This window comes from Elephas maximus, chromosome 18, assembly GCF_024166365.1.
Source record: "Elephas maximus indicus isolate mEleMax1 chromosome 18, mEleMax1 primary haplotype, whole genome shotgun sequence".
Classification (NCBI taxonomy): Eukaryota; Metazoa; Chordata; class Mammalia; order Proboscidea; family Elephantidae; genus Elephas; species Elephas maximus.
In genome coordinates, this window is record NC_064836.1 from 12,524,728 (window position 1) to 12,668,906 (window position 144,179).

The 144,179-nt window shown below is 46.4% G+C and overlaps 2 protein-coding genes across 4 annotated transcripts; both read left to right on the forward strand.

The window, feature by feature from the left end:
• The first annotated feature begins 34,209 nt into the window (after positions 1-34,209).
• Positions 34,210-63,087, forward strand: PRELP (proline and arginine rich end leucine rich repeat protein). 3 transcript variants are annotated; one of them, XR_007513779.1, is made up of 4 exons: positions 34,210-34,378; positions 43,598-44,589; positions 47,745-51,821; positions 53,975-63,087. XR_007513779.1 is itself a non-coding variant. In XM_049858009.1 (3 exons), exons 2-3 carry the CDS (start codon positions 43,614-43,616, stop codon positions 47,918-47,920), a joined length of 1,152 nt encoding a protein of 383 aa, XP_049713966.1. In that variant the 5' UTR covers positions 34,210-34,378; positions 43,598-43,613; the 3' UTR covers positions 47,921-63,087. The 3 variants fall into 3 exon arrangements, 2 of the variants coding, with proteins under 2 accessions (XP_049713966.1, XP_049713967.1); XM_049858009.1 differs by having other exon boundaries at positions 47,745-63,087; XM_049858010.1 differs by having other exon boundaries at positions 34,210-34,368; positions 47,745-63,087.
• An 80-nt stretch (positions 63,088-63,167) lies between these two features.
• Positions 63,168-89,027, forward strand: OPTC (opticin). Its single transcript, XM_049858011.1, is given in 5 exon segments — positions 63,168-63,626; positions 72,830-72,885; positions 72,887-73,033; positions 75,421-75,515; positions 88,190-89,027. Coding segments are annotated over 5 exon segments (444 nt in total). The 5' UTR covers positions 63,168-63,544; the 3' UTR covers positions 88,254-89,027.
• Positions 89,028-144,179: the final 55,152 nt, after the last annotated feature.

Below are 144,179 nucleotides of genomic sequence, written 5' to 3' on the forward strand. Positions count from 1 at the left end.
TTTGTAGTACAGCGACCACCTGTCTTATATTTTCTAAGGAAGTCCCAGTTTTTTTTTTTAAAGGACAATTTGTTAAATCTCTACATGAATATGGTTTTAGTTTTATAAATCTTGGTTCACAAATGGAGCCTTGGCGGCACAGTGGTTAAGCACTCGGCTGCTAACCGAAAGGTCAGAAGTTTGAACCCCCCAGGTGCTCTTCTGGAGAAAGATGTAGCAGTCTGCTTCCGTAAAGATTACAGCCTTGGAAACCCTATGGGGCAGTTCTACTCTGCCCCACAGGGTCACTATGAGTTGAAATTGACTCGACAGCAGTGGGTTTGCTTTGATGCACAAACTCATGTGTGCAGGAAATGTGACTTTCTTTTATAGTCCTTAGCTTAATTTTGATTTTGACTGTTCATTTGGTTGGGCTAGCAGAATCTCAGTCTCTGTCAATTCAACAGGCAACCCCCTTCCCAGGGTTGTGTCTAACTTACGGGATGGGGTGGGCTCAGGACCTGACTCTCAGTGTCTCCCATTTGCACAGGTGTCCTCTGAGACCCCATTCCCCCCACCTTGTCTTGGTGAGTGGTTCTGTCAGATTGCGGGAAGACGCCCCTTGTTCCTGCCTCGTAGCCCCTTGGGGTTCATACCTCTGTTACTTCTCTGGGGATGATTCTGGACCGCCACCACATGCTGGGGGCAAAAAGATTATATAAGGAGATTATCTAAAGCAGTCGCTGTTGAATCGACTCTGACTCACAGCAACCCCATGTGTTACAGAGCAGAACTGTGCTCCATGGGGTTTTCTTAGCTACAATCTTTATGGAAGCAGATTGTCAGGTCTTTCTTCCGTGGTGCCATTGAGAGGGTTTGAACCACCAACATTTAGGTTAGTAGTCAAGCACAGCCAGGGGCCTTTCCTGCCCAGACATCCCATAAAGCATTTCTTCTCCAGGAACCTATTGCCTCCTGGAGCTGTCCCATTATATGAGACATAGGTCCCCATGTTGTTGGATGCCACTTGTCTCTCTGGTATTTTCCCCTCTCTCTAAGGCTCAGTCTAAGCACTGAGTGCAGGGCCCACTTCTTCAAAACTCATCAGTGCCTGTGCTGTCTTGTCCTTCCCCAACCCCAACGTACACCTTTTCTAGCCTGAGTTTTAGGAGGTGTCAATCAGAACAGGTACAGGGGGACCTTACAATATTTCTCTCCCACATGTTTGATCTAATCTATTTTACCTAGTCTAAGGGTATGAAATGCATTGGTGGCTCAGTGGTAGAACTCTTACCTTCCGTGCTGGAGGCCAGGGTTCGATTCCCAGCCAATGCACCTCGTGTACAGCTACAATTTGTCTGTCAATGAAGGCTCGTGTGTTTCCATGATGCTGACTGAGCAGGTTTCAGCACAGCTTCCAGACTAGGAGAGGCTAGGAAGAAAGGTCTGAAGATCTACTTCTGAAAATCAGCCAGTGAAAGCTGTATGGATCTCAATGGTCTGATCCACAACCGATCCTGGGGATGGCACAGGACCTGGCAGCAATTTGGTCCACTGTGCATGGGCTCACCACAAGTGGAGGGCCAACTCAACAACAGCAAATAACAACAGTAACAAGGGTATGAAAGCTGGGCAGAGATTGATTTTTGCTCCACCAAGAAAACCTTGCCCTGAGTCAATGAGCTGAGTAAGGCTTGGCTTTCGGGAGGAAGGGCAAAAGGGGAAAAGGAAATAATGAGGGGAAGAAACATAAGTTAATATTTCAGAATGTTTTCCTGCCCCACCTAAAGACTCCCAGCCTTTTAATATGGAGACCACATGTCTGGTGTTTTCCATGATAGTCCTCAATTTGAGTAGCTTTATTCTTTAAAAGGAGACCCATTGTTAAATCCATAACTAAATGTGTTTTAAATGGACACTTTTGGCAGGGCTGGTTGTACAGGAACACTAGAAAGTGCAAGTGGGGAGAGGGTGGGTGAGCCCACGTGTGGGATGGTGCATTGCAAAGGACGTGTAGGGAGCCCGTTTCTGCTGACAGGAAAAAGGCACTTCTGAGAACCCTGTCTAGAGAAATGCAGACTACCCTTGAGCACTTCCAGCTCTTGGGGGACGGTGAAGATGCTCCATGGCTCCTCAAGCCTGCCAGAGTAGCGAGCCCCTCACCCTGAGAGCTGTGGAATTCCACTAGCCTCAAGTACTCTTTCCAAAATGACCTCACTCACAGATGACACCTGAACCTGGAGTAGTAACAACTCCATCCTTTACTCTTCCCTCATTTTGCCCTTGCCCTTGTCCCTTATCCCCAAATGTAGCATCCTTGACTTTCTTAGTCTGTGAATAGTTCACAATCAGGGTTTGCTTTACCTAGCAAGATGGTCATAAAGCAGTAAAGGTAAGTCTGATGTGTACAAGTCACATGGCAACCTAACCCTCCTCTGCTTTCCTCACCCACAAGCCACCACTAGGTCATCCCAGCTACTCCCATGATGTCAGCTACCACCAGCCAGCAGATCACCCAAATCTGTCTCCAGCCTAAACTTCCCACCTAAAAGCCACATCCGTACATTCAACTGCCTGCTAGACATTTCCACTCGGGTGTCAGATTTGGAATACTTCAAATTCAACTTGCCCAAAAGTGAACTCATTAACTCCCCACCCTATAAGCCTGACCCACCTTTGTATTCCATTCCTTGGTGTATCACATTCCACAATGGTCTTCAGTCTTTGTGTGTCAATGAATGGGCTTATAGGGGTGTCTATGAATCTCCCGAAATAAAATGCAAGATTCTGTGTGTGTATGTGTGTGTGTGCATACTTTCTTCTTGCAGAAAGGGAAGGTAGCTTTTTCAGATCTTAAGTGAAAAATGAAATGACCACTGATCTACAGAACCAAATCCAAGTGCCTTTGAAAGACCCTTCCCGCTCTGGCCCCTGCCGATTTCTCTGGCCTCATCTCCTGGCCAACCCTTCCCAGCCTCCAGCCCCTACAACTCCTGACCCTGGGCTCCATTGAACTCTTATGGTTCCTGGAAAATGCCATGGATTTAGTGTGTGCTCTTCCTTCTACCTGAAGGACCATGCTCACACTCTGTCTGCAATCTCCAGGCAGCACCTCCCTATGAAGCTTGTCCTTTCTGACCTTAGCCCCTCCTGAGGACTCCCTCAAGAGTACCTGGGTGGCGCAAATGGCTAAGCGCTCAGCTACTAATCAAAAGGTCAGAAGAAAGGCCCTGCAATCTAGTTCAGAAAAATCAGCCACTGAAAGTCCTATGGAGCACAGTCCTACTCTGACATACATGGGGTCTCCATGAGTCGACATCAACTACATGACAACTGGTTTGGCTTGTTTTTTCAGTGCTCCTAGCTTCGCATGGTGCTCATCATGCTATAGGGCAGCCTCTTGCCTCTGGGTGTGCATCAAAATCCCTGTGTATCTTTTAATAAAATTCAGACTCTCCAACCCTGCCTCTACCTCACTGAATCAAAATTGGGAGGAAGGAGGTCTAGGGAATTCTGAGACACACCTTGTATGGGGAACCACAGTTGTAGGGCCTTTCTTTATATTAATATTTCCTTGTTGCACTAGGTTATGAACCCTTTGAGAGCCTGGATCTTGTCTCAATCAACTCTAATCCCACAGCCCTCAGAAGAGTGTCAAAGAATAATAGTAGACACAAACCCTGATACAGAGCTTGCTATGTGCCCAGCTCTCTCCTAATGTCTCCACATGCATTAGCTCATTCTATATCCTCATGAGCTACATTATTAATCCCTTTTAATAGGTGAGGAAATGTTTGATGAATGAACAAATGAATGAATCATACTTTCTAGAAAGCCAATTGTTTTAGGGAAATTTGGATACGATTCATTTCATAACATGACTTTATCTTTTGAATAAATCCAGATTGTTCAATTTTGATTGAAAAAAAATTCTGTAGAACAATCCTGATCAAAAGTGAGAAAATGCAGAATAGAATTTCAAATTCTCAGGGAATCCAGAATTTCTTGAGCCCTGGAGGCTGGATGAACCCCTGAAACTATTGCCCTGAGATAACCTTTAACTCTTAAACCAAAGATATCCCCTGACATCTTCTCAAAACCAAATAATAGTTTAGCTTAACTAATAAGAATGTCTGCCTTGAGCATTGTGGTCTTTTTTTTTTTTTAATAAATAATTTTTATTGTGCTTTAAGTGAAAGTTTACAAATCAAGTCAGTCTGTCACATGTAAGCTTATATACACCTTACTGCATACTCCAACTTACTCTCCCCCTAATGAGTCAGCCTGCTCCCTCCTTCCAGTCTCTCCTTTTGTGACCGTTTTGCCAGTTTCTAACCGCCTCTACCCTCTCATCTCCCCTCCTGACAGGAGATGCCAACATAGTCTCAAGTGTCCACCTGATGCAAGTAGCTCACTCCTCATCAGCATCTCTCTCCAACCCATTGTCCAGTCCAATCCATGTCTGATGAGTTGGCTACGGGAATGGTTCCTGTCCTGGGCCAACAGAAGGTTTGGGGACCATGACCGCCAGGATTCTTCTAGTCTTAGTCAGACCGTTAAGTCTGGTCTTTTTATGAGAATTTGGGTTCTGCATCCCACTGTTCTCCTGCTCACTCAGAGGTTCTCTGCTGTGCTACCTGTCAGGGCAGTCATCGGTTGTGGCCGGGCACCATCTAGTTCTTCCGGTCTCAGGATGATATCGTCTCTAGTTCATGTAGCCCTTTCTGTCTCTTGGGCTCATAATTACCTTGAGACCTTGGTGTTCTTCATTCTCCTTTGATCCAGGTGGGTTGAGACTCATTGATGCATCTTAGATGGCCGTTCAGCATTGTGGCCTTTTAAGATCTATCTATATGAGATAAAACTGAAAACAGCAACTCAAAAGATTAGATAGAAAACTTAGGAGGCAGTGAGTTTATATTAATGGGAAAGAAACAACCTGGAAAAAGAGGTGAGAATGGTTGCACAACTTGAAGAATATAATCAGTGTCACTAAATTGTACATGCAGAAGTTATCGAGTTGGTGAATGTTCTATGTATTCTCAAAAACAAAATAAAACAAAATAAATTATATTTAAAAAATCCAGATTGTTCAGTGAGTAAGTATAGTATAGGCTGATAGTTGTTCCTGAAAATATGCTTCCCCACTGCTTTCTCAGAATAAAAAACTACATTTCCTGGCCTCCCTTGCAGCTACCTATGACCACTGAAGTAAGTTCTGGCCAGTGGGATGTAAACAGTGGTGGTATTGCTACTTCTGCCTGATAGTCCCCTCCCTTCCTGCCAGCTGGAAGATGACATGGGAATGAGCCCTCTCGGGCCATGCAGACATGGACAATAGCTGTGGAAGAGGGAACAACAAGATAAAAGACCTGTGGCATCTGACGTCTTTATGGAGCAGACTGTCATGATTTTATATGAGAAATAAATGAACTTTGGCTTTGTTTAAACATTATCATTGTGGGTGTCTGCCACAGCACATGAACTCATATCCTAACTAATACAGGGTTTTACTGGTCCTTTGGGACATAACAGAAAAATGTACCTAGGACATGGTCCCTACACTTAGGACCTCACATGGTGACTATGAGGACAAGCAGCTGGAAGACAATTGAAGGCAGCATGAGGTGGATGCTGAAGCACTCAGCTCAGATTCTAGGTGCCCTGAGAGTTCAGGGGCAGGAAGTGTCTCATTCTGCTCTGACCATACCCAGGGAGGGGAGAAAGAAAGGATCCAGGAACAGATGTTCTATTTTCTGGAAAAGAGACAGGCTCGGGTGGTGGCAGAACCAGACTGGGGCTGCCAGAAGCCCACCCAAGAAGCCCCAGGACAGGGTAGCCTCAAAGATGAGAGGGGTTGGCACAGGGCAGAACCGGAGAGTGCCACCACAGGAGGGAGGGTTGCATTTTGCTCTCCTGTCACCTTCTCCTGGCCTCCGGCCCAGGCCCCAGCCTGGAGCTGCCCTTTGCTCACTTGGGAGAACAATCAGGGGGATATTTTAAATCATAAAGCTATGAGAAAACCCCTGCCTGCCATTCAGTTACCTCTACAGAGCAAGACGTTTTTGTTGTTGTTAGGTGCCATCAAGTCGGCTCCAACTCACGGTGACCTTATGTGTCACAGAATGAAATGTCACCAGTCCTGCACCATCTTCATGATCATTGATATGTTTGAGTCCATCGTTGTGGCTTTTGTGTAGTGCCTTCTAACCCAGGGACCTCGTCTGCCAGCACACTTTGTAGAACAATATTCTGTTCTCATTGACTAATTTTCAGAGGTAGGTAGTCAGGCCTTTCTTCCTAGTCTGTCTTAGTCTGCAAGCTCTGCTAAAACATGGGTGACCCTGCTGGTATTTGAAATACCGGCAGCATAGCTTCCAGCACCATAGCAACATGCAAGCCACCAGAGTAGGACAAACCGACAGATGGGTGGTAGATCAAGGCCTTAGAGACCACAAAACCCTACCCCTAGCATGACCACTCCTGGCCAAGAGGTCAGTGAGAAGGGTGGGGTTCAGAAATCAAAGTAGAAAGGTCAGTGGGCACGGCCCAAATCATTACACAACATGGCACCTGGGTGACGCCTATCCTCACTCTCTTCTCGTTTTTCGAGGCTCAATTCTTCAAGGACCACTTTCTCCAGCAGCCTTCCCAGCAATTAATTGCACAACTTTTTCCCCTCTGAACTTCCTGCAACTCTCAGGCATCCACACACAACTCAACCCCTGGGCATTCCCTCGTGGCAATCCTTCTCTCTCTCCAGTCTGCTAGTCCTAGCTTCCCAAGGAGCTGCAAGTTTTGGAAGCAGCCAAGAGTCTTATACATCCCAAACCTCCCCATAGAAGCTGGGCATGCCACTGGGGCTGAAGAGATATCGAAGAGCCCAACTGTTCCACTTACTGATGAGTCTTGAAAAATACCTCCCTCCCCCCTCCCCCCAAAATAACTCCCAGCTATTTTAAGATGGGAGGGAGTCCTGGCAATACAGTGGTTAAGAGCTTGGCTGCTAATTGAAAGATCGGCAATTCTAACCCACCAGCTGCTCCTCGGGAGAAAGATGTGGCAGTCTGCTTCCATAAAGATTACAGCATTAGAAACCCAATAGGGCAGTTCTACTCTGTTCTATAGGGTCACTAAGAGTTGGAATCCGCTCAAGAGCACCAGGTTTTATCTAAGCGGAATCCTGTGAATAGAATTTCCCTTCCATTTTTATGTAAATTTTAGGGTTGTCCCCCCACTGCTATCTAAAGAGTGACATAGCAAGAGTTTAAAAGGGTCATGAACTCAAGAACTAGACTCCTTGGGTTCAAATCCCAGCTCCGCCGCTTACTGTAAATTCATAAGCAAGTTCCTTAATCTCTCTGCTTTTCAGTTTCCTCACTAATGGCACCTATCCCATAGGACTAGTGTGAGGAGCGGGTGAGTTAATATTGGTAAGGTGCTCAGAACCGTGCCTGCCACGCAAGCAGGAGCTCAGGAATCTTAATGTGACTCTCACACTATCTCAAGTGAGTCTCACAACACTGGGAAGTAGGTAAAGGTATCTGCTCTTCACAGAAGAGGGGACCAGGCACAGAGAACTTAGGTGACTTCTCTCTGGCAGCACAGCTAGGAAGTGACCACGCGGTTATGCAAAGCCAGTATCCTGAGCCCCACAGACCTACGTGGCACATGAAGCCCTGAGCTCTGGCTTCCCTGCCGTCCCTCCATCTCTCCCTCTTCTGGCATTCCTGTGGCTCCCCACAGATTCTTGAGGCGTCCAGTAGCAGTTGGTGTGCCCAACCCAAGCCCGCCACGGGCCCGGGAGTGGGCTCACCTTGCCACCCTCCAGCCTGCCTGTGCTCAGCAGGCAGCCCTGAGGAGCCACACTGGACTCTGATGGCAGTGCTGGTGGCCACCATGGGCGACCAGGAGCCACAGCCCCTCTGCCTCTCCCAGGGCTGGACCTCATAGTATCCTGTAGTTTATCTCCTGGCATCAGCCTGCCAGGGCTTTGCTGGCTTGGCTGCCCAGGGTCCAGCACAGTGGAGCCTTGTCAGAGGAGACTGCCACAGACCCTAGAACTCTGCCCTGAGATAGCCTGGTAGATAGGACAAACCAGGAAGGGGTTGGGTGGGGGCTCTTGAGCAGACTGGGGACAGACAGGGGTTAAGGGGCTGGCTGTTTGGATGGGAGCCAGGCCTTCTCTGAGAGGCAGGGTGGCGCTGCATAGAATATTTGGGTAGGCTCCTCAGACAGTCTGGACAGACGCATCAACCACTCCTTCCGAGGTGTTTATGTGAATGTGTGTGATGTGACTGCTGATCCCTTCAGGGAGTTCTGGGCTTTGCAACTCACACAGGCCCTCAAAGGTGTAGTCCCATTAGGTCTCAGAGTCACCTGTGGGGTTGGTACTGTTATTACGTCTAGTTACAGATGAGGACGTGATGCTCAGAGATCCCTGGCTCCAGTTTAGAGGGCTTGCTAATAACCGCACCATCAGACAGATGCAAACCTAAGCCAAGGGGACTGGGCAGGTTCCGGAAGCGTGAAAGTGAGGCTGGCTGGAATGGGGTGGGGGCTGGTGAGCAGGCAGGCACTCTCCCTTCCTGCTGATTGTTGCCGGGCGGGATGCGGCCTCAGGACTGTGAGCTCTTCGGATTTCCCCATTGCCGGGCGGGATGCGGCCTCAGGATTGTGAGCTCTTCGGATTTCCCCAGACAAGATGGAAATCTGGATTTCTGAAATGTGAAAGTTCCCATTTTTAAATGTTGACAACTAATTAAATGTCTTTTAAAATGTCCAGTTGACTAAACAAAACACATTCTTGGGCTGGACTCAGTAGTCAGCTGCCAATTTGCAGCCTTGGACTTGCCCATTGCTTCCAAGATGCCAGTAACGCTGAGCTAAGCCTCCACCCTCCCCATATTGGAGCCAGACAAAGTCTGAAATTTCACTGCTAGCAACTCACTTTTTTGGATTAATCTCTCCAATAAATCAATTCAAATGTACCTGGGTGGGTCACACACTAATAAGTCAACACTAAGGAGTTATAAAAAAAAAAAAAAAAAAAGTTTTTTTTTTTTTTTATTAAGGAGTTATAGTGGGTCTAAATTAACTCGACAACACCTAACAACAACAAGGCGTTAGGAGCCTGGGTGGCACAAGCAATTTGCGATCGGCTGCTAACCTAAATGTAGATGGTTTGGACCCACCCAGTGACTCTGTTGGAGAAAAAAAAAAAACCAAACCCAGTGCTGTTGAGTCGATTCCAACTCATAGCGACCCCTATATGTTGGAGAAGGGCCTGGTGAATTGCTTCCGTAAAGACTACAGCCAGTAAAGCCTTATGGAGCAGTTATACTCTGTAACACATGGGGTCACCATGAGTCAGAGGTCAGCTTGATGACAACTAACAACAACAACAAGGAGTTAGTCCACCACCTGCCTGTCAGTTTGTCATTCTGTGATGGCTTGTGGGTTGCTATGAGACTGGAAGCTATGGGATCAGTATTTCAAAAACCAGCAGGGTCACCCATGGTGGACAGATTTCAGCACAGCTTCCAGACTAAGAAAGACTAGAAAAAAAGGCCTGGCAATCTACTTCTGAAAATTAACCAGCGAAAACTTTATGGATCAAGACAGGATATTGTCCGGTAAAGTGTTGCAAGATGAGCCCCACAGGTTGGAAGGCACTACACAACAGCCACAACAATAGACTCGAACATACTAATGGTTGTGAAGACGGCGCAGAATGGGCAGCATTTCATTCTGTTGTTCATGGGGTCACAATAAGTTGGAGCCAACTCAACGGCAGCTAACAACGAGCTAGTGAGGAGTTCATTGAATGTCTGTCTATTAGACTCTGTATTAAGTTTTGGGGATATGGAATACAACTCAACAGAAACACATAAACCTCACCTTCATGTTGCCTAGATTCTAACTAAAGAGACAGACCATCAAGATAAATTTGTAAAATATATAGTGTGCTAATGGTAAGTGCAAAGGAGAAAAATAAAGACAAGCAGAAAACGGAATTTAGAAGTTTTGAATAGGTATTGCAATTGGGATAGGGTAATAGAGGGGTGAAATTTGATAAAGACTTGGAGGAGAAAAAGGAGCTATGCAGACATCTACACGAAGAACTTTCCAGGCAGAGGGAATAGCAGGTATAGAGGCCCTGGGGCTCAAAGGAGAATGCTGGAGTGGTTGAGAAACAGGAAGGGAGCCAGAGAGTTTGAACAGAACGAGTGAAATGGTGAGTAGTAGGATTAGAGAAGTAGAACACCTAGGACTTTGGGCTTTTCTCAGAGTGAGAATGCAAGCCGTTGGAGTTTGAGCAGAGGAATGACAGGCTCACTCTTCCTGTTGTATTGAGAATAGACTGAAGGGAAGACAGGGAGAAGAAGGGAAGAAATAGGGAGACCGTTTAAGAGGCTATTACAATAATGAGGAAGTAACGAGGGAATGATGGCAGCTGAGACCAGGGTGGTGGCTGTGAAGAAGTGGTCAGATTCTGGACATATTTTGTAGGTCCAAAAAAATACACAAAGAACCCAAACCCATTGCTGTGGAGCCAATTCCAACTCATAGTGACCCTATAGGACAGAGTAGAACTGCCCTATAGGGTTTCCAAGGAGCTGCTAGTGGACTGGAACTGCCAACATTTGGGTTAGCAGCCGAGCTCTTAACCACTGCAACAGCAGGGCTCCATTTTGAAGACCCAGCAATATACTGGTAAAGATTTAACGATGAGCTCTGGGACGATGGTAGCTGATTTCCATGGTGTAAATGCTCCTAGCATGCCTGATTTCAAGCTAATAATAGTGTATCAACTGGCTCACAAAATTGCTAAAAATTTAATCATTTGGCTCTTGCAGCCCAGGAGCAATCCAGGCCAGCTCCAGCACAACACTGGGTAAAACTAATAGGATTTGCTAATGAATCAGATGTGAAAGGTGAAAGAAAGAGAACAAAGAGGACTTCAAGGTTTGAGCAATTAGAAAATTGCAGTTGCTGTTTATTTACATGGGGGAAAACATCACAGGATTAGGTTTGGGGGGTACATCAGAGGTCTCAGTTTGGACATTATAAAATGGAGAACCATCAGATACTCAAATGGAAATGTTGAGTAGTCAGTTGAGTATATAAGACTGGAGATCAGGAAAGAGGTCCAGGCTGGAGCTATAAAAGTATACATCATCATCATACATATAGTATTTAAAGGCAAGGACCTGAATAAGATTACCCAAGAAGTGAACGTAAGTAGAAAAGATTAGAAACCAGGAACAGAGCCTGGAGCACTACAACATTAAGGCAATTTCTAATTTTGTAAGGGTTTATTTTTTAATCATGAATCTTATCTAATCCTCTTTACTACTATTAAAAATCTCATCTGAAGAAAGGTAGAAATAGAAATACCATATGATCCAACAATCCCACTCCTAGGGATATATCCTAGAGAAATAAGAGTCGTCACATGAATAGACATATGCATACCCATGTTCACTACAGCATTGTTCACAATAGCAAAAAGATGGAAACAACCTAGATGCCCATCAGCAGATGAATGGATAAACAAACTGTGGTACATACACATGATGGAGTATTACCCAACGATAAAGAACAGTGACGAATCTGTGAAGCATCTCATAACATGGGTGAATCTGGAGGACATTATGCTGAGTGAGATAAGTCAATCGCAAAAGGACAAATACTGTATGAGACCACTACTGTAAATACTCACGAAAAGGTTTACATACAAAAAGAAACAATCTTTATTGGTTACAAGGGAGGGGTGGGGTGGGGGTGGAAAAACACTAAATAAACAATAGAAAAGTGGAAACTTTGGTGAAGGGTAAGACAGTACACAGTAATGGGGAAGCCAGCACAACCTGTACAAGGCAAGGTCATGGTAGCTCCACAGACACATCCAGACTCCCTCAGGGACCAAACTGCTAGGTTGAGGGCCATCGGGACCGTGATCTTGGGGTATATCTAGCTCAACTGGCATAACATACTCTATAAAGAATATGTTCTACATTGTACTTTGGTGAGTAGCATCTGTGGTCTTAAAAGCCTGTAAGCGACCATCTAGGATACTCCACTGGTCTCACCACTTGGGGAGCAAGGAAGAATGAAGAAAACTAAAGATACAAGGGGAAGATTAGTCCAAAGGACTAATGGACCACATCTACCACTCCCTCCACCAGACTGAGTCCAGTACAACTAGATGGTGCCCAGCTAACACCGCTGACTGCTCTGATAGGGATCACAGTACAGGGTCCTGGACAGAGCTGGAGAAAAATGTAGAACAAAATTCTAACTCAAACAGAAAGACGAGATTTGCTGGCCTGACAGATACTGGAGAAACTCTGAAAGTATGGCCCCCAGACACGTTTTCAGCTCAGTAATGAGGTCACTCCTGAGGTTTACCCTTCAGCCAAAGATTGAACAGACCCATGGAACAAAACAAGACTAAAGAGGGGCACCAGCCCTGGGGCAGGGGCTGGAAGGCAGGAGGGAACAGGAAAGCCGACAATAGGGAACTCAGGGTTGAGAAGGGAGAGTGTCGACATGTCATGGAGTTGTTAACCAGTGTCACAGAACGATGTGTGTATTAACTGTTAGAGAGAAACTAATTTGTTCTGCAGACCTGCACCTAAAGTACAATAAAAAAATAAATAATAAATAAAAAACCTCATCTGACAATTATCGTCGTTTAACATTACTATGTATTTACTGATATATTTAGGTTCAAGTTTGCCACCTTATTTTGCGCCTATATTTGTCCCTTCTATTTCTTTTTCTCCCTTCTTCTGCCATTGGATTGATTATTTTTTAGTATTTCATTTTCTCCCATTCTAGCTTGGAAGTTACGCACTCCATTTCTAGTCTTTTTGTGGTTACCTGAGAACTTACAATATAGTTACTTAATTTATCTAAGTATTAAGGTTAATACTTTACTGTCCTTCCAGACAGACACATGCGTTAGAACATTTTACCTTTGTTTGTTACCCTCCTAGTATTCTACTGTGACTGGGTATTATAGTTCTAGCTTTTATTTTTAAACCTCACAAGACATTACCAATACTGTTTTCTACAGTCAATGCTCATTTAAATTTACCTACGTATTTACCGTGTTATTTGCTCTTTAGTCTTTCATGCCTCTCAAACCCTACATCTGGGATTATTTTTCTTCTGCCTGAAGTTAATCCTCTGGAATTTGCTTTTGTGGGAATCAGCTGGTAGCAAAGTTCCTTTTTTGTTTATTTGTTTGTTTGACTTTATTTTTATCATTTTAAAACATTTTTGAAATGTATTTTCAGTGAGAAAAGAATTTTAGGGGGACAGTTATTTTCTTTCAGCATACTGAATGTTTTTCTTTTAAGATAATCTTTTCTCTGGGTGTTTTTAATATTTTTCTTTAGTTTTTGGTTTACTAATGTTTCACAATGATGTATCTAGGCTTAGATGTATTTTTATCCAAATAAGATCAATTTGTCTTTTTGAATTTGTAAATTGTTGTCTTTCACAATTCTTAAAAATTTCTAGCTATTATTGATTCATTTTGAGTCATGCCACATCAGCAAACGAAGGTCCCAAAAGCTTTACTCCATCCACATCATTAAAGGCGGCTCTACTTTGAGGAGGCAGCTCTTCCCCAGTCGTCTTTTGAGTGCCTTCCAACCTGAGGGGCTCGTCTTCTGGTACTATATCAGACAATGTTCCACTGCTATTCACAAGGTTATTCGCTGGCCAATTTTTACAGAAGTAGACTGCCAGGTCCTTCTTCCTAGTCTGTCTTAGTCTAGAAGCTCCACTGAAACCTGTTCACTATGGTTGACCCTGCTGTATTTGAGATAACAGTGGCATAGCTTTCAGCATCACAGCAACATGCAAGCCACCACGGTAGGACAAACCGACAGACTCACAATGAGAAGAAACAGCTGCAAATATCCATTAACAATCGGAACGTGGAATGTACGAAGTACGAATCTATGAAAATTGGAAGGTGTCAAAAATTAAATGAAACACATAAAGATTGATATCCTATGGATTAGTGAGCTGAAATGGGCTGGTGTTGGCCATTTTGAATCAAACAGTCATATGATCTACTATACCAGGAATCACAAATTAAAGGGAAATAGTATTGCATTCATGTTCAAAAAGAACATTTCAAGATCTATCCTGAAGTACAACGCCGTCAGTGATAGGATAATATTCATACACCTACAAGAAAGACCAGTTAATATGGCCATTTTCAAATTTACGCACCAACCACTAGTGCCAATGATGAAGAAATTGAGGATTTTTACCAATTTCTGCAGTCTGAAATGTATCAAATATGCAATCAAGATGCATGCAATTACTGGTGATTGGAATGCGCAAGTAGAAAACAAAGAAGAAAATATAGCCTTGGTTACAGAAACGATGTTGGAGATTGCATGCTAGAATTTTGAAAGATCAACAACTTATTCATTGCAAATACCTTTTTCAACAACATAAATGATGACTACCCAGTACGCAGTGCCGTCGAGTCGATTCCGACTCATAGCGACCCTATAGGACAGAGTGGAATTGCCCTACAGAGTTTCCAAGGAGCGCCTGGTGGATCTGAACTGCCAACCCTTTGGTTAGCAGCCGTAGCACTTAACCACTACGCCACCAGGGTTTCCAAATGATGACTACAAACATGGAATTCACCGAATGGTAAACATAGGAATCAATCGACTACATCTGCAGGAAAAAGACTATGGAAAATAGTATCATCAGTCAGAACAAGGCCAGGGGCTAATTGCGGAACAGATCATCAATTGCTCATACGCAAATTCGAGGTGAAGCTGAAGAAAATTAAAACAAGTCTGCGAGAGCCAAAGTACAAGCTTGAGTATATGCCACCTGAATTTGGAGACTATCTCAAGAATAGATTCAACACATTGAACACTAACAACCAAATACCAGATGGATCGTGGGATGACATCAAGGACACCATACATAAAGAAAGCAAAATGTCATTAAAAAGACAAGAAACAAACAAAAAGACTAAAATGGATGGCAGAAGAGACTCTGAAACTTGCTCTTGAACATAGAGTAGCTAAAGCAAATGGAAGAAATGATGAAGTAAAAGAGCTGAACAGAAGATTTCCACAGGATGATGGGGAAGGCAAAGTAAAGTATTATAGTGATTTGTGCAAAGGCCTGGAACTAGAAAACCAAAAGGGAAGAGCATGCTCGGGATTTCTCGAGCTGAAAGAACTGAAGAAAAAATTCAAGCCTCAAGTTGCAATTCTGAAGGATTCTATTTATGGGCAAAATACTGAACAACACAGGAATTAGTGAAAGAATATGGAAGGAACACATAGAACCACTGTACCAAAAAGAACTGGTCAATATTCAACCATTTCCAAACCAAAAAGCCAAACCTGTTGCCATGGAGTCAATTTCGACTCATAGCAACACTATAGGACAGAGCAGAACTGACTCATAGTGTTTCCAAGGAGGGGATTTGAACTGCCGACATTTTGGTTAGCAGCTGTAGCTCTTAACCACTACACCACCAGGTTTTCCGCAACCATTTCAGGAAGTAGCACATGACCAACAACGGATGGTATTGAAGGAAGAAGTCTAAGCTGCACTGAAGGCATTGGTGAAAAACAAGGCTCCAGGAATTGATGGAATACCCACTGAGATGTTTCAATGAACGGATGCAATGCTGGAGATACTCACTCATCTGTGCCAAGAAATTTATAAGACAGCTACCTGGCCAACCAACTGGAAGAGATCCATATCTGTGCCCATTCCAAAGAAAGATGATCCAACAGGAATGTGAAAATATCAAATAATGTCATTAATATCGTATGCAAGTAAAATTATACTGAAGATAATTAAATAATGGTTGTAGCAACATATCAACAGAGAACTGCCAGAAATTCAAGCCAGAATCAGAAGAGGATGTGGAAGGAGGGATAATAGTACTGGTATAAGATGGATCTTGGCTGAAAGCAGAGAACACCAGAAAAAATATTTACCTGTGTTTTATTGACTACGCGAAGGGATTCACTGTGTGGATCGTAACATTTTGAATTATGTATAACATTGCAAAGAATGGGAACTCCGGAACGCTTTATTGTGCTCCTGAGGATAACGTACAGACAGGAAGGCAGTTGTTCCAACAGAACAAGTGGATACCGTCCGGTTTAAAATCAGGAAAGTTGTTCATCAGGGTTGTATCCTTTCACCATACTTATTCAGTCTGTATGCTAAGCAAATGATCTGAGAAGCTGGACTATATAAAGAAGAACGTGGCATCAGGATTGAAGGAAGACTCATTAACAAACTGTGATATGCAGATGACAGAACCTTGCTCAATGAAAGTGAAGAGCACTTAAAGCACTTACCAATGAAGATTAAACACTACAACCTTCACTATGGATTACACCTCAACATAAAAAATCCTCACAACTGGACCGATAAGGAACATCATGATAAATGAAGAAGATATTGAAGTTGTCGAGGATTTCATTTTACTTGGATCCATAATCAGTGCCTATGGAAGCAGCAGCCAAGAAATCAAATGACATATTGCAAAGGGCAAATCTGCTGCAAACGATCACTTTAACGTGTTGGAAAGCAAAGATGTCACTTTGACGGCTAAGGTGCTCCTGACTTAAGCCATGATATTTTCAATCATCTCCTACACATGGGAAAGCTGAACAAATAAGAAAAACCAAAGAAGAACTGATGCCTTTGAATTATGGGCTTGGTGAAGAATATTGAATATACCATGGACTGCCAAAAGAACAAACAAATCTGTCTTGGAAGAAGTACAGCCAGAATGCTCCTTGGAGGTAAGGATGGTGAGAAGTTGTCTCATGTACTTTGGACACGTTATCAGGAGGAACCAGTCCCTGGAGAAAGACATCATTCTTGGTAAGGTACAGGTGAGCAAAAAAGAAGAAGACCCTCAAGGAGATGGATTGACACAGCGGCTACAAAAATGGGCTCAAACATAGCAACAATTGTGAAGATGGCACAGGTCCGGGCAGTGTTTTGTATTGTCGTACATAGGGTCACTATGAGTTGGAACCAACTTGACAGCACCTAACAGCATCAACAACGTTTTTTGTCCGTGTATGGCCTCTGACCCAGTTTATCTCTCCTTTGTTTCTGGGACCCCAACTGAGCAGCATATGTTGGTTCTTCTTTTTCTGTCTTCCAGCTCTCTTCACTTTTATAATTTTCATCTCTTTGTTACCCCATGCTAAATTTTGGGTAATTTCTTCTATGCTGTAGTTCATCAATTCTTTTAGCTGTGTCTTTTGAGCTTTATTGTTATTATTAATTGAATTTATTATTTCTAGAAGTTTTATTTGTTTCTTTACTAAATCTAAGTCATTTGTTATAGATTCTTATTAAGTGAAGTTTTGCAGTTTATTTTCTCTATTTGTTGTATCTATTGGCTCTTACTCATGGTGACTGTTTTCCTGTGTATGTGGTTATTTTGTTTGCTGCTGATTTTATACCTTCTCCTCACTTTTTTCATCACTTATTGACTATCTCGTTATCTGACTTTCTCATTTTTGACAACAGTAAAAAATCTACTATCCGACGATTTTGTGCATTAACAAATTACATCTGGCAGTAGCGAACGCTGAGCTGTGAGGTGAGAGTAACACTGGCTGTAATGGTTACGGTTATGTGTCAAGTTGGTGGGCCCATGATTCTCAGTATATAATGATGTGGTTTGGCAGTTATGTAATGATGTAGTCATCCTCCATTTTTGCATAATGCTGATTTCACATAACAAACTGGTCTTTGGAAATTAACCATGTCAATAAGTGAAGACAGGGTATACTTGAGAAATAATTTGCTGGAATACTTTGAGACTTGGGGATGAGGGTGGCTTCTTACAGAGAAGTGTTTTTGTTTGTTTTGTTTTGTTTTGCCAAGCACTTGTGAGAAATTCTGGTCTGGGATCACCCTAATCAAGTCCAAGGTATTTAAGTTCCCTAGACCACACAATAATGAGAATTCTGCCAAATTGCTTCAAGCTGGTTTAATTTTGATTCATTTTACTCTGCCGGTGCAGTCCTTTGGTGTCCTTGCTTATGGGAAGAGGATGTTTCCTTATCTTCATCAAGCCCCGAGCTTTGATTTCTATCCTTCTTACCCTTGCAGGCATCAAAACAAGGTCAGATTTACTGGGATCAACAAATACCCTCAGGGAAAATATTCAGTTTTTATCTCTGGGGTTTCCATTTTTCCCTTCAATTTCATTTGAGTATTTCTTTCTCTTTTGTTAATTATCTTGTTAGCTCTCGTTTTTTTAGGGAATAAAACTTCTTGAAAAATATTTAATCAATTTTATTTGTTTTCAATAGTAGAACTGATCCAGTTAACCTAGTTCACTGTTACTAGAAACTGGAAATCCCATTGAATGGTTTTAAGCAGAATTAGGGTGATTGATATGACATGGAATTTTTTGATGTGGTGGAATATTTGACACCTGGTTGGTTAATGGTCACATGGTGTAATGGATTAAATTTTGTCCCTTAAAAATATGTATTGAACTCCTGGCCCCATACCTGTGGATGTGATCTTGTTTGGAAATAGGGCTTTTTGTTACATAGTCAGGTCGTACCTGAGTAGGGTGGGTCCTAAACCTAATCACTTCTGAGTTATAACAAGAGCAGAATAGACTCAGCAATACACACAGAGGGGAGGCAAACACCAAGGAATGTCAAGGAACTCTAGGAGCTCGCCCTATAGCTGCTCCCTGAATTCAGACTTCTAGCCTCCTGAACTGTGAGAGAATAAATTCCTGTTCTTTAAAGCCACCCGCTTGTAGTATTTTTTTGTTACAGCAGCACTAGGTAACTAAGACTCATGGATATATACATTTGTCAAAGAAAATTTTTTTTTCATCAAGCTGTACACTTAAAATAGTATGTTTTATTGTCTGCAAATGATAACTCAAAAGAGTTGATTTAAAAAATAAGGAAAAAAAAATCTCTGGCTGCTGGTGAAGAATGGATTACAGAGGGGCAAAAGGCCCTGTGCTGGATGCTTGATAGAGAGAGTGAAATCTAGGCACTGTTCTCTGCCCCAGCCACCTGTGGAGTCTAGAGTCTGACTACGGGTAGAGGTTAAAAGCCTCCCTCCCCATTTATAAATGCAGTGTTACTTAGCTTGCAGATGGGGCAGTGGGTAACACATAGGGTGGAGTTGTTTATCAAAATAAATCCAGGGCCAAATGGAAATGGGACAGAAGGAACTGAGGAGCTAGAGATGGGTGGGATAAACCCAAGGATGCCTCTAGAGAAGGCAGACTTGTCTTACAAGAAGAGAAGGAGACAGAAGGCTTTGTCTCTACTGCTTTTATGGGTAGACCTTGACAGAAGGGAAGTAAGGGGAGAATAGAAGTGAAGATGGTGATCAGCGTTCTGGGAGGTGGGTGGCATGACCTGGAGAACAGGGTGGGTCTTCCTATGCTTCTGACAGTAGTTCTTCGGGGTGCAGAGAATGTGCGAGGGCACCGGGACACGAGTCCTCTGATTGGCAGGAAGCATGCCAACCCCACTCTTACTGGATCCAGCAGGGGAATAGGAACAGAGCTATGTTTCCAGGTATTCCCTTCTACACTAACTTGGTTCTCCAGCTCCCTTTGTGGGATCTTGGGGATCTCTGGCCCCATGGGGGGATATGGAAGTATAAGGCATGGAATCTTTGTTGGTGCTAGTTGTGCGGCTTTTGTTAAGTTACTTAACCTCTCTGAGCCCAGTTTTCTCACACGTAAAGCAGGAATAAAAATAAGGCAATACATATTGCCTGGCACTTAGTAGCCATTTAAGTGTGGAAATTGTCGTCGGTATTATTGCTACTGTTAGGGAGACAAACTAGCACAAGGGAAACAAATGAGAAAACAATTTATGACGGGATATAATTAAGGATGTTTTTAGGTGGTATAGACCAGACCGGCCTTCTAGTTTGGAAGCACAGAAAGAGCAAGAAATTACAAAAAAAAAAAAAAAGGAGCTAACTCATCATACATGCATTACATAAATATGCACTAGAGATCTACTGTATGTGTTTTTAAGGAGCCCTGGTAGCACAGTGGTTAAGCTCCTGGCTGCTAATTGAAAGGTCAGTGGTTCAAAGCCCACCTGCTGCTCCGGAGGGGGAAAGTTGTGGCAGTCAGCTTCCATATTTACAGCCTATGAGTTGGATTTGACTCCATGGCAATAGGTTTGGTTTTCTGGTTTATATGTCTTTTTCCCTCTTGATAGCACTACCATCATTTGTGATATATTTATTTACATCTTTGTTCATTTTCTGTATGCCCCCCGCCCCAATTAGACTGGCCTCGGGGACCATGGTGTTTTGTCCACAGCTACCTGCCCATATACAGCTGTGGTGACAGCCACAAAGTAGGTGCTCAATAAATATTTGCCAAATGAATGCTGGCCTGTGCAGGGTTCTGGGATATACTGTAAACCCTAACAGAGCCTAAAGGGGAAGCTCTAGTAACATAAATAATTCCTCTGAGGGCTGTTTCAAGATCTCTGCTGGAAAAGAAGGGACCAGGCAAGGGGAGGAAACAGAGACAAGAACAATGCAGGCAGTGGCCTCGTGGGGGCTGGCACAGGGAGGCCTCCCCAGGCAGACAGCAGGACACCTGAAGAAAGCAATGTGGGCTTAGAGACTGGGGTGTGCCAGGAGAGTGGGAGGGGGGGAGGGAGGAACGCTCCCAAGGGGGATGCTGAAAAGTGAGTGAGCTTTGAGCCACATCCACCACCCCCACCCACCACGGGCTTGGAATGACCCCATCCTAGGAGCGGGGCAGGGGTAGGGGGCCAGGAAGCTGAATTCAAGGCAGCTCAACAGAGCAGACCACACCTGCAGCTTTGTGTGGGCCCTGCTGGAGCGAGGCTGCTGGGATGACTTAATTCCACTGCAATGTGGCTGCTAATGAATTTCATATCCCCTCCCTGAGCTCAGCCTCAAGAAAAGCCCAGAAAACTGGAGGAGAAACAGGGAGCAAGGAAGTGGGAGAAAGGAGGGAGACAAGCAGGGAGGAATGGAGGGATCTGTGAACAGGGAGAGGAGGGCTGGGAAGGGAAGGGGAAGAGGGAAGAGAAGGAGGAAGTGAGGAACGCCAGGAAAAGAATAGAGAGGAAAGGGCTGATGGGCGGAGGAGAGAGGGCGGCCAGAGGGGAGGGATCTCGCATCAACAAGAATCTTAGTATGAGCCTCCACGAACCGAATTTCCAAATTACCAGTTCACCCACCCAGCACCTCGGCAGTGAGGGGAGGCCGTCAGAAACCTGGCCTTGGGGATAGCTGGCCCCCTGGGTCCCTGGTCTTCCCCTCCTTCCTTCTGCCCACTCCTCCTCACACCTCACCAGCTCCCTGCTTTTTGCCTGTCTCCAGAACAAACAGGAGGGAGGGTGGCTGCCTGCCCAGAGAGCTACTGCGTTGAGATGAACTCGACAGATGAGTAACGCTAATGGTATAATAACCTTCTGATGACACCCTGTCCGTGCTTTACCAAGCACCTGTCTCCAAGGAGCCCAGAGTGCTCTTCCAATCCAAGTTCCGTTGAAGATGGAAGCGGGCTTCTCTGCCCTCCAACAAGTACCTGCAGATAGGAAAGGAGCCTGACTCCCAGCGTGAGAGAGGCCAGTTAGACAGAAGGAAGAACTTCCTGCAGGGTCATTTCAGCTTGAAGTGCTTAGCTGACAATGATTGGGGGAAAGAAGATAGGGTGGTGGAGAGCCTTCATTTCTGGGGGTCTCCCATGAAGGTGAGCCCCCACTGCCCTGGGCTGCCTTCTCCCCACTCCTCACACAGCCCTTTGTTAATTCCACAACCCTTCACTGGGGCCCTGGCCCACGGAGCAGACAGCTGGGGCTGCCAGCCACCTTCCAAAACATGTTTTGCCTTTTTGCCTTCACTCTGTGGCTTGGCTCAACTGGGCCCGAACATTCCCCACACCTGGGGTGGGCCAAGACAGGATGCTCCTTCACTAGCACCGCTGTTTCCAGCCCACAGGCCTGGCTCTGGCCTCAAAATAGCCTTCTGGGGAGGGATGGCCGTCTCTGAGACCCTGAGATTAATTAGCAAGGGACATCTTCCAAGGGAAGGGGCCTCAGGGAGCCACGGTACAGCTCCTCAGTGCCTCCCAAGAAAGAGCTCCAGGACGGTCTGAGGCCTGGCTGGGCTGCACTAGCTCACTGCAGAGAGGTGACTGGACAGGGGGGCAGTTGGTTTGCGCCACAGTAAGTTCCCTCCCCAGCAAGCCACCCTGGGCTCAGAGCTCCCGTGGCCAAATCCCCTGCTGCTGGACTCCACGGCCAGTGTAAACACTATGAAGGAAACACAGTGTCTCCTGGCGAGGACATCTCGTAACAATGCTCTGAATCCCTCCGCCAGGCTCTTCCATGAGCCGCAGCTATAAAAAGTTATTATCCTTTACTGTGCACCTTTGGGGTCATTCGGAGCCCTGGCGGCGTAGTGGTTAAGAGCTTGGCTGCTGACCAAAAAGTCAGCAGTTTGAGTCCACCAGCCACTTCCTTGGAAAACCTATGGGGCAGTACTACTCTGTCCTATAGGGTCACTATGAGTTGGAATCGACTGATAGCAACGGTTTTTGTTTGTTTGTTTTGGGGGGTCATTCAGGCGTTATGGGTCTTGGTGCCCTCAGATCACCCTGTCTGTGTCTGCATGGCCCATTTTACATGGCGGACCAGCTCTTAGAATAGAAGAAAGCCAGCCTCCTTTCTCCATGAGATATATAGAACAGGCCCAAAGGCCACCTGCTGCCCTCCCTGGGCATGGGAGGAGACAAGGAGGAAGCCAAGCAGGATCCCTCATTCCCACACCGTCTGCTGAGAGAATTCCTTCTTCTAGCACTCTTGGTGTCATGGATTGAATTGTATTCCCCAAAAATACGTGTATCAATTTGGCTAGGCCATGATTCCCAGTATTGTCTGATTGTCCACCATTTTATCATCTGATGTGATTTCCCTATGTGTCGAAAATCCTACCTCTGTGATGTTAACAAGGTGGGATAGGCGGCAGTTGTGTTAGTAGGCAGGACTCAAACTACAAGATTGGATTGTGTCTTGAGGCAATCTCTTTTGAGATATAAAAGCGAGAAGTGAGCAGAGAGACAGGGGACCTCATACCACCCAGAAAGCAGCACCTGGAGCAGAGCACGTCCTTTGGACCCGGGGTTCCTGTGTGGAGAAGCTCCTAGTCCAGGGGAAGACTGATGAGAATGACCTTCCTCCAAAGCCGACAGAGAAAGACTTCCCCTGGAGTTGACACCCTGAATTTGGACTTCTAGCTTACCAGACCGTGAGAAAATAAATTTCTCTTTGTTAAAGCCATTCACTTGTGGTATTTCCATTGTAGCAGCACTAGATAACTAAGACACTTGGGAAATGCCCAGTCTGATCGGGGAGATATAGCCACTGCTCCTGTGCACTCTTCCTTCTGATAGGAAGCCCAGGGATCTCCCAATCTCAGAGCAGAGCCAAGTCCTAGGAGAGTGGACATAGGAAGGCTAGGAACAAACCATGGGCAAGTGCGTGTGCGTGGCCGGCTGAGTGAGCCCAGGCGCTGTGGAGCAGGGGTCAAGGGATTCCTCAGGCAGGCTGCCTTCCCTGGGGAGGGGTCTTTGACACAATTTCCAGGGTGCAATGGTGGGCCAGCTCTCTGGGAACCAAGCCTGGGCGAGGGCAGAAGGCTGACAGCTACGAAATGGCAGTGTCTCCCGCCTTCCACTTCAGCGCGCTGCCTGTGTCACCAGCCCCAGGCAACAGAAACACCAGGAAGTGGATGGGAGTTGTGTCTCTGAGGCAGAGTGCATTGCTTGTAACATTCTACCGTAGCAGCTCAGAGCCCAGGAAGCTGAGCACATTCGTGGCTTTGGCATTTGCCTCTGGCTGGGTCCTTTCCCTCTGACAGGGTGGGAGTCAGAGGATCACAGACTCAGAAGAGGCCAGGGGTGGGCAGCCATGTGGCTTGGCCTCCAAGCCCTGGGATTTGGCCCCAAACAAGTCCAGGGCTGTGTAAGGGGATAGAGGGAGGGGGCTGGGGGGGCCAAGAGGGGGTCAGACACCACTCCCTGAGCTGCAGGCCAACCGGTCATTTTTTCAGACAGGGTAAGCAGAGCATAAGAAAGAGAAATAAGAAGAAAGGAGGCTGAGGCTTGTGGGTGGGATGGGAGGAGTGGGCAAGGGTCAGTGACACCTGCTAGAAAAGAGATGACAGTTCTGTTAGTTCAGTAAAAGCCATAGACCAGGCCTCAGGAGACCAGGGTTCGACCCAACCTGACACCAGTGATAGCACGGCAAGGACCGAGCCATACTCATGTTTTATGAACTAACACCACCACCCCCCCGCCCCCCCCCCCCACTAGTTCAGAGCCTATAGAAGATTGTGTATGCTGCAAGCATTTATCAGCATCTGTAGAGGAGGGATACTGGAGCCATACTGCCTGGTTCAAATCCTAGCTTTGACAGTTATTGACTGTATAATACTGGGTGCTTTGGTTCCCTTGTCTGTAAAATGCTGTTGTTGTTGTTAGGTGCTGTCGGGTCGATTCCAACTCATAGTGACCTTATGTACCACAGAACGAAACACTGCCTGGTCCTGTGCCATGCTCACAATCATTGTCATGCTTGAGCCCACTGTTGCAGCCACTGTCTCAATCCATCTCGTTGAGGGTCTTCCTCGTTTCCATTGACCCTGTACTTTACCAAGCATCATGTCGTTCTCCAAGGACCGATCCCTGCTGCCAACATGTCCAAAGTGTGTAAGATGCAGTCTCGTCATCCTTGCTTCTAAGGAGCATTCTGGTTATACTTCTTCCAAGAGATTGGTTCGTTCTTTTGGCAGTCCACGGTATATTCAATATTCTTCGCCAACACCACAATTCAAAGGTGTCAATTCTTCGGTTTTTCTTATTCATTGCCCAGCTTTCACATGCACATGATGAGATTGAAAATACCATGGCTTGAGTCAGGTGCACCTTAGTCTTCAGGGTGACATCATTGCTTTTCAACACTTTAAAGAGGTCCATTGCAGCAGATTTGCCCAATGCAATATGTCGTTTGATTTCTTGACTGCTGCTTCCATGGCTGTTGATTGCGGATCCAAGTAAAATGAAATCCTTGACATCTTCAATCTTTTCTCCGTTTATCATGACTTGGCTTATTGACCCAGTTGTGAGGATTTTTGTTTTCTTTATGTTGAGGTGCAATCCATACTGAAGGCTGTGGTCTTTGATCTTCATCAATAAGTGCTTCAAGTCCTCTTCACTTTCAGCAAGTAAGGTTGTGTCATCTGCATAACACAGGTTGTTAATGAGTCTTCCTCCAATACTGATGCTCCTTTCTTCTTCATATAGTCCAGCTTCTTGGATTAAAATATAAAATGTAATGTAAAATTAAAATGTAATATGGGGATGGTAATAATAGTCCCTTCTCCTGGGGTTGTTACGAGGATTAAATGAGCTAGTATGTTGAAAAGTACATGCATCGCTCATAGTAAGAGCGCAGTGAGTGTCAGCTATTCTGATCAGTATTATTCATTGGTCAGGTCTTTTGCCAGGAGCTGGGTTTCTGCCTTGGAGACCCCGGATCAGGCAGGGGAAGGAGCTGTGGAAACACGCAGTAACTGCTCTGTGCAGTAGCAGCTGTGGCCTGGGGGAGCAGCAGGTGAGACAAACTCACTCTGTAGGAATCAGGGAGAGCTTTACACAGAAGGCGAGGTTTGATTTGGGTCTTACAGGGTGAATAGGAGTTCCCCAAATGGTGAATAGGTTAAAAGGACATCTGAACTGGATTGGCCAAGGCCTTGTTGTTGTTGTTAGTTGACATCAAGTCGGTTCCAACTCATGGCGACCCCTTGTGCACAGAGTAGGGCTGCTCCATAGGGTTTTCGAGGCTGTGACCTTTCAGAAGCAGACCTACCAGGAACTATGATCCCACAAGGCTAGTTCTCAGGTTCCACAGAAGTGTGGGAGGAAATGAGAATGGCAGGGAAGCTGGGCCAGACTATCGGGGCCTTGAGCATCATGCTAAGACATTTGGGTTCTGTTCTGTAAACAACTAAAGAGACATTTCAGAATTTTAAGCAAGGGAGCTAGATGATCGGGTTTGTGTCTTAGGAAATAACAGACTTGGTGGGTCATGGAAGACAGATTGGAAAGTGAGAAGACTGCATCAGAAAAACTGGTTAGGAGGGTTCTGCAATGACTCGGGCAATAACAAAAGGAGAGAAACCATTCCAGTGCTTCCAGGCTCGCTGCCAGATTAGCACTGGGGCCAGGTACAGGTTACTGAACAACTGATGAGTGTCAGAACTGTGTCAGCTTTTGGAACTTTAAACCGGAATCAGACTCGGGCACGTGGGTACAGCCCACAGGGAGCTGATACAAGAGGCAGGCAGAGGAGGACAATGGAGTGGCCCAGGTCGGGCTGCCTTAGCATCAGCCCCCATCTCATGGTGACCCCATGCACAATGGAATGAAACACTGCCCAGCCCTGCACCATTCCCACTGCAAAAATGGCAGTGTATTTTACTCATCATCCTACAAGGGAAAAGGAGAACCGTGATCAACAGCCCAAGCCTGATTCCCATGAGGTGGAATGATTTTAAAGAGTTTGTATTTTATTCATCACAACAGCATAGACATACACAAGCAAAAGCATTGGAGGCAGAAAAGCCTGGGTTCAAACCTTCTCTGTGCCATGACTCAAAAGGAGTGTGGCCTGGGCCATGTTGTTGAACTATCTGTGCTTCAGTCTCCTCACCTGAAAAAAATACTATAGGAGTGCCTGCCTCATAGAGTGGTGTGAGGGTTAAAGAACTGGTGCGTTGAGAGGATGTAGAACAATGCTTGGCATATATCAAGTCTCCACAAGTAACCAGTTCAGCCGGTTGCCATCAAATTGACTCCAATTCATGGCGACCCCATGTGTGTCAGAGTAGAACTGAGCTCCACAGGGTCTTCAGTGGCTGATTTTTCACAAGTAGATCACCAGGCCTTTCTTCTGAGGTGTCTCTGGGTAGACTCCAACCTCCAACCTTTCAGTTAGCAGCTGAGTGCACTAACTATTTGTACCACCCAGGGACTCCCTTATGCACATATTACCTTATCATTTAAACTTTTGGATGCTGCTTAGGGCACATGTGGAAGTAGAGACCCCCAAAATCATGTGCAGTGGTCCCTGGGGGGGATGCCTTGCTCATTCCCTCCTAGACCTTGTAACATGGGGCATCACTAACCGAACATGGCTACAGACTGCTCGGTGTCACATGGTGCAGTGGGACTATGCTCATGTGAAGGCGGCCTCATTACCCAGAAATCCATGGAATGGGGCATGGTGGCATTGCTACCTTGCTCAGAATCATACCTCGCAGCTGAATATTAGCTCCAGGTGCTGTATCATGTGGAAGACAATTTTTACAATATAACGTTAAGTTAGACTGGAGTTTCAGGTTGTGATTGGGGAGGCTAACCAAAAAACCAAACCTATTGCCTTCGAGTAGATTCCCACTCATAGAGACCCTATAGGACAGGGTAGAACTGCCCCATAGAGTTTCCAAGGAGTGGCTGGTGGATTTGAACTGCCGACCTTTTGATTAGCAGCTGTAGCTCTTAACCAATATGCCACCAGGGTTTCAGGGCGGGGTGGGGGGCCCATAAGAGGCATCTCAAAACTCAAGAAGACCTCACCTTGGAAGGCAGAACGCCGTCTCCACTCACCTGAGCCTGGCTCCCCAAAACCCTGGGAACTCCAGACGCCCAACCTGTGCTCTCTGGCAAGACTCAATTCGTTCTTTCTAGTTTGACTCCCTGCTGAGAATTGGCCTTTCCACCCCAGATATACTGAGTCAGAATCTACGCAAGAATCACCTGGGGATCCTGGTAAACTGTAGATTCTAATTCAGTATATCTGGAGTGGAAAGGCCAATTCTCAGCAGGGGGTTGAACCGAAAAGCACCGGTTCAAAGCCCTGCTCTCTAGTAACAGCAGCTGAGGGTGTAGTCTTCGCACTTACTGTCCTAAGCACCAGTGGCTGTGAGATTACATGTGAGCATGGTCACGTTCACCATGCACCCAACCCAGTCCTCCCTCGGGGCTTCTCAGATGGCCCACGTGTTAACCCCTAGACAGACCCATGGGCAGTGAGAGGAAAGGGACTTTGGGATCCTCAGTCCAGCTGTGCTTGCTGTGTGGCCAACAGCTAAGCTCTATTTCTTCCTCCCCTGCCTTTGCCCTCTCACTTCCTCTCATGGAAGCAGCAGCCTCAGGGAAGGCAGGAAATGGAAGCAGCCTGCAAGTGTTTTGGGTGTCATTTCCTATCAGCCTAAGCCCTTAGAAATTTCTGGGCGTAGACACAAGTCATGGCCAGAAGCAAGGAGGGACAAGCTTCCTCCTGAGAAGGAATGAGCCCTGGTGGGGGCCGGGTTGGGGCAACATGTGGGAGTCCTGTGGGGCCTGAGAGAGGGGACCGGTATCCTGGCCCCGGGAGAGTGTCAGGTAGACAGCACGTCTCCAGAGAGGAAATGGCAGCCCTATAGGTTTCTGTGCTACACACGGCCTAGAGGGGGGCAGAGGGTGGCTTGGCCAAAAGGGGCCCGACAGGCCCCGAGGAAGGGTATGTCCAGCAGCATCCTAGGTGGAGCATTAACCAAGAGCCACTTGCACGCCCCTCCCCACAGATACCTCCCCCACACCACTGAGCCCTGGCTCCATGGACACCCACCCCAAGCTGGGGGAGTTTGGGGTACAACCATAATGGAATGAGATCTACCAAGAAGTGAGATTGAGTTTTCCACTGTCCCAGTGAAATGATTGCTCAGATTCAGAAATTAAGTTAAATTATAAAGTCCCACCACAGGTCTGTGTTTGTCATACTATGGTGGTTTGCATGTTGCTTTATGATGCTGGAAGCTAAGACACCTGAATTTTAAACACCAGCAGCATCACTCATGGTGGGTAGGTTCCAATAGAGCTTCCAGACTAAGACAGACTAGGAAGAAAGTCCTGGCAATCTACTTCTAAAACTTAACCAATGAAAACGTTATGGATCACAACAGAACATTGCCCAGCTTGCTTGCTTTGGGCCTGTCGTCAGGAGGGATCAGTCACTGGAGGAGATCATCGTGTCTGGTGAAGTAGAGGGCCAGGCAGCCTTAGGGAGGCCCTCTGTGAGCTGGACTGGCACAACAGTGCAACTATGGACTTCAGCATGCCATAGGTCATGCAGATAATGCAGGACCAGGTAGCGTTTTGTTCTGTTGTACATAAGGTCACCATGAGTTGGAATTGACTTGATGTCAGCTAGCTGTCTATGCTTACAGAATAAAGTTAAATTATAAAGTTGTATTTCTTTCTCTACCGAATTGATGGACTTCAACTAATACCTGCCACATACAAATGAAGAAACTGCTCAGAGGGGGCAGATGAGTAGCCCGAGGTCACAGAGTAGGTATGGAAAGGAGGCAAAGCCAGGACTGGAACTGACTTTGTGTGACTCCAGATTCATCACTGTCTACCTGAGGAAGGGGTCAAAATAGCCCAAATGTCCATCAAAGGGGGACTGGTCAGATAATACAGGACTGAGAGAGCAAGCGAGTTCCTTATGTACCACTATGAATTGATCTTCAAGATCTAACAGAAGATAAAATAGCACAGTTTCTTATACTTATTGCTTGTGTGTGCATTGACTAAATCTGGCAGGATTACAAAAAACTGGTGCACTGAAGGTGTCCTGGAGGAAACTGAATATGGGGAGACCCTCAGGGGACGAAGACTTTTCCCTGGCCAACCTTTTGTACCTTTTGGATCTTGAATCAAAAGAATACATCACCTACTCACAATATAATAACATTTTTTAGAGGAGTGACAGAGAATTTCCTTGTTCAATCCTTGTAAATTGGACGAAACAGACTCCTACTGAGCACCAGGGTGTGCCAAGTGCTGGGTGGGTGCTGCGGGTTATACCGTGATGAACAGGGCGCTGTCTTTGCCCCCCAGGAGCCCACTTACCCAGGCAACCCAGACCCCCCAGGCTGTACTGTGGGAGAAGCCACCACAGGACTCCCACAACTGCTCTCCTGTTACCCATTTGCCCAGACCCTCAGCCATCCTAGGCTGTGAGCCTCAACTGGTGAGGTTGAGGGTCTGTCCCAGGGCCAGCCTCTATGGGACCTAATGACCACTGGCCTGTCAGAGCCAAGACTCCTCAGGCCCACACTGCTCCTTCCTGGCAGAGCCTTGGGGCAATGGACGGTGACAAACCTAGACACCTTCCCTCTGTATTTCTATGGAAACAATGAGACACAGTCATGCCCTTTCTTCTCTCGCTTTCAGCAGTCCCTGCTTGTAGCCAAGGCAGCAGTTACTACGAGGGTCAAACAAAAAGAAAGCCCCCAAGGTGGAATTTCAGCCTGGGTAGAAAGCATGGGCAGTTCCTAGGTACAGCAAATGTTTAAGAGCTCAGCTGCTAACCAAAAGGTAGGTACCTTGAAAGAAAGGCCTGGCAATCTGCATCTGGAAAATCAGCCACTGAAAACCCTGCAGAGCACAGTTCTACTCTAACACACATGGGGTCACCGTGAGTCAGAATCAACTTTATGGCAGTTAGTTTGGGGAACCACTTTCACCCCTCTTTATCCCTCCCTCCATTTTTCTGCCCTCTAGGCACACTACCCCAGCCCTATCCTAGAAGCAGACAGCAGTAGCAGCACCCTGCGTATCTTGACTTTCCATCACTTGCCCCAGCATTCAAGTCATATTGTCCTTGACACTGCGAGTGTCCTCTAGTGACACAGGGAAGAGTTGTGCTCCTTCCCTGGGGTGAAGTTTCACCCAGTGGTGTCCCCGGAGCCTCTAGGAGGTAGGGGAGCTCCTGCGGAGGAACTGCATGGCCTCAGGTCTGTGACTCACAGAATGTTCTCCTGGCCATTGTTTCTACTGGTCCCCATGTTATCCTGAACGTGCCCTGGGAGGGAGATGGGCAAGATTATTACCTACTGAGGCTCACGGGTGTTATGAGGCCTGTTAACTATGTAGCTAGAGAATCCAAAAACCCACTGCTGTCAACTCAATTCTGACTCTTGGCGACGCTATAGGACAGAGTAGAACTGCCCCATAGGGTTTCCAAGGCTGTAAGCTTTACAGCAGAAGCCGATTGCCACATCTTTCTCTGGCGGAGCAGCTGGTGGGTTCAAACTGACAACCTTTTGGTTAGCAGCTGAGCGCCACCAGGGCTCCTTAGGTAGAGAATAGAAGAGTCGAAATTTTAATCCAGGTGCCCCGACTCCAAATCTCAGGCTTCCTGCCCTTTGCAATATTTCTTGAAGAGTGTGTTTAGAAATCACTTAGTACAACGTCACATTTTGCAAATGATGAACCAGGGCCAGAGAGGGAGAGGACCTTTCTAAGGTCACACAGTTTGTAAGAGCCAAAACCAGGCCTCAAGAACTCAGTCCCCTGTCTCCCAGTCAAGAGGTTGTTTTGTCCTTTGCTGAGAGGATGAAAAAGGACAGTTGGTTAAAATGACATGACACCTTGTCCATTCCACCATCTCCAATTTGTCCCAACTCACTTCCATGTCTCAGCTGCTGCCTCTAATGAGCACGAACTCCCAGGTCTTCCCGACAGGCAAGTGTGTAACTGAGAGGTGTAGTGTCGGCTGTCGACTCCAGGCTAAGAAAGCACCGAGGGGTAGGACAGTGTGAAACTGGGAAGTACATGTCCTGCCTGAAAGCCTTCAAACCAAATATACCAGCAGGTATGTGGTGGGAGTGAGGGGCACAGAGGAAACCAGGCTGGCCATGAATTGGCAATTGTTGAAGCTGGCGTGCACAGGCTTGTCAATGCTATTCAGTGTAAACGTGTGTATGTTTCACTTTTCCACAATAAAAAGTTTTTTTTTAAGTTAATGTGCCACCAAAAAAAAAAAAAATTTTTTTTAAGCCATCCATAATTGTAATGGATTGTGTCCCCCAAAAATATGTCAACTTGATTAAGCCATGTGTAGTTGTCTTCCATTTTGCGATTTTCCTATATGTTATAAATCATAATCTCTGCCTGTGGTTAAAGAGGATTAGGGTGAGCTGTAACACCCTGGCTCAGGTCACATCCCTGATCCAATGTAAAGGGAGTTTCCCTGGGGTGTGGCCTGCACCACCTCTTATCTTACAAGAGATAAAAGGAAAAGGGAAGTGAGCAGAGTGTTGGGGACCTCATACCACCAAGAAACCAGCACCATGAGCAGAGTGAGTCCTTTGGACCCAGGGTCCCTTCACCTGAGAAACTCCTTGACAAGGGAAGATTGAAAACAAGGACCTTCCTCCAGAGCCGACAGAGAGAGAAAGTCTTCCCCTGGAGCCGACTTTCTGAATTTGGACTTGTAACCTACTAGACTGTGAGAAGTAAAGCCATCCACTCACGGTGTTTATGTTATAGCAGCATTAGGTGACTAAGACACCATCTTAAGCCCAAAGGCTACCAATTAGCAAACTCTGCTCTATGCATTTCTGAATATACCCTGCCCAGCTCTATCCTTCATCCTAATTTCCTCTGCATCGCCTGGGATATGGAGAGATGAGGGAGTGAGGAAGGAAGACATACTGGCTTGGGAGTGATCATCACTGATGCCCAATTGCATGGACTTTTGGGATTTGGATGGATCCCAGAAAAATGGATACAGGTCACACCCACTGCACCCTGCTGACACTCCTTGTGCCCCCCCCATCCTCCCGGGCACCCCACACCATCCTGCTCACCTTTCTTACTCTGCCTAGCCACCCCCAACACGTACACACCAAGGTCAACAAGCAAATCGAGAGTTTGAGGCTCTCAGCCTGTGGGGCGTGAGCATAACTCACCTGGATGAAAACTAAATCGCATGAGTGGCCTGCACATCCAGGCTTAGTGTGAACCTGGAGATCAGCTGTGCTGACTTCCCGCAAGGCCTCACCACGGGCACGTGGTTTGGGGTAAATGGTGGGTGGGGAAAGAAGGTGCGAGTTTCAGTTTTTCTTCTCCTTTTTGTGGGCTGGCTACTATTCATCACAAGCCCTCTTTGAATCTCTAATATTCTTCCTGCTTATAAAGTGCTTTTCACACTAGGGATATCATTTAATCCCCCCAACCCTGTGAGGTAGGGGCTTTATAGAAAACTGAGGCCCCACATGATCAAGCAACTTGCCTAAGATCACACAGCTTGTGAATGGCAGACCCCAGGGCTGCTGGCCCTGACTGTGATGCTCTTTCCTCTTCCACAGATTGGGGAGAGGGTGGCTCTTCATCATTGGACTCTCCATGGGACCAGATGGTAGAAAAAGTAAACACCATTGAGTTTTGAAGTAGTCAAGTGGAGTGGCAGGAAGTCTTGATGGGCTGCCACTTAGCTGCAAGAGTGTTGCTCTTCCTCACCTGAGGGGCATTCGTATAGGTAGTGGTGTTCCTTGGCTGGGTCTTTGGGGGATGCTGACATGGACGGGGGGATTTGGATTTCCTCCTGCACTTTGTGTAATGGCCATACGGCCAAATCTCACCTGATATGAATAACTCGAGTTAGGACATGGACATTCTTCTCCATGAGCTAATTTTAATTCTGTCTACTTTGCTGTGTGACCCCAGGTCAGAACTTTCCTTCTCTGGTTCTCAGAGGACCCCTCTGGCAGCCAAACCAAAGCTATCTCCCCATACCAACTGACAGCTCAGTGAGACTCCACTCCCTTAGCAAACTCCTAGAGGAGATGAAAGCAGCTGGATTGTCACTGCATGGAGGAAACACCCCCGCCCCTTCACGGGTTTGGGAATTTCACACCAGGGGAATGAAGGCATCAGAAGCCAGGTAGTTGTTAAGGGGTGGGATCACACAGTCTGGACCCAGCCACCCAGCCCTGGCCTGCACAGAGGTTCCTTTTCATGCCTCTTTGCTCTGTTAGTTTGGCTTGTTTTCCAAACATGGGCCAAACAATCCCCCTCCAGAAGCAGCAGCAGCAGCAGGAGAAAACGTTATTAAAACAAGTCTGTTAGTGGGCACGGAGTGCGGATGAAGTCTTTGGGAGTTTTGGCTGCCAAATAAAGACTTTATTGTTGTCATTCCTGCTTTCCCAAGTTCCCTCCCTGTCTCCTCCCCTCCCTGCTCCCTCCCTTTCTCGTCCCTCCAGCTGCCCCTCCCTCCCTCTAGCCTAACCTCCCCACCCCAATAGGCTCTGGTGGAAGAAAAGTTAGGCAAACACAAGCAAGCACCACCACCAGGCGGATCAGAACTCCTGGAGGGCTCGCTGCTGCCACAGCTCTGCCGAAGGGTGGGGGAGGAAGAGGAGGGAGGCTTCCTGAGGACTAAACCAGAGCCAGAGGAGAGACAGGTGTGTGCAGGTAAGCCCAGCAGGGAGGGGTAGGAGACAGGGAATTATTCTCCCTCCAGCAAGTTTCCTCCTGCTCTGGCTAACCTAGGTACCTGGTCTGGTCTCTCTTCTCCTTCCTTCTCCCCTTCCTCCCCTGCACCTCTTTTCTCTCAAATGAGCTCAAGCTTAGTCTTCATTTCTCTCCCACACCCTCTTCCTCACCCTTCTCTTCATCATTCTAGATGCCCACATTGGCTGGGTGCAAAAGTTCGACTTTCTTGGTACAGATGTTTGCTATGCTGCACACAGTATTTCTACAGAGCAGACGTTTCCATAGAAACCAGACTACAGAGCTCATTTCTCTGCACCCTTCATGCATTGCCACACACTTCACACAGAGGCTGTGCTATCTCACACACACCACACAGAGGCTGTGCTTTCTCACACACACACACATGCACACACAGATACACAAACAAAATTAAGGCCTCCCGTCCATCCACGTCCACCCGTGGACCATATCTGACATGCAGAGCTAGACACATAGTGAGTAAAACTAGTGGACGCAGGTGCTCACATGCACGCACATGCATGCACGAGCACACACACACACACTGCCACACACGCACACACTGACGCGCAGGCACACATTCCCTGCATCTTTTCTCTCACCCTCTCACAGGCCTCCCCGGCTGTAAGCGCAAAGAGAAAGCGCGCGTTCCCACGAAAAGCCAGAAAGAAAGTCATGTGTCCTAAGTCCAGGCTGAGCAGAGGGGAGATGAGAAAGAGAAAGAGCTGGAAGGATCTCTTCATTCTTTAGAGCTTAATTGGGTAGGAGGGTGAAAAAAGTGGCTTTCCAAGCATCACAGTGTCTTTCCAGTGGCTCTGAAATTCTCTCTCACTTATCCAAACCACTTAGCTCTTAAAAATAAAGGGAAGAAAGTGACCCAACATCTAAGCCTCTGGGGTCCTAATTCCTAGCTCTGGGGGGCAGTTCCTTCTTTTTCTGCAGGCAGTCAGAAAACGTTTCACTTTAAAGCCATTTCTAGATTATCCCAGCCATTCAGGCTGGTGATGTCAGGGAGAAAAAATGCAAGTGGGTAACAGAGGGGTGGACCCCTCTCTATCTCCCCCACTCCTCTCTAACCACAGAGAGTGCCGCCCAAGGTAGGCAGGTGAGGACTAGGTCAGTGCTTCCAAACCTGCTTGATCTTCAAAATCACCTGGGAGCTCAGGGGGTTGGGATGGGGGGCTTGCTAAAAATACAGATGTCTGGGCCCCTCCCTCAGGCCTTATTGAACTGGGCATTCCACCAGACCCTGCTGGGGCGGGGAGTTTAGGTTAGAGGGAGGGAGGGTAGTTTATTGTTGTTTTAAGACTTCAGAGGGTCCGGACGGGCAGCCAGGGCCTAAGAACTTGAATCAGCAAACCAAGGGAGAGCCTTGCTGTGATTTAAGAGGCCAGGCCTCCGGGGCAGTGTTAGCTGGGCCGCGTAGTTTCCTGGAAGAGGATGATCTGATAGAGAAGCTCCAAAACCAAAACCCAAGCTGGTTGTTGAGCTGGTTCCAAGTCATGGCGACATCATGTGTTGCAGAGTAGAACTGCACTGCATAGGATTTTCAAGCCCTTTTGGAAGTAGATCGCCAGGCCTTTCTTCTAAGGTACCTCTGGGTGGGTTCGAACCACCAACCTTTCAGTTAGTAGTCAAGCTCTTGACTGTTTCCACCACCCAGGGACTCCTAGAGGAGCTCCAAATATCCAAAGCCCAAACCCAATGCTGTGGAGTCAATTCTGACTTATGGCAACCGCATGTGTTTCAGAGTAGAACTGCTCTGTAGGTTTTCTTGGCAGTAATCTATATGTAAGCAGATCGCCAGGCCTTTCTTCTGCAGCACTGCCGTGTGGGTTCCAACCACCAACCTTTTGGTTAGCAGCCAAGCACAAACTGTTTGCTCCACCCAGGAACCTAGGAGAGCTCCATAGTATCCCAAATAATGAGCCACCCTTTCTTTGTGGGTAGGCAGCCCAAGAGAACAGGACCAGCTCCTGGGAGCTCTCCCTCTGTACTCCTTGCAAGCACCAACAGCCCTGTGCTGGGTACCAGAAGGAAGTTCCACCAATATTGCGCCACAGAGCTCGGGCTTCGTCTCACTTGCTAATCTGCCTGCCCTGGCCACCACCCCCCTACCCAGGGCACTGTGTTGGGCCCCTCCCCTGTCCTTCTAAACCTGTCCTCTCCTGCCTAGCAGCTGTCTCCTCTGACAGCTTTCCAGATGAAGGGCTAAACAGCAATCTCTTCATGCCCCCTACCCCTCCCCAGTGGGTAGCCCAAATAGCAGGGTCGGGGGAAGTCATGGATTAGAACAGGGGATCCACAGCCAGCTGAGGAAGGGACCGCTGGAATCTCCTATGGTCTGTCCATTTAGTTGCTTCTGAGACCCATGTGTGGTCTCTCAGGCCACACAGGGGAGGAAGTTGCTGTGAGTTGAAGAACAAGGTAACAAAGGAGCCAGTGCCCCAGCTGCAAAGATCTCTGCCTTGGGCGGGCGGGGCTGCCCTCTAGCCAGGCTGAAGGGAAACAGGCCCCGTTACTTTGAAAAAATAGTAACAATAGCATAAAGTTAACTGAGCCCCACTTTGCACACCTTGATGCTTTTAACCTTCAAGACAACCTGATGGAAAGGTGTTGTAATCCTCCTTTTACAGATGAGAAGACCTAAGCTTAGTGGAGGTAAGAGATTTGTCCAAGCGTACCCAGCTAAGAAGCTGAAAAGTTCCAGGATTGGAACCCAGATCTGTAACCACTCAAGGTATCTGCAGATCCTTCCATTCCTTCCACAGAGGTTGGCTAGGCTAGGGGATGCAAGCAGAGAGAAGGATATGGCAAGGTGACAGGCTGTCAGAGGGCAAGAGCTAGCCCATCCTTGTTTCTCCCCACCCCTCAGAACAGAAAACTTGCTCTTTGGACTCGTGGCCCGGGGCCAAAGAAAACTTCATTCTGTTTACACTTTCCTTGTGGTAGACACTGGGGAGACAGATGGTCTCTCTGTAATAGTGTTATATTTATTTTTAGCACTTTTTGATCTGCAATGCATTTTAAAGTTGCTTATCATGCTTCTGACAACAACTGGGTGAGGAATAAACCAAACCTGTTGCCATCAAATCTATTCCGACTCATAGCTACCCTACAGGACAGAGCAGAACCGCCCCATAGGGTTTCCAAGGCTATAATCCTTACGGATGCAGATGGCCACATCTTTCTCCCACAGAGTGGCTTCGAACCTCCAACCTTTGGGTTAGCACCCGAGGTTTAACTACTGCATCCCCAGGGCTCCTTGGGTGAGGAATAAAAAAAAAACATTGCTGTCAAGTTGATTCCAGCTCATAGTGACCCTATAGGACAAAGTAGAGCTGCCATAGGGTTTCCAGGGGGTGCCTGGTGGATTTGAACTGCCAACTTTTTGGTTATCAGCCATAGCTCTTAACCACTACGCCACCAGGGTTTCCTGGGTGAGCAAAAGAGGGAAGAATTTGTGATTCTGTTTACAGATAAGTAAGCCAAGGCTCAGAGCAGCGTCACATCACGGAGTAGTGTAGAAGGGCTGAGAACCCAGTCTCCTGACTGGTCTGCACCCTGAAGCTCTTCCCACCCTCCCAATCAGGCTCCCTCTTATACTGAGTTCACCCTCAGGAAAGGGGCAGCTGTCTATGTCAGTGATGTGTAGGATTCATCATGTCCCCACACTGGTGCGTTTGGGGCTTGGGGACCTTGAAGGGTCTAAGTCAGCATGGGTGGGACTGCTTGTTCCTCTGACAACAACCAGGCAGAGACCACCCGATTTTCTCCACTTTCAACTTTTTTCTAGGCATCAGGAAGAGAATAAAGGATGGCTTTTAGCAGTCTGGGTTTAGAACAAAAAGAAGAGAATGAATAGAAAGGGTCATTGCCATGACATTGCCATTCTCTATGGCAGGGTAGCTAGCTGGGTTAAGCCATGTAGGCTTAGGGGTGACCAACTGGACAGGAAATCCAACAAGAGAGAAGAATGCTGGTTAGTAGGGTGGGGTAACGGTGGTGCTAACCCCACCTTCACCCTGGGAGAGGAACCAACCTCACCCCCAGCCCAACTCCAGTCCCAAACTCTCCATGCAAAGCCAATTATCCTTAAACCTGCTCCTAATGACTTCACAAACCCATTTGGATCTCAGCCAAGCCATGCCCTGAACCTAAACTTTGTACTCACTCGTGGGTGTTCTAGCCTTTAATGAATGAATTAAGGAGATAGATAGGAAAAAGGGTTATGTCACTTTAAAAATCAGAGTCTCTCTAGAGAATGTGCCCTTTTATAAACAAATAAATGAATAAATAAAACCACAGAGGTTTTACACTACAACACGGCTTTGTACGCGTGATCTCATTTGATCCTCACACAGAGAAGCAGCCTGGGACTTGGGAGGAGAGGCAGAGCCAGGATTCAGGCCTGGAGCTCCAACTGCTGGAAGTGAAATTTGAGTTTAAAACTCTCTTAAGAAACGTTCTTAAACGGAGAGTGTGAATTTTGAGTTGGGCAAGGCAACTGCTTTTCCTCTCCCTGAAACAGCTGCCTTTGGAGAACCAGTGGTGGAGACCAGGGCTGTGGGAAGCTAGTTGTGGCAAGTGGTCAACAAGCTTTCACTGAGCAGTGAGCGAGCCCAGGAGAAAGTTGGAGGGGAGCGGGTAATGCTTCCAAAGGCATAAGAAAAAAAATTACATATATATATATATATCCCCTCCTTAAAAAGCTACAGGAGCCTGGTGGTGCAATGGTTAAGTGCTCTGCTGCTAACTGAAAGTTCAACGGTTGGAACCCACCAGCTGCCCTGTGGAAGAAAAGACCTGGTGATCTGCTCCCGTAAAGATGACAACCTAGAGAACCCTGTGGGGACAGTTCTACTCTGTCCTACAGGGTTCCTATGAGTCAGAATGGACTCAATGACACCTAATAACAACAAAGGAGCTACACAGTGGGACAAAAGGTTCTGGAAGGCAGGAGCATAGACAGTGTGGCTTTGGGGCTTTGTGCCAGGGATAATGACTCCCCTTGAAGTTCAAGGCCCTCTGACCTGTCTCACAGATCCTGGTTTCAGAGGCTTATGGCATCTCAGGAGAAAAGGATGTGCTGACAGAACTTCCCCTCCAGACAGCAAAACTCAGCAGGAAGGGGCAGTGCCTGATGGGAAAAGCCTTAGAGATGAACACTATTTTCCTAAGAAGCACGCACACACACATGCGTATCCACGCACACACACACACGCACACACACACCCTAACTCAGCAGTGGGCTGACAGAAGGGGAGTTGAGTGGACCCAGTATGCCCACGGAACAGTCCCCAGGGAGTCTTTCCTAGGGAACCTCCTGTTGGCTCTGGGATGGCCTGGCCAGCCCTCTAACGTCTGGAATGTGAAAGGGTCAGAAGGACTGTGAGAAGATAAGACAAGTTCTCTGAAGAGTCTGGCCATGGAGACAGGGATGAAGAAGGTCTGTATCTTTACTGTGGATGAGAAGCAGGGGGAGGCTGGCCTCTGGGTGGTGCCGTTAACTGACCTACTGTCTCTGGTCCCTCCTGCCAATGGAGACCAGGGCCATCCAGGCCACTGAGAAGCCCACCCCCAGCAGAGGGCAGTGCCAGAGTCTGCAGCTCACAGAGCAGTCTTTGACTCGACACTCTGAGCAAGCTTTATTTACTTAAAGTGCTGTCCAATACCAGGTATCTGCTTTTGGTAACGAAGGCCATGAAGGGAAACAGGGACACTCCAGCCAGTGCTGGGAAGCCACCTTGGGGCCGGGCATCTCACAGTATGAGAGAATTCTTGCTTATCCTGAGGCTTCTGGATGATTATAAGATAAATGCCAAAAATAAATAATAATAGAATCACAAAAACTGGGGCTTTAAAAATGTTTTTAACGTATTAATGCTGTAACCACTCCTTAATTTATAGGCAACATGACTGTGTCATTTTCAAGAAAATTACAGAAGTTAGATGAATTCATACTTCATCAACTACAAGTGGTAAGGGGTCTGGCAACAAGACTCAAGTCTAAATTTACACAGTGAATGCCATCTCATTTCAGTCCTTTCAGTGTTTCCCTGAGACGGTTATCCCCTCAATGGAGATAAGGCCAAGAATCTAACCGCAACGCTTTTTGTGATAGGAAAACCCAGTGCCGTCCAGTTGATTCCGACTCATAGTGACCCAGGAGGCCTGGGAAAATGTCCCTCATGTGCCCCCTTGGAGGGGCCTTCTGGGAAGAGGACCACCTCAGAGTGACGGGGAGAGACAACAGGAGTTGCAGGACAGTCTCTTCCTGCCTGCCTTCCTGTCTGCTTCCTTACTGCCTGCCTTCCTGTCTGCTTCCTTCCTGCCTGCATTCCCTCCCTTCCTTCCTTTCTTCCTATTTCCCTTCCTTCCTTTCTCCCTCCCTCCTCCCTCTTTCCTTCTTTCATTCCTTCCTCCCTCCCTCCCCTTCCTTCTTTCCCTCCATCCCTCCCTCTCCTTCCTTCTTTCCCTCCATCCCTCCCTTTCTCTCTTTCCTTCCTTCCTCTAGTCCATTTACTACATAAGAGTTCACACACATGCACATAGATGGCATGTGACTGTGAGTTTGCTTATATGTGTGCTATGGGGGGAGGCACATATCTGTGTGTGTGAGAGGGTATGCAGGCTGGTGTAAAGTGTGTCTGTGTGCGTATGTGTGTGCACGTATTATGATAAAGGAGTGGTGGGATTCCTCCATCCACCCACAGGTTGAGGTCCACTCTCTTTCCTGCTTCTTGCCACATTCAGCTTCTCCTGTCCCAGGACTAGGCAGCTGCTCAGGGGCTTCTGTTGTCTTCCTTTGGCCAAAGCCAGCAAGAAGCTGGGTGCTGGGTCAAGCAAGGAGGAGTCTAAGCTGATGTGGGCTCAAAGGGAAGGTGGGAGAGAGCTGCAGGCAAAGAATAGAGGCAGTGATCACAGGGTCCAGATGCAAGTGGGGGACACACTCCAGCTCACTCTATCTCCGAGAGCCCCAAAAAGCCTGCATCTTCAACTAGTCTCCAACCCCAGGAGGGGCAGGGGCCTACCCACCACAATTGTGACTAAGAGGCAAAAAGGGCCGGTTGAAGCAGTATGGCTGGAGATCCTGTTTGGAGACCAAAGACGGTATCACAGTGATGATGGCCCCAGGGCAGGGAAGGTAAAGGGCACTCCCTCCCTGGGCCCTTCCCAGCCACTTTCTGCCTGTAGCCTGGGTCTACTGATATTTCTGCAGCTTCAGTTGGGCTCAAACCACAGGCCCTGACTGGGAATGATCAGGACACGTAGATGTGGTGCCAGCTGGCAAGCAGAGTCACAGAGGACTGAAAGCCTGTCCCCCAACCCCCAGCCTGGAGAACTCTTCCCACTTGTCTGCTACAGTCACATGAGCTCCTGGAGCCCAGAGGCCCGTCTTGAGAAGGACAGGTGTGGCCAAGTATGTCTGTGAGCCCATGTGTGCCCTGGGAGCCAAAAGTCAGTCCATTGTGTCTCCATCCCAGACCCAAACACATTCCAAACGGCCCCCAGGGTCAATGGATGTCCCCTGCAGTGACAGGGGAGGGATGGATCCAAGAGGACCACCCCCTTTTCCCTGCCCATGTTCCTGCCCAGTGTGGGCCGTCATCGAGCCAATAGGTGGCCAGGAGGCAGCCCCTCCTCAGCAGAACATAAGACCACCCCATCCCCTTCTAGCAGCCTTGCCTAAGAATATTGCTCCTATGGAGAAACTTCACACTTCCCCATTTTCCATTTGACCCACTAATGTTCCTACTTGTTTCAAAAGGAAACAAAACAAAAAGTACCAGGCTTAACTATAGAGTATGTGGGAACTTAACGTACATTACCTTAAACCCTCAAAAGCAATCTGGTGAAGGCATAGCTTTCTCTCATTTTACAGTTGAGGATACAGCCCAAGGACACACAGCAAAGACGCAGGGGAGCCTGGATTCAAATCCAGCCCTGGAAAATGTAGATTCCATTTGAGCCTTCTCAGATAGATGAGACACCAGGTCCTCCTAGACCTCTTAGGCTGGCAATTATCCTTCCCTCTGTCTCCACTTGTCTCAGCATAGTGCCTTCTCCAGGCAACCAACAGGAAGGGAAACCCTAAAACATCCTTCAGCTCCCCATTCCAGCAAGCCACTGAGAATAGCAGGAAGTTCTTCCTAATATCCCATCTCATTACCACCAGCTTCAGTGGTTATGGAGATCAGCAATACCAAGCCAAAAGAAATGAAAGTGCTTTTCCCACATCTTTCTACCCCTTCTATTTATTTTCCCTGCAGATTCCATATCTGGGGAGAAATTTTTGGCACATCTCCTGCTGGCAAAGTCTAGTGTTCTCTGAGTCAAGTGAAGGGGCACAGAACAGGGGGCCCAGAGTGTCAGCGTGCAGGGGTGAACGCGTGGGAGTCTGCAGCACTTTCCTTTTTTCCCCAGATCTCCCTGAGCTCCTCTCTGGAAGGAAAGAGACTTGGGGTTTTGCCCTGGGTCTGTTGTTAAATAGCTTCCTGGCCTCTCTCCAGTCCTCAGTTTTTGTAAACAGCGGGTTATGGGTTTGATTGGTGGATTTTAAACCATTTTTGGCAATAAAACTTTTTTTTTTTTCCAAATGAATTCTTTGGCTAAACTTTAAAACATAGGACAGAGTTGCTCAAGTTGATGCAGGAGTAGGTTGGGGGTGCCCCAGGCCATCTACTCAGTCTCCTCCCTGAGGGAGGGGGAGTCCACAGAAACTGGGGCCTCTGTGGGGACACAGTTTGAAAACCACATGAGGGGATTTCTAAGGATCCTTCCAGATTTAGCACCCCAGGACTTTACAGTTCATATATCCTGGCATTCCTCTTATAAAGATAGGATGATTTCCTCATGCTATAAATGGGAAAATCAAGGGCAAGAGAGGTTAGTGGTCTTCTCCAACAAGCCCCAGGTTCTTGACTCAAAGCCCAGAGTACTTCCTACCAGGATGGTTGAACTTCTCCAGAGCAGGCTTAACACACTGAAGACCCAGCCTCGACAGGGGACCCTCAGCCCTTGTTACTCCCTTTCCTGGTGGGTAAAAGCGAATAGAAGATGCTTGTACAGGTCCCTAAGCTTTGTCCCAGAGCCAGCCTAGCCACTCTAGCTGTAAAGACAAGGCATCCAATTACTGAGATCCAGCAGGCTAATGGCGTCCCTTACCTCCTTCTGCAGGTGAGCCACCTGGATCATGAGGTCATTCCTCTGCTGGGTCCTCCCACTTCTTCTCGTCTTGGCCTCAGTGACCCAAGGCCAGCCAACAAGGCGACCAAGACCCAGGCCCAGACCCAGGCCCAGGCCCAGACCCAGACCCACACCCACGCCCATCTTTCCTCAGCCTTATGAGCCATCGGAGCCTACAGACCTGCCTCCTCCCCTCCCACCGGGTCCTCCATCTATCTTCCCTGACTGCCCCCGAGAATGCTACTGCCCCCCTGATTTCCCGACTGCCCTCTACTGTGATAGCCGCAACCTGCGCAAGGTCCCTCTCATCCCACCCCGCATCCATTACCTCTATCTCCAGAACAACTTCATCTCTGAGCTCCCACTGGAGTCCTTCAAGAATGCCTCAGGACTGAGGTGGATCAACCTGGACAACAACCGGATTCGCAAGGTGGACCAGAGGGTGTTGGAGAAACTGCCCAGCCTGATCTTCCTCTACATGGAGAAGAACCAGCTGGAAGAGGTCCCCTCGGCCCTGCCCAAGAACCTGGAGCAGCTAAGGCTGAGCCAGAACCTTATCTCCAAAATCCCATCGGGGGTCTTCAGCAAACTGGAGAATCTAGTGCTCCTGGACCTCCAACACAACAGGTTAAGTGATGGTGTCTTGAAGCCTGACACCTTCCAGGGCCTCAAGAACCTCATGCAGCTCAACCTGGCCCACAACATCCTGAGAAAGATGCCACCCAAGGTGCCCACAGCCATTCACCAGCTCTTCCTGGACAGCAACAATATTGAGACCATCCCTAACGACTACTTCAAGGCCTTCCCCAACCTCGCCTTCATCCGGCTTAACTACAACAAGCTGACAGACAGGGGCCTCCCCAAGAACTCCTTTAACATTTCCAACCTGCTGGTGCTCCACCTGTCTCACAACAAGATCAGCAGTGTGCCTGCCATCAACAACAAGCTGGAGCATCTATACCTCAACAACAATTCCATTGAGAGTGAGTGGGGCGGGGCTGGGGGTGGGGCCACAGGGAGGGAGGATGGAGACTCCTACTGCCTCTGCCCTGTCTCAGGAGCTTCGGGGTGGAGTGATGCAAAACGCATCTACTTTAGCGTTTTTTTTTTTTTTTTTTTTTTTTAGCGTTGGACTTTTGTTCAAATCTTGGGCATACCATTTGCTATTTGTGTGACCTTGAAAAGATCTTTGACCTGTCTGGGAAGTTTCCTGATGTGTAAAATGAGAATGGTAACAATGCCTTCTGTCACAAAGTTATGTGAGGACTGAACAGTTTAATATGGATAAAGTGCCCAGAATACCATACCAGTACCAGCTGCCATCAAGCCAATCACTGCTCACGGCAACCCCATGTATGTCAGAGTAGAACTGTGCTCCATCGGTTTTTAGTTTCTGATTTTTCAGAAGTAGATTGCCAGGCCTTTCTTCCAAGGCACCTCCAGATGGACTTGACCCTCCAACCCTCCAGCTAGTAGCCCAGTGCTTAACCATTTACACCACCTCAAGACTCCTAGATTACCATGCTTGGCAGGTAATCAGTGATAGAAGAATATTCCCTTCTTCATCATATACCTACTTTTGTCAGTTCCAGCTTCTTTGCTCTCCAGATCTATTGGTTGGATAGACATGGAACATACTCTTGGACATTCTCCTAACAGCAGCAAGAGACTTTTAAATGTCCATCCTGAGATGTCTTGGGCTTGCTTGTTGCCAAAGGTGGCAAATGTGGGAAGACACTTCTTCCAAGTCTGAGCCTACGTTTTAAAGAGTCTGTAAGAGATATACCCAGACAGGCAGCTTCTAGTCAGAGTAGGCAACTGGTAAAAATGTGGCAGCCAGAAAAAAGACTGCATGCTAGTGTTTTCTGAGCCTGTCTGAAACACTGGGACGTTTAGTTGTATAAGCCAGTGCGTTTAAGGAAGAGTTCACCTAAGCTACATTTCAGGGCCCTGGGTGTGCGGTATCCATTGCAGCCCAGGAGACGAGAGGAGGCTGGGAATGTCAGCTCTGAGCAGAGTATTGGCAGGAGACTTTAGAAACCAAAGCAAGAAAATATTATCTAGCCTTTGAACAGATTCCATCCGCACAAAGAATTCAACAGCTGAAAGGAAGAAAGGGATCAAGGGGAAAGGGAATAGCCCCTAAAACAATATTAGGAATTCTTAGTTTCCAAGCCACAGAAAGGAGAAGGAGATGATGGAAGTTTCTACAATTATAAAACAAATGGGTGGAAAAAACAGGCCTCTTCATGGATCTGGAAGAATTATAAGAAGTGGGAGAGGATTTCTTTAAATCTTACGAGAAATAAATTCAGGAAAAGAGAAAAGCTGCCTAATTTCACCCTGCAGGTAGTAAACTGGTAGAACACATTGCCCCTGGAAGCTGCGTGGGCTGAAAATATAGACAGAAATGATATCTTGATTCATAAGTGGCTGACAGACCTCTACTGGATTGTAGACGACCAGGTTGCCTTCGAGGTGGAAGTCAGGGGACTCACGCCCACCCACACGTGCTCACCCTCACCAGGTCTATCTCCTGTGTCGTTGACAGATGGGATGGGCTGAGTGGAGCCTAACTCAGTGTGATGAGTATGCTCTTTTAGCAATGACCATATTGCTGCCATCAGTTGTCCTTTACAGTTTGCAAAATGCCTTCACCAACATTCCCTCATCTGATGTGTACCCCAGGTTCCACTCCCACCAGCTCACAGATCTGAGAACTGAATATCCGCATGGTAAGGCAACAGCCCAAAGGCTCAAAGCCCGTTAGAGGAAAGTCCAACACTATGGTCCAAGGCTTCTGTCTCAGATGCCAGGGCTCTTTCTGCTACTTCAATGCTGAAGACGAGGCAATGGTGGCTCAGTGGTAGAATTCTTGCCTTCTGTGCAGGAGATTCTGGTTTGATTCCCAGCCCATGAACCTCATGTACAACCGTCACCACTCCCTCAGTGGCGTAGTGGTTAAGTGCTACGGCTGCTAACCAAAGGGTCGACAGTTCGAATCCGCCAGGCGCTCCTTGGAAACTCTATGGGGCAGTTCTACTCTGTTCTGTAGGGTCGCTATGAGTCAGAATTGACTCAACAGTGCTGGGTTTTGGTTTTTGTTTGTTTATGATACTGAATTGGTTTCAGCGGAGCTTCCAGACTAAGACAAACTAAGAAGGCAGGCCTGGTGCTCTACTTTCAAAAAATCGGCCAGTACCCTATGGATCACAACGGTCTGATCCACAACCTATTATGGGAATGACACAGGACCTGGCAGTTTCATTCCATTGTGCATATGGTCACCATGAGTCAGGGACCAACTTAATGGCAGCTAAAAACAACAACAACAAGGATGAAGGAAAAATATTTTCACAGATGATACTTGAGGCTAGGTTTAGGGAGAAAAAAAGTTTCACTTAGAGCAACATCTGGCCCTAGCTGGTATCACCTAAAAGGTGAAAAAAAGAATCTCAGGTTCATGGACACTCAATCAATAGGTTCATCATGACCTCCCCAACCCCCCTTTCCTCCTCCTGTCATTCCTATTTCAGTTAAATGTCCACGTCACAGGGAAATCTCCAGGGTGACTCTCATATCCACTTCCTGGCTTCAAATCTCACCCCACACTGTAGCCAGGTATAAACCTGATCTTATCTCCTGCTCAACACCATTCCACAGTCTAGAGATGGAGGTGAAATACCGGAAAGCCTACCAAGATTTGGCTACAACTTACCTTTCCAGATCCCTCTTCCAAGTGCATCACATTGTACTATTTACTAGCCCCAGATTCTGCCATGAGCTGTCTGCCTCCACTTCATTCATATCAGACACTACTCCCCAGGTTGTAATCCTACCTATCTATCCTTGAAGGTCCAGCTCAAAGTTTACTTCCTCCGTGATTCTCCTGAGCTACTTTCCAATAACAAGCATTGTTGATAAGTTCCAATTTCATTCATTTTACAAATGAGTAAACTGAGCCTAGAGGTTAGGGTGACTAATCTGCCTGTGGTCAGTCAGGTCCAGAGAAGACAACTCTCTGTTCTATTTGCTCTCAGTTGCCCACGCCCTTTTCCTCCCTCAGCCTTTACCTCCAGCTCCGTTGTGTCCAGACCAGCCCACTCTGTTGCTAACCCTTCCCCTTCTTTCTCCACAGAAATCAATGGGACCCAGATTTGCCCCAACGACCTAGTTGCCTTCCACGACTTCTCTTCAGATCTGGAGAACGTACCACATCTGCGATACCTGCGGCTGGATGGGAACTACCTGAAGCCACCCATCCCCCTGGACCTTATGATGTGCTTCCGCCTCCTTCAGTCCGTGATCATCTAGGCCCTTACTCTGACCCTGCATTTCCTTTGGACCAGACTTGAATGTTGGTGGCTCAGGCCAGGGACATGTTAACCAGTAAGCAAGATATACACCAGCTTGTATTGAGCAAGGTATGCTCAGGCTTAATTGTATTTACTTGCTAATCTGTGGTGAGCGATTTCACATGGGCTTTACCACATCTTTGACACGGTGGAGGACAGGTGAAATTGTGCACTGCAGATTGGTGGGAAGGCACGATCAGGCCCGTGTGAACCTTGCTTATTGGGTAATCCGGACCTGGCCCAGGAACCTATGCCCACCACCGCTTCTCTCCAACTCCCTTTCTTGCTCCTAGCTTTGCCTTTCTTATCCCGCCTTTCTGAGGCAAGCAAAAGCCATATACTCTGTTGCACCCTACAGGCTTTGGAGTGAGATTTTCAAGGGCTTGATTTGGTTCCACCTAATTCAAAAACACCCACTGCACCCCAAACTTCTGGCCTTATGTGGTCTCCCTTTGGCCCAGAAGACTAGATGTGTGTCTAAAGACTTCAGATCCCCTTATCTCTCCTCCGCTCATTATTCCAGGGTAAGTCTGGGCCATGGATTAGCATCTGGATCTTGGTCCTGGCCACAACAAGCAGAAGATTGTCAGGGACAGCCTGGAGGCGAGGCTGGAAAAGCCTGCTAGAGACTCCGCCATTGTGGGCAGCTCTGGCCCAAAGAGGCTGAGATACCCAGGTCATCTCTACTAAGGATTCCATCTTCCAAAGCTGCTGCTCCACCACCCTGTTCTCTAGCAACAGACGTTGGCCTGGCTCTCTGCTGGCCTGTGTTCTCCAGAAAGGAAATGCGAGGGAATGACCAGGTGGAGGGTCAGGGTTCCCATAAGGCCTGGAACCTGGCCATCTCTTGACAGCAATGAGCTAAGCGCCTCTCCTCCTTGTCCGGGGTGAACACCAGTACACTCCCTCCTGGCTGGGCCTCTATAATTCTAAGAGTGAGAGTAGAGAGGGAAAGTCAAGGAGAAGAATGGCTCAAGGAACTAGGAGTCAGCAGGGTGGGAGAGGAGGTGGGAGCCAGAGCCCCAAGATAGACCATGTGGGTGCAGCTTGGTCCTACAGCACCGCTGCCCCCCCCCCCTCCGCCATCTACCCACATCAAGAGGCCTCATACCCTGGGGAACACAGTGTTCACAGTGAGGATATGTATCCACCAGCCTTGCCCCTGCCATCTGTTCTCCATCAGTGTGGATGGCTCAATCATTTCCAGCCCAAGGAAGGAGGTTCCTGAGAAATGGGGAAGAAGGGGCGGAGCACTTGGAAATCTCCCAGAAGCCTCCTCCATCATCCGCAAATTGGCCTCTAAGACAGTCTCGTCAGTGACACCTGGTGGTTGGTTCTGGTCACAGCTGGTTCAGTCTTCCTCCTCACCCTCTCTCTGGGGCAATTTTCCAAGGTCAGGGAACTGGCATCAGGCTTCAACTTGGAAAAGCCATGGCCATGTGCATGTTTTCTCTCTCCTCTGATGTCAAAGGGCACAAGATACTGAGGCCCTGAGCGGGGGGCTGCTTCTCAACACAAGTGAGTACAAAGGGGAACCTCTGGGAACCCAGCTGAAGATAGTCTGTTCCCATTTTGCTGTATGACCTTGCCTTGCTCTCAGCTCCCACATCTGTAAACCAAAGTGGTGGGTAAGATGCTCCTCCAGGGCCCCTCCAGTGCTCATGTTCAAGTCTGCGGCTCCACACTGTAGACTGTGCTTTAATGCAAGTCAAGTACTAAATAGTACCCCTTTCCTTGCAGTAAGTTATTCCCTGTGTGAATTCTCCCTTCCCCAGAGGCTCCGCCATCCCCTTGCTTGACCTGAGTCAGCAGCTTGGCAGGTCTCCAAGCTGCCTCACCTCCCCCTGCCCCCTGCTGCTGCTCCAGGGCCCCCTGTGCGTGTATGCTGATGGGAGCAGTGAAGATGCTCTAGAAAAGAGTAAGACACAGTGCTTACCCTTAAGTTAGTATGACAAGAGTTCCAGAGGTTTGTAAAGAATTGGATTATGCTAGGTCTCTAACTTCAAGAAGTTCCTGCTGTTATCTTTCTCACCTTTCTCGGTTGCTTAATTTACAGCAAACAGGGCCCATTTCATCAGAGCCTCCTTCCCCAGGACTTTAAACATAGATTCTGATTCAGTATATCTTGGGGGAGTAGAAATGCAAATTCTCAGTGGGGGTTCGAACCAGAATGAACCGATCTGAAGCCCTGTCCTTCCCCTATGCACCCTCTCAACTGCCTCATTCTTCCCAGCTACAACCGGTTTCTCCAAGGCTCCTGCTTGAAGTCAATACACTTTTGTGGCTGTAAGCAACCTGGTGCTATGGCCTGGATAAGTCTCCCGTCTATATCTTATTCACCCCTCCCAATCTCGGCCCTTTTGACAAGGCCCTCAGGGGAGCACAGTGCCTGTGGCTCCCCGGGGAGAGGGGGTATTCCCCTGCTCCTGCAAACCACAATTCTTTTGTTTTAGCAGCAACACAATCCCCACCATCCCATTGCCCCATCTAGAATGTGTTGATCCCTCCCTTGCTGTTTGCAGCTGTAGATCAGGAGTGATTAGAGTTCAACCGGCTTTACAGCCTCCCTGCCCCCCTCCTCCTGCCATCTTCCCTTGGGTATCTCTTGGGTTTTAGGAAGCACCCTCCTTGCACAGGTCCATCCCGCAGTGCTGTTACCATCTACATATACGTGTGTGGAAGTAGGCGTGTATGTGTATCTGCAGGTATATCTATTCCCTCTTCAAAACCATGTTAACTTTGTGAAACAATTTTTACATTTCAACACGCTTCACAGCAGAGGAAATAAAGTAACGTGAAACACACCCTGCTTGAATTTGACAATGTGAACAGATCAAGAGCAACGCTTTAAAGTCATCTTGCCACCATGCCCCACACCTCTTACTTGCTCCAAAAAGATAGATGGAGAGACGATGCTATTCCTAAGAAACTCCTAGGAAACCATTCTAAAGTCTTTTCTTAGTGAATTTCCCCTAAAACTCACAGCCCTCATGAAAAATTAGTCCTAACATCAGACCAGACATTTGAAGCCCATAGTCCTGAGCTCGTTCCCACAGATACCACATTGTGAGGGTCTACCAAATGCTCAATACTAAGCCAGCTACGGTTATCAAATCGGGTGGATTTAAGGCCCTAATGACTCTATTTCTAGTAGTAAAGAGGGCACTGAGAGTCTGCTGTGTGGCATGACAATGGAGATATGCAAAATGTCACCACTGTACCTATAAATCAGTAGATATAAAAAAATCACAAATCAGCCACCATTCCTGACCAAGGAAAGCTTGCAGACTAGTTGGGGAGATGAGCGTGCACACAAACCAGTGGAAGAGCTGTATCAAGGGCAAAGAACAAAGAGTCGCATCATGCAAATGTCCTACAGGCTGCAGACATTCACCAAAGGATGAAGTCGGGGGGCTTGGTTCTCTCTTCAGAGGGAAGGTCGTTCCAGAAGCAGGATTTGTCATCCTTCCAGCTGACACCAACTTCTCCAGGATGAAGACTGCCTGATGAGGTTCCCACCTCCTCCCATTTGCCTGCAAAACACCTGCTTCCGTTCAACGTTGCAAATGGACATCAACTGTGTGCCAGGTTACTGGCTAAGAATTCAAGGATGGACAATGTCCACCCAGGCCTTTGAAGAATTCATAGCTTGGTAAAGGGAGAAATCCATGATTGCATAATCCCATGTCTTTAGTGTTTGTAATAATGGTGCGTAAAGAGCATGAAAGAGAGGGCCTCAACCTCACCCTGGAGGAAACAAGATCGTATGAGCTGGATCTTAAGGGATGAATCAGGTTTTGCCAGGTGGGAAAGGGAAGAAAAGCACATAACCAGCAGTGGAAACAGCACGAGCAAAAAAGGTAGGAAGGCTTAGAGTATACCCTGTGGTGCATGTGTGCCAGGGCTTCAAATCTATTCAAGCTGGTTCAATCATGGCCGAGGAAATGACACAGAACAGACCCAAATTAAAAAAAAAAAAAAATTAAATTTGGGTAAACCAGAGCCATAACTGGAATGGAGAAAATTACAGGCGGAAGCCCTGCTAGAAACTTAATCTCCCTCTTATAAAACAAAAACAAGGGCAGTGTATGCGCTGCATAGCCAAAAATCTCTTTCCTGTTGGATTTTGCACAGTCAGAAGCAGCGGTCCCCCATTCAAAGATGGCGGCCAACTGTACCACTTTGAGTGTGTGTTCTCCTCAGTACTGGCGATAATCCAATCTCATGCATCTGACTCCTGGAAGGGCTCACCACACCTCTTCTGAGTCTCCCATTCAAGGACTTTGACCTATAATTTTTTCTGTAAATTAAAAAAAATTGGGTGTGTTCAGTTTTGCTTCGTTAGCCATGACTGAACAGTTTGAACTGGTTCAAAGCCCTCGTGTGTATGAGTGTGCGTGTGTGTGACTGTGAAAGAGGGTCATGTTCCAGTCATAAAGCTGAGTTATGTGGCTATAAGCCCTCAGCAGAGAATACATCCCTGTTGTCCAAAAAGCAGGAGGGTTCCTGAACTTTCCACCCCCACCTTACTCCGCCCGAACAAAAGGAGCAGCAACAGGGTCAGCTGGCCAAACTTCTGTCTACATTCCCTGCCACCTCCATTCCATCAACATGTCCTGTGCTTCTCCCAATGAGAGATTAGAATTCAAATGTCTGCCCATCCCCTCTGCCAGGCTGTCTAGGAGCTGAGCTACCTGGAAGAACAGCATGGTGGTGAGACTGTGTCCCACACAGGTCACACACACACACGTGGACCCTCCCTGAAATCCATGAGATCTAGAGTGTGTGACCAGTGAGCATGTCAGAGCAAGAGGAGAAGTTCAGAGAGGGTCTTGGTTGTGACTCCTGTGTCCAAGGTGGATCCTTGTCAGGAGGACTGTGGGAACAGGCGCATGCGCGGCAGTGAGGCTGGCTTTGAGCCTGTGGGGGAGGACTGATGGCAGGGTAGGGGGCACAGGGACAAAGGAGGGAGAAGAGGAGGGAGGGCAGAGGGCGTGAGTTGCCAAGAAAGCAGGAGGAAGAGTAAGATCAGGGCAGGTGGCAGGGAGAATGAATGAACAGTGGCATTTGCATTGCTCACTGGGGAATAAATGGCATGAGGGGGGAGGCTGGGGTGTCCCAGGCTGGCTGTGGGGGCGGAGGGCAGAAGAGCAAGCCCCTCCAAATGTTCCATCTGCTGCCAGGGTGCCCTCCTGGCTCCAGGGCCCTCTCTCCCTCGACCCAGCAGAGCCCCCATCCCATCTCTCCTCAGATGGGGGGCTGCCAAGGGCACAGAAATATGCATTACCCTGGTAACCAGGTTCTTGGGCTGGGGAAGCCCCCTTCCACACCAGGTGGTGCCCACGAACACTGCAGGCCCAGCACTACCCCTTGAGCCAAGCTAGCAGATCTGCCCCTTCACCTGGTGTGCCAGGGCAGAGATGAGTTCTGCCAAGGCCATCTGTTCTGATGACACCAAGACACATGGTCTGGGGCTCCCGAGAGATGAGGTGAGAAGAGGAGGGTCATGTGAGTGAAGGAAAACCCTCTGGCCTGAGAGCCAGGAAATCTAAGTGCTGGCTCTGGCTCTGTGTGACCTTGGGAAAGACACCTCACCTCTTGGGTCTTGGTTTTCTCATTTGTATGGTAAACGGCTGGGACTCCATCTTCAGGAGCCTCGATCTTTAGGGAACCCCGATCTTTATGGGGCCTTGCAGCTTGGATTCAGTATCTGGTCAGTGGGAGGGGTTGGGAAGCAAGGAACCTCACCGAGGAGCGAGGAGGGCAGGCTGGCAGAGCCTTGGGGAAGGCAGCTTAGGCGGAACCCCGTGCCTTCACCAAGGGCTTTCCCTTCAGCCTGCCTGAGGCACCAGGGAAAGTAGGGTCTCTCCTGGTAAATATATCTGCCAAGACACTGGGGGTGGGGGAGCCCACTGAGGAGCCCACACAATGCTTTATGATGTTTCTGAGCAGGAAGTCCTTTCCAGGTCCAACCTCAGCTCCTGTCCACCTTCTTTCCTTCTATCGGATTTAGAATTTGCTGGATCCTTTCATGATCATCGTCGGTGAACCTGAAGTTGGTTTTCAAACTCTACTCCACCCCCATCACCTTCTTGCTGAATCACACAGGCCTTCAGACCTTCTTCCTTCTGGTGCTTTTTGTTCAGTCATTGGTTCTCATTGGTGAGGTGGTGGGGCTGGCTGGAGTCCCTGTCTTCAGCTTCTTGTTATCTTTGGATTCCATCTATGAAGCCGAAAGCCCATTCCTCTCTGGCTGTAGGAAAAAGTAGAAAGGTAAACTCCATCCTTCCACCTCCCCCACCTTTGTTGTGGTTGTTAGCTGCTCTGGAGTTGTGCCCCGCCACCCAACTTATGGAGACCTCATACCCAACAGAACAAAAATGCTGCCAGGTCCCACACCATCCCATGATTGGTTGCAGACCTTCGAGGGTGGGAACTGGCTGCCCCCTAAAAGACATTATGGAGGTGGGACAGGAAAAAAAGATTGTAGAGAGGGTGGGTCAGAAAATAGAGAGAGAGGTAGCAAACAGAATAAGGGAGAGACAGACAGGGAGGGAGGCAGAAAGAATTCCCTGTCATCAAGCAAGAAAATGGGTTGGGAGACCCCCAGAGGAAGGAGGAGGGGAAACAGCTGGACATTGGGAAGAATTAAAGTCTGATTGGTCACACTCCTGCTTTGGCCAGCTCCTTGCCCTCCCCTGGCCCCACTCTGATGACCTTCCCATCCGAGTCCCCAATGCTCTGCGGCTGTGAGGCTCCATTGGGAACACAAGGAGTATAAGGGGTAAGGTTGAAAGTTTGAGGCCTTAGACCCACTGGCAGCAAGTGAGGGCAAGGAGACAGGGATTAGGCAGGGCAAACAGTCAGGCCATAGAAGTTGGGAGAGGCTGAGTGGGCAATAAACTCTAAAGGACTAGTTTTTTAAAGATTATGTAATTTGGTTTGGGTTAAGGCATGGGAGGTAAAAGGAGCCCTGGTGGCACAATGGTTAAGCACTTGGCTGCTAACTAACTGAAAGGTTGTTGATTCAAAACCACCAGTAGTTCCACAGGAAAAAGATGTGGCAGTCTGCTTCTATGAAGATTACAGCCTTGGAAACCCTATGGCGTAGCTCTACTCTGTCTTACAGGGTCACTATGAGCCAGAACCGACTCGACAGCAATGAATTTGTTTGTTTGTTTGTTTTTATGGGGGGTATTAAAGCTCTCGGCTGCTAACCGAAATGTTAGTGGTTCCAAACCACCAGTGGCTTCATGGGAGGAAGCTGTGGCAGGCAGTCTGCTTCCACAGAGATTTACAGCCTTGGAAACCCTATGGGGTCGCTACGAGTTGGAATCGACTCAGTGGCAGTGGTTTATGGGAGGTAAGACGAACAGACTCTTCTTGCTACTGCCGGGGCTACTCCCTGCCCAGCTGAAATTAACAAAGGGAAGACAGCTAGAAATTTAAGCCTGTGCATCCTTTGTGCAGCTAGCTTTGGGGGAGGGCAGGGTTCTCAGGAATACATTCGGGCTAACTGTGTAGACACCTGTTCATGGAAACCTCAACACCACACCACGCACATTTCTTGACCCATGAAGAACTTTCATGAATACTTGCACTCATGAGCCCATCATATATGTACAAAATCTCCTGTGCAGACACACGCATGTAAAAAGGTATCTAAGGAAATTTCTGGATCTGTACACACTTCCACAACTGTACACAAGGGACTCTCCTGTTCCTGTAATTTTTTATTTTTAGAAAGCTGCATGTGTAAATATATATTATAAACTAACATGCTTTTTTACATTGTATGTTTTTTTTTTTTTTAATAATATTTTATTGTGTTTTCGGTGAAAGTTTAAAAAGCAAGTTAGGTTTCCATTTGAGAATTTCTCCATAAATTGCTCAGTGACATGAGTTACATTTTTCACAAATGTGTCAATATTCTCTTTAATTGTGTTCTGGTAATTCTGTTTCCAGTATTCTAGTTTCCATGCCCTTCTTAACTTCTCATCTTTGCTTTAGAGTAATTGTTGACCTTTTGGTCTCATGTAGATGGTTTTTTAATGGAGTACCATACTCATGGGTAATAAATATCTTTTATTTTGTGTGCCAATCTGTTATTCCACTAAAAGATGACCTCAGGGGATAGTTTCTTTTTAAAGTTTAAAGAGTATCTCAGGGAGATAGTATCAGGGAGTCATCTAGCCTCAACTGGTCAATTAAGTCTGGACTTTCCAAGAATTTTAGTTCCGTTCCACATTTTTCTCCCATTCTATCAGGGTCCACCTATTGTGGCCCTGATCAGAACAGTTGGTAATGGTAGCAGAGCACCATCTAGTTCTTCTGGTCTCAGGATAGATGAGGCTATGGGTTGCATAGGCTATTAGCCCTGTGGACTACATGGTTTCATCTCTGAGACTTTGGTTTCCTTCTTTCTCTTTGGTTCCTAACAAGTAGAGACCAATAGTTGTATCTTAAATGGCTGCTTGAAAGCTATTAAGATCCCAGATGCTACTCACCTCACTAGGATGAAGAACATGAACTTTGGGGTGCCAATTGACTGAGTTCTCCCATGAGACTAAGGTCCTAAGCTTTCAAACCCAGACAACCACTCTTGCAAGGTGTCTTAAGCTGGGTTCTCTAGAGAAGCAAAACCAGTAAAGTGTATACATATCTATAGAGAGAGATTTAGATACGGAAATGGCTTACGAGCTTGTAGAGGCTGGAACATTCCAAGTCTGTGGGTCAGAATAGAGGCTTTCCCTGGTTCACATAGCCGCAGGGGCTGGCAAACTCAAGACTGGCAGGTCAGAGAGGAGGGCTTGTGCTCACAGGCCATGAAGATCAATGAATCCCAAGATCAGCAGGCAAGACAATAGGTAAGCTGCTACCTCAAGTCCCAAGAGCCAGATGTCAGATGAATAGGAGCCAGTTGCAGGATTCAGAGTGAGCAAAAGCCTGAGAGCCTTGCCAGAAAGTCCATTTATATTCAATGCAGGCCACACGCCCAAAGAAACTCTGTTTCAACTGACTGGTTACTCACAGCAGATTCCATCATGAAGGTGATCACATTATATTAAATCTCATCATGGAAGTGATCACAACATCATACAACTGCCAAACCACTGAAAATCATGGCCCAGCCAAGTTGGTACACAACTTTAATCATCACAGTCCACCTGTTGTCAACTTGGCATCTGTACACATCTCCTTAAACTATACACAATCTCTGAATAAAGACAATTATAAATGCATCTAACTGATACAACAAACACACATACAACCAAAAATGCACTAGCCCTATTTACATCTTACATTTTATAAGTGAGGAAAACAAAAAGATTTCATGCACATATACAAAGCAGAAATACTCATAACAATTAAGGTCCTCATTTCTGCAACCAGTCATATGGTCGTAAATGGTATTTAGAATTGCCTTCTACCACCCATTCCATATTCTCTTTGCCCTCAGCAAGCACCTCAGCTGGTCGTGGTTCATTGCCTAGAGGGGTGACTCAAACCTTCATTCCTGAAGGGTCTGGGCTATTAGTAGTCATGTCAGAATTGAGTTGCTATAGTTTTCCATTGACTTTAATCACAGGGCATGGTCGTGTTAAGAGATGACCTAAGGGATCTCCTGCATTCCGGACATACTCTTCTTTACCTCCATTATGTAATATCAATCTGATTTTCTCTTGGTCATCAGAATCAATCACTCCAGCCAGTACGGTAATGCCCTTCTCTGCCTGTTGATCCAGAGGCATAAGGAGCCCAACATAGCCAGGTAGCATTCTTAGCTTCTAGTTCAATGGAATCAGTGATGTGTCTCCAGGTGGGAGCATTCTTCCCTTTGGAACTAAGATCTCTAGACCCACAGGGCATAAGGTCACGGGGACGGGAAGCAAAAATTTTGTGAGTGGGTCACTAGGGATAATGGTGAGTGGTGCCACTCCTATTTCCACCCCTTGATTCCCAGGCCCATGAATCCTGGCTATGGGAGAAAGAGCACCATATATTGGATGCTGGTTTAGAGCATATACAGCCTCCTAGACTAGACTCTTGGTGGAATTATGGATGTCAAAGACAATTCTGGTAAGGACACAGAAGGATATGAGGAAAGCTGCTACGCTGGAGACTGTGCAGATGGTGAGAAACACCAGCAGCAGAGAAACAGCAGCAGCAGAACCAGGAGATCAGTGCAAGACAGTGCTGGAGCCAACCCACAGAGGAAGAAAGTTGAGTGCCTTCTGGTTGAAGTTTACTGACGAGCAGGTTGCCTCCCGGCACTTATTGGTGGAGATAAAGAGTTTTGGAAGCTGGCCCCAGCAGAGCACATGCAGGCAGTGAGGCCTGAGGGGCCAAGAGGCCAAGGAACCAGGAAGCAAGAGATGAAGAAACAAGGCATACAGGAAGTACAGCTGCCTCAGTCTCAAAGAGTAGGGCTACAACCTCTGGGGTCTCAAATGGTGGAGTCGCCACTCAGATGGGCTAAGAGAATGGGACCGCCCAAATGTGAAGGAGCAGTGTTGCCGATACAGTGGGCCTGGAAGGCAGAGTTGAAGCCCTGGGCTAAGAGGCTTTCATTCAGAATCCAGAAAAGTGTGGCCAATACCTAGAGTCTGGAGGACAGGGCCATTGTGTAAATGGTCTCAGAGAACTGAGGATTATTTTCAAGCCTTGAGGGCTGACGTAATGTTTCCTGTTGACTTGCTTGGTGCCTGTTATCCCTTCTTGCCCTCCAATTTCTCCCATTTGTAATGGAAATGTCTAGCTTGTGCCTGTTCCACCATTGTACTTTGGAAGAAGATAACTTGTACTCTAGATTTCACAGATGAAGAAGAATTTTTGGATTTTGGACTTGGAGTTTTGCTATGATATGATGGGGTGAATATGTTTTATATGTGGCAAGGACATGCATTTTGGGGGCCCAAAGAATGTCATGGATTGAATTGTGTCCTCCCAAAACATATGTCAACTTGGCTAGTCTATGATTCCCAGTATTGTGTGATTATCTATATTTTGTCATCTGATATGATTTTCGTATATGTTGTAAATCCTACCTCTATGATGTTAATGAGGTAGGATTAGCACCAGTTACGTTAATGAGGCAGGACAATCTACAAAATTAGGTTGTGTCCTAAATCAATCTCTTTTGAGATATATGAGAGAGAACCAAGAAGAGAGACATGGGGACCTCATACCACCAAGAAAGCAGCACTGCGAGCACAGCGAGTCTTTTGGACCAGGGGTTCCTGCACTGAGGAGCTCCTAGACCAGGGGAAGATTGACGACAAGGATCTTCCCCCAGAGATGATGAGAGAGAGAAAGCCTTTCCCTGGAGTTGGCACCCTGAATTCAGACTTCTAGCCTCCTAAACTGGAAGAGAATAAATTTCTCTTTGTTAAAGCCATCCACTGTGGTAAACCTGTTATAGCAGTACTAGTTAAGACACAAGGTGTTTGGTTATGTCTGAGAAGTATCTGTAACTGTGTCCTCAATGAATATACATGTGTACACACACATATCAATACATACACATGCATATAAACTAAACCAAACCCAAACATACTGCTGTCGAGTCGATTCTGACTCATGCTGACCCTACAGGACAGTGTAGAACTGCTCCGTAGGGTTTCCAAGGCTGTAAATCTTTACAGAAGTAGACTGCCACATCTTTCTCCCCTGCAGTGGCTGGTGGGTTCAAGCCATTGACCTTTCAGTTAGCAGCTGAGCGCTTAACCCACTGTACCGCCAGGGCTCTACTTCTATCTGTGCATACATATGTATTCACCTATAGCAACCCGTGCACATATATGCTCTTACGCCTACATATGTGAGCATACGCTCATTTTTTTTTTTTTTTATGTAAGTTTTTTAAGTCCATATCCCCCAAATGGACTAAGTGTTTCTGGTAAGTGTTCCTCTGGCTGAAGGAAAATGCTAGAAAGGTAGGCTCCATCCCTCCACCTCCCCACCTCCCCTTCTCTGAGAGCACAGAGTGGGGCAGAGGGAGCTTATTCATTTTCATAGCCCCAAAGACAAATATGTTGCCTGAACACAATAAACCCATTGCTGTCAAGTTGATTCTGATCAGAGACCCTATAGGACAGAGTAGAACCGCCCCTTAGGGTTTCCAAGGGGTGGCTGGTGGATTCGACCTGCTGACCTTTTGGTTAGCAGTTGTCATGGATTGAACTGTGTCCCCCCAAAATATCTGTCAACTTGGCTGGGTCATGATTCCCAGTGTTGCGTGATTGTCTACCATTTTATCATCTGATGTGACTTCCTACGTGTTGTAAATCCTATCATTATGATGTAATAAGATGGATTAGTGGCAGTTATATTGATGAGATCTACAAGATAAGATAGTGTCTTAAACCAATCTCTTTTGAGAAATAAAAGAGAGAAGCAAGCAAAGAGACATGGGGACCTCAAACCACCAAGAAAGCAGTGCTGGAAGCAGGATGCTTCCTTTGGACTGGAGGCTTCCACACAGACAGGCTCTTCAACCAGGGGAAGATTGATGGCAAGGACCTTCCTCCAGAGCCAAGAGAGAGAGAAAGCCTTCCCCTGGAGCTGACGCCCTCAATTCAAACTTTTAGCCTACTGGACTGTGAGAGAATAAACTTCTCTTTGTTAAAGCTATCCACTTGTGGTATTTCTGTTATAACAGTGCTGGATAACTAAGACAGCAGTCGAGCTCTTAGCCACTGTGCCACCAGGGATCCTGAAACACAATTAAATTAAAAAAAAAAAAAAAACATTGCCATGGAGTTGATTCCAATTCATTATGACCCTATAGGACAGAGTAGAGCTGTCCCATAGGGTTTCCAGGGAGTGGCTGGCTGGTGGATTCAATTACCCACCTTTTGGTTAGCAGCCAGGTTCTTAACCAGTGCACCACCACAGACACCCAATAAATGTTTGTTGAGCAAATGTAAGAATGAATGACCTTTTAAAAATAACTACAAAACACCTTGATGTTGAAGTTTCTTTAAGTCTAGTTTAGTAGCTGTCTTAGTTATCTAGTGCTGCTAGAACAGAGGCACTACAGGTGGGTGGCTTTAACAAATAGAAATTGGTTTTCTCTTAGTTTAGGAGGCTAGAAGTCTGAATTGAGGGCGCTGGCTCTAGGGAAGGAAACCCTGGTGGCGTAGTGGTTAAGTGCTACAGCTGCTAACCAAAAGGTCAGCAGTTCGAATCTACCAGGTGCTCCTTGGAAACTCTATCAGGCAGTTCGACTCTGTCCTATAGGGTCACTATGAGTTGGAATCAACTCGACGGCAGTGGGGTGGGGGCTCTAGGGGAAGGCTCTCTCTGTGTCCCCTCCAGGGAAAGGTCCTTGTCTCTTCAGCTCCTGCTCCTGTCTTTACGTGGTGTGGCATCTATCTTCCACCATCTCTGCTTGCTTATTTAATCTGTTTTTCTATATCTCAAAAGAAATTGATTTAAGATACACCCTACACAAATACTGCCTCATTAACGTAACAAAGAAAGCCCATTCCCAAATGGCACTATAACCACAGGTATTGAGGTCAGTGGCTAATGGCCATATTCTGAGTGTGTGGTTATGTAAGAGAGAACATCTATATATATGCACAAGTGTGTGCCTAGGTTGTAGGGGTGTGTGTGGACAAGCATATGGAGGGATGTGAGCTTCTGTGTTTAGATGACTAAATGAACCTGTGCCCTTTCTGCACATGACTGTGTGAGTGGATACCTGTGTGACAGTATTTGCAGAGGCTGAAGTGGGGCAGCGGTGAGATGGAGCTGGCAGGAGACACCCCCAAGACATCGGTCCAATATCTTAGTTTCCTAGTGCAGCTGTAACCCAAATACCACAAGTGGGTGGCTTTAAAGAACAGAGATTTCTTTTCTCACAGTTTTGGAGGCTAGAAGTCCCAATCGGGGTCTCGGAAGTTTCTATTCCTTTCTCGTTGGTAGGCCAGATGTCTTTTGGTTCCTTGTTTGTAGATGATCCTCACAGGGTGTCTGTCTTCCCCACTGTGCACACATGTCTCTCTCTGTGCTGCTTTTTATGTAACTCAGAAGCATAAGTGTGAGATCCATCCTACACTGGTATGACCTCACCTGACTGATTACATTATATGACATTATAGAAGGTGACTTCATTATGTTAGATTAGATTAGATTCACAGGTTTTGGGGTTAGGATTTCAATGCACATTTTAAAAAATTTTAGGGGGACACAATTCAGCCTATAGCACACAGCCTGCAGGGAGCTTGCACACCTAGCGAAGGCACTGTGCACAATGGTGTAAGAGTCTGCAACTGTGGGGTGGGAAATGGGGGCCCCCTCAGAAAGCTTCCCTTCACCCTGCCCACTCTCCCTGATTGGACACTGAAGCAACTCTGCCCCATTCTCCTCCCCACTACCCCAACCCAGGACCCCATGAGGCTCCTGGTCTACCTCAGTCTGCTTCTCTCCCGGAGAGAAAGGAAGAGGAGGAAAGATCAGCCCTAGGAAGATGACAATTCTTATGCAGGTCTCCATTTGGGGAACTGTGTCCTAAGCCTGGATGACTCTGGTGAGGTCATTGACCTGAGCACCTGTGGGGAGCTCACAGACTAAGGGCCCTCTCCTACCTGCCCCATAATGCAAGTGCCTCAGGCCTCCATTTCATTCTCTATGACCTGGAAATTCTTGTCCCTGTTTAGAAATTGTCACTTAAATTATACTAAGGAAAAGGACAACAAATTTTCAACTTTTGGTCCATTTGTACCAAACTTGGTGGGACCCCCTTGGAAGTTACACATTCCTCCCTGTCTTCCAGTAGAACCATAAATCATGTCAGCAATGTCAAGAGTCAGCAATGTCCTTATAGTCTTCCTGGATAAAGAAAGGCCAAAACCTCTCTCTCTTTTCTTAGACTTTCTTCCAGTCTGAAGTTCTTTCTCAGCCCTTCCTGCCTTTTACAAGGGCTGACATTTGGCAACATGGGGTTCAAACTCTGAAGCTCCACTCATCTGTGGTCAGTGGGGAGTAAGGGAAAGAGCCCCAGCCTGGAAAATTCGGAGACCTGGGTTCAAGTTCTACTTGGCCACCAGCTGGCGCCACAATCCTAGTCTCGCCCCTTTCTGGGCTTCAATTTCTCATTCACATAATGAAGGTGTTGGATCAGATGTTCTCTAAGTTCCCTACCCCCACCCCACCCCACCCCACCCCACCCCACCCCACCCCACTCACTCTTTCTGCCATCCTTCCCTTCTTCTTCCCAGTGACTCTTCTAGTACCAGTTGCTATCAAGTCACTTCCAACTAATGGTGACTCCATGTGTGTCAGAGTAGAACTGTGCTCCGTAGGGTTTTCAATGGTGCCTTTCTTCTGAAGTACCTCTGGGTGGCCTTGAATCTCCAACATTTCAGTTAGCAGCCAAGCATGTTAACCATCTGCATCACCCAAGGACGCCCAAGTTGAGTCTTCACAAATTTGAAATAGGTCATTGAGATCCCCAAAGTCCAAAGTTAAGTCCCTCTCAGGCAAGAGTTGGCCTACTGAGTTCTATGTGCTATGTCTCCAGGTTAAAGGGACCAGCCTAGGTCCTGCAACCAGGATCAGCCCCACCCAGAGCACTATGAGTCCAAGGACGCCATCTTCAAACCCCATGATGACCAGGCCCACTGTGCTGGGCCTGCTGGGTTCTCTGACCAGCCACAGTAAGTGCACAGTCACAGCATCCTAATACCCTGAGGACATAGGTTCAGCAGCCATGACCAGCAGCAGAGCACTAGAGTGGAGTGTGGTCAGGGCTGGGGAGGGAGGGTCAGGGCTAGCCCTTACCACCAAGAAGAGAAGGGGAAATAGTCACAGGACAGAAAGGAGAAAAAAAATCAAAGGGAGAAGCTGGTTATCCCTAATACTTTTACCTGAATGTACAAATTGGGTAGGAAGCAAAGAAATGCAAGAACTTTACTACTATCTAGCAAAGCCACCTACCTTAATTAACAGCATCACTGGGGGAACAGGTTGAGTGTAATTAGACTGTTGTTGTTTGGTGCTATTGAACTGGTTCCACCTCATAGTGACCCTACAGACAGAGTAGAACTGCCCCATAGGGTTTCCAAGGAGAGGCTGGTTACTGAGCTCGGTTAGCAGCTGAGCTCGGTTAGCAGCTGAGCTCTTAACCACTGCACCACCAGGGCTCTGTAGTTAGATTACAGACAATTAAATAAATAACTTTGTGACTGTCACTTGGCATGGGAAAGATGAAGCAGTCGAATAGCTTTTCAGCATTTAAGATCCCCTTAGCAGCTCCCCTGCCCTCTTTTTTTTTTTTTAGCAGCTCCCCTGCCCTCTCTGGTGTCTACCTAGAGGCCAGATATTGGCAGAACTAGTAGTAAAGGGCTGGCACTCGGCTGAGGCTCAGAAACTGAGGCAGAGGAGGAATGGGGTTGATCTGGACTTGCTTGCCCACAGTGCCCTTGTTCTCTCGGAAGGTTTGCCTTGGATGGATCTGGGGTACGGGGGCATCATCAGAGAAAACACTTCAGTAACAAATCTGTGACCTCTCCAAGCTACAGAGTCTTGGGCTTGGAAGAGCATTAAAGGGCTTCAGCTGGACCTGCCACTCAAGGCCTAGGAATAAGAAGGATGCTGAGGCCCTGTTCTTTCCACCTACCTCATCTGTTCACTGTCGGCAAAGAAGAGCTGTCTCTTAAACTTGAGGCTGTCTCGCTGTTTGGCCTAATACTAGGTCCCAGTAATCTCTGTCCCTTGTGATAGCAAGGAGTCCCTGGGTGGTGCAAAGCTTAACATTCTTGGCTGTTAACCAAAAGGTTGGTGGTTTGAGTTAACCCAGAAGTCACAGGGTCTTCGTGTGTTGGCATCAACTTGATGGCAACCGTTTTGTGGGTGTCGGTGTGTGTGTGTGTGTGTGTATGATGACAAGTGACAGAAACCACCTCACTGTTCAGTTATATGAGCCAATAGTCTTCCCGCCTTTTTAAAGCCAATCTGAGTTGAATGGCCTGGTCTGATCTCATGGGTCTTGACCCAGAGATGGGGTCATGGACTGAGATAACTGCATGGATGGAGAAGAGGGAAGGACTGTTTCCCAACGGAAAATTGGGATGCTGATACAGTAAAAAAAAAAAAAAAAAAAAAGGGAAATGGGGAGGCAGAGCCAAGATGGCAGAATAGGCAGACGCTTCCGGCGAGCCCTCTTTACAACAAAGACCCCCCCAAAAAACTGAAATAAGTATATTTATGACAAGCTAGAAGCCCTCAAAGGCAAGCTTAGAAAATGAACTGAGGGGCAGGGGGAGGAAGAGATGGCTCAGAAGCAGAGAGAAGTTACTGGACCTGAATCGCAGGAAGCCCTCAGGCACCATTCCCAGAGCAGCAGTGGTGGGCTGGTACTAGCGTTCAGCCACAATTTCCTCAGGGAGAAGCAGCCAGCCACACAGCCCACTCACACCTCTGGAACCAGAGAAGAACTGTACTCTTGGCAAAAGCTAAGTATTTGCATGTATTTTCCTGTGCACCACCCCCCGCCCCCGCACCCCACCCGCCCCTAAGCGAGCTTCAGTGGCTGAATTCCCTGGGCCTGAGATAGGCCCTGTTGAGCACATAAAGCCATCCTCCCAGCCTTGGAAAAGGAAAAAATTTGCAATTGGGGAAATGAAAGTTTGCCGCCTCAAACCAGGGGAGCTCAGGACAGAAGCAGCTCCTGTACAGGCATAAACGGTCCATGAACTTTGAGTACCTTTGCCCTCTGCATGAACATGTGGGCCTATTTCAGGAGAACAGGCCCCTGTTGGTAGACTCCAACCATTATAGCTGTGCGGCGGAGAGGTGGGTGTTTGATGTTTGACATTTCTTTGCCTATTAAACAGGCTCCTCACCTACCCACATCAGGGCACTAAGGACTGGTAGCTCCACTCAGGTTACCCAGCCACCCGCAAAAGGGGTTCAAGGATAACTGGTATCTCCCAGTCCTTACAACCAAAAACATTGGGTGCCCATGGTCCATCTGCAGAACCCACCCACCTGTACGCTGTAGGGATCAGGGACATGCTTTCCTCAGAGACACATGGGGGATGATTCTCAGCCCCCTGCCTTGTTCAGAGTGTGACCCTCTGCTGCAATCAGATACCGGTACCTACACCAATCACCCCTGCCTCTTCAAGACTGTAGGTCAGAGCCTGTACCGCACACTCGATGATCAGCTACCTGGACACCTGAGCTGAATTCATGCAAGAAAAGTGAATGGACTCCTAGACTGATACACCTGATAACAGCTCTAGCCATCTGGGGACAGGACGTCAGAGCTCCAAAGGTGAAAATAATCAAGCTAGCTCACTCAAGCAACCCATCTGGACATATCAAGACAAAACAAAGCAAGAAGCAATGACACAGTAAGCAAACATAAAATAAACAAATACAATAACTTATAGATGGCTCGGAGACAACAGTCAATATCAGGTCACATAGAGAAACAGACCATGATCGTCCCAACAAGCTCTCAGAACAAAGAACCAAGGGATCTTCTAGACGAAAGTGCATTCCTGGAATTACCAGAGGCAGAATACAAAAGATTAATATACAGAACCCTTCAAGACATCAGGAAGAAAATGAGACAATACGCAGAACAAGCCAAGGAACACACAAATAAAGCAATTGAAGAAATCAAAAAGACTATTCAGGAACATAATGAAAAGTTTAATAAGCTGGAAAAATCCATAGACAGACAGCAATCAGAAATTCAGAAGATTAACAATAAAATTACAGAAGTAGACAACTCAATAGAAAGTCAGAGGAGCAGAATTGAGCAATTGGAAGGTAGAATTTCTGAACTTGAAGATAAATCACTTGGCACTAAAATATTTGAAGAAAAATCAGATAAAAGAAATTAAAAAAATTGAAGCTATCTTAAGAATCACGTGGGACTCTATCGAGAGGAATAACCTATGAGTGATTGGAGTACTGAAACAGGGAGGGATAACAGAAAATACAGAGAGAATTTTTGAAGATTGGTTGGCAGAAAACTTCCCTGATATCGTGAAAGTTGAGAAGATAGCTATCCAAGATGCTCATCGAACTCCACATAAGGTGGATTTTAAAAGAAAGTCACCCACACATATTATAATCAAACTTGCCAAAACCAATGATAAACAGAGAATTTTAAGAGCAGCTAGGGATAAAAGAAAAGTCACCTACAAAGGAGGGCCAATAAGAATAAGCTTGTTTTACTGGGCAGAAACCATGCAGCCAAGAAGGCAATAGGATGACTTATTTAAAAAACTGAAGGAAAAAAATTGCCAGCCAAGAATCATATATCCAGAAAAACAAATAATAAAAATTAGAGCAGAACTAAGTGAAATAGAAAACAGAAAAACAATTGAAAATATTAACAAGGCCAAAAGCTGGTTCTTTGAAAAAATCAACAAAATTGATAAACCACTGGCCAAACTGACAAAAGAAAAACAGGAGAGGAAGCAAATAACCCGAATAAGAGATGAGATGGGTGATATTACAACAGACCCAACTGAAATTAAAATAATCATATCAGATTACAATGAAAAATTGTACTTTAACAAATTTGAAAACCTAGAAGAAATGGATGAATTCCTAGAAACAAACTACCTACCTAAACTAACACAAACAGAGGTAGAACAACTAAATAGACCATAACAAAAGAAGAGATTGAAAAGGTAATCAAAAAACTCCCAACAAAAAAAGCCCAGGCCCGGACAGCTTCACTGCAGAGTTCTAGCAAACTTTCAGAGAGGAGATAATACCACTACTACTAAAGGTATTTCACAGCATAGAAAAGGACGGAATACTCCCAAACTCATTCTATGAAGCCACCATATCCCTGACACCAAAACTGGGTAAAGACACCAGAAGAAAAGAAAATTACAGATCTATATCCCTCATGAACATAGATGCAAAAATCTTCAACAAAATTCTAGCCAATAGAATTCAACAACATATCAAAAAAATAATTCACCATGACCAAGTGGGATTCATACCAGGGATGCAAGGATGCTTCAACATTAGCAAAACAACTAATGTAATCCATCACATAAATAAAACAAAAGAGAAGAATCACATGATTCTACCAATTGATACAGAAAGGGCATTTGACAAAGTTCAACACCCATTCATAATTAAAAACTCTCAGCAAAATAGGAATAGAAGGAAAATTCTTCAACATAATAAAGGGCATTTATACAAAGCCAATAGCCAACATCATCCTAAATGGAGAGAGCCTGAAAGCATTCCCATTGAGATCGGGAACCAGACAAGGATGCCCTTTATCACCACTCTTATTCAACATTGTGCTGGAAGTCCTAGCCAGAGCAATTAGGCTACGTAAAGAAATAAAGGGCATCCAGATTGGCAAGAAAGAAGTAAAAGTATCTCTATTTGCAGATGACATGATCTTATACACAGAAAACCCTAAGGAATCCTCAAGACAACTACTGAAGCTAATACAAAAGTTCAGTAGAATATCGGGATATAAGATAAACATACAAAAATCAGTTGGACTCCTCTACGCCAACAAAAAGAACATCGAAGAGGAAATCACCAAATCAATGCCATTTACAGTAGTCCCCAAGGAGATAAAATACTTAGGAATAAATCTTACCAGAGATGTAAAAGACTTATACAAAGAAAACTACAAAACACTTCTGCAAGAAACCAAAGGAGACCTACTTAAGTGGAAAAACATACCTTGTTCATGGATAGGAAGAGTTAACATTATAAAACTGTCTATTCTATCAAAAGCAATCTATATATTTAATGCAATTCTGATCCCAATTCCAAAGGCATTCTTTAATGTCATGGAGAAACAAATCACCAACTTCATATGGAAGGGAAAGAGGCCCCGGATAAGTAAAGCATTACTGAAAAAGAAGAACAAAGTGGGAGGCCTTACTCAACCTGATTTTAGAGCCTATTATACCGCCACAGTAGTCAAAACAGCCTGGTACTGGTACAACAACAGATACATGGACCAGTGGAACAGAACTGAGAATCCAGACATAAATCCATCCACATGTGAGCAGTTGATATTTGATAAAGGCTCCAAAACTGTTAAGTAGGGAAAAGACAGTCTTTTTAACAAATGGTGCTGCCATAACTGGATATCCATCTGCAAAAAAATGAAACAAGACCCATAACTCACTCCATGCACAAAAATGAGCTCAAAATAGATGAAAGACCTAAATATAAAATCTGAAACAATAAAGATCATGGAAGAAAAAATAGGGACAACATTAGGAGCCCTAATACATGGCATAGACAGGAAACAAAACATTACTAACAAGCTGAAGAAAAACTAGATAACTGGGAGCTCCTAAAAATCAAACACCTATGCTCATCCAAAGACTTCACCAAAAGAGTAGAAAAATTACGTACAGATTGGGAAAAAGTTTTTAGCTATGACATTTCCAATCAGTACCTGATCTCTAAAATCTACATGATACTGCCAAAACTCAACTACAAAAAGACAAATAACCCAATTAAAAAATGGGCAAAAGGTAGGAACAGACACTTCACTAAAGAAGACATTCAGGTGGCTAACAGATACATGAGGAAATGCTCACAATCATTAGCCGTTAGAGAAATGCAAATCAAAACTACAATGAAATTTCATCTCACTCCAAGAAGCCTGGCATGCATCCAAAAACCACAAAACAATAAATGTTGGAGAGGCTGTGGAGCGATTGGAACACTTATACACTGCTGGTGGGAATGTAAAATGGTACAACCACTTTGGAAATCCGTTTGGCACTTCCTTAAAAAGCTAGAAATAGAACTACCATACCATCCAGCAATCCCACTTCTTGGATTATATCCTAGAGAGATAAGAGCCTTTACACGAACAGATATATGCACACCCATGTTCATTGCAGCACTGTTTACAATAGCAAAAAGATGGAAGCAACCAAGGTGCCCATCAATGGATGGATAAACAAATTATGGTATATTCACACAATGGAATATTACGCATCGATAAAGAACAGTGATGGATCTGCGAAACATTTCATAACATGGAGAAATCTGGAAGGCATTATGCTGAGTGAAATTAGTCAGTTGCAAAAGGACAAATATTGTATAAGACCACTATTATAAGAACTCGAGAAATAGTTTAAACAGAGAAGAAAATATTCTTTGATTGTTACGAGAGGGGGGAGGGAGGGGGTGGGAGAAGGGTATTCACTAATTAGATAGTAGATAAGAACTACTTTAGGTGATGAGAAAGACAACACACAATACAGGCGAAGTCAGCAGAACTGGACTAAACCAAAAGCAAAGCAGTTTCCTGAATAAATGGAATGCTTCGAAGGCCAGCGTAGCAGAGGCAGGGGATTGGGGACCATGGTTTCAGGGGACATCTAAGTCAATTGGCATATTAAAATCTATTAAGAAAATAGTCTGCATCCCACGTTGGAGAGTGGTGTCTGGGGTCTTAAACGCTAGCAAGCAGGCATCTAAGATGCATCAATTGGTCTCAGCCCTCCCGGATCAGAGGAGAATGAAGAACACCAAAGGACACAAGGTAATTACAAGCCCAAGAGACAGAAAGGGCTACGTAAACTAGAAACTACATCAGCATTTTTTTTTTTTTTACATCAGCCTGAGACCAGAAGAGCTAGATGGTGTCCATCTACAACCAATGACTGCCCTGACAGGGAACACAACAGAGAACACCTGAGAGAGCATGAGAGCAGTGGGATGCAGATACCAAATTCTCATAAAAAAGATCCGACTTAATGGTCTGACATGAGACTAGAAGGAAACTGGTGGTCATGGCCCCCAGACCTTCTGTTGACCCAGGACAGGAACCATTCCCAAAGCCAACTCTTCAGACAGGTATTGGACTGGACAGTGGGTTGGAGAGGGATGCTGGTGAGGAGTGAGCTTCTTGGATCAGGTGGACACTTGAGACTATGTTGGTGTCTCTTGCCTGGAGGGGAGACGAGCGGGTAGAGAGACTTAGAAGCTGGTGAACTGGATATGAAAGAGAGAGTGGAGGGAGGAAGCAGGCTGTCTCATTAGGGGGAGAACAATTGGGAGTATGTAGTAAGGTATATATAAGATTTTGTGTGAGAGACTGACTTGATTTGTAAACTTTCACTTACAGCACAATAAAAATTAAAAAAAAAGGAAATGGATGCTGGGCAGGCATTGTGCACTCCACCTTGGTTCTGTTATCCTTCTTGGAGCCACACAGAACAAGTCTAACTCCTCATCCACAAGGCAGTTGAGCAAGCTGGCAAGCACAGTCATTCCACTTAATTTTGGTTTTATTTCCACTTAATTCTGGTTTTATTTGATCTTCACTGTACATTCTAGGGCCAGAGAGGAGCCCTATGGGAAAGAGGCTAATGGTTGTCCTAGAAACACCCACATAGGCCCAGGAAAACCTAGCCAGAGTCAGGATCTGATGAAAAGCACCAATAGGCTTGGGCTGGGTGGACCTGCTTCTCTTAGGTTAAGGACTAGGGGACACGCTGGGAGCAGCCAACAGCACTGTCTAGGGGCATTGTGAGAGTTGGTTCTGGGCAACAACCCATAGACTATCAAGGGGACACAGGTGGCCATGGCTCAGACACTCCCGATTGGCCTCAGAGGCTGTAGGGAGTCTGACAAAGGGTCTCCTCGAGAAATAGTTTAAACAGAGAAGAAAATAGTCTTTGCTGGTTACGACAGGGGGGAGGGAGGGGGTGGGAGAAGGGTATTCCACCTGGGCCAGGCCTACCCACCTGCCTGGTCTGCACGTGCCGTGGTTCCTCTGTGTACCTCGACAATGCCAACCTAGAGTACAATCCTTCCTCTTCCCCAGACAAAGCCTACCTCTATGCCCACTTCAACCACGTCAGCCATTTCCGGGTTGAGCCTTCAGAGGGCAGAGTATGTAATGCTCTAGAGAAAGAGGAGAGCAGCTGGCAGAGGGGACCACCATGTGAACAGTCATCAGGCACAGTGCCCACCTTGCCCTTAGTTAGGTTTCAGTCTCTCTAGCTGTCAAAGGGAAACCATCCCAGGTCTCTGTAATCCCTTTCCTTGAAGATTTTAGATGGCAGAAGTGACCTATTGTCATTTGCTCTCTCAAAGGATCTGGAAGGCTGGGAAAGGGGAGGTTTGATCAAGCCTACATTTTCAGGATCTTGCAGCAGCTCTGTGCCCTTCTGCCGACAAGAAGACCATGCTAAAACTACTCCCTATGGCACTGAAGCTGTGTACATATTTGTTTTTTGCTTCTTTATGCTTTATGACCTGCCTGAGATCAGGGCTCCGGGCCATATTCTACCACTAATTATGCCTTTCTGGGCCTCAGTATCCTTTTGAGTAAACTAATGAATGGAGAAGGAGCCTGGGTGGCACAAGTGGTTTGCAATTGGCTGCCAACCTAAAGGTTGGCAGTTCGAACCCACCCAAGGTGCTGCAGAAGAAAAGGTCTGAAGAACTGCTTCCATAAAGATTACAGCCAAGAAAATCCTGTGGAGTAGCTCTACTGTGTACCGCATGGGATCACTATGAGTTGGGGGCCACCAACAACAACGGGTGGAGATGGGGGTTGCATGGATCTAGGGATTTCTGGGCCTATTGGTTCTAGCCCTCAAAAGGTTTCTTGCAAACCAATCCAAGGTGGGTAGTCACCACCCAAGACAGACCTCCGGGGAAAGGTATTTCAGAATTCAAGAGCTTTTCCAAGGAGTCCTCCTGGTTTACAATGTTATTTCTTCTAGCTTGGACCTGGTGCAGGTGGAGTACTGGTTGGCATTCCTTACCCTGAGAGGGGTGGAGCAGAGCATAGAGGTAGATCTAGCAGGTGGCTAGAAAAGGTAGTTTGCTGTCATGTCTCTCTTTGTTCTCCCCACCAACATACACACATGCCCCTCAGCAAAACTGAAGACGATTGACCTCTCTAGCAACTTCATCTCCTCCATCAATGATGATATCCCTTCCACTTGTGCCTGCTATGCAGGCCCTGATCCTCGTTGAGAACCAGCTGGTACTTCTGCCCACGCTGTCCAGTGGCATTGAGTTTCTGGATACCCACCTGAATCTGCTCCAGAGTTCAGGGATACAGCCTGAACCTTTCTGGGTGAGTCAGGGCCTCCAGCCCACCATCTGCCACCCCTACTCTACCACTCCCATCACTGCACATACACCTTGGCCATCATGGGATATCTCTGCTCCAATCGTGCTCCGGAGTATAAAAATCAGGCCCCATTTTCCACCCTTTCCCATTTGTTTTATTAAAGATTCTTTTGGTTGCAAGAAACTGATTGCAACTCAAAAAAAGGGTGGTTTACAACATGTCATCTCGAGAACCTCCCTGAACAGGAAACATAGTCCTATGACTGGGAGTGGAAGAAATCAGGGCTAACCTCTCGCTCTGTCTTTGGGGCCCATGGTCTCTTAGCTTCTCTCTGTGAGTCTGCTCCACTCACCTCTCTGCAGACCAATGTCCTCTGCACACTCACAAGTTCTGTTCCCCTAAAACTTGGGCATACACCTAACTTTGACTTGCAATAATACCGGCTCCAGCCCTAACTCTATGTATCCTTTATTTCTATAGCCACCGCCAAGCGACTAATCATTGTCTTTCTGTAAATATCTTCTCAAGAGAGAGAACCTGATTGGTCACTGGCCAGCCAATGACCAAATTTTGAAAGGAAGGGCTAGGTCATATGGCACAAATATGACACCCTAGGGCCATCCATTCAACACGGCTAGGAAGAGTTCCAGTTAAGAGGGGTGTGGACAAGATTGACATCCCTGAAACATGTTGACTGAATTATTAAAAATGGCCTTCAAAGACCAATTACTTATTCTTCCAGCCTCATCTCCTTCCTTTGGACTCATTTTCAAGCTTTCTCTCTCAAGTAGGAGAATTTTTTTCACAAACTAAATCATACTTACCCACCACCCACTGCCATCGAGCCAATTCCGACTCATAGTGACCCTATAGTACAGAGTAGAACTGCCCCCTAGAGTTTCCAAGGAGAGCCTGGCAGATTTGAACTGCAAACCTCTTGGTTAACAGCCATAGTACTTAACCACTATGCCACCAGGGTTTCCAAATCATACTTAGAAGCATCAAATACACAAAATTAAATCACAGCTGCCATTTTGAAGCAGGGTTGCAGGAACAGAGGCATGGCTGCCTGCTCCCTTCCACTCTCCCCCTCTCTGTGGTGGTCTCTGAGCGGGTTTTACAGAACACAGTGTTGATACTACTGGTCTGGTAGAAGGAGCACTGGACTGGGAGTCATAAATTTATGTGACCTTTGACCTCAGTTTTTCGATCCCTAAGTGAAGAAGTAGGATCACATGATCATTAAAGTCCATTGCTGCTCCAGCCAGAGGAACCTCCTGGCTGTCTCCATGTTAGGAGGCACTTCTTTGCCTTGGTACCGGTGGTTTTTTCAGCCCAGGGTAAGGCATTGGCTTTGGAGACAGAGAGACCTGGGTTCAAATCCTACTACTAGAGTTGACTTACCTCTCTGATTCTGTTTTCTCATTTGCAAAATGAGGGTCATAACATCTTCTGGGCAAAGTCACTGGAGGATTAAATAAGACAGCATGTGCAAGGGCCACAGGAAGATGCCACGTAGGGTAGATGTTCAACAAATGGTGGCCATTATAATTCTCGCCTTCCATGTGGGAGGCCCAAGTAGGGTTCCCAGCCAACGCACCTCGTGTGCAGCCACCACCGCTCTGTCAGTGGAGGCTGGTGTGTTGCTATGACGCTGAACAGATTTCAATGGCGCTTCCAGACTAAGATGGACTAGGAAGAAAGGCCTGGTGATCTCCTTCCAAAAATCAGCCAATGAAAACCTTATGACTCACAAAGGTCCCATCTGCAACTGATCATGGGGATGGTGCAGGACAGGGCAGCTTTTAGCTCCATTTTGCACAGAAGCTAACAACAATATTATTCTGAGGCCTTCTGAAGGCTTACCTGCTCTTTGAGCCCCCCTGAAGGCTTAGATCTTCCAAAATCCTTCCCTGGTGAACCTCTCTGATTCATTGTGCATTGCTATGCATGGTCACATGCCCGCATTCAGTTTGCCTTGTGCCTTTGCAGTTCTCATCCTGCTAATCTGCACATCTCCTGGTCATGCTCCACATCTGCCCCAGGTTTAGCACCGACGACTTGTCTTTTGGGAAAATCCCTTCTGATAGCAGAGAAGTGGAGGCTGAGCTGGCATGTCCCCTTGTCCTCCTTTCCCCTCCCTCCCTGTCCCTTCTTTACTTCTGCCCCAGTCTTCATTAACAGGTGACCGGCTCACTCACACTCCCCCACTGGCTGTGGGCACCTCAATGGCCACAGCTTTCATCCTGCATCCATTGGAGTTCATGTCTGTGAGCTTCTCAAAGGCTCCTCAAAGGCCTGCTCATCAGGCACACACCCCCACCCCACCGCCCTCACTGCCAGGGTCCAACAGGGCCTCCAGCCTCTCACGCCTTGTGCCTCCCCCACAGGTGCTGGCAAAGCTGAAATTCCTCCACCTGGTGGACAACCAGCTGGATTCCATGCTCAGGCCCCTGGCCCCAAGTCTGTGCTTCCTACGCTGCAGGTGAGGGGCCTCATGGAGAGCAAGGTACCAAACAGGGCACAGGGATGGAAGTGCGATGGCAGGAAGCATCGCACACCAGAGAGAGGTGTGAGGTTCAGTCCATTAGAGTTTCCTTTACCAGAGAGAAGTGTGAGACTCAGGCAGGGACATTGTCTCGTCTACTGGACGTGGATCTGTAGGTCTTGTTTAGACCATTTTTCATTGCCCCATTTTGCTTTTCTCCCTTTCCTTGCCTTTAAAACAATTCCTCTGCCTCCGCATCTTTATCCCATCTCACCTGGCTGCTTGTCCCTTCTCCCATTTGCCTACCTTCTGTCTCTCTCCTTCCTTGCTTTCAGTCCCTCCCTCCTCCCACCTTCTCTTTCCTCTCTCTTAATCTCTTCCCTGCCTGTCTCCTTCCATCCTCCATGGGTCTCCTCTTCTCACCATTTGCTGTGTGGCCTTGGACGCTGTCTCAGTTTCTCCAGTTACACAGGGGAGGCAGAGCTGGTGAGGAGAGCTAATAGGGAGTCCATGCCATCAGTGCTGCCCGAGTGCAGACCCCCTAGAAGAGGCTCGGCGGTGTGTTCTTTCCAGAATAACATGATGGAGGCCATGCAAACAGATACCTGCGATGCTTGGGGCACTGGAAGATACATGCCTGGACAGCAATCCCGTCAGCCTCAGCCTCTTTTCCAGTGCCTACTTCTGCCTGCCTCAGCTTCCAACTTTACCTAGCTCTTACCCCATCTGCTCCTCCTGGGTAAGAGCCCTCAAAGGACCAGCAAAGTCATGGGCTTCATGGGCCATGGAGCCCAGGCCCCAATTTCTAAATAAAACCCATTGCCGTCGAGTCAATTCTGACTCACAGTGACCCTACAAGGTTTCCAAGGCTGTAATCTTTAAGGAAGCAGACTGCCACATTTTTCTCCTGTGAAACAGCTGGTAGGTTCCAACCACACACCTCTGGATTTGCAACTGAGTGCTTAACCACTGTGCCACCAGGGCTCCTTCTATTTCTAAATAGTGGCCTTTGACCCAGGCATTAATTGTCCTCACGATCAGTTGCAAAAACCACCACCACACACACATACTGAAATGTCCTTCAGTGGCCAAATTTGCATTTCCTAATCTTCTTTTCCCAACACCTTATGGCTCCAAAAAACCCTGGTGGTGTAGTAGTTAAGAGCTACGGCTGCTAACCAAAAGTTTGGCAGTTTGAATCCACCAGGCACTCCTCGGAAACCCTATGGGGCAGTTCTACTCTGTCCTATGGGGTAGCTGTGAGTCGGAATCGACTCGACGGCAATGGGTTATGGCTCCCAGCTCAGAAAATAGCAGTGCCTTCGCACAGCTCTTTTCCCGTGTTCCCTCCCTTCCTGCCCACACAGAGTGCCGGGAAAGCCACGTGGGGGGGGGGGGGTAGGAAGAGGAGGATAAGGGAAATGAGGAAAAGGAAAGGAAGAGGAAGGGGAAAGAGAGGAGGAGCAGTTGTGGTGTTCTGAAGCCAGCTCTTACGAAGCTTATAGAACCAACTATTACATTTTTTAGAATTTTGCAAGCCAGTTGTTAAACATAGCCATTATTAAAAATTAAATTATATAAACTTGCAATTAAATACATTATTTTGAAAACCAAGCCCCCAAAACCCACCACCGTTGAGTGGATTCCAACTCACAGCGACCCCATAGAGTTTCCAAGGCTATAAATATCTACAGAAGCAGATTGCCACATCTTTCTCCTGCACAGCAGCTGGTGGTTTCGAACTGCCAACCTTTCGGTTAGCAGTCTATAGCTTTAAACACTGTCCCACCAGGGCTCCTTATATTGAAAACAAATATAATAAATACTCAAAACTCCTCACTTCCCAGATACGTTAGCACATTTCACTATTAAACATGCCCTTGAAGTTGTTCACACCCATGGTGTCTGTATGTTGGAAATACTATATGTGATGCTACTGGAGCCCTGGTAGTGCAGTGAGTTGTTAAGCTCTCAGCTGCTAACCAAAAGGTGGCCGGTTCGAATCCACCAGCGGCTCCTTGGAGATCCTTTGGGGCAGTTCTACTCTCTCCTTTAGGGTCGATATGAGTAGGAATTGACTTGATGGCAACAGGACTGTACATCTCTGCCCAAATCCATGTTCAGTGACATCACGTGGGTAGTTTGAAATTGGCTGTAGTGGGAAATTACACCATGGAAATCGGCAAATGCTGCAAATCTGGGTTTTTTGTTTTTTTTTTTTTTCCTTGAGAGATGGTTGTTAAGCGCTGACCAACATACAGGTGAGAAGGAATGGCAATTTAAACTTACTTCCACCCTCCTCTGAGTGTGGGGTGGCGTTTTTAATGGGATTTTCCTCAATTTCTTTCTCTTCCCGGGCCAGGGCTTCCTCTTAGATTTGGAGGAAGCCACGAGGACATGAGGACGGAGAACTGAAATGAATGTTCACCTGGCTGCCTTCCTTGAGTGCTCACCTAGTTCCTGGCTCACCAGCCAGCCTTTGAGGACCGCTCAGCAGCAGGTTCCTTCTTAGCCATCAGTTTCGATCCTTCTCATTCATTCCTCCACGTTGAGCCACCAGAGGGCGACCTTGTGCAAAGAGAAATAAATAGCACTCACTCACCTGCAGGCCTTCTTGGATGCCGAATGGGGGCTGCTGTGCTGGGAAGATGGAAAGAAGGCTGCTGTTATCTAGCAGGCTTGTTCCTTGAATTGTGAGGGGAGATGTCACTCTTCTTCTGCTTCTTGTAAGGAGATACTCAGCAAGCAACAGATGGGTGCTTGGGGTCAGGTATGGACTAAGGCATAAAAGAGAGGTGAGGCAAGAAATTCATTGACCCATTCAACAGATTTCATTGAACACCTACCTGCTATGTGCCGAGCACTGATGGTGACAAGATGGCATGCTTTCTTCATGGAGCTTGGAGTCTAGTGCGGAAGACAGGTGTTAATTCAAAAAGAGCCACACAATTCAACTCAGGGGTGCCATGAAGGGGATGTACAGAGTCCTATGAGACCTTTGGAGGAGCAGTGGTTGAGAGCCACAGCTGCTAACCAAAAGGTCAGCAGTTCAAATCTACCAGCCGCTCCTTGGAAACCCGATGGGGCAATTCCACTCATCCTATAGGGTTGCTATGAGTTGGAATCGACGATTTTTTTTTTTTTTTTTTTTGGTTATTTATAAGACCTTTCAAGCGTGGGACTGAAGCTCACGGCCAGGAAGACCTTGCAGAATTGACATCTAAGCTGATAACCAGAGAGGGTGAATGGCTGGCCCCAGCTCACATGGCTGACTGAGGCTTGGGCCCAAACTCAGCACTCAGGCTGCAAACTGGGAGTGAGAAGTCTTGAAGGTGGCAAGCAGTCCCCTCATGCAATGGCTGAAGGGACTGTCCTGTATCCTAGACATCTAAGGATTTCAGCACACCTAGTCCCAGGGGAGGACTGGGAAGGCAGGAAGCTCCTTGTCTTTCAGGACAGTAATGCTCTGAGTATAAAGTTCTAGCCTATTCTCTTCTTTTCTCCCTAGTAATTTATCATATCAGTAGCTTCTCTCTCTCTCTCACCCACCAGTCCTATCACCTTCCATATCACAATCCATACTCTGCCCTAGACTTGACTGGATTAGGACAAGACCTAGGTGAGCAACAGCTGAAAGCCTCAGGCTCCCTGAATGCAAGAAACCCTGGGCTGAAGGCAATCAAGGGAGAAAAACATAAAGGGGGTTTTCCAGGACTGGGGCTCCTGGGTGCTGGAAGCCATACCATACCAGCCCCCCTGGTTAATCTGTGCTGAGTACAGAAAGACACCCAACCTCTGCCCTGTGGTTGGAAAAAGGAAAGAACAATTTGTGGACCCCTGGAGTTTGCCAAGCACTGTAGTAAATGCTTTCAGACACATGATCTCATTTCATCCCAACAACAATCCTTAACAGTAGAGATAGCCATCTCCACACTGCACAGGAGAAAAACTAAGCTTATGAAAGAGAAGTTCCCCAAATTCACATGTTAATAAGTGGCAGAGCTAAGATTCAAACCCAGACCCACCTGACTACACAGTCCAAAGTCCTGCTGTGATGCCACAATCAAATGGAGACACTACTTGCAAGGCTGGTCAGAGGCAGCAGCTCCTGACAGCTTCTTTCCTGAGGCCACTGAGGCCAACTCTGCTACTCTGGGTTTGTCTTCTCCAGGGACCTGCTGTTTCTGCAGCTGTCTACTAACTAATCCCCCATTTTTGACCAGGGAAGCCCAAGGAATGGAACTCCCTTGTTGGCTGTCTCCCTGAAGAAATAATAACAGTGTATCTGTCCCCTGGCATAATAGGGGAGGGAGAGACAGAGAGAAGAGAGAGACAGACAGACAGATAGACAGACACAGAGAGAGACAGAGAGAGATACAGACAAAAAGAGACAGAGATATAGACAGACACACGGAGGGAGACAGGCACACAGAGAGAGACCCAGCTTAGCTCCCAGCAGCTGTTAACATTGTGACCAGAAGGAACCAGTGTTTATACCCCTCAGGGATCTGAAGGGTTAGGGTCAGGAACTGGCATTTTCTGAGTGAAAATCAAACCGAGACCTTCCTGTCTTGAGGAATGGTAAAGATGGCTAGGATAGACACAAGCCAGCCTTGAGAGGAAAAGAGAGAGCTGGGAGTAGGGCAGGGGATGGCAGGGCCAGCCAGCATGGTGAGCCCACCACAGGAGTGCCCCTCTGCTGGCAGGAACTAGCAGTCCCAGGTTTACTGAAGATCTGCCTCTTCCCAGAAGCCACACTCCTAGCCTCCCACACATGCCCTAGGGATAGCCATCTGTCAGCGCCTGTGCACGACCTTGGTGAGGGTTCCCTTTATGCTCTAGGCCTGGGGGGGGCTCCCAGGTGGCTCTTTTGCAGTCCTGTTGGGAGAGTACCGCCTTCCTCCCCCACAGCACCCATGGCCTTCTGGATGGTTCTTGCTCCAGGAAGGTGGCCCTAATCTGCTCTGTGAGTATCAGCCTGAGGGGGAGCAGGAGAGGGAAGGGGGCAAAGGCCCCCACTTCTCTGGGACAGAAAAAGGGGGAATTTGCAATGACTGCCCTCTTCCACCCTCAACCCCACCCTCCTCCCTTTCCCTGAAGGTAAAGGGCCAGGGCCAGAGGAGGCTGGTGGGGAAGTGCACAGGAGGCAGAAGGGGAATGGTGGCGGGAGGGGTTGCTTCGAGGGTCCTGAGGGGGGGGAAAAAAAATTAGTGCCAAGGGGGCTGAGGGAAATCCACTGGTGGCACCAGGGAGCGCTTCCTTACCTTGATCTTGCCTTGACTCCCTTCCTGCTGCCTTTTCCCTTTCCTCTCATCCCTGGGAATGATAATCTCTTAGGCTTATGCCATGAATTTGCACTTTGCAAAGCTCTTTTACATACCAAAAACCAAAAGAAACCCACTGTTCTTGAGTACTCAATTCCAACTCATGGAGACCCTATAAGACAGAGTAGAACTGCCCCACAGGGTATCCAAGGAGTGGCTGGTGGACTGAACTACTGACCTTTAGGTTAGCAACCTGAGCTCTTAAGCACTGCTCCACCAGGGCTCCACCTAATTTGACTGTCCCAACAACTCTGTGAGGAAGGTGTTATTTATCCCCACTTAACAGACAGAAAATGAGACTCAGGAGGCTAAGGGATTTGTCCAGAGAAAGATGGCTTAACATACATAAAAGGAAGACAGGGGAGTGAAAACTTCATTTCTTGGGGATCCCTGTGGGGGAAATGGGGGAGTCCATTCCCAACTCCTGAAGCAGCAGATGGGGGCCCTCACAGGCTTCGAGAAGCAAAGACTGGGGGGGGGGGGGCTCTGCTGCCCACAGAGCCTGCGATGACACCTGTATCCTTAGAGGGCACACAGGAATGAGGCGATGGTGACATCTGTGGGTCTCAGCTAAGAAAGCCCCAGGGGCTCAAGGACACACTATCCCTTCTCTGCTGCACCCCCCAGCAAGCCATTGACCTGCACCCACATGCCCACATCTGTGTCCTTCCTGTTTCTGGCCAGAGGGAGCAGCGCAGACAGACCTGAGGTGGACCTGCTCAGCGGCCCCCGTCACTGTCTGGGTGCTCCCCGCCTTCCTTGCCACCTTCCCCTCGCCCCCACACTGGACACCAACACAATGTGACCTCTCCTCTATCTCAAGGTCCTCTCTCCCCAGGCTGGGCTGGCTCTACACTCTCCTGCAGCTGCTATCTCTCTCTCCCTTCCTCCCTCCATCCCTCCCGTGGTCTCTGGCCAGCTTGGAGAGGACTTCCACCTGGAGTGAGGAGGCTGCTTCTTTCCCCACCAATGTCATATCCCCCTTCTCCCTCAGGGCAACGTTTCAGTTAGCAGCCAAGTGATGAACATTTGTGCCATCAGGGCTCCTTTCTAGTCAACAACAAAGGCCAAACCCTCTTCTACTTGGTAACTGTAGCACAGACCAACATTGACAGAGAGAAAGATGGAATGGTGAAGGACAACAAAAGGAAGTCCACACAGAAAATACAGACAGCACAGAAAGTCTTGTCTTGCCAGCAGAGGTTTCTGATCCCAACTCAGCCACACCCTGACCCTAAAGCTGGCTTCTCCGCGGGTCGTCCTGACCCCTTCTTGGTCTGTGCAAAAGAGGAAATAATCCAAGCTCTCCTCCCACTCAGGCCCACAAGGTTCTGGCTGAGGGACACCCATCCTGACCCATCCTGACCCAAAAGGTAACACTCTAGAATCACACATTGCGTGTAAGGGAAGCCTCCCAAGATTATCCTAGCAGTCTCAGGAGATGGGATCCCTCCCCCGAGTGGGCTCCTGCACCCCAGGACAGGGTCTTGGAGCCCAGCAGCTGTAAGAGCAGCAGTGCTTCTCTTGAGGATCTAAGAAACCTCCCAAGTCCCACGGAAGACATGTCCTGGGAGACAGGCTAGATGGCAGGCTTCAACCTCAAGGACAGCAACGGAAAGTGAGCCTCTGGCCTTAGAGGGAAACCAGGGAACCGGGAGTGCTGTGGGGGGAGGGGAGTTCAGTAGGAAGTGGGGTGGGCAGACAGGAGGTGGGACCACCAACAGTACATGTGGTCCTTGGCTCTAGGCATTCCAGAAAAATCCAGCAAGATGCAAGCAGCCCCAGGCTGGGAATGTTTATCCCAGTGGGTGGTGGTGAACAGTTACCCAGATGTTTCCAGCTAAAGCTCCCACCAGAGGAGGGGAAAAAATGTAGTCTTCAGGGATTCAAGTCTTCCAAGTCAGCTGTGTACTTGGACTGAAATCACCTTGCCAATGTAGGCTGCCTCTTTGAAGAAGTCAGCCTGAAAATAGGGTCATTTTTAAGGACAGCAGATTGGGACATTATCCCTACAGAGATGATGGGAAGTAGAGAAAGACAGGAAGGTGGCAGAAACTCAATATTCCAAAGAACCTGGGATTTCTCAGAGCCCACAGCCCTGTGTCCAGGCAGCCCTTCCTAGTGCATGTGGTGATTTTCCCTATTTTTAAGTAAAGTCCCTAGGTCCAGGCTGGAGAAAGCCACGCCAGCCACCATTTGCAGAAGGCTGCCAGGCCTTGTCCTAGCCCTTTGGACACATCATCACATCTAATCCCCACAGCAACTCAATGAGGTAGGCACTGCCCGTTTTATAGAAAAATTTAGAGAGGTTGAGTCCCTAGCCCAAGGTCACACAGCACATAAGAGGCAGAATGGAAATTCAAACGTGGCCTGACTGCAAAGACCACTGGCCCTCCTGGATGGGTAAAAAAAAAAAAAAAAAAAAAAATGGTGCTGGGTGTCTAATACACCTCCTGAATCACGTGGCACCTCACATTTCATCAGGGAACCTGGCACCTAGGGCCTACACAATCAACACCTTCCTGAACCAGCTCCATGGCATGGGGAGGCGGACTGCTACAGAAATCTGACCATAAGTGGCCCATTTTCTACTCCCCTCCCTTTCTTAACTCCTCCAAATGGAGGCACCGCACACCTGGATTTCTCCTCCAAGCCTCTGCAGCCTCTATCTCCCTTCCCACATCCCCTCCCTTCCTATCCATTGTCTCCGAGCCCAACTCCTTGGCTCCTGATCTCCACTCCTATTCATCGATTTCTTTCTGCTTCTTTAACCCTGAAGACACTGGACTCCTTCCTTCTTGTTGGGAAACAGCATTACCACAAGCCCAAGTGAGGTGTGTTTAGGGCCAGGCTTAAGCTCCTCTTGGTGCCCCTTCCTGGCCACAGTCTCTTCCTAGGGGTGCCGTGATGTCCTGGAGAGGTGCTCTCGTCCATCCCAGCTCTGTGTTCCACCCCCACCCCCCGGACCCATTTATGAGCACTAAAGCTTGGGGGTTAAGGGGACAGTTTGTGGGGCACAGCATTTAATCTGCTACCTCTTTCCTTCCAAGGTGTCCAGGGACCTCCCACTCATCTCCCAGGAGTGCTGGAAGAGGAGGGGGAAGGAGAATGTGTGTGTTTGTTTGCTTGCTTGCTTGTTTTGAGCCATCAACAAGTAAGTTCCCACCACCCCACTCCCAGGGTGGAGTCATATGGGAGTGTGTGTGGTGTTTTCCAAGTAACCTCTGTGACAACCTGGGAAGAAACAGTGATCAACAAGGTGGAGACACTGACACCCCAGGAGGAAGGGCTTTCCCCTGACACTCGGAGCAGAGCAGGTGGTCACAGCTCCGAAGCTCTGGAAATTGATGAGAGTCCCCTGACTCTTGATCAACAGGGGGAAAAAAAAAAAAGGTGTGCAGTTGATTCCAACTCGTAGCAACCTCGTGTGTCAGAGTAGAACTGTGCTCTATAGGGCTTTCAACGTCTGATTTTTCAGAAGTAGATCGCCAGGTCTTTCTTCTTCCTGGTGAGACTCTGAACTCTCTGGGTGGACTCAAACCCCCAACCTTTTGGTTAGCAGCCAAGTGTGTTCACCTTTTGCACCACTCAGGGACTCCTCTTGATCAAGGGCATCCCGAATCTCACATGAGATTCTGAGTCTTGGTTTCCTGAGCTGAGCAAGGAGTTCCTGAGTCTGCAAAGTCCACTACCAGGGGATTTACCTGATCCAGGCCCTGCCTCAACCGTAGCCATCTCTAGTGTCTTTCATTGATGCTTTGAACAACTGTTTATTAAGTGCCAAGCACTGGGGACGTGGTGATAAATACAGACAAAGTCCCTGTTCTCAGTGGGGGAGACAGGCAGTTACAGAGTAAACAAATAAACAATAACAGATAGCAATATAATTAGACAGGGACAGGTGCTAGAAGACAACAACAACAGGGGTAATGTGGCAGAGACAGATGGCAGAGGCTGGCGACTTTGGTTAAGGTGCTCAGGGCAGCTTTCTAGGAGGCAGTGGTGATGGTTGAGCTGAGACCTTCAAGATAAGAATGCGGCAGCCATGCAAAAGGTGAGAGGAATGCTTCCCAGGCAGAAAGAACAGAAGGAGCGAAGGCCCTGAGCAGAAACAAACACAGTGAGTTTGAGGAGGGGAGAGGAGGCCCATGTGAGCAACAGGCGGGGTTTGCAGTGGGGTCAGAGAGGCAGCAGGGCCCCAAATCTGAAGGTCTGGTAGGGTTTTATCCTAAGTGCGAGGCATCCTTCTCTGAGGAACACAAACACCCTCACCCCTTCTCTCCCTGCTGGTGAAGCAGAAAGCACAAGGAAGGAGGGAAAGGAAACCTGAGGGTGACAGTGAGCAGAGCAAGTATTCATGACCTTTTAAGGGGGAGGAGCTGTTGCCTGGCTACCAGGCCTGGGCAGGTTAATGGGTGGAAATAGGAAACCTAAAGAAAGAAAGTACCCAAATGGATGTGAGCAGAGATTCTGAAGCTTGCTATTGAACGTAGAGTAGCTAAACTGAAAGGAAGAAATGATAAAGTAAGAGAGCTGAACAGAAGATTTTAAAGGGCAGCTTGAAAAGACAAAGAATTGTAATGAAATGTGCAAAGACCTGGAGATAGAAAACCAAAAGAGAAGAATACGATGAGCTGAAAGAACTGAAGAAAGAATTCAGTATTGAATTTGAGTTGCAGTGTTGAAGGATTCTATGGTGAAAATGTTAAACAACACAGGAAGCATCAAAAGAAGATGGAAGGAATATACAGACTCACTGTACTGAAAAGAACTGGTCTATGTTCAACCATTTCAGGAGGTAGCATATAAGGAAGAAGTCCAAGCTGCACTGAAGGCACTGGTGAAAAACAAGGCTTCAGGAATTGATGGAATACCAATTGAGATGTTTCAATGAATGGATGCAATGCTGAAGGTGCTCACTCATCTATGCCAAGAAATTTGGAAGACAGGAAGAGCCAACAGACAGGAAGAGATCTGTATTTGTACTCATTCCAAAGAAAGGTGACAGGAAGAGATCTGTATTTGTACTCATTCCAAAGAAAGGTGACAGGAAGAGATCTGTATTTGTACTCATTCCAAAGAAAGGTGATCCAACAGAATGCAGAAATTATTAAACAATATCATTAATATCACACACAAGTAAAATTTTGCTGAAGATCATTCAAAAGTGGTTGCAGCAGTATATCAACAGGGAACTGCCAGAAATTCAACAGGGAACTGCCAGAAGAGGACTTGGAACAAGGGCTCTCATTGCTGATGTCAAATGGATCTTGGCTGAAAGTAGAGAATACCAGAAAGATGTTGTTTTATTGACTATGCAAAGGCATTCAACTGTGTGTGTATCATAACAAATTATGGATAGCATCGCAAAGAATAGGAATTCCAGAATACTTAATTATGCTCATAAGGAACCTGTACATAGACCAAAAGGCAGTTCCTCAAATGCAACAAGGGAACACTGCATGGTTTAAAATTAGGAAAGGCATGCATCAGGATTGTATCCTTTCACCATACTTACTAAATCTGTACACTGAGCATAGAATCTGAGAAGCTGGATTATATGAAGAACACAGCATCAGGATTGGAGAAAAACACATTAACAACCTTTGATATGCAGATGACACAGCTTTGCTTGCTGAAAGTGAAGAGGACTTGAAGCACTTACTGATGAAGATCAAAGACCACAGAAAATAAAATACTGAAGTTGTCAAGGATTTCATTTCACTTGGATCCACAATCAATGCCCATAGAAGCAGCAGTCAAGAAATCAGAAGATACACTGCATTGGGTAAATCTCCAAAAGACCTCTTCCAAGGGTCAGAAAGCAAAGATGTCACTTTGAGGACTAAGGTACAGCTGACCCAAGCCATGCTGTTTTCGATCGCCTCCTATGCATGCAAAAGCTGGACAATGAATAAGGAAGACTGAAGAAGAATTGATGCCTTTGAGTTACGGTGTTGGTGAAGAATATTGAATATGCCATGGACTGCCAGAAGAATGAATGAATCTGTCTTGGAAGAAGTACAGCCAGAATGTTTCTTAGAAGCGAGGATGGCAAGACTTCATCTCATGTACTTTTGATATGTTATCAGGAGGGACCAGTCCCTGGAGAAGGACATCATGCTTGGTAAAACAGAGGGACGTTGAAAAAGAGGAAGATCCTCAACAAGGTGGATTGACCCAGAGGCTGCAGAAATGTGCTCAATCATGACAACAACTGTGAGGATGGCGCGGGACGGGCAGTGTTTTTGTTGTACCTAGGGTCACTGTGAGGTGAACCGACTGTACAGCACCTAACAACAACAGCAAAATGAAAGAAGAGAGACACCAGGAACTGGGGGAGGAGGGAGGGAGTGGACAGCATGGGAACCCAACTGGGCTGGAGCTTGAAGAGGGCAAAGGGAGACAGGGGCTGCTTCCAGGAGGTCCAGGACTCTGAGGAGAGGGGGCAAAGGGTATTTTAAGGAAGTTTGGTTGCAGTGGAATTTCCCTGCAGTCACTCTCTCAAGAAAACCTTTGCTTAAGAGCTCGCTATGTCTCCAGGCTTTTACAGTCAGGTTTCTGTTCCTTTTGGATATGTCTGTAGCTTGAGAAAAAAGCCCTGGTGGCACAGCGGTTAAAGTACTTGGCTGCTAACCAAAAGGTCTTTGGTTCAAACCCACCAACCACTCTGTGGGAGAAAGACGTGGTAATCTGCTTCTGTAAAGATTACAGCCTTGGAAGCCCTGTGGGGCAGTCCTGCCCTATCCTATAGGATAGCTATGAGTCAGAACTGACTCGAAGGCAATGGGTTGGATAGCTTGAGGTGGCCTCATGGTAGAAGCAGGAAGGCCTACTTTTATTTGGATACAGGAGAAGCAGGGAGGGGGGGATTGCTCTGAGAACTGGGCTGCACTGTTGAGATTGAAATGTGGGTGTTCCAAATCCCAGACAGTGGAAAGGGCACTGAGCTGGCCATCTGGAGAGCTGTGTTTTTGCTCCTGCTCTCCCTTTGGAGTCTCTGGGTGGTGTAAATAGCTTTAGGAAGTGAACAGGACAGCACAGAATTAAATAAAAAACAAAGTATTTACTCCTCTTCTTGGCTTACAAAGGAGTAGTGCAAATGGTTGATACGCTCAGCTGCTAACTGAAGAGTTAGAGGTTTGCATCCACCCAAAGGAGCCACAGAAGAAAGGCCTGGTGATATATGTCTGAAAAATCAGCCTTTGAAAACCCTACAGAACCCAGTTGTACTCTGAGATACATGGCGTTGCCATGAGTCGACTCGATAGCAACTTGTTATTTAAGGCACAGATGGGAACAGTCTAGGACTCCTTGGTTCCATTTGTTCTTTTGTTTTCTTAACAGAGAGGTGACTCTCAAGAGACTCTTCAAAGACATGAGAAGATGGGGCTTAGAGACCGGTTGCTGATCCTGGAAGCCACCCATCAAGATGGCCTCAGCATGGATGACCCTCCCAGGAATGGGCCTGCCTACCCACTGTGACAGGCAACTCTGCTCCCCTTAGTGGTAGGAGAGGTAAGTTATAGGGGAATGATCACTGGCTCCCCCACATCCACATACTGCTCCAACCCAGCCACCTCAAAGGAACTGCCCTTCCTAGAAGCCGCCATAAGCTGAGATTTTCCTACACCAGTGCTGGGCTCCGTACAGCAGTGGCATCACTAGGGTTGGTGTCACCCTGGGTGGTAACTTGTGGTGTCACCCCCTCATGATAATTGCCACAATATTGTAGCTAACACATCAGAAAATTTGACAAAATCAGCAACTATAAACACACCAGCCGCAAGGAAGACGACAGTGCATGCTTGTAGCAGGTGCAGACAAAACCCCATGATTCAAAGCGTCACTGTAATCGGGTAATAATGACAGCTCTGACTACAGCTCATTGTTGTTGTGTGTCATCAGGTCAATTCCGACTCATAGGGACCCTCCAGGACAGAGTAGAACTGCCCCATAGGGCTTCCAAGGAGTGGCTGGTGGTTTCAAACAGCTGACCTTTTGGTTAGCAGCCAAGCTCTTAACCACTGTGCCACCAGCGTCATTGTAATTGGGTAATAATGCCAGCTCTGACTGGAGCTCATTAGAGGGTTCAAAAAGTAAATTAGCATGCGGTTTTAGCCTTGTAGGTATATTGATACATGTAAGCTGGGTTTACAAAAAAAAATTTGTGTGTGTGGTTATAACTACAGGAATATTTGTATAAAAAATAACAAATTTCTGCTGAAATACTGCACAGAATTTTATAGACGAGCATTTTGGCGTCACCCCCTCTGACAGTGTCACCTGGTATGGTCCATACCCCCCACACACCTCTCCCATGAAGCCACTGCCTTGCAGCCCCCAGGAAGGTAGAGAAAGGGACCAAGTGCCCACGTAAGTGGCTCCTCAAGAGAGAATTCTGAGCTCAGTGGATGAAATATCCCCTAAAAAGTTCCCTCCCCTTCTGGAGAGAGTCTGGGTGACCTGTGACCCCTGTCCCTCTCACCCTGCTGCTTCTGGGCACAGCAAAGTAGCAAAACCCTGCCCAGCCCTTTCCTCCTCTCTTTCCTTCCTGTAGCTCAACTGAGGGGCTGTGGATGGCTTCTTCACACTGCCTGCTTAAATGCTTCCCCACAGAACCTGCTGAGCCTTCCATCACATTAGTAATCAGCGCACATAACAGGAGCTTTCTCTCCCTCTCCGCCCCCGCTCCTGCCTCTCTGTCCTTTTCTCCTCACCTTTCTCCTCTCTCTCTCCCTTCCTTTACCTTCTCCTGTGCTTCTTCCCCACTTCTCAGAGTCACTGCCACCTCCTGGGAAGCGAGAGGGTTTATCATCAAATCAGCCTTTGTCATGAGGAAAACAGGTTTATTTTCCTCACTTACAGGAGGTGATGACAGGAAGAGCTAGAGAAAGGGTGTTTTGTGCATTCAAAGCTTTCCCCGCGCCCCCCCCCCCCGCCCCCACCCCAGGCTGAATCTGGCACTATCTTCTATTGACCTTAAATACTGCTCCTGTGATCTGCCTTTCTGGTCACCCATTTTCTTAACCCTTACCTGTGGACCTCAGCCCACTGGACCCATCTACGCCTCATCATTCATTTATTTCATTTTGCTCATTCACTAATTTAGAGAGCCGTTCCTTTTCTGTGCCAGGGAATCCAGGTTCTAGGGATATGAGCCGCACGGGGGTGCACAGATTCATGAATAAACCATTACAATACAAAGTCGTAACTTCGATGACAGAGGTGACACACAACATCACAGCAGCACCTAGGCAGAGCAGCCCATTCACTGGGGGAGGAACAGTCAAGGAAGGCATCCTGAAGCCAGGAATGCAGACACTGTAAACCCAAGGCCAAGTGGGAGTTCGTGGGAGAAAGAATGGGTGGGAGAAAGGCACTCCAGACCCTGGGCTCAGCAGAACCAAGCGACCTCACACGAAGGAGCCAGTGCACAGAGTGTGGCTAGTGCATGAAGTGGGAGGAGTGAGCAAGGGTAGGAGAAGGGGCTGGGAGAGGAAGCGTGGGAGTGGGCAGAGCATGCAGGCATGTTGAAGAAGCCCTTGATGGGCTTCACATGGGGTATTAGAAGAGTCAGTTTGGCATTTGAGAAGTTTACATTCCAGCTCTATGAAGGGTGGATTGGAAAGGGACAAGCCTAGGATGAGGAGACTGGGTAGGAGGCCAGTGACAGGTGAGTTAAAAGGAAGCTGTGAATTCTGAGTGAGAACAGTTGTAGTAGGGCTGCATTGCACAGAAAAAGAAATGATAGGAGGGGTCCAAGGAACCATTGAGGGTAAGAACCGGAAATAGTTTCCTGGGTGGGGAGGCTTCAGCAGAGGGGAAACCTGGATCCAGGAAAGGGTGTGTGATGGATTCCTGAGCACACCTGCACAGGTAGAGGAGAGAAAGGGGGAAATGGGGCAAAGAGAACACTGCTTGAGAAGACGACCTGGCCAAGGACAGGCCTGTGGAATGCTGCCACCATGGCAAGCAGAAGGGACACCAGAAAGGTGAGAGGAGCAAAAAGGAGAGACTGGTGACCAGAAAGGAAGGAAAGAGGTGGAGGATAAAGAAGAAAGGAGCCCGGTCAACCCTCACTCACAACAGAGAGACTCTATGAACACATATTGCAAACTGCAGAGTCCTTGGTAAGCAGTTTGGGCCCTTTGGTGCTTTCATCTATTGAAGACAGCCTCTCCCTCATCCACATTCACCCTCGCCCCTTCATTAGGCAGCCACTGCTCGATACCCAGCCCCTCTAGTGTGGCTGGAGGTCCAGCTGTCCAGCCAGGCTCTAGCTGATGGAAGAGCCACAACACTTCTGCTCACAGAGTTCCCAATCAAATGCGGAAGTGTGCACAAAACTGCACTCATTAAAAAAGCAGGCAACTTTAGGGAGATTGAAACTCTTATGCACAGTTGGTGGGAATGTAAAACGGTACAACCACTACAGAAAATGACATGGTGCCTCCTTAAAAAGCTAGAAATAGAAATACCATACAATCCAGCAATTCCATTCCTAGGAATATATCCTAGAGAATTAAGAGCCATCAGGCGAATAGACTTATGCACTCCCATATTCATTGCGGCATTATTCACAATAGCAAAATAATGGAAACAACCTAAGTGCCCACCAACAGACAAGTGGATAAACAAACTATGGTATGTAGACGCAATGGAATACTACACAATGATAAAGAACAATGATGAATCTGTGAAACATCTCACAACATGGATGACTCTGAAGGGCATTATGCTGAGTGAAATAAGTCAATCACAAAAAGAAAACTATCATGTGAGACCACTAGTATAAAAACTCAAGAGAAGGTTTATACACAGAAAAAAAACTTTGGCGATTATGAGGGAGGGGCGATGTGAGGAGGGGAAATCACTAACTAGACAAGCATTAACTTTGATGAAGGGAAACACAACATACAATATAGGGGAAGTCAGCACAACTTGATCAAGGTAAAGTCATAGAAGCTTCCTAGACAGGTCAAACACCTTGAGGGACCAAGTTACTGGGCTGATGAGGGTAGAGGACTGTGGTCTCGGGGGTCATCTAGGTCAGTTGGCATAACAGTTCATAAAGAAAATGTTCTATGTCCTACTTTGGTGAGTAGCGCCTGGGGTCTTAACAGCTTGCCAGCAGCCATCTAAGGTACATCTACTTGTCCCAACACATCCAGAGCAAAGGAGGATGAAAGAAACCAAAGACACAGGAAAATATTAGTTCAAAGCTAATAGGCCACTTAAACCACAGCCTCCAGCAGCCTGAGCACAGAAGAACTAGACGGTGCCCAGCTGCCACCACGGACTGCTCTGACAGGGTTCACAACAGAGGATCCCAGAGTGAGTGAGAGGAAACTGTAGAACAAAATTCAAATTCACACAAAAAGACCAAACTTACTGGTCTGAGAGAGGCTGGAGGAACCACCTAGACTATGGCCCCCGGACTCCCTGTTGACTCAGAATTGAAGCTACCCTCGAAGTTTACCTTTCAGAAAAAGATTAGACAGTCCCTAGAAAACAAGCAATAACACATGTGAAGAACATGCTTCTTAGTTCAATCAAGTATACGAGACCAAATGGGCAATGCCCACCCAAAAGCAAAGACAGGAAGGGACAGGAAAACTGGACAAATGGATACGGGGAACCCGGATGGAAAGGGGAAGAGTGCTGAAATATTGCAAGGATTGCAACCAATGTCACAAAACAGTTTGTGTATACATTTTTGGATGAGAAACTAATTTGGGTTATAAACTTTCACCTAAAGCACAATAAATTAAAAAACAAGAAGCAACCAACGAGTAAAATCAATAAGGAATGAACCTAATGACCAACAAATGCCGGCCAAAGGCACGCCAGAGAGAAGGCAGCAACTCGGGGAGGGAGGCAGGAACACCCTCTCTGGCTCTGCAGCACCAGGCTGACTGGGATGTGATGTCCATAACTCATGGCAACTAAATCCTGGAGGGCCCAGCGCTGTGACCCCTTTGGAAGGAGTGCTCTTCTCTGACAGCTGAGCCCATCTTCACAGAGGCCTGGGGCAGGAAGGTTTCTCTCCACATATACCCTGGGGCCCTGCAGCTGGGATGATGGATGAGCAGGCAGGAGGTGCTAGGGCTGAGCAGGGAGAGAAATACGATGGTGAAGCAACTCAGGAACATGAGAGACTCTCAAGGCTGGATGGGGGCAAGTGGAGGGGACTGGAGCCTTCTCTGGCCATCTCCATTCACCTGTCTGGCTCTCCACCCAGGTCCTAATTTCTTTAATACAAATGACACAGGGAGGTTAAGGCAGCTGAGAGGGGAAGGTGCAAGATCGAGCATTCAAAGGGTCATCTCTTCCCCCTCTTCAGGGCCCCAGATGTGGAAAGTTCTTGGGGTGCACTGAGGAGAGGCTCACCAGCAGCCAAACACTGCTCCCTGCCCCAATGCCCCAGAAATGGGACAGGCCTGGACTCCCTGGCATAGACCCAACCCCAACTCTTCAGGCTTAGGCAACACTGGAGCCAGCAGCTAGCAGAGGGCAAGTGAAATCTCCTGGGATACAGTCTAATCAGGGCTACATTCCAGGGACCAAGGTGGAGTAGAACTGCCGCTGGTCTTCCTGGGAGCTGAAGCCTGTGATTTCAGCTGCCTGGCAGGCATGGCAGTCCGTAGGTGTGATGGCTAAAGCCGCAGCCTACTCTTCCACCAGCCCTTTAATTCCATTTGTCCAGGCCACAAGGCTGCACTGTACCCCCTTCCATGTACACCCAAGACAACAGGGATGCTGACAGTTACTAACTATCCTCCCACTCCCCTTCTGCTGCTGAGTGAGGGAGACAAGGAACCAAGAAGTCAGGGGAGCCACTCTGATGTGGTCAGGTGACATTGGTGGGGAAGGATATGGGAGCAGCTGGCATTATTGGTTTCACCTGCCCAACAGGGAGATGACTGCATTGTAGGTTGGGTAATTGAGCTGTCTCCTTCTGGGGTGGTGGAGGGGAGAACATGGGGACAGTAGGGATTACAGAGCATCTCTGAGCTGAGAACTCCATCCTTACGGTTCCTGTACTCCTAGGCTTTGCTCCTAGGTTATACTGATGAATAAATATTTTTGGGGGGGGGGTACTCTGGAGGCAACAGCTGCAGGCAGTAATGCTAACAATGAGAAGCACAGAAGCTGGGAGTGGGGATTGCATTGGGCTGAAGCGGGCTGGAAGACTATATGGAGGAGGAAGCACGGAAACTGGCATTGCCCCTCCTCAGGAACACGGAGTACAGTACACATTTGTAGAAAGCATGAAAGGCCGTTGACAGTGAGAGTGTGTTCCTGAAGGCAAGAAACAAGAAGGTGGCTCCTCCCTGGGCAGGCCTGCCTTTCCTGCTCCCTCTCTTCTACTCCTTCTTCCTACAGAGGGGTCATCTTCTCCTAAACTTCTCCTCACCTCTACCCTGCTCCTCTTCCAACCCCCAAGTAGACCCCTATCCAAGTCTGGGAAATTCTCTGAGTTCTCAGGGTCCCTGAGGATCACACAGGCACATCACGTGGTGGGCAGAGAAGCCAGAAGAAGCTGCTGCCCTGGACCCAGGCAGAACAGCACTGTCTGCTTTTCCCAACCCACCCCATTCCTGGGGCCTGGGGCATCAAAGCAGCTCCTGTTCTTCAGAAATCCCCAGAAACATCCTGCACTGAAGAGTCTCTGTTTACCTCTCCACCTCCATCTCCCATTTTTACCCTTCTCCATGCTGCTTTGTGTCCTGTTCCTGGGTGTGATGGTTAATTTTATGTGTCAGTTTGGCTAGGCTTTGGTCCCCAGTGATTTGGCCAAACACTAGTCTAGTTGCTAGACTAGTGTTGTAACCTAATGCAATGTAGCATAATCACTTTCCATAATGTAATCTAATGTAGGGTGATTAATCAATCAATTGAAAAGGGAGTTTCCTTAGGGCATCCTCTGCCTCTGGACTATAAATAGATATTTTTGCAGAACTCATCCTGTCTGTCCACTCTGCACTCTTTCTGTCACCTGACCTATGGATCTTGGTACACAAGTCTGCACAAGTCTCCAGCCTGCCACCTGACCTATGGATTTTGGATTTGTCAACTCCTGACAATCCTGTAAGCCTGCTGGAGTTTTCAGCCTACCACTTGACCTTTGGACTTGCCAAACCCCCAATGGCATAAGCCAAGATACTGGGGAACTGATGTCAAAGGACTGCATCAACCAGGCTCCCTAGACCCCTGGCCCCCAGTGGGATCAGCTGATGGAGACCTAGTTGTTGAAGAGAGCATTTGAATTCTCTTTACCAACTCCCTCCCTGACAGACTGTGGCTTGCTGTGGCTCTTCTCCACTGAAGGCCAGCTCCTGCCAGGCAGCCCTGCTCTCACAGGTTCCAGCTCTGGCTGCTTCTCCAAGTTCCTTCTGGGTGTTTCACTGTCTCTTGCTGGTTTCCCTGAACCCTGCCTGGTTGAGTATGCTATCTCTTTCCTGCCAGATCTCGACTAACATACATCTTCTACCTGCTTTCCTTCCCAGTAGGGAGAAATAGTAGAAAGATGACTTAGATTACAATCTCTCCCAAACCAAGGCCTAATCCTGTGAAACCATCGAGGTGAACCTGGGTTTGAATCTTAGTCCTGCCACTCTCCTAGTTTAGTAAGTCATCTCTCTTGTGTTTCACTTTCTTCATCTGTAAAATGGGGATACTATCCCCTCTCCCACCACCCACCTGTCAGTTTGGTGTACTGTGGTGACTTGCATGTTGCTGTGATGCTGGAAGCCATGCCACCAGTATTTCAAATACCAGCAGCATCACCCATGGTGGACAAGTTTCAGGGGAACTTCCAGGCTAAGACAAACTAGGAAGAAAGGCCTGGCAATCTACTTTCAAAAATCAGCCAGTGAAAACCCTCTGGATCACAACTGAATAGTGTACAGTATAGTGCTGAAGATGAGTCACCTAAGTTGGAAGGGACTCGAAATACACCGTGGCCCCCCAACAATGGACTCGACATACCAATGATTGTGAAGATGGCACAGGACTGGGCAACATTTCATTCTGTTGTACATGGAGTCGCCATGAGTTGAAGCTAACTTGACAGCAACTAAAATGAACAATAAAAACTCCCTCAGGGGGAAAAAAAAAAAAAAACTCCCTCAGGGTTGCTATGAAGATTGAAGGAAATAACACACACGCACAGCCTTCCTTTATTTGGCACACAGAGCTAGACAAAGAGAAGCTATTGTGGCTGTGCTGTAAGAGGTGTGACGTGCTCTAAGCTCTCCTTCTTTGAGTCCCTTTTGGGGTCCAGCCAGCAGTGAAGGTGATCAGGGTGTGGAACTGTTCTGGGGCCTCTGAGAGATTGCAGGTTAGTCCCTGGAGGCAGGTCCCAGGAGCCTCCTGCTGAGCTGCCCCTCCTCCCCTGAAAGGTTACCTTCCCAAGAGACCTCCCCTTCACCTGGTGTCCTAGGAACAGCAGGTGTGGGGGGGCGGTAGGGAGGGGGACAATTAACAAGGACCGTTTGTGTTGGAATCACAGTTGCCAGGACCTCCGAGGACCGGCACTGAAGACAGCCTGCTCCTCTGATGCGTTCCCAAGTTTCCCCTGAGCAGCTCCTAAGGCTCATTATCATGGGCGAGATCACAACGCTGGCTCCTTTCATTTCTGTGCTATCAGCTTGCTGTGACTCATTCGCCAAGTCTCAGGGCGTATGAAGAGTCATCGGGGCTTTGTGCACCCAGATACGCCACCTCTTGGGGGAGGGAAGAGGAAACTGAGGCCTGAGGCTGTCAAAGGGCACCACAGCCCCCAGGGTGACCCAGCAGGTGACACTGAGGCCTATCACTGTCAGGCCCCTACCCCAACCCAAGGTGGTGCTTCGGCTAGGAAGAGGAAAGTCTGGAGGGAGCTAGGACCTGTGGGACACCCGCTGCTGGCAGAGCTGGGGTGAGGCAAACCACCAGCTCTTCTGAGCCCCACCCTCGACCAGCTATTATCTCCATTTTACAGACAGGAAAAATCCAAGGCTCAGAAAAGTGGTGTGCTTTGTCCCCTGACACCCAGTTGATCGGTACGGTCCCATCCCTATCCCTCCACGCCCCCAAGCTGCCTCCCCCCCGCCAAGGAACTCTTGTCTTCACCATGAGCACCATTGGGGGTCTGCATGGGAGCTCCGGGCGCGGGGACAGGAGAGGTGGAGGCCAGTCGGTAGAAGCGGGGTGAAGTCTGAGCGGCTGCCACCTGCTGTCTGGCCCGGCACCGGTGGCAGGTGGTGGCCGGGGCCGAAGAGCAGAGGCCGGAATTACCGCTCAGGTTGGCAGTTGGGGGGTCAGAGGCTTCAGGACTGGGGACAGTCAGCCCCGACACCCCTCGAGTGGGGAGCTGGGCCCAGGGCGCATTCTCTGTTCTCTCAAAGACCCCCGAGGAGCTGGCGCGGGATGGGGGGCGGGGGGCCGAGGCGCTCAGGGCAGACGCCAATCCCCAAACAGGGCCTGGCGCCAACTGCTGGAGAAAAAGACCCGGTCGCCGGGGTGAGGCCCGCGGGAGGCGTCGGGGAAGCCCGGCCCAGGCTGTGACCGCGCCCCAGCGGAGCAGAGGATGGCGCCGGCCCGGTACGTGGGAGATTCCGTCCGAAGCGCGAGAGCGCGTGTGCCTTTGCCTGGCGTGATCTCCGCGGTGACCGCATCACGGGCCACTGAATTAGGCCTGCGGCGGCGACACAGAGGAGGGCAAAAAAGGGAGAAGGAGAAGGAAGCCGGGGAGACAGGAGCACAGCCAGAGAGCAACCCTCACGCCAGGGGGAGGCAAACGACACCGGGTGGGGAGGGCGCTCAGAAAGGAAAGGGGCCCAGTGTGCAAAGGCCGCGGGAGCATCAGCTCTGTGCCTGGTCAAAGCCCCAACGCCCGGGCCTGGGTTGGTTTTCTCCTTTGCAAAATGGGCAGATTGGACTACAGGATTTCTACGGCATTTCCCAGTACACTCAGCAACCATGTGCCTGGGACGTTGCCAGCCCTGGCCCAGCTTTGGCGAGCAGGCTGGTGGCCCCCAGAGGGACCCAGAAGTCACCGGTGCAGACCACAAAGGCCTGCAATCATTTATTTCTGTTAACACCTAAATCCACTTAATATTTTCAGTGGAATAGAACTGAGAAATGCTCCCGTTACACATCCATTTGTTTGTGGGTGTGTGAGATCCATTTTAATAATGTTCAATATTTTTGATTTATTGTATTTTCACTTGACTTTTATTGGCCACGCCCCCCTCCCCCCCCCCCCCCGCGCTTGCTTTAAGGGCTTCAGGTGACCCTGGCTTGCACCCTCTCAGCCAGAAGACAATGGCCTCTGGGCAGTGGGAGAGCCCAGATGGGAGACTCCAAGCGCCCCTGGAGGCAGTAATGGACATGGGCCCCAGCCACCCAGGGCGAGGTTTCCCTCAGCACTCCAATGGGGCAGGGGACCTTAAGGGTACCCCAGGAGCCAGAGCTGAAGCAGGACTCCTTCCCACCAGCCCAGGGCTGGCCCAGCACCAGAGCCCAGTCCTTTGGCTCCTCACTCAGGACAGGTATAGTTCTCTTTAGCTCAGGTGTGTGCCATGCATCTGAAGCTCATCGAAGGCCCTCAGTCCTACCTGGCCATCCCCAAAGGCCTGGAAAACCCTGCCATCACTGACCTGTGAAGTGGGTTTTTGTAACCCTACAAAGTACAAGACCTGGGTTCAATTCCAGCTCTGCCCCTTCCTAGCCGAGCAACCTTGGGGAAGTCACTTTGATATTCGGAGCCTTAGCTTCATTTGTAAAATGGATTTAACAATGTACGTGCCCTTTGTTAAGGGAGATAATGTGGCAAAGCTCCTAGTACACTGCCTGACATAAGGGTGCACGAAGCAGAAATTCACTCTCACCCCCAAACCTGGAGAAAGGGTCAGGGTGCCGTGGCCACAACCAGCTAGGCTATTCCCACCACCTCCCTGCTCCACAGACACCCAAACACCATTCAGCACCTGCTGGGAGGGGTGTGTGGTGAGGACGCCTGGTGACCAAGGAACGAAGAAGGGATGAGAAGCCAGAAGCCGCTCTGGCTAGGGGTGGAGGCCTGATGGTGTATCTAGCAGTGACAGTCCCAGCCGTGCCCCAGCAGGGCAAAAAAATGCTGGTGAGCCTCTGCGGGGAATCCCAGGGTGGTGCTACTCCCCTTCCAGTTCCCACTGCCCTGCCACTAAACGGATTCAGGAAGTTTCTGGGTTAAATGCTCTGTATGACTCTGGAACCCTGGAGACCGCCCCTGCTGCACTGAAAAGGTATCCATGCCGGGCCCTGCACCTGTCCTGGGGCCCTCGGAGGTTTGTGTTACCAACAATAGCTTCAAATGCCTGATTAAAATGCAGGAGCAGGGAGAATCAGTAATCATAGGCAGCTGAGCCTCTAATAAGTATAATAATCACCATTAAGAGAAAGGTGGGGGCGGGGAGTGAGTGGGGCTGGTAATACAGTGATTGCATTGATCTGCCCCCTTCCTGGTGTGTATCTGCCAGCCCTTACCCGGCCCTCCCCTGGAGCTGGCGGGAGGAGCAGGGGCTGCTGGCCAAAGGGGCAGCCTGGGTTCTCCTGTGGCTTCCAGCTTCCGTGGGCTCCCTTGCCCCCAACACCCCCTTCTTTCACTGACCCACTGATCTGGACAAGTTCCCTGGCCAGTGGGAGAAGGCAAAGGGGATCTTGGGGCCTAGATGGACAGAGAGAGAAACAGAGAGGACTGGAGAACTCTATGCTGGGGTGGGGGGAAGTAGGGAGGGGGATTGACAGGCTTGAGTGTGGGGTTTGGGGGTGAGGCTTCAAGAGTTTCTCTATGAGCTCCATGAGGCCAAAAATTTATTGAATTTCCTTTAACAGAAACTTACATAATGCTTACCACGTGCCAGGCATTGTTTTAAGCATTTTGCAAATATGAGTTCATTTACTCCACACAATGACCCATAAGGCAGATGTTATTATCCTCACCTTGCAGCTGAGGAAGCTGAGTCACAGAGTTGGTGAACTAATTTGCCCAGGGTGACTGTAGTTTAAGCGGCAGATCCAGGACTTGAACTCGGTGGTCCAGCATTACTGTCTGTGCGCTTAGCCTCTGCTGTGTGGTTCTGTAGCCACTGTGCCTGGTACGTTGGAAATGCTCTGTAGACAGTTACGGACTGTCTGGAGCGCTGAGCTGCCGCGGGCTCCCGCCTCCCCACACTCGCGCTCCCCCGTCAGGGTACCAGTCACTGTCCAGTCAGCTCCAACCCATGCTGGCCCCGTGTGTTACACGGTAGAACTGTGCTCCACAGGGTTTTCTTGGATGTAATCTTTACGGAAGGAGATTGCCAGGCCTTTCTTCCATGGCACTGCTGGGGCAGGGCAGCTTTCCTGCCAGGATACAGAACCCTAGAATCTATGTATTCCCCTATGCTTTTCCTCAAGACCTAATGGTCAGGGCTTCAAGTTTGAGTTCAGTCCTTCTAGGCTAGCAGCTTCAACTCCCAGGAAGCTTTCCTGGTCTACTACTACCTGAAAACCAAAAACCAAACCCACTGCCGTCGAGCCGATTCCAGCTCATAGCGACTCCATAAGACAGGGTAGAACTGCCCCACAGAGTTTCCTAGAAGCTCCTGGGATTCAAACTGAACTTTTGGTTAGCAGCTGTAGCACCTAGCCACTATGCCACCAGGGTTCCCTACTACTACCTGAAAAAAAAAAAAAAAAAGAGGAGGCTTTAAAGGTTTTTCTTACAGGCAAGCAGGAAAGAGCCCTGGCCGGTGGGAGAGTGAGCACCTCCTCTTTCCTTCTCTCTGACTTCGGCTAAGTCCTGAACACTGGCTGTGCCCTCGTCATAGCTGTGGGGGCAGGCCACCAACCCAGAAGCCACTTACGTGTTTCTCTGTTGACTTACTTGCCTGGTCATTCCGTGTGTTTCACCTGCTCTCAAAAGACACCACCTTCCAGGGGAGGAGTTTCAGAGAGGTTCCTCAGAAATAGCCATCCATGCTTACTTCATCCACCTAGACCTTGTCACCTTCTCATCAGAGAAACTCAGCCCCAAAGCGGGAAATTTGACCGTTGGAAACATCACAGTTTTCATTCTATCAGACAGTTTGACTGGGTTCCCCGAGAACTGCAATCCCTCCACTCAGATCAACAGAAAAAAGGTCAAAGTCAGGTCTGTCTCCTTTGTACCTCGCAGGTGCCTGGTGTGTGTGTGTGTGTGTGTGTACATATACATACATGCTTTTGTTTGTTTCATGATATGAGTGAATAAATGATGAACAAATGTTCTCCTTGGTCTCATTTTAAATAGGCAAGTTCTATTTAAAATGGGGTTTTAGAAAAGAAAGTTTTGAAATGTCTTTTGAGTCTTCTTCAACACAGGTTTGAGGGAAGTGGCTGTATTGTAATTTACTGAATTGATCACACAGATTGTTTCCAGTCTTTCCTTATCATCAATAATGGTGCAACAGATATAGCTGGGCAACAGGTTTTTTGTGTATTTAGTTTGATTCCCTTGAGCTTGACTGTCAGAATCAAAAAATTTCTGGGAAAAAAATAACTTGTACATTTTTAGGTCTTTCATGCTTATTGCCAGCAAGCTATCCTACAGGATTTTAGCGGTTTCTATATTACATCTAAGACATTACACCAGCAACGTATGAAAGTGCCCAGTTCACTGCATCCCTACGAACACTGATTTTTTTTTTTAATGCATTGCTAATTTGTTAGGCAAAAATCAATACGTCATTGTTAGACTAAAAATATGTTATGGCAACTGGAGTTTAGAGGAAAGAGGACTGAACTTGGAGTCATATCTATTTTTGGAAGGTGAGTATAGAGCAAAATGTACCCTCGACTGAAGGGAAAACAAATAGCCACTACCCTTTTCAAACATTTACGTCCTAAGTGGGGCTAGAAGAATGAAATGAAGGGAAGGAAAAGAAACCAGCATTTGTGTACGGGGCACTGCTTCAGGTGCTGGGGAATCAAAGACCAGTAAGTTCTCTAACCTCCATCAGCTCACAAGTCAGTGGACTTAAAAAAGAAAACTCATTTTACAGATGAGAAAACTGAGGATGACAGAGAGGAACTTTTACAAGGCCATACAACTAGTCTATAATGAGGACATCAGCTAAAATGTATAAATTGCTGGCTACATGCCAGACTTTATATAGCACTTTACGTAGATGGTCTCCCCCTAAAACCCGCCATGAAGCTGGCCCCGTTTGGTGCCACCTGCTGGTCTCCCCAAGATCACAGAACCCCAATGTGCACCCGGCAACCTGCCTCCACCATCTGGCCCCAGGCCTAGCTGCATGTCCTCATCAGCTCTCCCTGCACCGGGCACCCCATTTCAGACGACATACTGTGGTTTGTAGCTGTCGACAAGTTGGCTCCAACTCATGGCTGCCCGATGTATAACAGAGCGAAAGGCTGCCATCTCCATGACCATTGGTCTGTTTGAGCCCATTGTTGTGGTTGTGGTGTCTATCCAGCTCTTTAAACGTTCCCCTCATTTTTGCTGACCCTCTAGTTTAACAAACATGATGTCTTTTTCTAGCGATTGGTCCTTCCTGATGATGCATCCAAAGCAAGCTAGACAAAGTCTCCTTCCTTCGCTCCATTCCGTTTCCTCTGCTTGGACACCCCTCCCTATCCCTCGCCATTTTGGGCTTGGCTTGCCCACGCGTAAGACCCAGCTGAGAATCAACCTGACCGCCATCACCCCCACCTCACTCCACCCCAGGTTTAGTTGTCTGTCTTATGTGCTGTAGACTATATGTCTCTCATAGCATTTATTACACCACATTGCCATCGTTCATGGGTCTGTCTTCTTTCGAGGTCTCTTTACGATCACAGGCTGTATTTTTTATCTCCATATTCCTTTACTTTAGCTCTCACTCCTGGCACAGACACTAAATGTTTGATGAAAGAATGCATTTGCTGCCATTCAAACCCAGATTTGACCCATCCCGTCAGAGGCTGAGGCTTGAGGAATTTCCAAGAGAGGCTTCTGAAGCAGGGAGGGAGGAAGCCAGCAGGGATGAGTCCTGGAGTCTCCTTCTGGGGCCACTCTGAAATCTCTTGGGCCAGGCCACAATTTTTCCATTCTTCACACCTTCACCCTGAGACCCACAGACCTTCTCAGAAAGAACTTCAGGGTGCTCAGGAGGGAGACTCTATGGAAGCACAGATCCTTCAGTCTGGTGGGAGGGCAGTAATTAAATTTCTCTGCTGACAAGGCCATCCCAGAACAGCCTCCCCTCCAGACCGGCCCTCTGGGAATAGAGACCTAGCTGCTTTCTTTTTCTGCTGCCAAAGCCAGCTGCTGAGTGCAAGTGAGGGAGGCCCAGGAAGCTGAAAGCATGAGAGAGGGAGGAGGAGGGGTCTGGGGGTAGGGAGCTCTCCACGTCTCCTAGAGCCTGGGACCGACGGGTTCTCTACAGAGGCTGAGCAAGCCCCTAGGACCCCAGGCCACCAGACAAAAGGTGAAGGAGTCCAGCTTCCCTTCCCTCCTATGATGCCCAATGCTCTAAATACTTACGGGAACCCCAGCAAGGCAAGGACACCAAAAAAATTAAATTAACTTTCTGTTTGATAGTCTAGTTGTCATTTATGGGAAAGATCAGAATTCTCTTGGAGTTCCTTACTCTTAATTTATGTATTATGTTTAATTGTAAATTGCAGGGGAGTGGTGTGTGGAAGCAGTTGAGGAAAGCACTATAATCTTTTTTGAGCTCAAAAAAAGCTACTGTGAAGTCGTGACCTTTCAGAAGCAGACAGAAGCACCTCTGGGTGGGTGGTTTAGAACGACCAGCCTTCCAGTTAACAGCCCAATGCTTAACCATTTTACCACCCAGGGATTTCTTTTTTATGGCTCCTGGAAAAAAATGAAACCCATTGCCGTTGAGTCCATTCCAACTCATAGTGGCCCTATAGGACAGAGTAGAACTGCCCCATAGGGTTTCCAAGGAGCAGCTGGTGGGTTTCAACTGCCAACCTTTTGGCTAGCAGCCGTAGCTCTTAACCACTATGCCACCAGGACCTCCTAAACATCTTAATCCAGCATTGGCAAGCCCACATGGAGATACTGAGAACGGGACCCAATGGTTTTAGAAGCGGTGGATCAGGTAAAGCTTCCTGAAGGAGGTGTGAAAAGAGGGTCTTAGGTGGATTCCAAAGGAGTCAAGGCCCTGGGGTGAGGCTAAGTTTGCATCTTAGCTTGTCCTGAGCTGGCTCCTCCCTTTTGGGACTAGCATCCAAGCCCAGGGGTCACTGGGAGCAGGGCCAGGGGCGGCTGCCCCTTGCCCGAGTCAGCCTTGTGGACTGATGGCAGATGGTCATATTTTTATGAGCCACTTCTCCCACTGCCTGACATTTCATCTTTGGAGAGGAAAGTTACCAGAGGGAGGAGGGGAGGAGGGCCACGGGAGGGGTGGGGTGGATGGGGAGGATTAGCCTTTCAGCAATGGAGTGTTTAAGGATCAGGATGAAAAATAAAAAAGTAAAAAACAAAACCAGCAGGCCAATTATTCTAAAGAAGCTTCCTTGAAAGAAAACGGGGGAAATCAATATTTAATTCAGACTCCATTGATTTGCAATTTGGGTGTCATACTCAGCACTGGATTTTGTTTGTGTTTCACGGTGAGAGCTATGGAATCCCTGGTAATGGATACTAAGTGCCCAAGGGAAAGTCAGTGGTGAGGCAGTGAGGACGAGAAACACACGGGACTTTCCCTTGAGTCAACTTTTCCTATCTGTTCCCTTCACCAGCTCTGGGCGCCTCCCTCGCCTGAGAGCTCTGGGACACTAGGACGAGCGAGAGATGGCAATTCCAACCCAGAGGGATATGGAGAGTCTATATATGGTCCAGTCCCTGCCTCTGAGTATAACAGCATCCAAACCCTCCCAAAAAGAGTTTCTGCACCTAAAAAAAAAATTTTAAATATACATATATATATGTGTGTATACGCGCACACACGTACATATATGTATATATAAAAACTGGTTGCTGTGGAGTCGATTTCTACTGATAGCAACCCTATAGGACGGAGTAGAACTGCTCCAGAGATTTTCCAAGGAGCAGCTGGTGGATTCAAACTGCCGACCTTTTGGTTAGCAGCGAGCTCTTAACCATTGCACCTCCAGGGCTCCATGTACATACATATACACATGGAGCCCAGGCAGCACAATGGTTAAGCGCTCAGCTGCGAAATGAAAGATCAGCAGTTTGAAGCCACCCAGCTGCTCCATGAGAGAATGATCTGGTGATCTGCTCCTGTAAAGATCACAGCCTAGGAAACCCTATGGGGCACTTCTACTCTGTCACATGGGGTCTCTGTGAGTCAAGCTTGACTCAATGGTACCTAACAGCAATGATTGATAGATAGACAGACAGATGGTTGGATGGACAGGCAGATACATAGACTCGTAGCGACCCAATAGGACAGAGTAGAACTGCCCCATAGGCTTTCCAAGGAGCAGCTAATGGATTCGAACTGCTGACCTTTTGGTTAGCAGCTGAACTATGCCATCATTGTTGGGATGTTCTGCTTCTGTCTTCTTTCTGGGCCACCTAAGCAGAGGCCTTGAGCGCAGAACATCTTCTGATAAAGAGACTGGGAATAGGGTCTCTCTCTCTCAGTCCCTTCTGCTTATCAGAGAAGCCTTCCCTGTTCTGGGCACACAGTAACTTTCTCTGTCTCTTGCTTTTATCCCCCACTTCTTTATCTGTTCCTGGTGGGGAAGGAACAAGGGTTCCCTCTACTGTGGCACAAGAGGGGTGTGCTTGGAACATCTGTCCTGCACAGGCCCCAAGGGGCGACTCGCTGGCTGTGGGAGACCCGTGCCCACAAGTGAAGTTCTCTCTGTCTCTTCTCTGTGAGTAAAGTATTGTCCCATGCACTGCCAAAGCGTGTGGTTTGTGTTCTTTTGTTGGCGACCTTGAACTTTGGTACAACATATATATGTTCAGGAAAAAAAAGTCCCAATATTTTATAAATGCAAACTGAAGTATCTTGGGATGAAAAAAATCATAATATTTGCAATTTGCTCTAAAATGCTTGAGAAAACAAATCATCAGAAGAGAAACCTCAAAATTTTGTACACTTCCTTCCTTTTCATTTCTCAGACCTTCTAGCTAGTTTAACTAAAAACCAAACCCGTTGCATTCAAGTCGATTCCGACTCACAGCAACCCTATAGGACAGAGTAGAACTGCCCCAGAAGGTTTCCAAGGAGCAGCTGGTGGATTCAAACTGCCGTAGATTCAAACTGCCAACCTTCTGGTTAGCATCCAAGCTTTTAACTACTGCGCCACCAGGGCTCTAATCTAGCTAAACCAAACCCCAAACCCCGCACCCACTGCTGTCGAGTTGATTCTGATTCATAGCGACCCTATATGACAGAGTAGAACTGCCCCATAGAGTTTCCAAGGAGCGGCTGGCGGATTCGAACTGCCGACCTTCGGTTAGCAGCCATAGCACTTAACCACTACACCAACAGGGTTTCCTAATCTAGCTAAAAAAATCTAGCTAAAGTCTACCCTAAATCCATGTTGCTGCAAATGAAGACCGTACCATTTTGTTCTAACATTGATGGGCACAGAAATCAGCTGCTCACCTCCTACCTCAGTCCCACCCCAGAACCCCAAACAGAGAGGAAGGCAATGACTATGTGGGTGAGGAAAAATTGGACATCACTGTGTACAGGCTGCCAGCTATCAATCAGTCAGCCACTCTGCGATGCTTTTGGCACAGCTGGGGGTGGGGAAGGGGCAGGTGGGCTGGAACAGGAATGGAAGAAAAAAGAGTATGGTTTAGCACCTCACTCAGCCTTCTCTGCCGGCATGCAGTCGAGACGGGAAGATAAACCAGGAGCACCTACATTCAGAGAGCTCCAAGTCACCGGTAAATGGTATATGCTGCACTAATAGGGTAGACGACTGATAAAATATAAATCTATTCCAATAAGCAATACACAAAATCCTCTCCTAGCCCCTCACGGCTGGTTACACTGCTCAGTGCTCTTCTACATCTATTACCTCAGTTGGTTCTTACTCATGAGACGATGTTGTCCGTTGCCGTTGAGTCAACTCCAGTTCATGGTGACACCATCTGTGCAGAGTAGAATCGCTCCATAAAAATTTCATGTCTGTGACCTTTTGGAAACAGATCACGAGGCCTTACTCCCAAGGTGCCTCTGAGTAGGTTTGAACTGCCAACCTTTTGGTTAGTTGAGTGCTTAACAATTTGTACCACTCTGGGGGGATGAATTTATTTGTTCCCATTTTACAGATGAAAACACTGAGGCCCGGGAAGTTGCCTAAATGAGTATCACTGAGTAGTAGTGTCAGTGCTGGGGCCACTTCCCATGCTACTGCTCTTCCCAAGGTCTTGCTGCTTGAAACAGCTTCTGCACAGGCCAGTGCAAGCCCAGCTCATCAAGCTGGACAACCTCCAGGCCCTCTTCTCCAGGTCGCATCCTCTTTCAGCCCAGCAGCAGGTTCAGTCTATGCCCAACTATTCTACTCTTATCAAAATATCTCTGAAAGCTCCGAGATCTTCTAAGTCCAAGCCACTCCGTGAGTAGGATCAAGTGACTGCAGCACCTGTATGAGTTGTATGGTGTGGGGACAGGAGTCTGGATTCCGAAGGCCTAGCTTCTCAGTCTGGCTCCACATGGGGGACACTCACATGGCTTTTCTCTTGTGAAGCCCTAGGATCTGTCTTTGGCCCTGCCAGTTCCTATGTTCCTCTCACCTCTCTTTCCCAGCCTTTGGAACGTGCTTGCTTTTCTCTGAAAAGCTGCCACCACACACACATCACTTGGGGGTCCCCTTTTTCCACACAGTAGGATGCTGTCTCTCCACTTCCTGTTTCCTTGCTGCTCCCCCCCAAACATGCGGCCAGGTCATTTTCCATATTAGGGTTTTACTGCTCAGCGTTCAGAGGACACGGATAGGAGACGGCAAAGTTATCAAGCAAGGGCAGAGACAATTCCAGAGTCTGCGAGCTTTTACATAGTCTTGGTCCTTCTGTCTGAAGGTCTTTACTATGATAGTAACTGGAGGCCCCATTTTGCCTCCATCTCTGATTGTATTTTCCCAAGTGGCCACAACCACCTTCTGACCACCCCCGCTTTAGCAGAGGCCACACCAATTCTTTCCCTCCTGGTGGTCCCTCTTCTCGAAACCTGGGCCTGAAAATGTAGTTAGGGTAGAACAGTCGCTGACTCTCTGTGATAAGCAGTTCTTTAGCTCGCTGTCCTACCCCAGAGACGACTCTCTCTCAGCGTTTCTGCACCAGCTATATGACCTTGGCCAAGGCACCTCACTTCTCTAAGTCCAAGTTCCTTGTTGATGACATGGGGCCAAAAATACTTCCTCCTGGTGTTGAGATAATGGATTTCAAAGTGCCTTATACATCACAAAGGGAAATTCTATTGTGAGCTACTTATTGCAGCTAAATAAAAAAATATCAGTTGCCTTTCATTAATGGATATAATTTATTGAGTGCCAAGTAGGTGGTGGCTACTTTATTTAGTACTATAAATACAGTATTTCCAATACTCACAAAAATATTAAGGAAGCCTTGACCCCATTTCATAGATGCATTGCCTAAAGTATTGAACTAAGTAATGCAGCTGAAAATTTTAAACCTAGATGTGTCTGCTTGCAAAGCTTGTATTTTTTGAGTCAGAATCAACTCAATGGCATCAGGGTTTTTTCTTTTCTTTTCTTTAATACTGCCTTTATAAACAACCCGGTACACCATGCATATGTTTCTACTGCTGTATTTATCATATTGCATTTATAATTTACTTGTTTATAGATTTCTGTCCAAGGTGACCTTGAACTTGTGAAGAACCAAAATGATACATCTTGATCATTTTTATAGCATCAGCTCCTATCTCTGTGATTGTCACATAGCAGGCATTCCCTAAGTGTTTATTGCCCGACTCTGTGGACATGGCTATTCACTTCATCTCAATTCTCCCCATCCCTCTTCAGAGGCCCGGTATGGGGTGGGGGTGCGGAGTTGAAAAGTAGGGCATGCAAGCCCACTACCACTCTTTACCTGGGGTTTTTAAATCCAGGCTGTCCCTGACCCTGATTCTTCCCAAAGTTCTAAGAGCTCATACGTATTCATAATGAGAGAAAGCACTGGAGAAGAGTGATTTATATGGTGTGTTAAACTGGTGTCTTGGCAAGTTTATAGCAGAAAATGAATCAGTCTGTTTCCCCCTGTGCTTTCATAGTTTGAGAGTTGAATTGATATGCCTCCTAGCCTGGCAGAGTAGGCAACTGAGATCTGGGCCATCGTGGATGGAGCGGGTGAGAGCGGGCTCCTCCTCCTTTCCAACAGGAGTGTTCACAGGCCGTTCCTAGGGCAAGAGCAGGCTCCTCCAGAGGAAGAGGGTCCCCACTGGGGTTCGGGGGAGCCCAATAACTAGCACCCCTCTCTTCTCTACCCAAGTGAATAAAACAGATAGGTAGACCTGGGAATTTCAAAGGTGGAGATAGCAAAAAATAAACTGCTTCAGCAAAGAGGTGTTTGCTAATATCCCCTTGCCCTCATAGTGAATTTATCCCTTACTAAGTAAGGGTCCCTAGGTGGTATAGTGATTACGAGCTTGGCTGTTAACCAAAAGGTTGGCAGTTGAAGCTAACAGTCGCTCCTTGGAAACCCTACGCAGCAGTTCTACTCTGTCCTATGGGGTTGCTATGAGTTGGAATCGACTTGATGGCAACGGATTTGGTTTGGATTTTTTTTTTTAAGAGTCCCTGGTGGCACAAATGGTTAAGCACTTGACTACAAGCTGAAAGGTTAGCAGTTCAAACCCACCCAGAGGCACCGCTGAAGAAAGGACTGGTGATCTACTTCTGAAAGGTCACAGCCTTGAAAACTCTATGAAGCATAGCTCTATTTTGCACATATGGGGCTGCCATGAGTCGGAATTGACTCAGTGGAAACAACAAGAATTATCTAAAATGATTAAAAATTTGGAAACAATGCAAAAGTTTAATTGCCTACAAACCATAACTAACAATGCACAAACACCAGAAGAGAAACTGGATAACTGGGAGCTCCTAAAAATTAAACACTTACGCTCAACAAAAGACTTCAAGAAAGTGTAAAAAGTAAACCTATGGATTGGGAAAAAATTTTTGACTACGACATATCCGACATGAATCTAATCTCTAAAATCTATAAAATGCTTCAGCACCTCAACAACAAAAAGACAAATAATTCATTTAAAAAATGGGCAAATGATATGACCAGATTCTTCACCAAAGAAGACATTCAGGCAGCTAACAGATACTCGAGGAAATGCTCGAGATCATTAGCCATTAAAAAAAAAAATCAAAACTACGATGAGATACCATCGCACCCTGACATTACTGGCGCTAATCCAAAAAATACAACATAGCAAATGTTAGAAAGTTTTCAGGGAGATTGGAACTCTTATACACTGCTGGTAGGAATGTAAAATGGCACAACCACTGTGAAAAACAGTATGGTGCTTCCTTAAAAAGCTAGATATAGAAATACCATATAATCCAGCAATCCCACTCCTAGAAATATACCCTAAAGAAACAAGAGCTGTCACACGAAGAGACATATGCACACCCGTGTTCATTGCAGCATTATTCACAATAGCAAAAAGATGGAAACAACCTGGATACCCATCAACAGACGAATGGATAAACAAGCTATGGTATATACACGCAATGGAATACTATGCAACAATGAAGATCAATGATAAATCTGCAAAACATCTCACAACATGGATGAATCTTGAAGGCATTATGCTGAGTGAAGCAAGTCAATCACAAATGGACAAATATTGTATGAGACCACTATAATAAGACATCAAGAAAAGGTTTACACACAGAAAAAAAGAAATCATTTGATGGTTAGGAGGGTGGGGAGGGATGGGGGGGAATCACACACAAAAAAATGAGAAAATAAAATGATGACTCATTAAGTAAAAAAAAAAAAAAGTTTGACTGCCTGTCCTCTCCATCCTACGCTGGATGATAGTCTACCAGGCCCACCAGGACCTACTTAATTCTCTAGGGGAAATGAATCTTTGCTTGACTTCATGTTGACTATGTATTAGGGCCCAGATTCTGTAGACTGACATGCTTATTTGTAGACTTTTCATCTAGTAGAGATGCAAATAATTTCTGTTTGGTAAGAAAGATAATCGCAATTGCTATAGTTTTATTGCAGTGTAGGATATTACTCAGTTTTGCAATTAATTTAATAACTTATTTCCACCTTCTTTTCCCAACTGACTAGATAAAATCTCTGTTCACCCAATCCTCTTATAACCAGCTTTAACATACTGCTGGTTCCCTCATTAATAGTTAAAAAGATCATTGATATGTATTCATTCTATATTTGTATGAAAGTAATGTTCTTAACTTTTTTGAAAATTGTACTTCAACCCATCCCCACCCTCAAACAACAGACTTGTTCCTTGAGACCAAAACAACTTCTGCTACGCTCACCACACCGGAGGGAGAGCAGTTCAGAGTTGAGATCACGAAGTAGAATCCAGGAGGGACTCGCCACACTTACTAAGCTCCTTCTTCAAAATTGCTAAATGGGTAAGTCAGACCCTTGCTCCTGAGGTGAGTGAGAGAGAGCTGGGGCAAGAGATCAGGAGTGTTATTCTAGAGATACCACCCTTTCTCATGGAGTACGCGACCCCCCCCCAGTTGGGCTCAGCATGAGAAACAGGGACAAGCCTAATGGGAAACTGGCCACTTGGCTGGTGGCCGATGGAGGAAGATATGCAACGTACCTTTCTTGGTGAGGTCACTAGGGCCACAACTCCAAGGACATGGCCAATGGCTACTTGCCTAAAAGATGAGGAATAGCTGGAGTTTCAGGAAGGGAAATAGATTCTCTGAGAATCATCTCTGTCTGGACGACCTTCACTATATTTCTCCCCATTGTGTTGACTGGATTACCCTTTAGCCCTGGAAACTCTAAACGTAGTCTGGCATTCTGGGAAATTAGCCCAGCCATGTCTCAAATGACTGTGGTCTTTAATTCAGACCAAAGAGAAGGCTGTATTTCAGCATTAATCAGAGAAGGGGGAGAAAATAATACTGATTTAGGACTTTTCACATACCAGGTAATGGGTAGATGCTTTTGTGTGTTTTATGTGTTGTAATCCTTATGAAAGGAGCCCTGATGGAGCTGTGGTTAAGCATGTGGCTGCTAACTGACGGTTTGGCGGTTCGAACCCACCAGCCACTCTGAGGGAGAAGGATGTTGCAGCCTGGTTCTGTAAAGACTACAGCCTTGGAAACCCTGTGGGGCAGTTCTACTCTGTCCTGTGGGGTCACTATGAGTCAGAATCGACTGGACATCAACTGGTTTATTCTCATGATAACCCTGCGAGTGAGAATTTACTATCTGCTGTTGTTGTTGGGTGCCATCGAGTTGATTCCAATTCATAGTGACCCCATGTGACAGAATAGAACTACCTCATACGGTTTTCTTGGCTCTTTTCTTTATGGAAGCAGATTGCCAGGTCTTTCTCCCACAGAGCTGGAACTACTAGGTGAGTTTGAACCATCAACCTTTTGGTTAGTAGCTGACCACTTAACAATTGTGTCACCAGGGTTCCTTTATTATCTGCTAGATAAAGAAAATAAAACTGAGGCCCAAACACAATCAGATGTCTGCACCCCAAAATTTCCAAGCTCCCAAGTGGGATATGAAACACAGCACCCTTGGGGAGCATTCTTCCTGCCCCCTCCCCCCCGCCACCTAGACAGTCATGTCCCGTTCCAGCCCGTCTTCATCTCTAACCTTTCCACTTCCTTTTACTCAGAGAAGGTCTGGAAGTATGTCTGGGTGACTGCAAGGGGTCACTTCTCCCAAATGTTCCAGTCATTCCACAGCCTACAAAGTGGGTTCTGTATCTGTGTCCCTACTTCCTGAACCTTCTCCCTGCCCAGGGTGCCCTTCAGCCAGCTTCTTCCTCTTCTTGCCAGGGTCAGTCCCTTTGTCCTTCTGAACTACAGTAGCCTACCCCTTCTCTCTTTCCTCTTTGATCTCTTCCTGAGGGGAAAAACAACAATAATAAAAAAGGAAAATGGGTAAGGGAAAACACACACACACACACATACAAACTGAGACCCAGAAAGGCTAGGTGACTTATTCAAGGTCACAAAGCAAATTAATACAGAGATAAGACTAGAATTTAGGTGCGTGGTCCAAAGCCTATGTCCTTAAACATCACATCCTCTTGTTCTAGCAAGTGATATGACATCCCTGGAGTCAGAGGTCTGCAGGTCCAGCCCCGAGCCCCAGGTCAAGGACAAGGTCTGACCTTGTTACTCCCAGATATTCCAGGCGGGGTACCACCTTTGGCCTCTCTTACCACTTCCACAGAGAACATAATGCCATATGTGATCCCAGTAGCTCAGTCAATTTCCATTGCAGTTTCTGTTTGAGTTTATTTTGCTTCTTGCCCTAAAACATTCTCTTAAGAGCTAGCAGCAATCACAGGATAAGTAATGATGGAGATCAGGCTAAAGTTAAGATGGACATTTTAGAAGCCACAGACCAGGCTATGTCACCTCTTTCCAGGCTAAGAGTACTTGGGTGATGATGCCCCACTCACCCTGCTCTTGACTGACTGGTCCACAAGTAAGGGAAAGACTTCTCTAGGCCATTCTATCCTCTGTAGCCCAGTGAGTTTTCTACTACCCCGCCAAGAGCCGTGAGAATCTATTCTAGATGTGGAGAGGGTGTGTGTACAGTCACAGCCTAGATTTTTCCCCCTCCTGCAGCCACAATTCAGGAGAGGTCAGAAATAGAAGCAGAGAGAGGGAGGACAAGTAGAGGGTGAAGGTTAGCACACTGAGAGAAGCCTGTCAGCCACCCCCCTCCACAGACAGCCCACCTGCAGCAGGCCTGGCCAGGGGAGGGGCTGGAGCTGTAAACTGGAAGCTTTGATTATTACATGGGACCCAACATTTTAATTTCTAAAATGGGACAGAGTTTGAAATTTAAAGACTTATTACCTAAGAGTGATGAGAAAGCCGTAAGACCGCATCAGCTTTTGTACAGGCGCGGAGGAGAAATTTCCCAGCTGGATATATTTTAAGGGGAGGTGGGAGACGAAATAAAGTCAGTTTGTGATTAGAGCCCTTGAGCGTGTACAAGGTCAAGTCCCATTTTTATGTGCCAAGTGTGATCAAACCCACCCAGCAGTGCTGTGGAAGAAAAGCCTGGTAATCTGCTTCCGATAAGGTTACAGCCAACAGCTATCCACATTCTGACTCTAAGGATGTTCTTTCTAATATTTATAAAATGTCCCTCTTTCTGTGACTTCTTTGATGTCAGTAAATGGTTGCCAATAGTTATGTAACATTTGAAAAATTACAGCCAAAAGTATCCTACGGCACACAGTTGTCCCCTGTGACACGTGGTGTCACCATGAGTTGGAATCGACTTGGCTGTAACCAACGACAACAACAAAGTGTGATCTACAAAGACTGCCCCGCCCCTACCCCCTATATTTCCGTCAAAGCCAGCTTTGCCCTTGCCCATAGATGTTTGGCAACCAGTAACTGGGTCTTTTCCATCTCAGTCCCCCAAACTCAAAGCACAGCCCCAGACACAGAATGGGCCCTCCATAAATATTTGCTGAATTGTTTTTGAATAATACAAAACTGAAGTATCATTCCTAAGGTCTTCCTAACACTTCATTGTATGGGTATTTCATATTTTACTTAATCAGCTCCTATTGTTGATCTTTGAGGAGCCCTGGTGGCACAGTGGTTAAGTGCTCGGCTGCTAACCCAAAGGTCAGCAGTTCAAACCCGCCAGCAGCTCTGCAGGAGAAAGATGTGGCAGTCTGCTTCCATGAAGATTACAGCCTTGGAAAACCTATGGGGTAGTTCTACTCTGTCCTATAGGGTCACTATGAGCCAGAATTGACTTGGCAGCAGTGGGTTGGTTTTTTTGGTTTATTGTTGAACTTCAGATTGCTTCCAATTTTTCCCAATTATAAATAATGCCTCTATGAACATTGTCATTCATAGAGTTTTTTGTGTTCTTTTGAATTATTTCTTTAGCATAAATTTTTGCAAGCAGGATGACTTGGCAAAGTTGTCAGTATGCTTGTGGATCTCAAGGACTATACCAGTTTAGAATATTTGGAGCATTGAATGAGCGCATCCATTTTTTAAAAGACTTACCACACTGGAATTTATCAACCTTAAGGCACTCAATTCTGAGCTAGGGATGCTGTTTACTCCCACTTCTTACCTATACTTCAGGTGTCCTTCCATCCTCATGGCCAATATAATCCATCTCTGGAAATTCTCATACACTTCTAAATCTTGATGGAAACTCTCTTTGCCCAGGACACCTGCCCTGATTCATCTTGCATGATTCTGATCTTTCCTCCATTTTGCCTTTTTTCACACACTAACTTCTCGGGACTGAGTAAGCCCCAGATTCTTAGGCAATTGTGTGCCGTTGTGTAGTGGGGAATGAGAAGGCCCTAAGAAGAAGATTCTGGAATTCCTGCTGATAAGGGCAGCTTGGGCTCAATGTTGAAATGAGATAAGTAAAATGGATGTGATCGTATGGTTCCCAAGCTAGTGAAGTGAGTTATGGTGGTTGCAGAGACTGGTAAGCACGCAGGGGTAGGGGCGAGGGAGAGAAGCAGAACAAGGTGGTTCCAAATAACCAGAGTCCAGGGTGCCAATAAGAAGGGACGACAATTGTATCCTGCAGCCAGACAGGGGCCAGGTAAATAAATAGGATTGGTACCAGGCTAAGGAGTGGGTTTTCACTAAACACAAAGGAGTTTAAAGCAGGTGCATGACCTGGTCAGATTTGGCTTTTGGTAAACCTGGAGCCATGTAGGGGATGAACTGGCAAGGGGGGGGACTAGAAGCAAGGGCCTGTTAGGAGGCTTTTCATGCACCTCCAAGGGAGAGGTGCCCAAGGCCTGAACTAAGGCTCCTCTGTATTTTCATGAGTGTTAGTGTTGGCTCTTTAATGAGTTTGGGGACCCCTGCAGGGGGAGGACTATTTTCTCTCCCTTATGTATCTCTGCAGACTGTAGCACTGTATCCAGTGCCCATACTGGATACCTGCATGCTTGTGAATGTTCAGGGCCCTTCCAAGGCACTGGGCTAGAGGAGGTGAGTATCCAGGGGGAGAAGGAGCCACAGTTCCTCTGCCTTCAGGGAGCTTCCAGTCTGGTGTGAGAGATCTAGAAACCATATGCTATCATTCAAAAGGAGCCCTGGTGGCCCAAACGGTTAAATGCTCAGCTGCTGACCAAAAGGTTGGCATTTCGAACCCACCCACCGGCTCCACAGAATAAAGACCGAGCAATCTGCTCCTGTAAGGATTATAGCCTGGAATACCTTATGGGGGCAGTTCTAGTCCATCACATGTTGTTGTTATGAGTCAAAATCGAGTCTGCGGCACAAAGCAATAAGATCATCATTCAAAAGGACCTTAGAGATTATCTAGTTCAGCTCCCTCATTTCACAAATGGGAAGACTGAGGCTCAGAGGAAGAAAATGACACAGGCTAGAATCCAGATCTCCTAGCTCCTGGTCTAGCATTTATCATGGAGGACACGTGGTCTCTGCTCTTGGGAGGCTTCCATCCAGCAGGGATGGCCCGACATTTGGTCAGTCATAAGGCAAAAGGCAAGGCCCAAGGGCAGAGCACAGACTCAGGTAGAGACAAATAGAGCAGAAGCCAGGATATGGGTGAGCAGTGAATTGTTGGTCAAACACCTACTGTGAGCCAGGCTCTGCAGCCATGGCTTTCACCTACACACACACACGGTCCTCACCTCACATGTATGGTTGATGTGTTTATCGTAGCCTACATAAAAGATGGTGAATCTGGGGGAGCCGTTGTTTAGGAGGCAGTGAGTTTCTGTTTATGTGATGGGATATTTGGCAATGATTACAAGTGATGATTGCACATGATTCATGTAATTGATACCACTAAATTGTACACCTTGAAAAATGTTGAATCGGTAAATGTTGTGTTACATACTTTTGTTGTTGTTTGTGTTATTTATTTTTTTTAATTGTGTTTTAGTTAAAGGTTTACAGAGCAAATTAGTTTCACATTAAACAATTAAAACCCATTGTTTTGTGACATTGGTTGCCAACCCCATGACATGTCAACACTCTTCTCAAACTTGGCTTCCCCGTTACCAGCTTTCCTGGCCCCTCCTGCCTTCCGGCCCTTGACCCTGGGCTGATGTCCCCATTTAGTCTCATTTTGTTTTATGGGCCTGTCTAATCTTTGACTGAAGACTCAAGAGTGACTTCAGTACTGAGTTAGAGTATCCGGGGGCCGTACTCTCGGGATTTCTCCAGTCTCTGTCAGGCCAGTAAATCTGGTCTTTTTTTTTTGTGAGTTAGAATTTTGTTCTACATTTTTCTCTAGCTCTGTCCAGGACCCTGTATTGTGATCCCTGTCAGAGCAGTCAGTGATGGTAGTTGGGCACCATCTAGCTGTGCTGGACTCAGTCTGGTAGAGGCTGTGGTAGTTGTGGTCCATTAATCCTTTAGACTAGTCTTTCCTTCATGCCTTTGGTTTTCTTCATTCTCCCTTGCTCCAGATGAGGTGGGACTAGTGGAGTATCTTAGATGGTCACATGTTACATATATTTTTTAGACAATAAAAGATGGAGAATCTGCAACTCAGGCCAGTAAGAGTCAGAGCCTGGACTGGAGCCAGAACTATCTGCCTCTGAAGCCATACTTTCTCCAGAGAACCAAGCTGCCTCCGCTCACAAAGCACAGGATTTGAGGGTGATGGAAGTTGATGTGAAAGGAAAGGTTTACACGGTGTGGCAGAAAGAGCATGAAACTGGGAATTTCCTGAAAGTTCCAGGAAGACCTGGGTTTGTATCTCAATCCCTACCACACAGTAACCATGAGACTTTGGGAAATTACTTAACCTCTTTCGGCCTTATTCTGTAAATGAGCTTAAATCTGCCCTGCCTACCTTATAAGGTGGGTGAGAGGCTCGAACGAGATTTTTAAAAAAACAGCAACCAAAACCCATTGATTTCAACTCATAGCTACAAGGTAGCACAGGTAGAGCTGCCCGGAGGGTTTCCAAGGCTGTAAATCTTTATGGAAGCCCACTTCCGCGTCTCTCCAGCAGAGCAGCTGGTGGGTTTGAACTGCCCAGCTTTCAGTTAGTAGCTGAGCACTTAACCACTACATCACCAGGGCTCCTTCCAACAAGACAACATGGGAAAAATGCATTTGCAAACTGTCAATACGGATTGAATTGTGTTCCCCCAAAATATGTGTTCTAAATCCTAACCCCATGCCTGCGGTTTTATTATACCTGTGGTTATAATCCCATTTGGGAATGCATTTTCTTTGTTGTGTTGTTGTTGTTAGGTGCCGTCGAGTAGGTTCTGGCACATAGTAACCCAATATACAAGAGAAAAAACACCGCCCACTCCTGCTCCATCCTCAGAATCCTTGCTATGTTTGAGCCCATTGTTGCAGCCACTATGTCAGTCCATCTTGTTGAGGGTCTTCCTCTTTTTCAATGACCCTGTGCTTTACCAAGCATAATGCCCTTCTCCAGGGACTGGCCCCTCCTATGACGTACCCAAAGTACATAAGACGAAATTTCACCATCCTCCCTCCTAAGGAACGTTCTGGCTGTACTTCTTCCAAGACAGATTTGTTTGTACTTTTGGCAGCCCATGGTATATTAATATTCTTTGCCAACACCATAATTCAGATGAATCAGTTCTTCAGCCTTCCCTATTCATCGTCCAGCTTTCGCATGTATATGAGGTAATCGAAAATACCATGGCTTAGAGCAGGTGCACCTTAGTCCTCAAAGGGACATCTTTGGTTTTTAACACTTTAAAGAGCTCTATTGCAGCAGATTTGCCCAATGCAATATGTCATTTGATTTCCTAACTGCTGCTTCCATGGGCATTGATTGTGAATCCAAGTAAAATGATATCCTTGAAAACTTCAATATTTTCTCCGTTTATTGTTATGTTGATTATTGGTTCAGTTGTAAAGATTTTTGTTTTCTTTATGCTGAGGTATAATCCATATTGAAGGTTGTAGTCTTTGATCTTCATGTTCCCTTAACTTTCAGCAAGTAAGGTTGTGTCATCTGCATATTGCAGGTTGTTAATGAGTCTTTTTGCCACGTTCTTCTCCATATAGTAATCTTCCTGGATTATTTGCTCAGCATACAGATTGAATAAGTATGTTGAAAAGACACAAGCCTGACACACCTTTGCCGATTTTAAACACCTGCTTCTTGGTATACTTATAGGTTCTTCATGAGCACAATTAAACACAAGCCTGACACACCTTTGCCGATTTTAAACACCTGCTTCTTGGTATACTTATAGGTTCTTCATGAGCACAATTAAGTGTTCTGGAATTTCCATTCCTCTCAGTGTTCTCTATAATTTGTTATGATCCACACAGTCTAATGCCTTTGCATAGTCAATAAAACACAGGTAAACATCTTTCTGGTATTCTCTGCTTTCAGCCAAGATCCATCTGACATCAGCAATGGTATTCCTTCTTCCATGTCCTCTTCTGAATCCGGATTGGATTTCTGGCAGTTCCCTGTCAATGTACCGCTCCAACCTTTTTTGAATGATCTTCAGGAAAATTTTGTTTGATAATTTACACATTCTGTTGAATCACCTTTCTTTGGAATGGGTACAAATATGGATTGCTTCTAGTTGGTTGGCCAGGTAGTTGTCTTCCAAATTTCTTGGCATAGAGGAGTAAGTACCTCCAGTGCTGCATCTGTTCATTGAAACATCTCGGTTGTTATTCTGTCAGTTCCTGGAGGCTTGTTTTTCGCCAATGCCTTCGGTTCAACTTGGACTTCTTCCTTCAGTACCACCAGTTCTTGATCATACGCTACATCCTGAAATGGTTGTCATCAGCCAACTCTTTTTGGTACAGTGACTCTATGTTCCTTCCGTCTTCTTTTGATGCTTCTTATGTCATTCAAAATTTTGCAATATTGAATTATTCAGTATTGCAACTCGAGGCTTAAATTTTTTCTTTAGTTCTTTTGGCTTGAGAAATGCCAAGCGTGTTCTTCCCTTTTGGTCTTCTAACTCCAGGTCTTTGCACATTTCCTTATAATACTTTGTCTTCTTGAGCCGTCCTTTGAAATCTTCTGTTCAGCTCTTTTATTTCATCATTTCTTCCATTCAATTTAGCTGCTCTCTGTTCAAGAGCAAGTTTCAGATTCTCTTCTGACATCCACTTTGGCCTTGTCTTTTTAATGATCTTTTGTTTTCTTCATGTATGATGTTCTTGATGTCATCCCACAACTCATCTGGTCTTTAGTCATTAGTGTTCAATGTATCAAATATATTCTTGACATGGTCTCTAAATTCAGGTGGGATATACTCAAGGTTGTATTTCAGTTCTCATGGACTTGTTTTAATTTTCTTAGCTTCAACTTGAACTTGCATATGACCAATTTATGGTCTGTTCCATAGTCAGCCCCTGGACTTCTTCTGACTGGTGATATTGAGTTTCTCCATCATCTCTTTCCACAGATGTAGTTGATTTGATTCCTGTGTATCCTAGCCAGCAAGGTCCACGTGTATTGTTGCCTTTTGTGTTGTTGAAAACAGGTATTTCCAAAGAATAGGGTGTTTTTCTTGCAAAATTCTATCATGCATTCTCCTGAGTCATTTCTCTCACCAAGGCAATGTTTTCCAACAATTGATCCTTCTTTGTTTTCAACTTTCACATTCCTATCACCAATAATTATCGACGCATTTTATTGCATGTTTGATTAATTTCAGACTGCAGAAGTTGGTAAAAATCTTCAATTTCTTCATCTTTGGCATTAGTGGTTGGTCCATAAATTTGAATAATAGTCATATTAACTGGTCTTCCTTGTAGGCATATGGATATTATCCTATTACTGACAGCATTGTACTTTAGGATAGATCTTGAATTGTTCTTTTTGATGATGAATGTGATGCCATTCCTCTTCAATTTGTCATTCCTGGCTTAATAGACCTTATGATTGTCCTATTCAAAATGGCCAATACCAGTCCATTTCAGTTCACTAATGCCTAGGATATCGATCTTCAAGTGTTTCATTTCATTTTTGACAACTCTAAATTTTTCTAGATTCGTACTTTGTACATTCCACTTTCTGATTATTAATGGACATTTGCAGTTGTTTCTTCTCATTTTGTGTTGTGCCACATCAGCTAATGAAGGTCCCAAGAGCTTGACTCCATCCACTACATTAAAGTTGACTCTACTTTGAGGAGGCAGCTCTTTACAGTTGTATTTTGAGTCCCTTCCAAACTGAGGGGCTCATCTTCTGGCACTATATCAGACTATGTTCTGCTGCTATTCATGAGGTTTCACTGGCCAATCTTTATGAAGTAGACCACCAAGTTCTTCTTCCTAGTCTGTCTTAGAATGGAAGCTCGGCTGAAACCTGTCCAGCGTGGGTGACCCCGCTGGTATTTCAATACCAATGGCATTGCTTCCATCATCACAGCAACAAGCAGGCCACCACGGTGTGAAAAACTGACAGACTAGGGGTGGTTGATATGTTAATGACGCAATATTAGTATAGAATGTTTTAAATCTATCTCTTGGGATAAAAAAGAGCAGATTAAATAAGCAAGCAAACACAAACGAAGGACAAGATACAATTCACATGACTGCCAAGGAACCTAGGAATAGAAGCTGAAAAGAGACAAGGACTTTCCTCCAGAGCCAACAAAGAGAGAAAGAGAAAGAGGCTTCCCCTAGAGCCAGCACCCTGAATTTGGACTTCCAGCCTCCTAAACTGTGAGAAAATAAATTTCTCTGTGTTAAAGCCACCCACTGGTGGTATTTCTGTTGTAGCAGCACTGGGCAACTAAGAATTACTAGATAGCTAAGACAGCTGTAAAGAAAGTTCTGTGTTGGTGAAATGGAGAGCGGGATTCAGAGCATTTCCCAAGGACTGGTGAGCTATAGCCCTGCTGGAGGGAATGCCAGTTGCCATGAGGGGAGCCTATACAGAGAACTCTGAGCGGTGACTGACACCAAGTCAGGGCCTGTGCTTCTTGGCTCCATTTTCCACGCAGCTAAACGCCCCTATAAACACAAGCTTTTGCACGTGTGCAACTTCCATGGGAGCATCTGCTCCCCCTAGTTTGTAACAAGCCTCTGAGAGCCAGGACGAGCTTCTCCTTCAGAAAGAAAGATCACCACCAGGGTCTGCTCAGGCTTCCCTGAGCTCCCACGAGAGAAGGAAAGCCACTGCATGGGGTAACCATGGTGAATTTAGGAGTTTGGAGGTGAATCCTGGCTCTGTCACTTGCTGGTCACGTGATTTGAGGAAGTCACCTAACCTCCTGAATCTGTTTTCTCATGTGTAAAATGGAGTGTTGGAAAAATAGAAGTCCTCTCTTTCAACAGGATTATTTTAAAAAGCCAATTAGAGCAAAAAAATAATAAAAACAATAAATATTTACTTTAAACGTTTGGTTTCAACTTCAAATAGCCAAATGTATGTGTATAGGCTAACTTTTTGATGTAGGGCCAGGCCTTTGGGATTTGCTGATCCGAGTCCCAAGATGACCTTCTTGCATGAACCATGTTAATAATGCATAGCCCATGATTTCTTCAAAATTGAGCAAGAGCTTAAAGACTCTTAAAAAGAAATCTGAGTACAGAGCTATTTTTAGATGTTTATGACTTCATTCTTAACCTTTTACTATTGCCTCCCTCACATCTAATCTGATGGACTGACTTTTATGAGGATTTCCAAAGCATTCAACCCAGTCACATTAGTTGAGGAAATGCTATCTGCTCTAGCAATTAAACTAAGAAAAAAAAAATCTGTAATGGTTTAAGCACAATGGAAGTTCATTTCTCATTCACGAAAAGGTCAAAACGTTGGCTGCTAGTTGGTGAGAGGTTGTCCTTCAAGTACGTTTCAGGGATGTAAGCTCCTTCCATCTTTTGGCTCTGCCGTCTTCAACACATGGGCTCTGAGGTTACTGTTTTTGAGTGCACAGAGTGTGAAGAACAGAAAAGGAAGGGAGGGAGGATGATGAGGGCACACCCACCGATTAACTACTGCAGCCTGGAAGTGACACATGTTACTCTACTCACATTCCACTCTTGAGAACTATCAACATGGCCCTGCCCAAAGTAAAGAAGTCTGGGAAATGTAGTCCAGCGGCTTGTCCAGGAATTACAGGAAACATGTTTGTGAGGAGTTAGCCAGTCTCCGCCATGCCAGCTTTCATGGAAACAGCTCCTTTTAACTTTGCGCTCCTATTTTATTGATTTATGCCAGTGCCAAGCTTGAGAAACTCTGAGTTAGGTAACATGTGGCCAAATTATATAATTACAATAGTAAGAAAATTACAAGCTCCAGTAAGATAAACAACTCGCTAAGAGCACAACAAGGAGGCCTGGTGTGCAGGATTCAAAACCCCCATTGGCGCTGAGGGGAAAGATGGGGCAGTGTGCTTCCATAGAAATTTACAGCCTTGGAAACCCTATGGGGTCGCTGTGAGTCAGAATTGGCTCAGCGGCAGTGGGTTTGGTTTTGCTTTTTAAGAGCACAGAGCCATTGATGAAACAGAAGTGCACAAGCCCCCGGAAGGGTGGTCAGCCTGGAGAATTTTCTGTGCCGTGGGCATCACTCAGTGTATGTTATAGAGGAAATGGAGAACATCGATTAATTAGGTCAGTGAGCTGATATAGTGCAAGTGTATTAAGAGACCTTCTACAGTCTCTACCTCATAGGATTTTTGAGAATACTAATGAGATAAGGAGTCCCTGAGTGGTGCCAATGGTTAACTCGCTCTGAGGATAACTGGAAGGTTGGAGGCTCAAGTCCACCCAGAGGCTCCTCAGAAGAAAGACCTGGTGATTTACTTCCAAAAAATCAACCATGGAAAACCCTATGGAGCACAGTTCTACTCCGGTGCCCATGAGTCGGAATCAACTCAACGACACCTGGTTTAATGTGTAAGGTGCTTTATGTCACCTTATATCAATAGTCAAGTTTGGGACTATTGACAGTTTGACCCAGATAATTCTTTGCTATGGCCACTGTTTTGTGCATTGTTATATGTTTGACAGCATCCCTTGCCACTACCCACTAGATGCCAGGAACAGTCCCTCAGCTGTGACAACCAAAAATGTCTCCAGATATGGCCAAATGTCCCCTGGGGGGTAAAATAGCCCATGATTGAGATCCACTGTTTTATACGGTGCCAGGCACTTACTGGTTTTGTTCCTAGCTGTCATCGAGTCAATTCTGACTCAGGGCCACCCCACGTGTGCAGAGCAGAAGTGCTCCATAGGTTTTCAATCGCTGTGACCTCTGGGAAGCAGATCACCAGACCTGTCTTCAAAAGTGCTTCTGGGTGAGTTCGAATCACCAATTTTTCAGCTAGCAGTTGAGACTTTAACCTTGTGTGCCACCCAGGGACTCCTAGGCACTTATTAGTAACTTATATTTTAGTTCCTGTTTCTTCTATATCCTCCACCTTCACATCTTCCCCCCAGGGCTCCTTTGCCTGGGCAATGAGGTGAAGATTTCAAGAGAGCAACGGCCCTCTTGATACTAAAGTTGGAAAGGAAAGTTAATAATACATTGAATTCATGTAGTGATGTAGCATTTTATCAGTTTTTTAATTGCACATATATATGAGTGCTGGAAAATAAGATTGCCCTTCGAGAGTTAAAATAGGACAACTCATACACAGAGAATGTGGGAATAAAATTAGATAATTTCTGGAAAGTGTGACCGAAGAGTTTGGAAATGCCCTGGACTCCAATCAAACTGAATTGGGCGAAATTTCAGAAAGACAGAACTGTAATTTGTTGAGAATAAACGCAATCAATTGCACCCTGTTCAAAGAAAGACCATGTAACAGAAGTAACAATTGACCTAGTTTTACATGGGTCTTTTTGTTGTTTTTCTTCTTCTGATAAACTGTTAAAGGTAACATCCTTGTGCCCATATATTACTTATAATTGTTTTAGTGTTTTTCTATAGGATGAACTCTTGGGAATGGAATTAAAATGTAATAGATACTACTATTGTGGATTGAATAGTGTCCCCCCAAAATATCTGTCAACTTGGCTAGTCTATGATTCCCAGTATTGTGTGATTTCTACCATTTATGTCATCTGATGTGATTTCCCTATGTGTTATAAATCCTACCTGTGTGATGTTAATGAGGTGGGAGTAGTGGCTGTTATGTTAATGAGGCAGGATTCAATCTACCAGATTAGGTTTTACCTTAAGCCATTTTCTTTTGAGATATAAAAGAGGGAAGTGAGCGGAGAGACATGGGGGCCTCATATCACCAAGAAAGAAGGACTGGGAGCATAGCACGTCCTTTGGATCCAGTGTTCCTGTGCTGAGAAGCTTCTTGACCAGGGGAAGATTGATGACAAGGCTCTTCCCCCAGAGCCGAGAGAGAAAGCCTTTCCCTGGAGCTGGTGCCCTGAATTCAGACTTCTAGCCTCCTAAACTGTGAGAGAATAAATTTCTCTTTGTTAAAGCCATTCACTTGTATTTCTGTTATAGCAGCACTAGATAACTAGGAAAACTACCCATTGCCTTCCAAAAACTTGGTATAAATTTAGATTTCCACTCCCACCAACAATATCTATAAGTGCTCACTCCCTAAGAGCCTTATTGTTGTTGTGTGCTGTGGGGTCAATTCCAATTCATAGGGACCCTATATGACGGAGTGGAACTGCCCCATAGGGTTGGTTCCTCAGGCTGTAAATCTTTATGGGAGCAGATAGTCAGGTCTTTTCTCCTGCAGAGCTCCTGGTGGGTTCAAACCACAGATAATGATTTACCAGTTTCTACCACTACACTGGCTGAAGTTAAAAGTAAAATAATATATTCATAAGAGCCTTAACAATACATTATTTTGCTTTTAACTTTAGCCAGTGTGATTGGTAGGGAATAATAACTCATTTAGTTTGCATGCTTTGACTACTACCTAGTGAAATATGCTTATAAAGTGTTTTATTCTTCTTTTATCAGTTACCTTAATAATTGGATTCTTTTTCTTATTAATTTTTAAATTTCTTTTTGTGAAAATACACACAGCAGATCATACACCCATTCAACAATTTCTGTGTGCAGTTCAATGACATTGGTTACATTCTTCGTGTTTTGTCACCATTCTTGCCAGCTCTCCCCGTATTGTTTCACCACCATTGACGTAGACTCGCTGCGTCATAAACTACTCAACTATGCTTTAGAGTTACTATTGTCAATCTTATCTGATATACATAATTATTTAAAAGATTGTGATGTTCAAGGTCCCTGAGTGGTGCAACTGGTTTGTGCTCAGCTAGTAACCAAAAGTTGGCAGTTCGAACCCACCCAGAGGCCTCAGAAGAAATAGGCCTGGTGATCTGCTTCCATAAAGATTAAACCCACGAACACCCTATGGAGCAGTTCTACTCTGTAATACATGGGGTCTCCTAAGTCACAAATCAACAACAGAAACAAAATCAACAGTAAAAGAATGCAGTGTTCAAGGCAAATACTCTTTACTAATTCTGCTACACTGTTATTTAGTTTGAAGATGACTTCAGTGGATAGTTTTGGTTCAAAAAGTTTCAAACCTTTTTCTCAGGGCAACAGAATCAAGACTTTCTCCAGCCTCAATAGATCCAGTAAGTCTGAATTGTGTAAGAATTTAAAATTCTCTTCTACATTTTCCCCCTTTTAATAAGGGCTTATCGATTGAGTCCTTGATCAAAATGTTCAGTAATGGTAGCTGGGCACCATCTAGTTCTTCCAGCCTCATGGCAAAGGAAGCAGTAGTTTAGGGAGGCAACTAGACCTACCGTCCTGTTTCTTCTCTGATTGCTGGGTCTCCTGCTGCTGCTGCTGCTGCATCAGACAAATTAAGATCAATTGCTATACCTTGGATGGCTGCTAAGAAGCTTTTAAGACCCCATACTCTAGTCCCTGAATTGAGGGGTAGAACAGAAGCTCTAAAAACTGTATTAGGCCAACTGGCTGGACAGTCACAGGAAGACATGACCTTAAGCCTTCAAACCAAGGGAACTAAACCTATGAGGTGTTTGATTGTAGTAACTGCAGCCTGTTTTTCTTTTTTTGGTTGCTGTTGTAAAATTATATATAACACAACGTTTGCCATTTTGCCCTTTTTGTAACTGGTGATATCAGTTACATTAGTCAAGTCCTGTAACCATTACTTTTAATCGATGCCAGTTTTCCCATCACCTTAGAAATAAACTCGCTACTTCCCCGAAAATGATTCCTCTCTTCCTTCCCAGGTAACCACTGATAACCATTGGTCCGTACATATTTACCTATTCTTGCCATTTCATATAAGTGAGATCATACAGTATTTGTTCCTTTGTGATTGAGTTATTTCACTCAACATAATGTCTTTGAGGTTCATCCATGTCATAGCATACATCAGGACTTCATTTCTCTCTACGGCTGAGTAGTATTTCACCGAACGCATAAACCACGTTTTGTTTATCCATTCATCCACTAATGGGCACTTAGGTTGTTTCCACCTTTTTCCATTGTGAATAATGCTGTTATGAACATAAACATACATATGTCTGTTTGTATCGCTACTTTTAGGTTCATAGGGTATATACCTAGGAATAGAAATGCTAGGTTATATGGTAGTTTTATTTTTGATTTCTTGAAGACTCGTTGTACTGTTTTTCACAATGCTTGTACCATTTTACATTCCTACCAGTAGTGGATAAGGGTTCTCATCTTCCCCCATTCTTGCCAGCATTTGTTATTACCTGGTTTTTTGTGTGTTTTTTTTGTTTTGTTTTTTTTTTTTTTTGATCATTGCCATTCTAATAAGGATGTGGTGGTGGTAGAATGGCATGGCAGGGACATCTGCTCTCCTCTTACTTCACAGGGAGGATAGAGAATCAAGATCAACAGCCCAAACCTGATTCCCATGAAGTGGAGATCAGACATGCTTCCTCTCCCCAACCTTTTTACCAGTCCGACACCAAGGCATCCCTCCCACAGCACTCTCTACTTCTCTGCTGGGTTTGATAATTCATTACAATAACCACACAGAACTCACGGACAATACTCACAATTATGGAGTTTATTAGAGAAGTAACTGATTACAATTCAGAATCAGAAACAACTTAGGATACAGTTCTTCAATCAGGACAGCCTCTTCTCAGCCGTGCCTACAGACAGGCCTCGCTCTGGCCCTCAGCACCTTGGCCCAGCTTCTGCCCTACTCAGGCAAACCTCTTTAGCTCAGCCAATAAGTGCCTGGGGGTACCCCCTTCCACCAGCAAGCCTCCTGCCCATAGGCACTCAGCTGTCTCACCCCTTGGGCTGGTAAGCCCATCACATGTCTTCTGCCAGTCTCTCCTAGTTCTGCTGCCTCTGCTGCCATTTCTCTGCTGCTGATTCTCACCATCTCTCACTGTCTCTGGTGTTACAGCTCTCTCTCTCTCTGTCCCCTGGGTCTAGGGAGTTCTTGGCACAGGTATCCCAGGTCCAAAGCACATGCTCCACTCCCCTCTTTTCTGCTTAGTGGTAGTTAAGTCCCCCTCTGCTTGGGGGATGGCTCTCTTTTTAAGCCTAGTGGGATGGCAAAACTGACTAAGCCACTTGTTAGGGTTTCACACACCTTATCTGCATAGTCCCCCCCCCACCACAAAGGTGCCATGCACCTTATTTTCATTGTCAGCAAGCTATCCAATCCCCCTGGTGGGCCACAAGCACCTCATTTGCATAGTTCCACCCATTCATCTGGTAACAGTCACAAAGACCATGGCTTGAAGGACCACATTAAGAAACTCACTGCACCAGAGACCACACCCTGGCTCTTTTAGCCACTGGCCCTTTCATACTTGAAAGATTAACTTCCTGTTCCCAACCATTTTACCAGTCCAGAACAGTCATTAACAATTAGTCCTTCAAGTAGGGCAAAGAGTTCTCAGGGTGAAGTTACTCAGTTACCAGACATTTGGGTCTGCGCAGGTGCCCATCTGATCTGGTCAGGTTCTCCAAAAGTTGTCTCATCTTCACACTTTCTGGCCTCTGATAAAATTTAACTGAGAGAAGACTATTCCCTTGTTCTCTGCCTCACAAGGTGTTGGAAGAGCAAAAACTTCAAGGGACTTTAGGTTCGGCCACTATACTCTGTTCTAGTAGTGCCTCCTCCTTAGTCTACTCTTTCATACTTACAGCTTCTACAATTACAGTTTTTACAATCACAATGAACCTGTTAACAATCAACACTGATAGGTGAATTATATAATCCTATCAGCATCTTCCTCCACCCCGTCTTCCCCTGCCTGATCAGGAAAAGAGGAATCTGTTGAGTGGGAATCCTCCCTTGTCCTCCTCATTTTGAGTGTAAGCACACCCACAAAAGCATATAAACTACCTACTTCATGCCTTTATCTCCCCTTGCTTTAGATAGCCAATTTCTAAATTGCCTGTCTCGGTCAAGCCAGTGGAGCCTGGCAATGCAGTGGTTAAGAGCTCAGCTGCTAACCAAAAGGTCAGCATTTGAATCCACCAGTTGTTCATTGGAAACCCTATAGGGCAGTTCTACTCTGTCCTATAGGGTCGCTAAATTGGAATCAACTGGATAGCAACTGTTTTTTTTTTTTTTTTTTTTTTTTTTTGGTATGTTTATCAAGTGAGTGGAGCTCTGGTGGCCCAGTGGTTAAGATCTAGGCTGGTAATCCAGAGGTCAGCAGTTCAAATCCACCAGCCATTCCTTGGAAACCGGGGCAATTCTACTCTATCCTATAGGGTTGCTATGAGTGAATAGACTTGACAGCAACAGTTTGTTTGTTTGTTGCTTGCTTTGTATCAAGCCAGTACTCTGAGAAGACAAGCGTGTGCCTTGATCTGAAGGATCTCCTGTCCCAGTTGAACTTTGACCATATGCATCCATAAGCAAAGTCCGGTCCAGAGCAAGTCATCAAATTGCAGCAATTTACACCAGCTCTCAATGTCAAACATCTTTCTCTTCATTTGGTCAGGTTCTGGTCAGCTCATCCCTAGCCCCTGTGGGCTAGGTCAGTGGTACCAGCCATAGGGTTGGGAGTCCACACTTACCTGCACTTCAGACCAGCCAGCCCTTTCTCTTTCTCTCTCTCATCCCTAGCCTCCATGTGCTTGGTCGATAGGTGCAATGGAACATGCCCAAACTCAGCCCCTCTCTTCATTGCTGTACCTCCCCCACTTCCACTCATCAAATGGACCCAGGTGGTCACCACAAGTGAGCATACCAGGCTGTCTGCTTGCTGGCTCCCTTTAACTTCCAGTCTGATGGGTACTGACATCCCTACCTGGGAACACCCAAAGGCAAACCTCTTGCTCAAAAAAGCAAAATAGTCATTTTTGTTTCTGCAGGTCCTTCTTCAAATACAAATTTCCTGCTCTTTCAGCAGTTCTAGGTAGGTCTGTTTGTCTTTTCAAATGCAAATTTCTTGACTGTGAAGGCCCTGGGTGGTGCTCAACTTTTTGACCTAAGCCCCCAATATTCTATACTCAGGGGTACTACATTCAAACCAACATCCTGTGTTTCTTTTGGGAGAAATCCTAGTTTCCCTTTCAGCATATCCAATCAAGTATTGGCCGAAGGCAGAGTTACATCCTCTCTGTAATCTATAATACCCAATATTCATTTTCATCATACATAGGCCTGTTTTACAAGGCTAGGTAGAAGAAACATTTAATACCCATAACCAAAACCGCTCCCCTAGAGTCGAGTACAACTCATAGTGAACCTCTAGGACAGAGTAGAGCTGCCCCATACAGTTTCCAAGGAGCACCTGGTGGATTCGAACTGCCGACCTTTTGGTTAGCAGCTGTAGCTCTTTAACCACTACATTACATTCAAATAAACACACAACCCTTTTAAAAACACTCCAGTGTCATCTCCTCCATACCTTGACTGTATTCCTAGTCATGTGCCTGTGGCCTTTAGCCTCTGGCTTGGTGGAAACAGATGACCCTGGCCCCCTATCAACCATCTTGTTTAACAAGCCTGAATTTTGCTGGAAGTGCCTGCAGATGCAGCTTTCGCCTGTCAGCTGCAACATAATATCTCTTATTTCCTTTCAGCCATTACAGAAAATAACAACCAAATTAACCATCTAAGAATCATATGTTTTACTTCCCATCCCCTTTGTTCTTTCTATTACAAAGCCTCACGCTTCTATAAGTCTGGAGCCATTGCAACGAACCCTACTGCTGACACCAACTGTAAGAATGGCTTGGTGGGGTGTCTGACTTCCTCTAACTTCATGAGGGGGAGAGAGAATCAAGACACAAATTTATAGAATTTCCCAGTTCCAAACAGTTTAGTGTCTGTAAAAATGTCATGAGGGCTGTGTCTGACCTCTTCTAACTTCACAAGGTGGAAAGAGAATCAAGATCAACAGCCCAAGGTTGATACCTGTAAGACAGAGTTCAGGCATGCCTCCTCTCTCCGCCATCTTTACCAATTCTGATGCCAACCATCCCTCCCACAGCACTCTCTACTTCTCTGCTGAGTTTGATCATTCATTGCGATGGCCACAAAACTCACAGACAATACTCACAATTATGAAATTTATTAGGGAAGTAACAGGTTACGATTCAGATTCTGGAACGCTCAGAATACAGTTCTTCCATCAGGACGGCCTCTTTTCAGCTGTGCTTACAGGCCCGCCTCTCTGGCCCTCAGCCTCTGCCCAGCGTGGGCAAGTGTTACAAAGCTCTTCTAGCTCTGCTGATAAGTGTCCAGAGGCACTCCCCTTCTCCAATAAGGCTTGACCCAAAGGCACTCAGCTCTAGCTCTGTGGGTCAGCAAACCTAGTGCCACCAAGGGCCCAGATGCACTCTACTCCTCCAGCAAGCCTCCTGCCCAAATGCACCCAGGTTCCTTGCTCCATGGGCCAGGAAGCCCACCAAACTGACTCCTGATGCTGGTCTCTGCTGCTGGTCTCTGTCTCTGCTTCTGTACCTCTGCTTCTCACTCTCTTACATGTTACATCTCTCTCTCTGTCTCTCAGTCTCCTGGTTCCAGGAGCTTCTCAGTGCAGGGATCCTGGATCCAAAGGACATGATCCTCTCCTGGCTCTTTTTTCTTGGTGATGGCAGAATCTTCTCTTTCCTGCCTCTGGGATGGCTCATTTCAAGAACAACAGGATAGCAAAACTGACCAATCCCCTTGGTGGGCTACAATTACCCTATTTGCAAAGTCCCACCCAATCATTTGGGTGGGAGTTAAAAGATATTTTAGGCTGGGTTCTCTAGAGAAGCAAAACCAGTAAAGCATATAAATATATATAGAGAAATTTATATCAAGGAAACAGCTCACGTTAATTGTAGAGGTGCAATGTCCCAAATCTGTGGACCAAGATAGAGGCCTCTCCCAATTCACATAACCACAGGAGCTGGTGAACCCCAGATCGGCAGGTTGGAGAGCAGGGCTCCCACTCACAGGCTGTGAAGGTCAACGAATCCCAAGATCGACAGGCAAGACTGCCAGGTTTCTCCTGATTCACATAGCTGCAGGGGTTGGTGAACCCAAAACTGGCAGGTCAGGGAACAAGATTCTTGCCCACAGGCTGTAAAGATCGACGAATCCCAAGATTGACAGGTAAGCTGTTAGCTCAAGTCCCGATAGCTAGAGGTCAGATGACAAGAGACAGCCACTGGATCGAGAACAAGACAAAAGCTTTGGAAAGATGAGCAGGAGGGAAGTAGGTGGGGGTGGGTGGAGAGATGAAGGCTAAGGGGGCAGTGAGCTGCCACAGGCCCCACCCCCACCAGTACCACATAGCAGATTCTATCATGGAGGTGATAACATATCAAATTCCGACAGGGAAGTGATCACAACATTATATAACTGCCAAAACACTGAGAATCATGACTCAGGCAAGCTGACACACAATCTTAACCATCACACAAGACCATGGTTAGAAAAGCTACCTAAAAGCAATCCATCGCACTGCAAGGTCTCTGAGCCCCCACTTCAAAATCCCAAGAGAAAGACAATTTAACTGACCCAGCACGTGTTAGGTAGTCACTCTAGCCATGCCTGGCCCCAAATCCAATGACATGGGCTTTCCCACACCACCAGCTTCCTATTGGGGCTGTGTTATGAATTAAACTGTGCCACAAAAAAAAGTTATATTGAAGTCCTAACCCCTTTACCTGTAAATATGACTCTGTTTGGAAATAGAAGTTTTCTTTATTATGTCAATGAGGTCATATAGAAGTAGGGTAGGCCCTAAATCTAATCCTTTCTGAGTAAACTAAAAAATCCCACCTCCACCGAGTTGATTCCAACTCATAGCAGCCATACAGGACAGAGTAGAACTGCCCCATAGGGTTTCCAAGGCGGTTTTTAATCTTTACAGAAGCAGACTGGCACATCTTTCTCCCACAGAGCAGCTGATAGGCTCAAATTGCTGACCTTTTGATTAGCAGCCAAACACTTTAACCACTGCACTCCCAGAGCTCCCTCTTCTGTGTAGTATGTTATAAAAACAGCAGAATAGACACACACACACACGGGAGATGCTATGTGATGACAAAGGCAGGTACATCTCTAAAGAAGTAACAAAGTAATGCCAAGGATTGTGGCAGAACCAGAAGCTAGGAGAGAAGTCCATGGAAGGAACTGACACAGCTGAGGCCTTGATTTCGACTTTCAGCTCCCAGAACTGTGAGAAAATAGATTTCTATCCTTTAAAGTCAATCATTTGTGATATTTGTGTCCTGGCAGCCCTAGGAAATTAAGACATCCTGTGCATGAAAACAAAAGGCATTGGGACAGGACTGGACAGGGTAAATCAACTGACCCACGTGTGTGCTGAAGATTTGGGGACCCGTACTGTAGGGTCCCATCAGGGTGAATGCTTCTTTATGAAGCCTCTGGGTAGAGAGCCACTGGCCTTCCCAGAGGACTACTCCAAGAATTCCCAAGAGATACACTCACTTTTAAAATTCTAGCAATCCTAACTGAGTCAGTGAAGCATGGGAAGGGGAGAGTGACAATCGTCTTAAAGACCCTGTGCTGGAGGCAGGGTAATGCTTAGTATTGGGTAGGTGAGATCTTGGCGGCATCAGTCCCAGAGTAGCCAACAATTTGAGTGTTGCTACTGGGGAGAACTTGTTGCAATTCATTTGGATTTGTCCTGAGCCTCTGGATTTCCTCTTTCTGTGGAGCATAATCCTAACATTCACAAACAGAGGCAAGCATTTTTCATGGAAGGAGTGGAAAATGCTTGGATCCCTTTCAAGGGAATCGCTCCAGTGAATTTGTGTAAGTGAATTGCAGGACCTGAGGTGCACAGGAGACTGAGTGGGAACTATAGAGTGTCCTCACTGAGGATAACCCATTCTCCCAGAGAGGTGTGTATCCCAGATCTCCAGCACTACAATCAACTAAAGTGCTTGTTAAAATGCAGATCCCCAGTCTGGCCCAGACCTACAAAATCAGAGTCACTGGGGTGCATTTTAACAAGCTCCAAGGTTAGGCTGATGCACACTGATGTTTGGGAGCCACTATCCTACAGCATGGAGCCCTGGTGGCAAAGTGGTTAAGAGCTATGGCCAGCTACAGCTGCTAACCAAAAGGTTTGCAGTTCAAATCCACCAATTGCTCCTTGAAAACCCCATGGAGCAGTTCTACTCTGTCCTATAGGGCTGCTATCAGTCAGAATCAACTCGACAGTAATGAGTTTTTGTTATCCTAAAACATAAGGAGCCGTGGTGCAGTGGTTAAGTGCTTGCCTGCTAACCAAAAAATCGGTGATTTGAACCCACCAGCCACTGTGCAGGAGAAAGATGTGGCAGTCTGCTTCCATAAAGATTTACGGCTTTATCAAAGAAGTTTCCTGAATAAACCAAATGCTTCGAAGGCCAGAGTAGCAGGGGCGGGGGTCTGGGGACCATGCTTTCAGAAGACATCTAGGTTAATTGGCATAATAAAATCTATTAAGAAAACATTCTGCATCCCACTTTGGTGAGTGGCTTCTGAGGTCTTAAATGCTAGCAGGTGCCCATCTAAGATGCATCAATTGGCTTCAAACCACCTGGAGCAAAGGAGAATGAAGAACACCAAAGACACAAGGTAATTACGAGCTCAAGAGACAGAAAGGGCCACATAAATCAGAGATTACATCAGCCTGAGACCAGAACAACTAGATGGTGCCTGGCTATAACCAATGACTATCCTGAAAGGGAACACAACAGAGAATCCCTGATAGAGCAGGAGAGCAGTGGAATGCAAACCTCAAATTCTCATGAAAAGACCAGGCTTAATGGTCTGCCTGAGACTAGAAGGACTCTGGAGGTCATTGTCTCCAGACCTTCTGTTAGTCTAAGACTGGAACCGTTCCCAAAGCCAACTCTTCAAATAGGGATTGGACTGTACTATAAAACAGAGAATGATACCTGTGAGGAGTGAGCTTCTTGGATCAAGTAGACACATGAGACTATGTGGGCAGCTCCTGTCTGGAGGGGAGATGAGAAGGCAGAGGGGGACAGAAGCTGGCTGAATGAACACGGGGAATACAGGGTGGAGAGAAGGAGTGTGCTATCTCATTACGGGGAGAGCAACTAGGAGTACATAGCAAGGTGTATATAAATTTTTGTATGAGAGACTGACTTGATTTGTAAACTTTCACTTAAAGCCCAATAAATTTTTTTTTTTAGTTAAAAAAAAAAGATTTACAGCTTTAGACGCTCTGTGGGGCAGTTCTACTCAAGCTGCTTAACCATTATACCACAGGGCTCCTAAAGAAATCAGATTATCCTTCTGAGAAACAAAGACAAACCTATTGCGTAGAAGTCCCCACTAGGAAGACACACATGGTGATAAGACAACTGTGAGAAACCATTTTTGCAAATCACAACTGTTCTATCCACCTATTGTGCTAACGACCTTTCGGAGATAGGCTTTCCTCGACATTATTTCAAAAATCGGCATGCAAATTTGATGAGCTTGGAAGAAACAAAATCAGTGGATAAAGAAATGTGACCAGAGGACAGAACCAGAGAAAATAGAAGAGACATGGGAAAGAAACTAAGTCTTTAGAACTTCAGAGCTGAAGGGGGCCTCAGGATCAGCTGACAACCCCATTATTAACGAACCTTCAGAACAGCTTTTTTTCTGCATCTCTTTACATTTTGCTGAAGATAATATTCACTTTGATGTTGCAAAGCCTTATTTTGCTTTTTGTGTTTCCTCGCTCCATAATTGAACGTTAGACTGTCCTTTTGTATTGGCAAATTAGTCTAACAAATAGAGCAATATAAATTGGGAAAAAACAAACAAGTTCTCCCAGCTTGGAAATTCTCCTTTGATTCCAAATGGTTGACACAAATGGCTTAGGGGTGATGTCATTCCTCAAGTGCAGAGAGGGTAGAAGTTCATTCTTCTACTGCCAGAGAGCGAGAACCATCTCCCTGTCCAGTTTTGGAGACAGACAGGGGCCACCATGCGCTAGGGAGTCCAAGGCCCCTCTTTCCAGACAGCTTAGCTCTCCAGCTAAAAATTGACTCCTGTTCCTGAAAGTCTCAGCCTCCAGGTTGTGCTTCCAGATACTCTGCTTCTGGTGTAACCTGAGACCTTTGAACCTCTGGCAATTGTATTTCAGGTCCTTAAGAGCACAGGGCCAAGATAAGGTCCCTGGGTGGCACAAAGAGTTTGCACTTGGCTACTAACTTAAAGGTTGGCAGTTGGAGCCCATCCAGTGGCATTGTGGAAAAAAGTCTTGACGATCTACTTCTGTAAAGACTGAAAAACCAAAAACCAAACCCATTGCCATCAAGTCAATTCTGACTCATAGCAACTCTACAGGACAGAGTAGAACTGCCCCCTAGGGTTTCCTAGGAGTGGCTGGTAGATTTGAACTGTCAACCTTTCAATTAGAGCCCCCTGTAAAGATAACAACCAAGAAAACTTTATGGAGCAGCTCTGTTCTGTAACACACGGGGTTGTCATGAGTCGGACTCAACTCAATGGCAATGGGCCTGATTTTTTTTTTTTTTGGTGGGGGTGCAGAGTAATGGGGTTGAAAGGCCAGAGCCAAGGCAAGGCATACAGTGGCAGTGACTTGCAGGGACCTTTCCCCATGTTTCTCTGCCGCCATCCAGAACCTGCCATGGGCATGGACCTGGGGAGGAAGAATCATCTTCCCAGTGTCTCTTCAGAAGGACTCAACAGACTTCCTTTGCTCCTAGTTCATGATCATTTGTTTAGAAAGAAATCAAAACAGTTGCAGAGTACAAGAAGGCCTCCTTTCGTAACCACCTTTTTTCAGCAACCACAGTCCTTATCATGATGGCTTCATTACTGGTCAAGAAAGCACATAAACCCAACCACCACGGCCTTGCTCTTTACACAGGTCAGTTGTAAGGTAGGAGACGCTCTCCAAGTTCCAGAGTTTTTCATGAGCTGGTGAGAAAAGTTCCTGGTGTTTGGTGAGTTTCTCTCAAGAAATTAAATTAGTCAAATGTGCATTACATTACTGATCTACAAGTCTATGGAGGCAGTTATTAATTTTTGTAAAACATGATTGAGCACCTACTATCTGTGAGGTGCTGGATTAGATGCTGGGGAGGCCTAGATGAGTAAGTCATGGTTCCCACTCACGTACTGGGAAAACAGAAATTTAACAGCTTACTTTGTTGTTGTTAGGTGCCTTCAAGTAGACCCCCAACTCATGGTGGCCCCATGTTCAACTGAACAAAACACAGACAGGTCCTGTACCATCCCCATAATTGGTTGAGGATCAGACCGTTGTGATCCATAGGATTTTCATTGGCTGATTTTTGAAATTAGATTGCCAGACTTTTCTTCCTAGCTTGTCTTAGTCTGGAAACTTTCCCTAAATTTGTTTGGCATCATAACAACATGTAAACCTCTGCTGACAGACAGGTGGTGATTGCACATGAGGTGCACTGGCCAGGAATCGAACATGGTTTTCCTACATGGAAGGCGAGAATTCTATCGCTGAATAGCTTACTCTAATACAATGAAATAAAGGTTGCAACTTGTATTAATTTGGGTTCAACTCTTGGGCATAGAAGAACTTAATAGTTCATGGAATCTAAGAAAGCATCGAAACTCAAAATGTGGGAAAGGCAGGGAGGCAGGTGGACCTCATGAACATCAGGAACCTGGGTTTTAGACACTGTCGAACAGTCTCCCTCTCTGCTTCTGCCTGCATGTCCAATTTATTTTCTCAATAAAGACCAGTTGGGTCCGTGTATTGGAAATTGGGGCTACGATCAGTTTTAGAATTTAGTGTTTTCTAAACTCCAGCTGAGAGTACTTAATTCTTTCTAATTTCCTGTTTAAAAAATCCTTGGGAATGGCCTCAGTTGGCTCATTTTGTGTCAAGTGTCTACACTTAGACTAATCACCTGGTAAATAATATGTCCGTTCTAAAAGAAGCAATTTACATGTGGGGTGAGGAGACAGCAGAACGGAGTATAGGAGGGTGAGTGCCTTTAGATCAACCCCAAAGATGGGACATCATTTTCTTCCCTGGATAGGGTTTTGCTGGATACAGTGCTGTTGTTAGGTGCCGTTGAATTGGTTCCAACTCATAGTGACCCCATGTACAACAGAGACCCTATGCACAACAGAACAAAACACTGCCTGGTCCTTCACCATCCTCACAATCGTTGCTATGTTTGAGCCCGTCGTTGCAGCCACTGTGTCAATCCATCTCATTGAGGGTCTTCCTTTTTTTTGCTGACCCTCTTCTTTACCAAGCACAATGTTCTTTTCCAGGGTCCCTCCAAAAAATAACATGTCCAAAATATGTGAGATGAAGTCTTGCCATCCTAGCTTCTAAGGAGCATTTTGGCTGAACCTCTTCCAGGAGAGATTTGTTCATTCTTCTGGCAGTGCATGGTATATTCAACATTCTTTGCCAACACCATAATTCAAAGGCATCAATTTTTCTTTGGTCTTCCTTATTCATGGCCCAGCTTTCCCATACATATGAGGTGACTGAAACTACCATGGCTTGGGTCAGGTGTACCTTAGTCCTCAAAGAGACATCTTTGCTGGATACAATACATAGCATTTAAATGTTGCATGAGACATGCTTAAATTAAAAACTTTTTCATTTGTGCTTATCTGAAATTCAAATTTAACTGGGAATCCTGTATTTTTTTTCACTAAATCTGGAAACCCTATCCCTGGGGCACTTTAGAGAAAAGGGAAGCAGATCTGGTTCCTGGATGATTTGAGAACAGTGTTGCTCTGTGTGTTTGTTGTTGTTGTTGTCATTTGTTTGTTTTCAGTTTTTGCTCTTTGGTTATAACCATTAAAAATTGATTTGAGCTAACTTCAATTAGAGGGCATTTGTTGGAAGGTTACAGGGCAAGACCAATTCTTTGCATAACTCCAGAAAGTGCCATTTGCAGAGATAACATGTAAGTGGCGCCCCCTGGAGTTGTGTGATGTGGTGGCCCTAATTACTGAGATGTTCCCAGGATGAGAGGGAGATTGGGCAACCATGCCTAGGGAGGACAGGACCCAGAGTCACACCCATCTTGCAAGTTACATACAGTTTCCTACCCACTAGGTGTTAGTTGTAGCTATACTTTCAAGAGTGAATATTGAAATGCAAGATAGAGTGACAGCATTTTAGGAATAACCTTGAATATGCTCTTATTTATTAACTGTGCTCAAAAGGCAGAGTAGCAAGTCAAGACAACTCAGTGTTGCCTGAAGAGGCACTGTAGTCTGGGTCATGTTCCTAATTGTTGGAGAGGGCAGACATTGTGGATGACAATTCTACCCAGGTCACATGGTATGGGACAGTAGGCACTTCCCTGAAGGGAAAGCAAGATGCCGTAAGCAGAGTAAGGTGGAAGGGATGCTTCGGTAGGCAAAACCAGCAGATGTCTGTTCCAATGACGTCTATGTATTCTATCCACACTAAAGAGTTGGCACTCCATTGTTCTTCCCCTGTGGTGCTGCAGACCATGAGAGGGAAAGCTGGCCAGCTGGAGACTTGACCAATCACATGCAGTCCCCCAGGCTGGTAGTTCTCCACAGTGGTGTCATGACAACCAGTCCTACCACAGTAAAGCATGAAGAGTGAAGTAAGAGATTTGTTACTAATAATGCTCAAAACATTTTTGCAAAGAATCCACATTTTCAAAAATAAACTAGAGCCAGTTCAACACTGTATCTTCAATGATGTCACTCCGACTTACCTGCATTGCAGTAGTAGGACGGATGGGTGGTGGCAGTTTTACTGAGCAGACCACTGCAAATAACCTGCTACACAGCCATCAGGTAGTGTGATGCAGTGAATAACTTAATATGGCCCTTCTAAAAAAAAAAAAAAATTTTTTTTTTTTTAGCCAGTCTTTGTGACTCACACATTGATTGGGTGGGATTGGGCAAATATGTTGCTTGTGGTCCACCAAGAGGACTGGACAGCTTGCTGCTAATACAAATAAGGTACATGGAACCTGTGATGGTTTAGGTCATGTGTCAACTTGGTTGGGCCGCGATTTTCAGTGGTTTGGCAGTTATATAATGTATTTATCCTCTATTTTGTGCTGTGTTGTAAATCTATGCCTGTGGTCATGGTCCCATTTGAGAGTGAGCTGTCCATTAAGTTAATGAGGCAGTATCAGGGTGGGATGTATCTTGAGCAACCACCTTACTAGAGAGTGTGACTCAAGTAACCAGCTTTACCACCCTTATTCAAGTCACACCCTTGTACCGCCTTGCTCAAATAAGGGCAGTTTCCTTGAGGGTATGGTCTGCATCCTATATATACATGAATGCATTGGCAAAACTCTCTCTCTCTGGATCTCCAACATCCAGTTCATCATCATCGGACCTCCAGTTCTTGGAACTTGAACCAGCCGCCTGCCACTTGATCTGCCGATTCTGGGGTTCGCCAGCTCCTACAGCCCTGTGGGCTGGCAGCCTATTGTCTGACTTGATTCTCCAGCTTCTGCAGCCTTGTGAGCCAGCAGCCTGTCATCTGGCCTGTCATTTGGGTTTGTCAGCCTCTGCAGCCATGTGAGTCAAGAGGAAACTCTGCCTGACACACAGATTTGAGACTTGCCAGCTTCCACAACCATGTGAGCCATTTTCTTGATACAGTTCATGGGTTCTAGGAGAAAATGCAGTGAACTACAGAACCCAAAGATGGGAGGGAGAATACTGAAGAAAGCAGGAGTAGGTGATGTTAGAGATGATAGAGTGGGACAGCGGTTTGGAAAAGTTGGATATTTGGGACATATTTAACCTCCACCGCATAGGAACCAGCTTATTCATTTAGGGAGTGATCATTACTGATACTCCACACAAATTACTGTACTGCTCTAATTTCCTACAAAATCAGGGTGGGTGGAATTATGTCTTAGTGTTGAGTTGGTTCACAGGTGTGGGTTTTTCATGTGTGTTTCATCCATCACCTGATATATGCACAGAAAATAAGAGCCTTGAGGGCAGATACCTGGACTTATCTACAACAATGTGATCTTGCCTGTGTTGATGATAGAGAGAAGAGGAAGAAGAGAGGGGTTCTGAATGTTTGAAAGAGTCAACGCATAACACTGGGTTATGATGAAGGTCAAATTAAATAATACATGTAAAACACTCAAAATAGTAAAAATGACACATAGTAAAGATCTCAATGACTGTTGGTTGTGTCTTATTCGTATTAGTTCAGATACAAGTTCAGCTGCTATAACAAAGGTCAAACAAGATAAAAAAAATTTTTTTTATTTATCTCTAAGTAATGACATAAGTGTAAACAGTCTCTTTTACAGTTTCGCAGTAAAAGAGAATCAGACTAATCCTATCTTATCATTCTGCCATCCTCAAGATGTGGTTTCCATCCCTAAGTCTAAGATTAAGATGACTGTTCCAGCTTCTTCCATCACATCCACGTTCTGGTCAATGAGAAGGGGGAAGAGAGAAGTGAAGCATATGCCCCTCCCTTTGGGGTAGAACCCAGGAGTGAAACACATCCTTTCCGCTCATATTCCATTGGCTAAAACTTTATCGCAAAGCCACAGCTAGCTGCAAAGGAAGCTGGAAAATGTGGTCTTGAGCCTAGCAGTCAGGTTGTTGTTGTCAGTTGCCATGGAACTAATTCCAACTCATGGTGACTCCATGTGTTACAGAGTAGAATAGCTCCATAAGGTTTTCTTGGCTGCAATCTTAACAGAAGCAGTCCGCCATGCTTTTTCTTCCTCAGTACCACAGGGCGAGTTTGAACAACCAACCTTTAGGGTAGCAGCCAAGCGCAAACCATTTGTGCCACCTTTTAGCAGCCAGGTGCCTCACTGAAATTCAGAATTTTATTACGAATGGAAAAAAAGATGTATGTATGTATCTTAGTTATCTAGCACTGCTATAACAGAAATATTGCAAGTGAGTGGCTTTAGCAAACTGAAATTTATTTTCTCACAGTTTAGGAGGCTAGAAGTGCAAAATCAGGGTGCCAGCTGTAGGGGAAGGTTCTCTCTCTCTTTTGACTCTGGGAGAAGGTCTTTGACTCTTCAGCTTCTATTCCTTGGCTCCTTGGCGATGGTCATGTGGCACGGCATCTGCCTTCTCCCATCTCTGCTGGCTCAGTTGCTTGTTTAATCTCTTTTATATCTCAAAAGAGACTGACTTAAAACACACCCTACACTAATACTGTCCATTAACATAACAAAGAAAATCCATTCTCAAATGGGATTATAACCAAAGGTATAGGGATTAGGATGTACAACACGTATTTTGGGGGGACACAACTCAGCGCTATACCAATATGTTTAGGGACAATAATCATGCTCTACCAGGTTGTTGTTTTCCTGCACACAAAGTAAGGACTTGCCAGAGTTAGTTCCTGAGAAATCTCAGAACCCCAAAGGTAGCACAGAAATATGGAGGAGCTTGGGGCAGGTGAAGATGGACTGAATACTGAACTGCAGTTGTAGACACCACCACCATCCTCAAGCTCTTATTGCCTCAGCCTTTGACTGCTGGGCTTTCTTTTTTTTTTTTAGGTAATTTCTTAAAAATTTTATTGTGATAAATTAAATGCATTAAACATAAAATTTGACATTTTAACCATTTTAAGTGGCATTCAGTGGCATTAATTACATGCACAACGTTGTGCTACCATAACCACTATTTCCAAAATTTTTCATTACACTAAACAGAAACCTCTCCTTTTCTGCCTCTCCAGCCCTATATGCATTTGCCTAATAATGAACATCAATTACTCATATTCAAGTTCAGGTTAAAGCTGGAGAAAATTAAAACAAGTCCCCGAGAGCCAAAATATGAACTTGGGTATATCCCATCTGAATTTATAGACCATCTTGAGAACACATTTGGCATACTGAACATTAATGACCCAAGACCAGACAAGTTGTGGGATGACATCAAAGACATCATACATGAAGAAAGCAAACAGTCAATAGAAAGACAGAAAAGACCAAAAGAGATGTCAGAAGAGACTCTTAAACTTTCCCTTGAATATAGAGCACCTAAAATGAATGTAAGAAATGATGAAGTAAAAGAGCTGAACAGAAGATTTCAAAGGGCACCTTGAGAAGACAAAGTAAATATTATAAGGAAATGTGCAAAGACCTGGAGTCTGAAAACCAAAAGGGAAGAACTCTCTTAGCATTTCTCAAGCTGAAAGAACTGAAGAAAAAAATTCAAGCCTCAAGTTACAATATCGAAGAATTCTATGGGCAAAATATTGAACAACGGAGAAAGCATCAAAAGAAGATGGAAGGAATACACAGAGTCACTGTACCAAAAAAAATTGGTCAATGTTCAACCATTTCAGGAGGTAGCATATGATCAAGAGAGGATTGTTTTGAAGAAAGAAGTCCAAGCTGCACTGAATTCATTGGTGAAAAACAAGGCTCCAGGAATTGAAAGAATACCAATTGAGATGTTTCAACAAATGGATGCAGCACTGGAGGTGCTCACTTCTCTATGCCAAGAAATTTGGAAGACAGCTACCTGGGCCAACCAGCTGGAAAAGATTCGTATTTGGATCCATTCCAAAGAAAGATGATCCAACAGAATGTGGTTTTATCAAATAATTTGAGTCCCTGTTACAAGTCTTTTGGGTATACCTAGGAGTGGAAGTGCTGAGTTATAAGGTACTATAGTAGCCCTAATGGTGCACAGTGGTTAAGAGCCCGGCTAGTTTGAATGCACCAGCTGCTCCTTGGAAACCCTATGGGGCAGCTCTACTCTATCCTATCGGGTTGCTCTGAGTCAGAATCCACTCCACAGCAACA

Coding starts and splice junctions, on each gene's coding strand:
- PRELP (XM_049858009.1), top strand. CDS start 43,614: ATGAGGTCATTCCTCTGCTGGGTCCTCCCACTTCTTCTCGTCTTGGCC. Junction 44,590..47,744: donor CAACAACAATTCCATTGAGA/GTGAGTGGGGCG, acceptor CTTTCTCCACAG/AAATCAATGGGACCCAGATT.